At 43.5% G+C, this 143,345-nt stretch overlaps 3 protein-coding genes across 5 annotated transcripts; 2 read left to right on the forward strand and 1 right to left on the reverse strand.

Annotated features, from left to right (window-relative positions):
* Nucleotides 1–15,780: 15,780 nt before the first annotated feature.
* On the reverse strand, nt 15,781–54,540 carry SHQ1 (SHQ1, H/ACA ribonucleoprotein assembly factor). Of its 2 annotated transcripts, none has more exons than XM_036391248.1 (12): nt 54,514–54,540; nt 52,237–52,419; nt 51,730–51,794; nt 51,152–51,274; nt 50,224–50,372; nt 49,431–49,543; nt 47,280–47,407; nt 42,509–42,663; nt 41,190–41,243; nt 39,256–39,379; nt 36,483–36,603; nt 15,781–16,947 (listed from the first exon to the last, which is right to left on the reverse strand). In XM_036391248.1, the coding sequence occupies exons 2-12, from the start codon at nt 52,377–52,379 to the stop codon at nt 16,299–16,301; spliced, it is 1,824 nt and encodes a 607-aa protein (XP_036247141.1). In that variant the 5' UTR covers nt 52,380–52,419; nt 54,514–54,540; the 3' UTR covers nt 15,781–16,298. The 2 variants fall into 2 exon arrangements, with proteins under 2 accessions (XP_036247141.1, XP_036247142.1); XM_036391249.2 differs by lacking the exon at nt 15,781–16,947 and adding an exon at nt 21,882–22,588.
* Nucleotides 54,541–57,834: 3,294 nt separating this feature from the next.
* Nucleotides 57,835–78,644, forward strand: GXYLT2 (glucoside xylosyltransferase 2). 2 transcript variants are annotated; one of them, XM_036391253.2, is made up of 7 exons: nt 57,835–58,127; nt 64,113–64,302; nt 64,508–64,639; nt 70,267–70,518; nt 71,756–71,879; nt 74,742–74,914; nt 75,434–78,644. In XM_036391253.2, exons 1-7 carry the CDS (start codon nt 57,946–57,948, stop codon nt 75,614–75,616), a joined length of 1,236 nt encoding a protein of 411 aa, XP_036247146.1. In that variant the 5' UTR covers nt 57,835–57,945; the 3' UTR covers nt 75,617–78,644. The 2 variants fall into 2 exon arrangements, with proteins under 2 accessions (XP_036247146.1, XP_036247147.1); XM_036391254.2 differs by lacking the exon at nt 57,835–58,127 and adding an exon at nt 58,222–58,243.
* A 3,980-nt stretch (nt 78,645–82,624) lies between these two features.
* PPP4R2 (protein phosphatase 4 regulatory subunit 2) lies at nt 82,625–110,595 on the forward strand. The gene is made up of 9 exons (XM_036390957.2): nt 82,625–82,771; nt 83,471–83,552; nt 100,345–100,515; nt 104,953–105,046; nt 105,865–105,902; nt 106,224–106,298; nt 106,646–106,789; nt 107,044–107,312; nt 108,278–110,595. The coding sequence occupies exons 1-9, from the start codon at nt 82,738–82,740 to the stop codon at nt 108,589–108,591; spliced, it is 1,221 nt and encodes a 406-aa protein (XP_036246850.1). The 5' UTR covers nt 82,625–82,737; the 3' UTR covers nt 108,592–110,595.
* The last annotated feature ends 32,750 nt before the right edge of the window (nt 110,596–143,345 follow it).

Raw genomic sequence — 143,345 nt, forward strand, 5'->3', positions numbered from 1 at the left:
GTAAGAGGCAGAGATAAACACTCCTGGGGGCTGCAAGGCTGGGGGGAGTGCCCTTCCACCTGGTTAAGTTCCAGCCAGCTCCATCTGCTGTCACTGAGGGCTGCACAAGGGGACGTGGTGGCTTTCCAGGGGCTGGCTCCAGGAGACAGCAAAACTTCATCTGAGCACTCTCTAAGCCACAGCCTTGTGATGATAATAGAAAAAAAAATGAAAGGGAGAAGAGCAAAATGTGGGTCAGTAAAAGCTGTACAGGTGGTTCCCCTCAATTTGCTGCACCACAAAGGACAGTGGGAAGGAAGGAAGGAAACCCAGAGCAGCAGAGAAATCCCAAAACCTTACTGCCAGATCTGCAATGCTGCTGGCATAGGGAGCCAAGGAACAGAGAGCTGCAGGGCAGCAGAGAATTATTATGAAAAAACATCATTTTCTGGCTTAGATCAGTGAAAATTGGGAGTTACCCAGGTAAAGGCTAAAGCAACAACAAAGCAACAGAAATACCCATCCCAGAGAACCAGACTGTGCTGAACTGACCCCAGCCATGAGGGTGGTGGCCCAGGTTCCTCCCTGGGTGCAGAGGTGACACCTGAACATGTGCAGGGGTTTTGGGCAGGGCAGGCTGCACTTGGGGAGACCTTGCCCATGTACCCACAGCTTCATCCCCAGCCACGGTCCCAGTGCCCCCCAGCAGGCATCCAGTGCTCCTGTAGGACCCTGCAAGTGTCCAAGCTGTCCCCAAGGATGACCATGGGCAGTGAATTGGGTCAGGCTTGGACTCAGCTCACCCCACAGACCCCACAGAGCTGGGGCCATGGGGTCCCTGCACATCCATCATCTCCTTCCCAAGCTTCTGCCACTTTTCTGCCCAGTTTTCCTTCTCATTCAGCACACACAGGGATGGGTTAAAACCTAAAGCCATTTATAGTAATTATGCTGAAGGTTGTCTACAGATAATGCAGCAAATAACACTGGATTTGGAAAAAAAATCTCCACTCTCAGCTTTAATAAAAGCATTTCAAAGCCCTGGAAGGTTATTTATAGGGTGTGTAAATGTAACTGGAGGGGAGGCAGAGTAAAGGGAGTTCAAAGGGTGTCTGTGAAAAGAAAAAAAACCCACTGTGTTATTGACACTGCTTCCTGCTTTCTCACACTCAACAACCTTCTTAAAACAAACTAGAGGAAACAACAACAAAAAAAAGCTACTGAGAGCTATTTGAGATTAAATAATACTTTTTGACAGCTGGTAGGAAAGGGACTGATTCTGCATTCATGCTTACAATAGCATGCTGCTCCCAACCATGGCTGGCATTGTGGAAGCATCTGAAAGCCCAGAGGGAGCTGAGGGTCGGGGCTGGCAGGGACACAGGGATGGCAGGGACATGGGGACAGGGATGGCAGGGACAGAGGGATGGCAGGGACATGGGGACAGGGATGGCAGGGACACAGGGATGACATGGGGACAGGGATGGCAGGGTCATGGGGATGGCAGGGACAGAGGGATGGCAGGGACATGGGGACAGGGATGGCAGGGACACAGGAACAGGGATGGCAGGGACACAGGGATGACATGGGGACAGGGATGGCAAGGACACAGGGATGGCAGGGACACAGGGATGGCAGGGACACAGGGATGACATGGGGACAGGGATGGCAGGAGGATGGTGGCTGTGGGAAGAGCTGAGCTCTCTCCTGCAGCAGCAGTGGGCTGAGTTGCTGCCACGAGGTTCTCCCTTGGGCCATCATCCCCCAGCATCACCCACAGCTCCAGGGGTACCTTTTGGGATCAGTGGTTTTCATTCCTCCAGGCTGAGCTCGCTGCTCTCCATCTCGAGAGGACCCCAATTATTTTGGGATGCAGCTCTGGCACTCGCTGCCACTGGGCTTTGGTGGGAGACAGCAGCAGCTGCTGGGGGCTGCCCACACAGGCTCAGTTCAGGATCCGTGGGAGAAGTTTTCCTGGCAGAAACTTGGCTTTAGGCAGAAATAAAATGTAGTGCCATCATTTCCTCAGGGCTTTGGAGCATCTGTAATCTGAACAGGGTTAAGAGCAAGGCTGAGGTCTGCCCTGCAGCTCCCACCTTCTCCAAGGAGCACTTCCCACTCCTGATCCCTGGTCATGCCTGGCCCTCTGGAAAACCACCCCATGCACCTACAGAAAGCCCTTGGATTTCTCCTCCAGCAGGCTCAGCAGCAAATCCATCCACAGCATTTTCTCTGCAGGATGTTTCCAAATCCAGTGGCTCACCCCTTTTCTTCTGCTCTGGCTGGGGGATACCCTGAAGATCTTTGGCTGACAAGAAGCCTTGGTGGGGATGTAACTGCAAATGTTCTCCATTGCAGCAGAAAGGAAAAGGAAAAAAACAAGTGATGGAGCAGGAAGAGAGTTAAATTCATTGCAAGAACCAGGGTGGGGAGGGAGGCACACCTGGATAACAAGAAGGATTTTATCCCTTTGGTTCATCCAGCCCTAAGGGGGAAACTGAGGCAGGTGCCCTGCTGTGTCCTGAAGTCCCACCAGGAAACCTGCCCCATTCTCCAGAGCTGACCTTGCTGCTTCCAGAAGGTTTCACACTGAGTGCAAATGAAGCCAGGAGCATTGGAATCACGGGACATGAAAGCTGCACAAACACAGATCCTGTGAAGTGTCTTCATCTTCTGCTGTTCCCTTAAAATACAAACCAATCAAACCACAGGCTCGTATTCCAAGGAGGAAATCACTGAGGCTGGCCAGGAGCAGCCTGTCAGCCCTGGGCTCTGCTGATGAGCTCTTCCCACACAGCTGGGGTACAGCAGCAGCTCAGTTTGGGGGTTCATCCAGCCCTCCTCCTGCCTGCTTTGGGGCAGAGGCATCTTTGAGCAGAGGGAGGAGGGTCTGGATGTGCTTGGCTGAGCAGAGCAGCTCAGGGAGGAGAGATGCTGGGTGAAAACATCAGCATCTGAGGCACTTTGCTCTTTGCAAAAGCCAGCATGGTGCAGGAGAGCCGGGCTGGCTGCTCCCCTCCTGCTCCAGAGAGCAGCCAGCCTGTGGGATATTCATTCATTTTGGGTTAACTATCTCCTCCATTTCTGAACACCTTCCATTTTCCTGATGTCTCGGGGAATGGTTTATGAGGAAATTGAGCCTTGAGGGTGGACAGATGGAGAAAAATCTCCCTTCTCACCAAATTGATCACTATAATCTTTCATCTGCTCAGCGCAGGTCTGGGCTGCTGGCATGTGGAGGTGCCACAGCTTTACCTGTGGATCAGCCTGTCCAGAGGAGAGGAACCCTGGAGCAAGACTGGGAGGAGGATGCACAGCACAGACCCAGACCACTTCACCTGCCAGGAGGAAGAGGAAAGGAGATGGGGGGAGGTTCAGATCCAGAGTCCTGAGCAGCCTCAGGGTTGCCCACAGGGAGCACTGACACAGATTTAATTGCTGCCATTGCCCCCTCCCTCTGCTGCTGCTGTTCTGGGGTATGAAGGAGCTTCACATCACTGCTGCTAATAAGGAGAGAAGAGAAACCTGCTGTCCTTGTTATGAAGCACTTGTGTAAGAACACATCCACGCCACAGGCTGTAACCAAAACTCTGACAGGGCTGGCAGGGACACACTGTGGGACCTCCAGTACTGGCAAAGTTCAGGAAGGGGTTAAATAAACAAGCAGCTTCAGGGATTGATTTTGACACAGATCAACCTGCCTGAGAACAGGAAAAGAGACCTTGCAAGGTCTGTTCCCTTCTGGTGTTCCCTGATGCCATGACATCACAGATGTATTTTCCCTGCCCAGTTCTAGGGTTGCTGAGAATGTGACCAGCTCCAGCTGGTGCCAGTGGAAGAAACATCTTCCCTAAATGGGAAACACTGGTTAGCTGGCACTGAGCAAAATAAATAAAAATGGAACATGCAAGGAACCATCCTGACACCCCAGATTCAACCAGGTCTGTCGGGGAGAAGCTGAGCCCACAGCAGCCTACACATGATGCAACTCAAGTGCCTGCACCCAGACCAGGTGACTCATTTGACCATCACCCTTCTGGTCCCCAGACAGTTCCTCAATCCTCCTCCTCCTCCCTCAGGACTCACTTTTCACTTCCAGGCTGTCCCAGTTGCTCAGGAGAGCAGCCCCAGCCTGCCCCAACCTGCGCAGTGGTGGCAGGACAACGGCCCTGCCGTGGGAAGGTCTCTTGCCAGGATCTCCAGCAGCAGCAGAAGTGAATCCACACCTGGGGTAAGCACATCCATGGGATTTTGGTCAAGCCATGGGGTGAGGCAGCCTCTGAGCCAGCACCCAGGGAGATCCCCCACATCCTTCTCTCCTTTGGCTCCAGCCACTCCCACAACTCTCAATTAACATTTAAGATTTCACTGAATAGCTGGCTGATTTATTTCATTTCTAGGGCCAGTAATTTATGGAAATATATTCTTAAAAATCAAACAGAATGCACTTTACTAATAGCTGGGCCATTCTCTGACATTTTGCAGAGTAAATGAGCATTTGTGCCCAGTGACGTGTTGTCCCATGACTGAACCCCTATAAAGGGCTTAAAAAATATCTATTAGCCAAGCTCATTAGCTTAAATATCATTAAAATAAATTATATTTCTCTACATACAGGCCCCAAAGTGAACACTACTCTCAGTGGTTACAGGTCAAATGCTCACTTACTCTAAGGACTCTGTGCTGAAAATAGAAAGGGTGTTAAAATTAGTTTACACATCTGCAGTGGTACAGAAATGATGTGCCCGTGCCTCACTGATCAGTTTGAAAGCGTTAACATTGCATATGCTGAATTTTCTTTTCCAGAAACATCAACTTAACGATTTCCTGCTGGTTCTGTGAACATTAAAAAGATCTTTACCTTTATTGTTCAGCTTTTTAGATTTATTCACGTATCCATTTCTCCTGTTTAGACATCCAGCTGAAGGGAATAATTCAAAGCGGGTTTATTTTGGTGTAGCTCCGTTTCTCCCATTTCTGGTTTCAGTTGGGGGTGGGGGTGGTTGTTTATTTTCCCATTAATGAGGCGTAAAATAAACAAAAGTAGCACCAGCTCCAGTGCAACCCCAGCAGCTCAATTAGGCTGATTTAAAGCCCTCCCCATCAGCAGGGCTGATTTACAGCCCCTGCCCGGTGCCGCTCGGCCCCGCTGAGCTCCGCGCTCCTCTGCCTCCAGAGCTGCCACCAAGGCACTGCTGCCATCCCAGCCCTGTCCCCACTGTCAGAGCCCAGGACATTCCTCTGGCTGCCCTGCAGGACTTGGTACCCTGGCAGGGGGCTCAGAGACCTTGCACAGAGTCAGTAACACCTGGAAACACCTGGAAAACAATGGAAAGAATTACCAACTTTTTGTGAGGAGTTACAAGCCACAAGAGTTTGAGTAAAATGGTAGTGGATTTGTCACAGGGTGAAAAAGGAGAAATTTTGGGGATTTAGAATGGGGGTTCAGGAGGCAAGATGGAGGAATCTGGGCATGTCCTGTCTTTCTCCTTCTTCTTCTTGTCCTCCATCTTCTGCTGGGATGGTGTCACTTTTGGACTGGTTTAGAGTAGAGACAGACTGTCTAACATAGGTGATGGGTATTGGAAAATTATTGTAAATAAAGTACACGTAGTTCTTAGTATAAAAGATAACAGCACCCCAAGGGCAGGGACTGTGCCACAACCCAACCTGCTGGACAGATCTCAGCAGGTCAGAGAAAGAATGGAACAGATAAGGGAAAATAAACAACCTTGAAAACCAGAGCTGAGGAATCTTGACTTCTTTCTCGATCACGGGGCTGGGGAAAAAGACTTTTGAATACCTTGGGGGCATTCCAGCAACAACAAACCCAACACCCAGCCAGGATGTGCCACTGGGCTCCCTGGTGGCCCACAAAGCACCATCCTCACCCAACAAACAAGGCAGGGTGTACAGAGCACCTGGAGATGATGCTGCAGCAGGCAATGGACCTTCAGCCCATAGGACAGGTATTTTTGGAGAGCAGAGATGATGGTTTAGGTTGTGGTGGCTCTGTTGAACCCAGGCTGCCAAAAGGGAGCTTGTCCTTCTCTTTTTTGTTATGCCTCAACATCGAGCTGTTCCCAAAACTCAAAACAGTTGCATTTGTGTGATTGTAGGGCCTCAAAAGGCTGGAGAGGGACTTTTCACAAGGATTGTAGTGACAACCTGAAGGAGGGCAGGTTTAGATTTTACACGAAGAAGGAATTTTTCCCTGTGAGGGTGGGGAACATCAGGGTGCCCAGAGAAGCTGTGGCTGCCCCTGAAACCCTTGGAAGTGTCCAGGGTCAGGTTGGATGGGGTTTGGAGCAGCCTGGGACAGTGGAAAGTGTCCGGGCCCATGGCAGCAGAGATAGAACAGGATGGTCTTCAGGATCCCTTCCATCCCATTCCATGATTTTTGTTGGAATATGGAAGTTAATGGGACGCAGTGCCATCACCAAGGACATAACTGGGGGGTGATTGCAGAGAGGTCACACAGCCCTTGCTGTGCTCTACTCAACCCCACGTCATGGGCAAGGGGATCCGGGGTGGCTCCAACGGCCCTGGGCTGAGTTTGCAGAAGTTCAAGTTACTGATGAATAATCTCGTCACAGCACAGCGAACACCACAACCCACAGAGTGATTTTCACAGCCAGCTCCTGACAGGCTGAAGCAACAAGACCTTTTGACCTGGAAAGAACACCCTCCCAAAATGCTGCTGGGGCAGGTACCTGCACCCCAGCCCCACAGCTGCAAACCAGGGCTGCATCTCAGCCACCTCAGGAGAGAAAAGCACATCACAACCAAAGCAACCCGTGTCTTGCTATTCTCAAAGCGTCCCATGAGTTGTATTTTCCTTGTTAGCAGCACCTCAAGAACATTGCTGGCAGTGTAAGAGAAACCCAGCGCTGAGGTCCCCCCGTCCAGGCTGTGACAGATTGCTCGGAGAAACAACGCGGTGATTGAGGAGCTGGACTAATCACAGCAATTGATATAAATTACCGTGTCAGCTACACCGATGCCGCAGTCTGCAGGTTCACACCTCATTAAGCTTCCAAGTGCCAAATGAATCAACAGGGTTCAGCAGAACCATTCTTAATTAATTGTTGTAGCAATAGGGAAAAAGTAACGGAAAAAGAGAATCAGAAGTCCCGGCGCAGGCGGGCGGGCTTGCACAGACTGAAACTGTGCTCCGATTTAGCATTTCAGATTAAAGACGCCCACGGATTAATCTCAGCCGGCAAAGAATTGCCTGGGGCTGGTTTTGGACTAGGGTGGAGTGAAAATTCAGGCTGGCGACTTGCAGACGTTTTTCCTCGAGTTGTGCAGTGAGTTTTGCATGGAGCTCTTCTGTCGCCTGTGAAATCTCCAGGCTTTGATTTCCCACCCCACCCGCAGCGGGCAGAGGCCACTGCTGGGCATCTCTTGGAGCTGATGGAAATTGCAATTCAGCAGCTTATTTTTTAAGCCAGATGTGTCCATTTTTTCCTGTCTATATTCCCCAAAGCAAGATGCAAACTTAGCAGGGAGGGAAGAGGCCAGGAAAGCCGCGGTCTCACCTCTGGCCGCGCTCCCAGCCTCTTTCTCCATGGACTCTGCTGTGCCAGGCTGCTGGAAGGACACAAAGTCAGGCTTGGGGCAGAGCAGCAGCAGCCACAACTGAGTTTGAAAAGCAAAGGATGTCCTTGTCCTTGCAGGGGGCTTTCCTGAGGTCTCATCAAAGCCTGGAACTCGTGCAGCTCGGGGAATGCTGAGGAAAGGCCAGCACAGCCTGTGGGCCCATGTGGGCCCTCTGTGGCTGAGCACAGAGCACAGAGCCAGCCTCCACAGGCACTTCTTGTGGCATCTTCAGCATGGATTCAACTCAGCAGAGCAGCAGCAGCAGCAGCTCCCCAGAGTGGAGTCAGCCCAGCAGGCCCGTGGAGCGGATCCAGCCGGGCCCGCGGCTCCCGCTCTCCAGGGGAGGTTTGGATATCTCCTCCTGCCTTCCCTCACACGCGTTCCGCCAGCTTAAAGCCTCCCTGGAGCTCCCATCTGCTCACCACACAGCTTGTAATTGTGTGTGTAATGCGAGGGGCAGTTCAGCACTCAAACCACATTCCCAGCCCAGGATGTCTCCGGGTGTTTGCGCTTTCCCCACCGCTGCCGCTCATCCGGCCCGTTCTGATCTATTCAACATCCACCCCGTGCTGATATCCCACCTTGGAGCTGGCACTGCCCTGATCTATCCAACATCCACCCCGGGCTGATACCCCAGCTTGGAGCCTACACTGCCCTGATCTATAAAATACCCATCCCCTGCTGATATCCCAGTTTGGAGCTGGCCCTGCCCTGATCTATCCAACATCCACCCCAGGCTAATATCCCAGCTTGGAGCCTACACTGCCCTGATCTATCCAACATCCATCCCGTGCTGATATCCCAGCTTGGAGCTGGCACTGCCCTGATCTATAAAATACCCATCCCGGGCTGATATCCCAGCTTGGAGCCTACACTGCCCTGATCTATCCAACATCCACCCCGGGCTGATATCCCGGTTTGGAGCTGGCACTGCCCTGATCTATCCAACACCCATCCCGTGCTGATACCCCAGCTTGGAGCTGGCACTGCCCTGATCTATAAAACATCCACCCCGGGCTGATATCCCAGTTTGGAGCTGGCACTGCCCTGATCTATCCAACATCCATCCCGTGCTGATATCCCAGCTTGGAGCTGGCACTGCCCTGATCTATCCAACATCCATCCTGTGCTGATATCCTGGTTTGGAGCTGGCACTGCCCTGATCTATCCAACATCCATCCTGTGCTGATATCCCAGTTTGGAGCTGGCCCTGCCCTGATCTATCCAACACCCATCCCGGGCTGATATCCCAGCTTGGAGCTGGCCCTGCCCTGATCTATCCAACATCCATCCTGTGCTGATACCCCAGCTTGGAGCTGGCACTGCTCTGCTCCAGCCTTCAGGCCCAGGCACACCAGATCACCCAGTTTCTCTGCAGTACTGGTTAACCTGTAATCTCTGTAACCTGCCAGCAAAATGTAAATGAGAGGGTAAAAGGGAATATGAGCACAGATTTCAGCTCTTTCCTGCTTGTGGCTGGGCAGCACCACTGCCTGGCAAGGGAGATTTACTGCTGGAATCTTAAGGGATGTGGGGTGCCAGGAGTGTAAGGGAGGTACCCATGGTCACTCAAGAAACAGAGTAATGAGTCAAAATTACCCATCCTCAGCCCTCACTGTGCCTGGGGTGGGATCCAGTGGAAATACCCAGCCAGTTTCAAGGAACTCAGGACTGTTTGAAAGCAACATTAGCAGCCAGGAAAAGCTGATACTGCAGCTCCAGCCCTTTCTGCAGGGCCTGGTTGGGTCAGAGCCCATGGGGAAGGAGGATGTGGATCCCTGAGCAGACACGTGCTCAGGGCTGGGCATTCCCAGCACACAGCCTCCTGCATTCCCACAGACACGTGCACCAAGATCTACTTCACATTATCAATGAAAATATCTTCCCATGACTCACCAAAATCCAACAGATTCTCTTAATGGACTGGTCTGTGACTTTCCTCACATTGAATCACTTCTCCTACTGAGCTAATAATCATTATTTTCTTTAGTTTCTCTTTTCCCCATATAAAGCTCTACTTAATTAATAAAGCCAGCAATTCTTTAAGAGAAAATATCTAAACCATATTTCTAAGCCTCAGAAATACTGTTCTAGCAACTAGCAGTATTTAAAAAAATATATTAATAGCAGTTTGAGAACGAGGTTTTGATAAATTTTGGTCCAGAAACACTTGTATTATAAATATTTATATTATAAATATTTTGTTCTTTTACACTTATTACTACAAATCAGCGCGATAACATTTCTGCCCTTGTTTTATTTTAAGGGAGTTAAGGTGCAAATTGGAGGATTAGCAATCCAAACAGAATAGCAGGAATACAAACAGGCTTCCAAGCCAATTGCCAAAGAGTCTCTGTTCTCAAGGAGGAGCTCAGCACAGGAAGGCAGGTTCTTGTGTGGAAAGTCTCTTCACACCTTAATTACAGCTCCTGCCAACCACTTCAGCTCTGGAGTGGGATGTTTTCTCTGGTGAGAGGATACCATTAGCACAAGGAGCAGCATCCAGGGAAAGCACCTCGCAGGGGGAACTCCTCAGGCTTCTGTTTTTAGCCACTTTGAAAAGCAAATTGATTAACACACACACACACACACACACACACACGCCCTTCCCTGCCCGTGCTGGCTTTGCACTGACACCCAACAGCTCTGCAGGTTATAATCTCAAAGTGTGATTTAGGACTTTCCATTAAGGTCATTAAGAGCAGGGTATTAAGGCTCCATGAGCTGTTTCAGCTATCAGAACCCTGGAATGTGCTGAGTTGGAAGGGACCCATACAGATTATCCAAATTCAGCTCCTGTCCCTGCACTGGACACCTCAAGAGTCCCACCCTGCGCCTGAGAGCATTGTCCAAACCTGCTGTGTAATAAATATATTCAGGAAAGGTGTATCACTGCAATTATTCATAGCTCAAACCTTCAGGATTTCAGAGCATAATCACATTAGCACCAGGATCTACTTGGAATAGAGATTTAGCCCAATTTTTAGGCAGGGCTCTTCCCCCTACTCTCTGAGAGCCTCCCCTCCCTCCACACCAAGACCAGCGGGGTTTGCTGTCGGACATCTGAAGGTAAAAGGCAGCTTTCCATGGTGCCCCATGCCAAATCCTTGTCTAATCCTTCACACCGTGGATAAAGGGCTGGAGCACTGCCAGGCACCTCGGCTCAGTTTCACAGCTCCCGACCGTGACACCCTTTGATGCAGCCTGAGCGGATGCAGCTGGGACCCTCCCACACTGGTGGTGCTGCAGGATCACCTGGACACAGCCAAGCCTGCACAGGCTGTGTGCAGCTCCTCACAGCCCTGCCCCGCTGTGCAGAATCCACAAAAAAAGTGCTGAGGCAATTTAAACCCCCGCAGGATACACAGCACGACTTTAACTTTGACAGCGTTCCCCCTCCAGGTGTGTTATTCCCAGGATGTCACAGCCCCCGTGTGCTGCTCGTTACATGGCACACGACAGGTTCTGGGCAGTTTTTACCCCTCAGATATTTTCCAGTCGGACTAACAGGCCGATTTGCTGAGTTACCTGCTGGCAGCAGCAGCAGGAGAACGAGCAGCAGATTCCCCTGCTGCCACCCCTGATCCATCAGCCATCCAGGAGCGTGGCAGGGAGAATCAGCTGCGGAGGAAAAAAGCTCCTTGCTCAGGACAGCAAATACTGACAGCTCATCCCGTGCTCCCCTGGTTCTCCCTGCACTGGCTCCCACAGTCCTGAGCAACTTCTTCCCAAAGCCACGGCACAGAGAAGCACACGTGCTGGTTTGTAATGTCACCGCTGGAGCCCAGATCCACAGCTCGGATGCTTTGACCTTGTCTGCTGCACTCCTGCATTCAGATTTTTAAATTAATCATCTCACTCCAGGTAAGTGCTTTTAAATTCGGCCGAATGGGGCATGAATCCTGCTGGATGGGAAACGCAGGTCTCTGCAGTGAGACGGATGAAGCCCTGCTGCACTCCCCGTTTTGTTCCAAGGCTTCAGCAGCAATTGCCTGCTCTAATTCGAGATGGGAAGACTCGCTGTAGGGTAATTAAGCACGTGGGGAGCTCAGGAGAGCCCCTGCCAGCACCTGGCAGTGGGATTCCCCTTCCAGAGGCACCTGCACTAAATGGTAATTCCTTCCCTCCATTTCCCGCTCCAGTCCCGAGCCTCTCCCGGCAGCTCAGCTCGCAGAACAGATGGAGCAATCACCCTCCTCCTCCTCCTCCTCCTCCTCCTCCTCCTCCTCCTCCTCTCCCCAGCACGGACCCCTGCTGCTACCCAGCGCCTCGTGCCGCTGTAATACACATAATTAGGCAAATCAATGGACAATGCAGCATATTAGGGGAGGTGGAGTTACATCAAGGCAAAACACGCATCCCTATTTATTTACCGCAGGAAATGGGACATTTCTGCCTAATTGCCAAAAATTGCGGGCAGGAGATGGAATGTAATCACAGCCCTGGCAGGTAGGGTGCAGCCAGCAGGTCACTTACCTGCCTTGTCTGGGGCACAGCTGAGGGGAACCCGCTCTCATCTTGATATTCTGTTGATTTATGCTTTAAACATCTCATTACCATTTGATGAGTTACGCTCCCAAATCTCTCACACATCCGTAATTAGAGAGAGGGATGTTTGCAGCCATCCACCCCACCGCTGACTCCAGACCAAAAGCAAAACTGGAGATTGCAAAATGCAAAATGCAAACAAGCAGCAGCGGTGCCTGCCCTCCCTGGGAAGATAAGCACACACAGCTGGCTCCTGACTGAAGAAGGGGCTGCTGAAATTCTCCTCCTGTGGCTCCCCAGCTTTGTTTAAGCTCAGTGCTGGCTCCCTGCTCAGCAGCTTCTCTCTCTGCTTCTTGCAGCTCCCACCCCGTGGGAAGCAGGACATGGTGAGCTCCCACCACACCCCAGGGGCAGAATGAGAAAATAAATAATATTAAATAAAATACGTGGAGTCAAAGAGTGGGTGTGCTGCAGATGAGCACCCAGATGAGCCTCTCAGCAGAGCAGGGTGACACTCAGGAAGGGGCTCTACATGGAGAAGAGGAGTACAAGGCCAAATCAGTGATGACTGAGAGAGGCTTTTACATTTCTGGGCTCTTCTAGGAAGGTGACCCTCCTGCCAGGAGGAAATCTGTTTCCAGGTCTTCCCCACACCCAGGTTTTATCCTGGGTTATGGATAAAGTCAGCTGTGCCCCTGCCTGAGAAAAGGACCTGTCCCAGAGAGCCACCAAAGCCTTGTTCAGGTGGAGCTGAGGCCTCACAGATGCCCTGGACAGAGGGCTCAGAGGTGTTTTATGGAGCTGCTGACACACAGTGGAACACAGCCCAAGCCTTCAGACACATTACATTTTTAGGAGGTTTCTAGGATCTGATTTTGGTCTGCTTTGTCAAATTTCCAGGGATTTGGAGGAGCAGTGACTACAGCTGGTGTGGGTGAGCACCACAGCTCCCATGGCACCAACGACCTCGAGTCACTTGGATGCTGATACACAGAAAGGTTTTTAAGAATACATCAGAAATTGCAGATTTTAGCTTCTCACCCTTGCTCTGCACAAGTCAATAGCAGACCGAGAAATCTCCACTGTCAGATTTGAGTTTTATTGCTTTTTACTCTATTTCTGTGCTCCCCTTGCAGAGTTTGGACCTTCCTGAGTTAGGCCTGGTACCTCTGTGACTGGGGAAAATAATTTCATTTAAGTCACTCAGAACATCAGCATTAAAGAGAGGGACTGAGCACAGAGCATCCTCACAGTGCCACCAACTGCGCTCAGTTGCTGCTGTGTGGTGCCTTATGATATGAGAAAACATTTAAAGAAATGCAAACCAACATTACCAAGTGCATTTTGGATCTGATCTCAGTCAGGTCACCAAATTCAGCATTTATCAAAACAGGACTGTTACTTCTCCACAACCTGAGGATATAAAAATAGCCTGATTTATGGGCACCACAATACTACAAACCCAGAGCTGTTGTGCCAATGCAAAATCATGCCTCACATGTGCCCACGTACCAGGAAAAGGGGGAGGAACAGATCCACGAGAGGCTCAGGGAACACTTGGGTGACTCACACAACTGCCACAGACACATTTGTTTGTTTGCTGTGAAGGTAAAAATGTCATCCACTGCTAAATGCTTAGGAAGGGTCTGCAGGTTCCCACGGGACACTTCCCTGGTGCTCACCCAGCTCCCTGCAGAGCTTGGGGACCCTCTGTGCCCCCTGTGCCACCGCCCAGGTGCCACCACAGCGCGGCTCCACATCCATTTTCTTCTCCCAGCTTATCTCCCCCCAGCTTTGGAGTGCATTCTTCCTTATCTTGGAGACAAATGGCGTCCACGGAGAGCTCTAAGCAGCAGAGCCATTTATCTGCCTGACATGTGTTTCCCTGTTTGTTTTCTGCAGCCTTGAGCCATGGGCTGGGCTGTGACAACGCTCAGCTGTGGCACTGCTGGAGAGTCACCCGGCCCCTTCACTCAGGGCTCTGAATCAATGCCTTGGCCATATTTATCATTTATTGCACTAAATCAAGTCTAATCGATGCTTTCTTGCTTTGACGTGCAGCAAAGCCCTTACAAGCTTTTCACAAATCTGTTTGGAATCAAGGAAAGCCAGGGGAAAAAAAAACGATATTTAATCAATTCAGCTCTAATTTTTGATTTGGAAGAGAGGAAAATGTGGCACTGTTCCAATGAGAAAAAGGAATAAAAATCAGAACCCGCTCGTGTTTAGCTCCTTCTGATGGTTTCCAGCATTTCACTTGTTGCTTTTAACACCTTACAGTACTGTCCCTAAGACATCTCCATCCTCTTCCAGCCAACTCCTGGATGCAAAGGCCTCCTTTCTACATAAATGTGACTTCTTAGGAGTTCCTTTTTGTGTGTATGTGGATTTGTTTGGTTTTTTTTTTTTTTTTTTTTTTTGTTTGGTTTGGTTTTCCCAAGTGTTGATACCTCACAGACTCAGTAAGCCTCAATTTTGGCTAAACAGTATTAAAGCTCCACTTTTCTCTTGGAAGTGTCTCTGTGCATTCTTTCTGGAGAAGCAAAGCTTTCCTTTCACAGGCACTGCTCATCCTGACCCTCCACGTGTGCTGGGCAGTTCAGCCTCAGGTGAAATTCTGATCACCCCGCAGGCAAAAGCTTCACACCCCACCCCTAGAGAGGTCACATCAAAACGCCATCAGTCAATCCACAACAATCAACACCCCTTTATCAACTCCACAATCAGAAAACAGAGTTTTACACAGGTTTCTCCAGCCCCTGGGCAGCTGCAGAAGCTCCTGAGTTCATCCCTGGAGTTGGGGGAGAGCAGGACCATTGCTCTTTTCTCCTGAAGTGCATTTCCCCCTTCTCTCGGACTTCGGCAGCTCTGGTGTGGATTTTATCGCTGGCATTTAGAAGAGTAAGTGCTCCCTGCCACACAGGATGGGAAAGGTTTCTCCCCCAGGGAACAGAACACAGAGACTGATTAAGAGAGCAGCAGGTATTTAAGAACATAAAAAATATTGGCAGGTGAGGGCTGCAGCTCTCACTGAGCAGGAGCTGGTGCAGGAACAGAGCTCACCTGCTGATTTCCAGCAGGGAACAGCACTGGTGAAGAATAAGTCCTTTAGCTTAGGATTTTTGTACACTTTAATAGAAAAAAGGTTGAAAAGTAATCAAAACTTGCTTCTGCAGAGGAGTGAATCAGATGCTCCTGTTGGGTCTGTGCTCCTGCTGAGCCACACCTGGTGGTCCATGCTCCATCTTCCCAAATCTCCTGCAGAAATTGGCTGACAAAAAAGGAGATGATTGGGAGCAGGCACCTGATTCCACTAACATAAATTAGCTAACAAACTGTATTAGCCTGACTGGATTATTTGAACATTTTAAAAGCAAAAAAAGAATAAATGAGCTGGCCAAAGGCTAAACGTGGGCCAGGCTAACAAAGGCAGGACTACCCAGGCCAGGTTTGCGCTCAGTCCTGCTCCAGGATCCACAAAGGGTGTTGTTCCTTCACTCTGGTTAACCCTGCTGTGGTGGAACTGAGAGCATCTGCAGAAAACCATTAAATAACTGGGATTTCTTTAAACAGCAACAGAAGTGTCCACATGTAGAAAATGTTCAAAAACAGCACAAAAAATGAACACATTACAAAACTGCTGAAAGAACTTAGGAAGAACTGCAGAAATATAAACTTTATCTTGTACACATAAAAGACACAACCATTGGGTCTTGTACTGATGGCATAGAAATTTCCTTTATTTTGTACAAAAAATACAGAATTTATATATTTCAAAATAATTTGCGATCACTATTTAAACTTTTAAACTTATAACCATTATTTGTATGAAGCATTTCAAAACAACAGTACAATGTCATAAACAAGTTTATCCAAACATAATGAGGATATTTTTCAAGTAAATCCCAACAGCTAGAGAAAATTAAAATTAGTCATTTCAGTTGTATTTGATTAGGACATCATTCTATCACTGAATAAGCTTAATGAAAACAGTTTCTAGAAGTTTATTGAAATTATACATTCTCCCATCAAGTATACACTGTTGAATTGGACAAAAATAAAAATTACTGCGAGAGTATCACACAGTCCTATCAAGTCTTTTCAAAGCAGTCTTGTCCTCCAAAAAAAAAAAAGAAAAACATTTTTGTGCAGCACAGCACAGCCTTGGGACAGCTCATTCTAGAACAAGCTGTGAGCTCGTGGGTCACACTGTGCTCCTGCAGTGTCCTTTAGTCTTCATCTTCATTTGTGCTGCAGAGAAAAAGCAATGGGTTGGGCTTGGGAGACACCTCCAAGAAATTTCCCTTCCCAGCAGCATCTTCTGAAAATCTGTCAGGCTCGGGTACAGGGTTTTCTTCTTGTTCCTGTGAAATGCAGCCTGCAGTAGCCAATCCTTCAGGCTGCTCTGAAAGTCTCATTGCAGACTGGATTTGCATTTCTAATTCTTCTACCAGTTTTCCAGAAGGAGTGGTAGATTGCAGGGAAACCTTTGATTTCCCATCGCCGACCTCCATCGCCCAAGTGTCTGTGCCCTGCCTCAATCCATTACAGTCAATAAGTGGAGCTGTCCTCTCCTCCTGCAGCGTGCCTTGCAAAGAATTTATTTCCCCATCTTCACTGGTCGAGGACTCCTGCTCATCTGAATCAGAGCCTTCTGTCTCAGATGATGAAGTGCTGCTGGATTCTTCAGAGTCACTTGTCTCCGACTCGGAGCAAAGCAGCTGTTGCTTGGAAACTGTGCCAGCAGCTTTTAACGCCTTCTCTTCCTCCTGTACCAGCACTGCTGCTGCTTCCAGCTCTTCCAGCTCCAGCCCCATGTGGGACTTGCTGAGCGTGGTTTTCTGCAAGGACTCACAGAGTGCAGCCAACTTTTTTGACCTTTAACAAAGAACAAGATATGTTATTGAACCTGACAAGCAGAACTTTCCCATTTGATAACGAGAACACCAATCTCAAACATTTCTTCCATTTGCTTGGTATGCAAACAACTTTCTTCTGCAACCCTGACTGTAAGAGTGGATGTTACAGGAGGAAAAACAATCAGAAGGATTCCTAATTACAATTATTTAGGGTAACTTTTCCCACAAGGTTAGACAATATCCCACTGAAAGGCTTTGAGGATACCTTCCTGAAAGATCCTGCTGTGGGATGCTTCAGCTGTGCACAGCGAGGGAGGAGAGATTCCAGAACAAACCTCTTCAGGTTTGCTGTCTTTAGCAGCACACTCTGCAGCACAGGGCTGGCTGGATGAAGTTTATGTGCAGCAAAATCATTTTGGTTTCCTACCCTCCCAGACATATCTGTGAAATGCATATGAACCAGGAGAACATTCTGATTAGTGATCCAGGCTCCTCCTCTCCCACCCAGCCTGCTCACCCACGATCACAGGAGATGTTCCATAACTCTGGCTGCAGATGTACTTCACCCTTCCCTTGGAATTCAGCTGAAATATCATTCAGCAGGAGTACCAGGACCATTTAGATAGATGCCCCTAATAAAGCAGACACACCACACTGGCTTCAAATCTCTGGTGCAGCCCCATCCATTTCCTCCAGTGCTGGAAGCCAGCACATGCTTTACCAGGAAAGGGCACCATGGATTTATAAACAGAGACTCGAAATGGAGGGGGGTGAGGGCAGAGGGGAAAACGGGCATAAAAACCCAAACATACATCCTGTTTCTTGTTGTGGAGTTTTGCCTCAGACTATCAATCAGCTTTTCACCACTTCCTGCAGCAGCAGGTCTGCTATAAATCCTGCAGTAACTGACTGGGTTTCATTTCCTCTGCCAGGGCTGTGAACCTGCAAGGCACGACACACTGACACTGGAGCAAGGAGCTGGGGATGTAATACACAGCTCCTGCAAGGCAAAAGTTAAAGTGCTTGTTCTCTCACTTGAATGATTTTAAAGATCTTTATATTCTATTTCCCAGGGGGCATAATTACTCAGTATAACATAGATGCTTCCACTTTTTTTTTTTTTTTTTTTTGCTCCTAAAGGAATTGCATTTTTAAGTGCGGGAAGGGAAATTCAGTGCAGCTTCTTACATGTTTTACAGATAGGGCAACATTTAAATGCTTTAAAAACTTGGAATAAATCACACTAGACTTCCTTAGTTCAACCCACTGACCAGGAAACTGTGAAATAATTTTCCCAGAAGTAAAGCAACAGAAAACACTTTATATTTCTAGAATTTTCAAGTCTAAAGCTAAGAATTAAATGCAACATAATCGTACCAGCCTCTAATAAAAAAAAGGGGCACCAAATTTTAAAAACTTGTTCGAATAATGTTTTCTTTCTAGCAACTTATTTCCATTTTTTGTCAAGGACTTGCATTTTTCTTGAAAAGTTATGGGGGATTTGAGAAATTGCCAACTTAATTGGGAACAAAGCAAGCACTCTCCCTGCTCCATCAGAAAAGAGAAAGGAAAAGAAGCCAAGTGATGCATTGAGAGGTTCATGGAGCCTTGCAGGTAGGTGGGAACAGAACAAGTGGCTGCAGGGCAATCTGCCTGCTGAGCACACTGGGGAGAAGCTGATTTACACCCCAGGTCACAAGAGTTTATATCCCTTTCAGAAAGCATTTTGCTTTGCTTTTCCAACAGCCTCTTTCCTTCCTTCTAACTGTGTGTGCACGTGCCCTTCCCCTGCGAGAGCGCTCAGACCATGAAGGTTCAATTCCTTCTCCTCCCCTCTTGCTGCCTGTCCTCAGGCACAGGAGCTCCAAAGGCTGGGTGTGCCCTGCCACAGAACCCTTGTGGCTTGTGCCACTTCATCCCACTGACCCCATGAGCAACTCACTCCCCACGCCCCCTCTGCCACAGCAATTTCCCCCCAGTTCCCACTGCCTGTCTCGGCCATTTCACTGCTGCCATTATGACAGAACAGCAATTTTCAAAGTCCTGGTTCTCCCAACACTTCCATTGTATCTGTCAATTTCTATATGTGTATTCTATAATTCTATTCTGTAATTCTATATGGTTTATTTTTTTTTGCTTTTTCCTATTTTTGCCTGTTTTTTCTAACTTTTCATGCCTATCTCCCCTGCTCCAGACTCTCAGTCCCTAAAACCCTCTCCCCTTACTTCACTACTTTCTTATAATGCAGTTTATATATTAAGATACAGAAATATATCACAGAACTGCACCAAGTATTAAGGAGCTGTATGACAAAATGTGCTTTTTTGGCATTAACAAATACTTTGCTGTGTCCAGGTTACCTAATGCCAAGTGTTAAGGAAGAAAACACACAGTGATGGACTTGTTTCACTCTACACATGTTGTGCTACTAAATTCAAAGTGGTCCTGCTGACAGAGAAAAGAATGATCTCCCTAAAGCAATTAAGTTGGTTTTTTAACTCTTGGCCACATCAGGTATTTGCTGTCCCTGCTCACTGCAGGGGGTTGGACTAGATGGCCTTTAAATGTCCCTTCCAAGCCCAAATATTCTGACTACAAAAAGTCTCATTTCAGTTTGCTCAGTAGTTCAAATGTTTCTTCCCAACTTTCACTCTTCTCATTCAGTCTCCATCAGAATCTACAGAGCTCAACTTTTAAATATGAGACAAACTCAAAACTGTCACCCCTCAACAATTTTATACATAAACCCAAAAAAAACTCTGTTCCCCAACTCTGCAATCTTGTATTAAAAAAAAACAAAACCCAACAAAGAACACTTGAAGAATGAGGTTGTTTCTTTTCTGTCCCTGTGCAAGGGACTAAGAGAATTACAATGAGCCCTCAGTTCATCTCCTTTAAGGCAATTATCTAATTTGAAGGAGAACCAAGTTTCAGGAATACATTTTACATCAGCCTTAAGAAAAGGTGGCAGCACTCCCTGGACAAAAAACGAGGCAAACAGACTAAAAATCAGCATGGAGATGCTTTCAAAGGGAGACCGTGAGTCTGTGGGCTGATGGCTTCCCAAGGTGAAAGATAAGCAACAATTCAGGAAAACAAAAATGAGACACCAGAAATGAGATCTTGTGTATGAGAGACCTGCAGTAAACAGGCCCTGCTGTTTCCAAAACCTTTTGAGTAGTGTTTGAGAGATTAGACAGCAAATACTTTAATTTTTCAAGTATGATTAATGGAATCCATGATTACTTTAAGACATGCTCATTCAGTATGCACATTTGTGGTAATGATATCTTATTATTATGGTAATAGTGTTCTTACATAAACATGCATAATAGGTTTTAAAGGTGCTACACATGATAATTATTAGTTATCACAATGTCAGTTGCTTAAGGAAAATGTTTAATTACAGGTTAAACTGATCAGATGCATGTTTTGTTTAATGCATAGCTTTGAGGAAGAGATAAGAGAAGCATCTCGGGGCTTGTCCATGCAGTCTGGAATTAAAATTCCAAGGCAGAACTACAGTAATCCTTGTCTAGGCACAAGAGAGTTTCTTCAGGTGCTAGAAGAAGAAAAAAAATCTACAGATCTTAGATTATAAAGGAGTGAAACTGGGCTGAAAAGAACAAAGAATCAAAAGAGATTTAGCAAATAAAGGGAGATGGATGGAACTCTGAGAAAAATAAAAAGAGGATTATGGCAACAGGCAAGGGAGATCATTAGAGGTTTACAGCAAAGGCCACCTGTGGCAGCATGAAGAGAAGAGCTGGTGATGGCACTGACTGCAGGACAGGGACACGAGGGACAAGCAGGGTGCAGGACACAGCTCCAGGTAAAGCCAAACTCCTACAAGCTCCAGTTCTGCTTTCTGTTCCAGGGAGCACAGGATCTGAAGAGTCAAGATAGCTGTTATCTGCAGAACATAGAGCTGTGAGGAAGAAGTCTCACTGCAGACAGACACCAGGGATTTGATTGTTTTCAAGGAAGATTTCACATAAGCTAGAAGACAAAAATCAACCCAGTCACTGACAGTAAAAAACAAATGCAGGAATTGGAGGGTGGGGCACGTCCAGCCACAAAATCCTCTCATTTTTTCCCCCAGTGATGAAGAAAAAAAAATTATGCTTCTGTACACTATGTCCATCAGCCAGCACAATGTAAGGAAAAAGGTTTAAAGACAGAGTGTTAATAGCTCAGACCTTCCCATCTGCCTGGTACTTCCCCCCTTACATGCAGAACTCTTGTTTTAGCAGTTATGTTAAAAAAGACCAAACAACTCAAAGAGAAATTGAAAATATAAAAGTCAGCAATCTGCTCCTCTGCTTCTGAATGATGGTGGTACTGCACACTCAATCATGGCAGGGGAATTACAGATCTAAAACACTCTGCAGATTATTGGCAAACATGGGAGTGAATGTCACTGCCCAGAGCAGCTGTGGCTGCCCCTGGACCCCTGGAAATGTCCAAGGTCAGGCTGGAAAGGGCTTGGAGCACCCTGGGACAGTGGAAGGTGTCCCTGGTTGAAACTGGCTGATCTTTAGGGTCCCTTCCAACCCAAACCATTCCATGGTTCTGTGAAAGATTCACACACTGGCAGCACAGCCTCCCAAAGCTGCAGTCAGTAAAATCTGTGGAATGGAAAGTGACTTTTCCTGCACAGGCACAAGCTCCAGCTTGCTTTTGTTTTTGTAAACAATAGAAGGATTATTTCTACTGGCTCATCAATTTGGCTTTGCATTCACAGATGCACACAAACATCCCCTGTTCTGAAGTACTCACTGTAAACAAGGTGTAAGACACGGCAAAGCCTCCCTGGTATCTCCCCTGGCTCATCCTGGCCAAGTAGCAGCCTGGCTCTAGAGCTGCCAGGGCACAGGAGGAAAGGGACCAAGCAGGGGAGCCTCAGTGTCACAAACACTGACAGCAGCTCTGCTGGCCAGCCTGCTGCTTGAATGGGACCCAACTGATCTTGGAATGAACTGAAGGTGATGTTGCTCACATGTGGATAGGGCCCACTCGGTGTTCAGTGGGAATCAGTGCCCCACGCTGGCAGGGCTGCCAAGCCCCGTTTTAGAGTGTGAAGCCCTTCCATTAATTATCTTTAAGCCTTGCAGGCAAGATAAACAAGTCTCAGAGGCAGCAGAGCCGTGTCAAGCACGGACGTGCCCGCGGAGCGAGCGGGGCTGAGCGCGGCCCGGCAGCTCCTGGGGATGCATCCAAACATCCAAGCAGCAGCAGCAGCAGCCTGCTGTGCCACTCTGCAGGGCTGACACATACTCCAAGGGCTGCTATTTAACTTCTCTCCACTCAGCACGAGCTCTGGACACACAGGATCCATCTCATGGTAAAGCTGCTGCATTAAGCAAAAGGCTTCCTGTCTGCTGCATCACAAGAGCCTTAATTTTATATCTGCAACACACAAGGAGTCACCAAGTTTAAAGAGAAAGCATCAGGCTATATTTACACCACCTTTCTCCACGAGGCCTGGCAAAACTCAGACTTAGCAGAGCAAGTTTCACAGACAGCCTCTTTCTTTGATAAAACAGATAAGATATCAAGCAATACAACCAGACCAGTATCCCCACTTTAAATGTGTTCCAAATTACATACCTGGCAGCACTGCTCACAATTTCCCACAATTATTCATTTAGCCAGAGGCACTGCAAGTATGAAGACAATTCTAGAGTTAATATTATCTCAGACATCACCAGATATTATCCCAGAGCCTCAGCAGTTCAGATACAGAGAGTGTGTAAATTTACTATCTGCAAGACATTGAAATGTCAGTTAAACTATAAGGAAAAATGAAATTTTCTGCCTTGCCACCAAGACTGGTTGAGGACAGGCTGCAATAGGACATGCCTGGTGTTTCTGCAGGGTCTGTCCCTAGTGAACAAAAGGGCACCTGCAAAGGGACAGGCTCTCCACACCCTTCAGATGGTCTCGTTTTCCCCCTGCTCACAGTGGCTCTTGCTGGATTCCATCCATCACTGTCTTCCAGCCCAAGCCTGATCTGCTCACACATCAGGGGTATGGAGAGACATTGTTCCAGTCTCCAGATAATGCCAGAGGAGCTCCCCATGGAATTCTGTCAGCATCCTGGTGTACATTCCTATCCCTATGTCAGTAAGTCTACAGCTCCAGTTCTCTCAAAGCAGAAGGCTCAACAACTTACAGCCAAACACAGCAGCAGAAGGTAAGAAAGTGAACTCATACAAGAATGACACAGCTGGCAAAGCACCCAACTAGTCCATCAGGAAGAAAATAAATTGTTCTTTGCTCTAAAATTCAGATACAGCTTCTATCTAGTCTCAAACAGCTACTGGAGCAACCCAACTGGTGATTTTTGGGGAAAGCTTGAAGCTGGTAACTGAGATCACCCTGGTCACTGATCAGCATATTCTGAGAGCCAGGGATGGAGGATAAAGCAGAGGGAAGGCACATTCAAAAATGGCTGTAACAGAACTCAAACTTCAGGGGTTTAGCCCAAAAGTAGCACAACTCCTTCAGCAAGGCAAATAACAATGAGAAACAATCCTCCACACCTGATGTGCACTTTCAGGCAGCTTGAAAGAAAAAAAAAGATTGAATTCTTATGATACAGAATTGACAGACAATTTGATTTTAATAAAATATTCAAGACATGAAAGAGTCTAGGTTTGATCAGGCCTGACTGGTAAGACACAGGAGCAATAATGATGATGGCACTGAATACTAAAGCAGAATTCATTAATGCAGAAACAGCTCCAGTCAACAGGCACAAAATTGCATAATGGTCCAACGATGGGGTTAGATCACAAAACCCCTCCAGTTCAGGAAAAGAACCCTTACAAATGGACATTTAGGTGCAATAATAAGAAACTCATCACACTAAAGGCACCATCCATTTGCCCAAACCACTCTTTAAAAAGTCATGGGTTACAAAAGAACTTGAGCCGCAGAATCTGCCCAGAGACAAAGGCTCAATTACACTTCTAGAGTGTGTTTTATAGTATCTCACATATTTCACCATTTATTATTTCACTTTCAAGGTTATTTATAATGAGTGCTTCAATTATACACTAGTCAGTGACCTCCAATCATAGTGAATTAGCTTTGAAAAAGCAAGTTCAGGATCAGGGAACAAAAATACTCCAAAGGAAGTTCTGAAGGAAATTCAGAGCAGAAAATAATGTGGGTAAGTATTAATAGTGCCACCCACTTTGCCTGTCATGCACACTGCTGAATTACAGACCATGACAACAACTAACTTTACACAGTTTTTACTGCTGAAGTATCCTACTACAGAGTTTTACCCCAATTCCCCACAAGGCTGGGCAATCTGTGCACAGATTTTACTTCATCTGGATCTGGGAACACAACTATTCCTTTCAAGCTAAAACTTAAAGCACAATACTACCATGAAGTTTAAGGCAGGAACTGAAAAATACACACAGCACTTGAACCTGAACATGGCAACAAAAGGCCCTGACCCAGAAGAACACAGAATTATAATCATCAGGAAGATGAGTAAGTAACATCTAAATTTCTTTCCAGCCTTTATTAGCTGGTTAGCTCATCATAGCCTACCTGCCTTAGGAGATCTGAAAGAATCCCAGAAGAGGTCATAGAATTAACAGAGATAAAAACAAACAGAACCATCCAACAGTTTCATGTGCTCAGCTTATTATACACTTTTATAGTAAGAGGGAGAAGCCATAAATAACTCCATTAAAATCTCATTAGCTCTGATCAATCAGTACAGAAGATAATGGAAGAATGTTAGTAAAGGAAAAACAGGATCATTTTCTTCAGAACTTAGGTAAAAATTGACCTAAACTTTAACTAATCTTCTACCTTATCTGCAACAAAAGACAGATGAGTGTAAACATAACAGCAAAACCACAACATTTGTTCACAGGAATTAGTCCTGGATTAATCACTGTTTTCACAGAAAAGAAACAAACCACCTCCCCAGCACATCAAAGACTACTTAATTTCTAAACTTCAAGACAGTACTCAAAAAAAATAAGTGTTCGATCTGTGCAAGATCTTTTATGCAACTGCAGGCAGGAATTCTTGCTTTCTGTCTCTCAAGATGATGGACTCTGATTTTCAGCCTAAATAACCTAGCTCTGCACAGTTACACTGTCCATGTCCATACTGACTGTTAATAATTTCCTTTCTAACAGCTCCTGGAAACAGCAGGCAACTTTATCAAATCTAAGAGCAACTAGAATATAAAGATCTTTGAATTCCTACATATTTCATGAAAATAAGGAGAGGGATGAATAATGAGCCTCCTGGGACAAGGCTGGCAGGACACAGCTACTGCAGGAGGCCAAGGCAGGCACCCACCAGCCACTGATCCATGCTAATTCCAGCTGTGGATGTGTCAAAGGATGTGGGAAAGGGACTAGAGCAGAAGAATTGAGTTGGGAAGTTTATAAAGTCTTTTCTCTTCCTTTCCTCACAGATACCTGATAAAGCAGAGACAGGAAAAGTTCCCCGCACAGCAAATCTTCACTGCAAACAGGAAAACCTCTCTGAAAAATCAGTGCTGGGTTCAAAAGTGTGGAAAAATGCATCTCCTTGTGAGCAGCATGCCCCCACTTCAACTGGAGAGGAGCAGAAAAGCTGAAATGCAGCACCAGGAGCAGAAAAGCTGAAGTGCAGCACCAGGAGCAGAAAAGCTGAAGTGCAGCACCAGGAGCAGAAAAGCTGAAGTGCAGCACCAGGAGATGACTCTGGGCATGAGAAACCACCCTTCTGTGCAGGTGACAAAACACAGCCCTGCCCCATAAACAACGGCTGATGGGGAGAATCCAGCAGGCTTAAGGGGAACATAAAATGCTTTAATCTTGGAATTCTGGCTTTCAAAGGCCATTACATGGATTCTGAAACCAAGAGAGTGATGTACTTACACTGCAATCCAACTGGCAGTCTTGTAAACATGAACTGCTATCTACATAGCTTAAAGTATTACAGTTTGTTAACCATAAATCAAATAGAAAACAGCACCAGCGTTTCAATTTAAGTGACTTCTTTTATGTTAATAAGTCTGAATGTTTCAAGTGACTTTCCCCCCTTATTTATTCTGAAATTCCACAGTGCTTCTTTCATAATGAATCTAAATACTGCATGAGCTGAACTTCACATTTATAAATATTTTAAAAAAAGATGAAGCTTTCCAATATAACATCTTACTTTCATTACTTGGTCTTTTTGATAAGTTGAAACCAAACAGATCATGGATTATAAAAGAAATCAAGTACAGCTTACTTATGTAGATGATATTATGAAAATATTCATAAGAGAAAACAGACTTGGAATTAATATTGCACTATAAAAAGAAACTGAAGAGTATTTATATGTTTTAAGAATAGTTTAACAGAGCTCTGTTGCCAAAACAGCTCCAGTAAGTTGCAGCCAGTCCAAATATCTAATAATGGCACAGCTTCCATAGTCATATATGATAAACACAAATAATGAAAGATGAATAGATAACTCACCACAAAACAGATGCAGAGAGAGATTTTATAAAATGATAGCAATATTGACTGTGTTACAGAAATGGAACACTGAACTGTTCTGTATTAGCCCCATTTCCCTCAAGTTTCTTTGCTGCCATTACCTAGAATTTGGTCTTCACCATCACTGCTGGTGATCTAGGAAAAAGCTCTTCTCATGCTGCAGATCAGACAATTTGTGTTCCAGTATGGGAATGAAAGGTACTCACACAGCAGGGCAGAAAATGTGAATTTTAGTTTCAGGATAACGCTAGCAAAGTCCTGTATTACAAAAATAACAACAATGGCAGGGAACAGGTTTAAAGGCACAATTACAAACATTACTCCAGCATGATCCTACCCCTCCACAATAGAATTTATCCACCAAACAACACAGTGGGGCTGATCAGAGTTTAACTCCTCCACTGCTCCATCGCTGTGACTGACACTCAGAACACCTGAAGGGAAAACTCCACCTGCAGCCCCCTCACCCTCAGTCCATCCTCAATGCAGCCTGAACAGGAAAAGACACCAAACCAGAGCATCTTGCAAGCTGCTGGCAGGAAGCCAGATTTCTGCAAGGGGCTGGAGTGCCTGCTCCCAGCTCCTCCACATCCCCTGAGTGCTCAGGCACCTGCTCCCAGCTGCTCTGGGGCACCACTGAACAAGGGGGATGGTCTGAAACTGCAGCAGGGTCCACTCAGGTTAGATATAAGAACAGTTTTTAACACTGAGGGTGATAAAACACTGGAAAAGGCTGCTCAGAGAAGCTGTGGCTGCCCCATCCCTGGAATATTCAGGGTCAGGTTGGGCAGGGCTTGGAGCAACCAGACTGAGTTGAAGATGTCCCAGCTCACTGCAGGAGGGCTGGGCTGGATGCCTCTAAAGGTCCCTCCCAACCCAAACTGCTCCATGATCATGCCTCATAGAAATAATGACTATTATTAGGCTAGCTGCTGAGCAGGTTGGAAACAAAGCAGAAAGATGTTCCCAGCCTAGAGCTCAGCTTCCCCCTTGGAGCAGAGCTGCACATTCCACCTGCTCAGGAAGGGAACGACTGCACCAGCTCATCCTTCCCCTCATCAACCCAGAAATGCACTCAGCTGAGCTGTGCTGCCTGAACAGACACAGATCACTGACCCTTCTGCAGGCACACAGCAACTGCCTCCCCACAACTTTGGAAAATCAAAGCAGTAGCCTGAGGGGGGAAAAAAATGGCTTTCTTCTTTGCCTTCTCTGCCCACAGCAAGGTGCATTCAGACACAGCCTGAAGGAAGCTGAGCTATAGAAAAGTGATGGAATAAATAGGAAAAAACAACAGAGGGCAGGAGAGCAAAAACATCAAAGGAAACTGTAGCTAGCAGCTGGAAGGAGAGATTAAATCCCTTGTTAAAAATCCATGTTTTACAGGGCTTGCTAAAACATACATGAGAGGGAATTTCTGGTATAATACACATCTGTCTATCACCTTTCTGAGCCCTCAGGGCAGTGTTTTGCCTTAAGGCTCTTAGGTCAGTGCACTGGGTTAGTTGGGTATTGTTATTTACAAGTGCTCTGTGTGCACCTCCTGCTTTACAGACACCTGAAGTGACAGCTCAGGCCTTAAACAAGATGCAGGACCTAAGGAGAGGCACTGGCAGCAAAACAGAAATTGTATTAAAAACATGCATCAAAGCACTGAAAGAGGAGACACACAGAATGTGCCTGCAAATTATTAGTTACTCTTCTTAAATCCAAGAATTGTGATCTAAGGTGTAAGAACAGATGACTTGGGATGAAAATAAATAAATTTGGGGGTTCTACCAACTCTCTGATGAATTGGTCAAGTCCTACCTAACTTTTAAGGAAAATGATAGCATTTCCTGTTTTAGTAGCATAATAAGCTGCTCAGAATCTCCAATACTTCCTGAATCAGACCCAGAACTCAGGTTTGAAGCAAAAGGTGTTTATCTGAGCTGTGCAATTTTGATAGAAACAAGTAAGACTGTACAGAATTACCCAACAACACAGGAAGAATGAATCAACTCAATTACTTTTCACTAGGAAAATGTGAAAATTTATTGCTGTCTGAATTTTTCCTGTTCAAATAGACTGTGCAATTTCTTTTTTAAATACAACTCAATGGCTAAAACCTGAAATCTCTCTCCCAGCATACTTGTAGACAAGTCCTAATCAACCTTTAATTTTCTTACCAATGCACTCATGAGTTTATTTGATGTCTTGGTGTAACCCAGGTCACTCAGACATTTACATTCATGAAGTATTTTCCCCCCTAATCCTCTCCATTTTTCAACATCTTCTTGAACAAGCACTAGAATCAGTGTTTTAACACAGTCTTACAAATGATGCATTTTAAGGTCATGCCACTTCCTTCTTCTAAGTGATACTACTCTGCTTCTTCAGCTGAAGTGCACTCACCCTCTCCCACCTGCTCAGGTTCAAACTGTTCTCAAGCATGACCCAACCTATTTTTCTGAAGCTGCTGCCCTCAGCTGTCTTTTATTCTCCAATCCAAAACTGTGCTCTGCAAGCTTTTACTGAGTGTGTCATTTTAGACTCCCTTCTATTAAAATGCACATTGTTCAAATAAGCACTTATGGCCTGTTTGGGGCAGCCTGTGCAATTCATTTTACACCTTTAAATAAATAAATAACATTTAATGCTACAAAAAAAAATTCTAACAGGATGCATTATGTGCTTTCTTACAGATTTTTAAATATGCATTAAATTAATCTCAAAGACCATCTGAAGCAGCCACTCATTATTGGTAAGAGCAGCTGGGACAGCTCAGAGTTAATTCAGCACTCCAGGCCACCAAGGAAGTGAATGGGAAGCAAACCCAGCACAGCACGAGTGCTCCAAGCAGTGCTGCACACTGAGCTGCCTGCCAGCAGCAGCAATGCCAGCTTGTAAAACCTGCTAAGAAGGAATTACAATAATTGGGGATTGGTGTCCTGAGCTCCAGTAATTGGGGATTGTAGTCCTGAGCTCCTGCAGCAAGTGCTCTCAGGGCAGGCAGGGTGCAGCCCCAGCTGCCTCACCGTGTTCCAGGTGGGACCACAAACAGCACCAAGCTTTTGGGCTTGTCCTTGTACCTGCATGGCTCTCACCAAAGCAGAACAGCAAAGGAAAGAACAGCCTTCAAGGTGAAAATCTTCAAAATAGGAGAGGGCATTTGTTTTGCAGGGAGTAGGGGAAGAGAATGATGTGGCTTCAGTGCATCCCACAATGACATTATCATTAAAAAGCTACAGTCAAAACTCACTACAAAAGAGATCAAACCAGATGAAGCTAAGGGGTTTTGTGATGGGGTTGTTACACTACCTGATAAGTGAACACAACAGGCCACAGCAGAACATAAGCTAAAAACACATGCTAATGGCAAAGCTGCTTTCAAAGCAGCTCCATGAAAGCCATTTGGCTTTTCTCTGCACCACACACTCTGCAAACTGGAGTTTTTAACAAACCTGAAACTCCTGCAGCCTCCACTTACCCAAGGCTGCCATGCAATGAAGGTGAGGGCAAAGGCAAAGGCAGGCAGAGCAGGAACAGCTGCCCATGACCTGCAACTCAACACCACCAGGGGCATTTTCCCTCACGCCTCAACTGGATGAAGTGCTTTAAATGTGCTGTACAAATCACATTAATCCCACAGAGCCAAGAGGCAGGATTTTCATCCAGAATATATTACTGCTTATGCCTTTGTTCTTTGGAATCAGGGCTGCTGGATCCAGGAGGTTAACAGCTGAAAATTAGCATATTCCTCTAACATTTGAGAATGCTTTAAATCACCAATTCATTCTTATTATGTGTTAACACATTCCCTCTTTCCCCCAGCACAAATCAAATATTTAATAAACTAACATTAGCAGTGCACCATTTGAAAACCTTTTAGGACAGTTTTGTTCCTGAATTCTCCTATCTGAACTCAGTATTTTCACAGTAGAAGTGCTGAGTGAAAAACTATTTCACTCCTCCAGAAAAACTCCATTCACTCCTCATTTAGTAGTCCTGAGTTTCAAAGGTTAAATCCTTCCTAGGAATGTGAAAGTGCCATAAAGGTGAAATAGGATTTCATGAGTACAGGCAGGTTTAGGTGGGATATTAGGAAGAAATTCTTCCCTGGGAGGGTGGGCAGGCCCTGGCACAGGTGCCCAGAGCAGCTGGGGCTGCCCCTGGATCCCTGGCAGTGCCCAAGGCCAGGCTGGACATTGGGGCTGGGAGCACCTGGGATAATGGAAGGTGTCCCTGCCATGGCAGGGGTGGAATGGGATGACCTTTAAGGTCCCCTCCAGCCCAAACCATTCTATTAATCCATGAATATCAACTGTACAAGCAGAAAAAAGCAGATAAGAAAAGACTTTTAAAAGCCTGGCTAGTGTCTTTTCAAGTGTTTTGAGCTCTTCAAAACCCCAAAACACTAAAGAACACAAAAATGCCAAGAAGAAACAGCTGCAAAAGTGGCACAATCAAGATATTTTCTACACACTTTGAAACGTTTTTCAAAGTTTTCCAGCTTTTAGCAAATAATTAACCAAATCCAATTTCTTCAGTTTGCAGATAAATGATCCATTTCACAAATTATTTTAACACACCATTGGAATGCATGTTAAAATTCTATTTACATTCACTGAAAGATCGTATTTGACTGCAGAAGCTTCAACATGTTTATATGTTACAAAATATTTTCCCAAATCTAGCAAAAGCCTGAGGTAAAGCCAATGCAATGGACTGAAACTACAACACTTAAAGTTGAGTTCTTTACTCCCCTGTGCACTTTAGGATCTGATGTGAGACAGGCAGTAAAAATCCTGCATCTCACAAATCTTTTTTTCCCTCTCTCAAAGTCCTGGACTCCTTCATGCCTTTGCAGCATCAGGGCAGCATTACACTGTATTGATTAAACAAGGGATTCAGAAAACCTGGGGAAAAGAAAAGCAAAGGGGGCCTGAACAATCACAGTCGATCTCATCACCTCGGTGACATGCTGTGAATGTAATTAATCCTACATTTATTTAGGAGAAATTCACATCCTACACATCAAGCAGCAACTCCCTGCTGGCTTCAGACTGGGTAATTACAGTGTAACAAGGACAAGGCTTCCATTGTAAGGAGGAGATGAAAAGGAAAACAGACCTATGAGGCCAGCCCACCTTTCAGGGGCTGTCTCACCTGCAAACCAGGAGAAGCAAATATGACACACTCAGGAATATCTGATTTTAAATTAGCTGGTACCAATGAAGACAGCAGCTTCTACAGAGACTGTAGAAATGCCACAAGGAATCCTGGTTTTCACTTTAAATCAAAGAGTCCATGCTCAAACTGGCATGTTACACCTACAGTCACCAAAATTAGCACCATCACATTTGTCTGAGGGTGCAGAGCACGTATTTGTGAAGGATAACAAAGCAAGTTGCAGATACAGCGCCACAGAACACAGCAAGGCAATTTAACAGCTCAGCTGCCTCAGCTCACAGCTCTCCCTCACTGCACGTGTTGAAGCTACTACGAAATACAACACAAACAATGATCTTCATCATCTTATCCCAAGTTAAAAAGTAGAAAAACGTACATGGGATCAAACATTCTCCTGTACATGTCATACCTATAAAACTATGAGAAAAAAACCCACTGTACAACAGGCAGGCTGGATGAGTAAGCTGGTCTTGTGGGAGTCTCCCTGCCCATGGCCAAGGGTTGAACTGGATGATCTTCACAGCCCCTTCCAATCCAAACCATTCTGTGATTCTATACTGAGAGCACCAAACCCTGGGAAACTGTCAGGAACACTCACAGCTTCACCTCCAATTCAGGAATACAGATAATACACGTTTACAAATGTTAAGCTGGTACAATTTAAAGCTAAATATGCATGCAAATATTAGGCAAAAATCCTTTAAATTGCCATGGGCTGGAGCTGTTCCCTTGAGCAGGGGTGCAGAACTGCCTGTACTGCCAAAGACTGGAGGAAGCTGTTCAGCCTCCCACCCGTGTCATGGCCAGCAGGCACATATGTACAACAGCAGCCAAAAAACCCCATGTGAATAGAGCCTGGCACAAAGGGGAACACAAAACACTGGAGAAAGACATCAGGCCACACAAAGGAACCTCAGCACAGCAAGAGACAGTGGGTAAACTATTCTGGCTTCTCTAAAGGACACAGCTCCTGGGGTCACAGACTCCTGACAGGAGGGAGGAAAAGCTCTCCTGCACTAAATGCACACCTGGATTGCCCTGGTCCCAGCTGCCCAGATTGCAGCCATCAGCCAACCAGTGGTTTCCCCAAAAACCCTTTTCCCTCTCCTTCATCCCCTTCTGCTTCAAGGAAGGTGTGAAAGATGGAGAAAACCCCAGACTTAGAACAAAAATTCAGTTCTAATTTCACCTTGGAGAGGCTGCCATATGTATCAGAGTGGCTTGTAAAAGCTCGGACCTGAAGAACAAAAGCATGCAAACCAGGCAAATTAAATTTAATTTTATTATGGAAATGAAAGCAATAACAGAAGTGACAGCAGGGTGGATGATAAGCTCACTTAGCAGGGGGATCAAATGAAGTGATGACATGTCATTATGACCTCAGGGGTTAAAGATGCAATTTTCCATCTGGCTGCATCTGGCTTTTCAACAGAAATGTTGACACCACCTGCTGAGATTTACCACAAGCTGCCTTCATAGGTCTTTGTCAAGCTTTTGTTACCCAAGTTAACATTTACTTTTCCCTCTTTTCTGATAAGTTTGGCTGAGCAACATGCTCCCTTTCTTCAAAACCTAACAACACTTAAAAGGATTTACATGCCACCTTACACAATGGATGGAATTATTAATAGTCACTCCACAAGCAGCTTGGAGGGAAATACTGAGAACCTAGAAAGCAGGTGAAACTGTCTTTAAAACTGCAAGCAGAAAGAGGACATTTTAGCAACACTTGCTAGTATCTTCCATTGTCTAAGACATTTTGGAATCTACTTTTCTCTTAGTAACAGGCACCTGAATAAAGTAATTTTTTTGAAAAAAAAAAAAACCTAAAAAAAAAAATCCTTAGAATTCCAGACCTAGCTTGTACTCCCCATCCCAAATTGACTATTAGCCACCTGTGTGTGTTTTATTCAGCATCTTCATAATTTCCAATTCCAGACAGACTGTGCTTAAAATAAATCAGCTTTTGCCAGCCCAGTGACACATTCACTTATTCATCGAATTTACCCACAGCCAAACTATGATCTCAAACCAAATTTGTAATCAGCTATTGACACTCTGCTGGCTATAAGGATTTTGTTTCCCCATGGCATATTTAAAAGCTAGTACCTACCAGGGGTGTTTCTCTTCATCTGGAATGGGACTGAGTGCTGTCTTTCACTGGATATATCCATTATGGCTTTGCCTGTGCCAAACTTTCTTCCTAAACCCAGAGATCTGTTGCCAGCACAGGTGAGCTGAAGGGCTTGTTTCCAGCTGCTTTTAAAGTGCCCAGATTCTGCACTAAAAAGAACCTGCAGTCTGTTTTAACTGTGTAAACAGAGACCCCCCCACCTCCACCAGGAGTTTGTTGCTTACAGGGAAAGAGGAGAAGAAAAGCAAAACCCTCCATGGATTTTGAGATTATCCTCAGCCACAAAAGGAAAGGAGGAAATGGAGACAAAGGAAGTTAATGAAGCCTGATGGAGCAAATAATAGTTAAGAAGCAAAACAGGGGAAGTATCCAGACTGACTGGAGGTGGAAATAACTTTAACACTGAAAGACCACAGTAACATCTATAAACACCTTCTCCCCCCCAAAACTCTTCCACCACAACAGCAACTACAGAACCACAGAATGGTTGGGGTGGGAAAGAAACTCAAAGCTCTCCTCAATCCACCTCCCTGCCATGGCAGGGACACCTTCCACTGTCCCAGGCTGCTCCAAGCTCCATCCAACCTGACCTTGGGCACTTCCAGGGATGCAGGGGCAAACAAAGCTGCTCTGGGCACCCTGTGCCAGTGCTTCAGAGGGAATTCCCAGAGGGATGTCACAACCCTCATCCCTGAAAGGGAAGATGCACCACACCCTGCTCTGCAGGTGCCTCACCTTGGGGAGCTGGGACCCCTTGCCTTGAACAGACAAATCACCACCCTGTCAAGGTATGTCCTGAGTGACAAGTGAGCTTAGCTGCTCCCTTCAACGTAAAGGAACAAAACCAAGTGTTCCCATTCCCTGTGCACTTGCTGAACTTCAAACACTGCTGAACTGCACAGCAATAACTGCAGCATATGCTTAAATGCTGTCCTGATTCAGGCCTAAAAATAGGACTGGGTTCTGCAGCTCCTCTCTCTCTCTCTTGCTCTCCTAATGACAGACAGCCATTGTGCCATGTCACTCTGACAATAAGATAGCTTAATTGCCCTCTTTCCAGCAGCTGTCACTTCTGCTTAACTGGGACATAATGTGAGAGTCTGGGAGGAAATGTGTTAATCTATCAGTCACTTATAGCTACTGTGCATTTTCCTGGGCTGGATTTAAAGAAAACTGGGTTTATGACTGACTTGCTAGTCATTATATTCATTGATATGGGCAGCAGAGGTATTACTGCCTAATGACTCATTTCTCTGTGAAAGATCCATGAAATAACTTTCTCCTTTATTTACTGCACTTTTTCTACTCAACTTCAACCTGAATTTCCCCATACCTGGTGTATTTCCCACACATTTCAGGTGTGGTTGAAAAAGGCCTCTTCAAATTTGACAGTGTAAAATGAAGTGGCTGTTTCAGGAATTCAGCAGAATCAAAATATTTGGAAACTCCTGTAATTGTTTTAAAGCATTTTATATTTTATATATATTGTTACCTATAGGAACAGAGTCACTGAATGCACACAGAGAATAAGAACCAACATCTACAAACCATCATGAACAGCTGTGAACTGATGGTCTTTAATTCTCCAAGAAGTACTGCTAAGGTCACACCTCAACATACCAGCCTGTGCAGGCTGCCTCAATTCTGCCTCATTCCCCCTTCTGATCACAATTATTACCAAATTCCCTCTATATCCCCTTCACTGTCTTGTGCACTTCAGATATTTTATCCCCCAGAGTCTCCTGGTAAATACAAAGACTATTTTAGCCACTGGTTCAGGAGTCTGCATTGCTGTATTAACAAACAGACAATGACTTTTTTTTTGTGTGTATATTAGTCATGCCTACTCTAACTCACACCTTTTGTGGCTTTCAGAGAAGGCTGTGAAGATATAAGGAGGAAGGAAAAATAATACAAAAACCAGAGTAAATCTGACAAGAACAATATAAAGCTTAGTAAGATTTGAACCTGCAGGTTGCTTTAATCATTTAATCCACTTCCCACTGTTTTCCTACTGGTACTTTTGGTTTTAAGCCATTAAAACATGCTGGTATTCCAACCAGTCTGGCTGCAAACTAGCCAAAACTCTGGGAATAAGCCATGCTGAGTCCATTAAAAGAACACAGGTGAGACAGAAGTGCAGGGGTTTTGTCTGGAGGTGGCAAAGTCCCTCTTTCCTCTCAAGCAGTGGAAGCCAAAGCTTCCCACAGTGCCAGGGAGAGCTGCAGGAGCACAGAGCACATGGGGATTTGTGACACTTCTTCTGGTGTTAATAATCAATTGGTGCAACTGCTACAGCCCATAAATCAATGCTCCATGCAGCTGGGAATGCTTTGCATGTGCTGTCAGTTGTGAACTGGAGCTCCTTCCAGCCTTTATCCTGAAGTTACAGAAGTGCTACATAAACATTTATCTTCATAGGAAAGATCACAATAGAATGAGAAATCCCCACAAGCTGTTTTTTCCCCCAAAACCCCTATTAATATATTAATGAAATTCACATTTTTACTTAAAATCCAATTCCTCCCTCCCTTTTCCAATGGCATCCCTGTATTAAAAAAAATGCACTGAATGCCTTTGCTTCTGTATCAAGAATTGCTGGACAGACACAGCTACTAAATGAAGAAACTGATCATATTCCCACATATAGGAGACAGAATTTATTTTACTGATATTTGTTCACAGATGAAGTATGCTAAAAACATTTCCCACATCAGCAACTACTGAAGAACTTACTTGACTTTCTGGATCCAGATGCAGTAGTCTGTAATGAAGAGATCATTAAGGATGTAAGCAGGGTCACTCTCCATAAAAATCTTGTGAATGTCCAGCAGACACTTCAGCACTGCAGCTTTCCCTGGAAACAGATTTTTGGTTTTGTGATTCACAAGATATTCACAATAACAGATCATCTTTATCCTCTCCCACCTGAGGGTTTAATAACCACAGTATCCATGACCTCCTTGGAAACTGGGCTTGATTCCCAGGCTGGGAACAGCAGCCCTGTAACTGTGTCCTCCAGCATCCACATCCCTGGGGATGGGGAGCCCTGGATTCAGCAGGAATCTCTGCAGGACCAGAGCCTGCAGGCCCAGCCATGCGTGTAATTCTCCACAGCTGAAGCAGCCCCTTCCCCCAGCTCCTCCCCTGCTCCAAACTGCAGCACACACAGGCAGGGCACTGTACTTAAAAAGAAACAAACTAAGCTGAAAAGGAGCTCACAAATAACAAGAAGTTATGGCCCAGCATCTCTCTCAAGAGGAGCATTTTTCCCTTTGTGCCTGCACAAACACCAGTGCTGGGAACACACAGCTCACAGCAGGGCCAGGCACGTGGAACTGGGAGAGGCAATGGAAGGATTACCTAAGAGGGCCTGCAATTAGGGAGAACTTCTCCTACTTCTGCTAGTCACAGAATAGTTTGGCAAAATGAAAGAAAAAGCTCACTTCATGTTCAGGAAGGAGCTATTTGACACACAGTCAATAAAGACATTTTTAATCTTTTACTGTATTCTCAGTCCACAACTAGAAAACCTCCCGTTGTCAGTTTGAGTTTTCCTTCCTATGTAACATTCCAATTAGCTGGAATCTCCCCCCTTAGTTTTCTGATGACAGTTGCTAAAGGGTTAAGTGCTGGAACACTTAAAAAAATTATTTTCACCGTTTAATGGTGGGGAAAAAAAAACCACATTCAAATGAAAACAGCCACCACTGCAAATGGAATCTAATAACCCTCTCCCAAGAGGCTGGCTCCTCCCAGGCTATGAAACCTGAACAGGGATGAAATTTCATTTTACAGATTTAGAGGAGAGGGAAAAAAAAAAAAAAAGAAACAAAAAAGATCAGAACTCCCCCTGCTGTTCAAGCACAAAATTTGTTTGCTTATTTGTAAGTAATTCCATGCTGAAAAAAGATACAGCCAGAAAATGAAAGTTTAAGGGGAGGAAGATGGCAATAAGGAGGAGGAATGGAGAGAGCAAAAAGCCATGGCAAACAGAACAGAAAAAGCCCACTGGTTTTGGAAACCAAGTCAGCAAAGAAAACCTACAACCCCAAATATAACTAATAACTTTTAAATTGTATCCCCATCAATGCTTGTCAAGCATCACTATTTTGACTAAAAAGAAGTGTGCTCTTTCACAAAGAAATGATGTGTGGAATTAAAATTTTGCTGATTTTTTCAGGTTCCAGCTGTCAAGCTGTCAGCCCAAACCATTTCCAACATCCACTCCTGTTACTCATCTGCCAAGTAACAATGTACATCAGTGAATGTTACAGTCATTCCCAACTAAAAATGTCTTTCTTCATAAATTCAAAGTTTTGGATTACAGTATCTTGATGGGTCTCTAATGAGAGGCTGCAAATCTTGCCAGACTTGAAACAGGGAATCCTGCATCAGGCAAACTATCAAATGTCTGCTTTCAGAAGGTGGGCCCATGATATTTAGCAGTTTTTGCATAGTTACAGCTCTGCATTATAGCGATCAATAAATAAACTGCTCTTTATGTGCAGATGCTACTTCCTTATTATCCAGAAAACCCCACTAGTTGTGTTTAGAATAAAAAAGCTTCCAATGTGTGTAAAAGCAAAGTCAGAGAAGGTGTCTGCAAACCACTGGATCCCTCTGGAGCTCCTTGCTGAGAGAGCTCTCTGAACAGCCTGAAACCTGAATTTTACACACTCAGAATCCAGGCCTCTTCCCACTGACTATTTCAAAATGAGGATAAAATTTGACCCCAGCTCTGTATGTACCATTTGATATGATAATCTGATTTTATACCATCATGAAATTCTACCAGCTTTCATCCTGTGTATTTGGAAGGAAAGTTTAAGTCATATATCTCTATTTTACATTCTTTTTCCCCACAGACTTCTATGTATTTTTCCACATTTTCAAGGAGGAGCATTCATCTAAAGATAAACTGAACTTTGCTGTTCTTCTCTCTTTTTAATGGAACAGTATTCTGAGACACAAGGAAAGAAATCTACAAACTTTTTAATTGAAAATATCCTGGTAGTAACTTACCCAGTCAGGCAGTATTTCACTGGATCACTGAATGTTCACTGCAACACCATTTTCCACTGTGACATTAAAATAAAAGCAAATTTCTTACCTCACACGAACTACATCCTCCTCAGGAAAAGGCTGCCAGCACTGCATCACAGAATTTTCTTTTTCACACTTATGAACAGCAACATAAGGCAGTGCAGATAAGTGAGGAGGGACAGCATCCATCTTCCCCTTAAAACTTCACTCCCTGACTGTTATAATGTCAATGGGATTTTCAATCAGCAACAGTTTTTGGCAATATTAAGATTAATATTGCCATTTGTGTGGGTTTTAAATCCTGCAACTCACAAGCATTTAAAATAATCCAGTGATCCTTCTGTCCAAAAAATAAATCAAATGCTTTTCTCAAAGAAGTAACTCACGCTAAATAGAGAAGCTGCAGGTAACTTGAACAAGGTATAAAGATGGTTTGTACAACTTCCAGTCCCTAAAGACTCACCCAGCTGCAGAATCATGACTGTGTCACTGAAGGCACGTGTCACCAGCTCAAAATGCCTGTACAGGGGATAGCACAGCACTCTCCTTCCAAAAGATACCAGGACATCATGGATGCTGGAGAAACTCTGTGTGCATCAGGGAAAAATCTCCATTAGTCTGTGTGCTTGTTTGTTTTTCTTTAAGGAAAAAAGCCATAGCAGAATAGGAAAAAAAACCCAAAAAGCACATTTTGATTTATTATGCCTCTACTCTAAAAATCTGTATTTGAATAGATATGGAAATGTACATGTTAAATAGAAACAAGACACTGCACACTGAGTTTGCATGGCAAGATAACAGAAGTCCTGTACATTTTAGTGGTTTGGGGGTTAAAAAAAACAGAGAGAACATGGGAATAAAACATCTCAGTCAAGACTTTGCCATCCTTTAGATTAAAGCAATAAATTACATCTGTCCCACATTATTACATATATTAAGGAGGAGCTATAAAAAGCCTTTTAAGAATAAAGGAAAATTAAATCCATATGATATTAACCAAATACATGTGTACATGTAAGATCTTGAAAAATGATACACAACTCTGCTTTTCATGAAAATTCTAGATATTCAGGACAGGGATAAATATACCTGCCTGGGGAGAACAGTTCATTGTCCTCCTTCATGAGTGAGGAACACCTAATTTACTCAGGCCAGAGGCATTAAGGAGTTATTAAAGACTTTCTTAAAAGTGATTTCCCTTCCAGCTTTCACTTTTCAAGACAAAATGCTCCATTTATTAATGAATTAAAAAAAAATACCTATTTCATCTTGAACTCTCAATCTATTAAAATTAATAAAAGCACTTTGCTGACAGCCAGCATTTCTTTGCATTCTGTGACTTACCTCAACCCATTGTTCATTTTAATGGATCACCAGCAAGCATTTAAATCATTTATGGTTTGTGATTGAATATTTAGAGGCTAAGGTGTGTTCATGTCATGGCCAGGAAAATGGCAGTCAGCTCAAACAAACCAGAGCTGGGGCTTTTTTTTGGTACAGAATGATGAAAACTCCCAGCCCTAATGGTTGGTCTAACAGAGATAGTTATTAAGAGTTTGGTGCCAGGACTGTGAGTTTTCTAGGTGTGAAATACACTGTTGGCTGCACAAGAACTGCTCTATCATAGGGCAAGCACATGCAGAAAACTCCTTCACTGTGTTAAAAAAAATATTGTGAATTAAGACAGGGCTTTTTTACCGCACTCCTTTGTAACCTGCTACTGCAGAACTCAAAAGAAAACCTGCTGTCACCAGACAAGTTATAACTGAATGCAACATTCAACACTAGTGGAAGAGATTGAAGGACTGGACCCAGAAATCCTGTGCAGTTTCAGTTTTGATCCTGCAAAGCGAGACTGGGCTCAGCAGACTCAGCTCAGAGCTGGGACAGGCCTTTCCACCTTCCTGCATTTTAAGAATTCATGGGTTTCAGGCCAGGTCCAGTCCTTTCCACCCCCAGCTCTGTAACAATTTCTTTGCACAGGCCTGGGTGCTTTCAGTGAACAACCTGAATGTGGAGAGATGGAATTCAGGCTTTCCTCTCATCTCTGCTGGTTCCAAAGGATGTGCAACAGCTCAAACAGGGAAGAGGCACTTGGACATGGTTTAATGGTGAATGTGGTGATTGTGCTGGAAATGGCTGGACCTGAGGATTTATAAGGTCTTTTCCAACCTTTATTATTCCAAGAGTAAGGCTGAAAAGAAGGGGACAGGTAAAGCAATACATGCCCAATAACTTCTGGAGCCCAGAACCCAATTTCTGGCACCATTAAAAACAGGATATACAATTAATCTTCAATCCTAAAGGAGCAAACCTGGGACAGAAACAACACAAAACACCAAAAAAAAAACCCAAGTAACCCAGCAAAAACACAACACAAACTTACTTTTACCTTACCTCCAGCCAGCACAATGCTGCACTCAGTTTCCTGATGTTCCAAGATGATTCAACCTGATTTTAAGAGAAGACTGTAAAACAAGTATTATCTAATCCAACACTGCTGGCAAACTATTTAAGATAACGTTCTGGCAGCAATTTAAGAACATTTGTGAATAAGAAGCAGTAATTACATTATGTGCATTGAAATGGCCACAGGACAGCATTAAAAATTATATTGCAATGCAGATGTTAAATAACTGAGTTGCTTCCCATAGTAGCATGATCCAGCCTATGCACAAAATCTTTAAAATATAACAGCAATACACAGAGAAATGGTATTTTAGTGGAATTCTGTCCCTTTGCACAAAGCAACAGAGACTTGAATCAACAAAAGCCAAGCTCAAATGCCTTGTTTCATGAAAACAGCTCAAGACTTTTGGCTTGCAGAGAGGGTCCTGAAGCCAGCAGTACATGTAAAATGTCATTATTCTTAATATGTGACAGATTCATAGCATTTGAGTGGAAGTGTGGTCCAGTGGGATGACTGGGGCAAAAAGCCAGAAAGCCTTGATCTATAATCCTGGCTCTAGTAAAGATTTGTGTGGCCTGAATGTCTTGGTTTTCCTATTAAATAGGAATGAAAAAAAAGGGCAGGGGGGAAAGGAGAAAAAACCCCAGTGTGTTTTCCACACACATCATACAGTTACTGCAAAACCAATAAAGAATTGCACAACTGTGGTCCTGGCAGATCTGCAATTCTGTGCAGCTCTAACATGCAACACAACCACAATCCCAGATTATTCTGGTGAATCAGCAGGTCTGGACACTTTGCTTGTCATGCTACAGTCCATGCCCTGTGTGTGAGTCTGATTAAGCCAGAATGGCTTTGATTACATGTGCCAATATTTTGGTTAAAAGCATTGAAAACACATCTCCTTGGTTCATATCAGCACAGGAGATGTGAGGCACAGAGTTGTATCTGGGAAGCAATTCCAAGAGGGCAAGCTATCCACACAGAACAAAAAAGAACAATTACTTGTTAAATTTGCCTAAACCAAGATACAGAAATCAGAACTGCACAGAATTGTCTGGAATCCCTTGCTAATCCACATCTCTCCCATTCCAATGCTACTGCAGAAGAACACAGGTATTTAGAAATCCTACTAATGCCCATGTGCACCAAATCTAGAGATATAAAATCTCACATTTTAACTTCATCACCTAAGTTTAACGCCTGGGAATAAGTTCATGGTAAAAGGTAAGTTTCCTAAATGGCAGTAGAGGGTCCAGCACTAAGTTCCTAAAACATGTTATATTTTTTACTTTTATTAACTCACATTCTTGTCCCCTTCATTGACACGGATCTCGTAGCAATATGCCAGAAGAATATCAATTAATCCAAGATAGACGTGGCGACGGCTCCTTTTATCCAGAAGAAAAGATTTATTTGTGAACTTCCTCATCTGTTCTCTCTCTGCCTCAGAGAAGACAACTATAAAAAGTAAAAGGATAATTGATTATGAATTTAAAGCTGGCACATTCACTTTAAGAGATGGGAATACTACCTCAACAGTGTCTTTAAAAAGGAGCGTGTAACTAATCACAAGGCACCAATCACTCAAGAAAAAGCCTAAATCACTCTTACTTTCCTTCTGCATTTTTATTAAGCTCTGATATATTCATTTCCATGTCAAGCTCCAGCACAGCACTGCATGTACACACTGATGATTTTGACCCTCCCCAGGTGCCAAGGGTTTCTGTGGATGCCTGGATATCTTACACAGGGACAAATGCACAATCAGGATCCAAGTAAAATGAGGATCTTAAGCCCACAATTGTATGGGACAAAAATCCAGAGGCAAGTGGCAATTAAGAAAGAGTATGGCAGTTCTAACTCTGTTTTTTCTGTTCATGCTAAGCAGGTCAGTATCACCCCTTGAATCACAACTATACATGATGTATCTCTATTCTATCAGTAAATTTCTTTATCAGTTGATTCTTCAGTGTAAACATGAACCACACTTCACTTTTAAATACCAAAGAAACCCCCAATGAAATATAGCAGTAAAGTTTTGTTCCTTTAAAATTCAAACTCTGAAGCATCATAACATCTACAGCTGGACCATAAACACAGAAATTCCAGGTCTATTACAAGATGTAGACTAGACAATTCCCAAAGGTAAATGTTACAAGATGCTCCTTAAGTTGCTGCAAAGTGCCAGGTGTTCTAAATAAAATATCTTTCTCTGAGAAAATACTTCAATGCTGGAAAAAAAATTCTATCAATTGCCTCAAGTTTTTGAAAATTAATTATCCAAGCCTGAAACTCATTATTAACATGTCCAAACCACCACCTACTTTGTTTTCCCTGTACTTCCAAGTACATGGTGTGAAATTATCAGAACAATTAAAATTGTAATTACATTTCTGCTGTACTAAGCCTGTACACTTTTGTACACTTACACTGCCAAGTTTTAGCTAACAATCTGTACCACAATCAGTATTAATCTGATGCAAAGCAGCACTTGCTGCTACTTATCAAGTAAGCTAAATTGGCAAGTTTTTTTGTAACTTTGATTTAAAATTGTTTTGTGTATTTGCCAGTGGCAAAACCATGCCAGAATATAAATGTGTGTTAATATACCCACATCTAAAGGAGTCAGACATTCATCTCACAAAGTTTCTGACAGATGAGACTGCAGACATTACCTTTACATTTTAATCACCTCTTTTACTTGTTTTAAGCTGGCCATTGCTCATGTTAAAAAAGAAGATACTTCAAATTGTCCTCCAGTAGCAGTGTCAGTGAAGCAGAGTTTAATCTCTGAGGGGAGGATGAGGTCTGACAGCCAGAGGGTGTTTTGTTACAGCCCTACTGCTATTTTACACTGTGATAACACCACTTAAATCACTGGGAGATCTGTATCTCCAGACTCCTATGACACTTCAGCTCTAAATGTGTTAGGGGCACTTAGATAAAATGTGCTGGACCCACACAGAGAGCTGACTCAGTGGGCAGTCAGGAAAGTACAGCTCAGCAAGCACCTCTGATAATCTGCTGCTGAGAGCACAGCCTCACTTTCTGATCCTGTCAAGCCAAGTCTTGAATCCCACAGCTCTCCCAAAGGGAAAGAACCGAGCAGAACTGAACCTTCCTTAACTTTTTTTTTTTCTTTAAACTGAAATATTATGTCCCAATTTTAAGGTTTTTAAATGTGTGCCTCTACCCCTGTAGGAATCAGCAACATCAGATGGAGGAGAAGGCAGCAGAGAGCAGGTTAGTCAGAATGAAGTTAATTATTGATATTTATCTTGCCTTTTAAAACCTGAGATACTTTACAGTGGAACCTAATCATTAGGAGTCTTGTGTGAATAAAAAGCAGAATTTCCTCACAAATAACAAAAACTGCTCTGCAGCAGAGCCAGGAAGGAACACAAGATGCAAATGCCTGAAAACTGAGCAAAGCAGGTAGACAGAAATTTGATAAAAAAAGAAAAGTAATCCATCTTAAACTTATGAATCCACCAGTAATGGCATATATTTGAGCCAAGCCTTACTGAAAGGTGGAACTTTGAGAGGAAATTGCTTCTCTTTCTATAAAGAAATAAAAAAGAGAACAGTCACTGTAAGCATGAGAGGTTACCCTGAACAAAATAAGATATCCTTGGAGCATATAAATGTTAGATTAAATACATATGTCAGCCTGAGCCTTTGAAGATTATTGTGTTGCCTAAAGAGGAGTTTTTTACAGTAGTGCAATTGGAAGTAGAATAAAAATGAACTCTTAACCAAGCTGAATGTGACTGTTAGAAAATACAAACCCTTTCATCTGGAATCTGTAGAAGCAAGACACTAATGTAAACTTCAGCAGCAGCAAGGAAGCTTTCCAAAAATGTTATCCCCTCATGGGAAAGGCTGTGTAATTAATAAGGCTTTATGGAGTATTACTTGACTTGAATGAGACATTTTAAGTATGAACAAGAGAATGCACAGTAAGATGAACAAAAAGGACAAAAAGAAAAGACACTTGGGATAAGGAAAAATTTTAAAAAGGCAAAATACACAAACCATGCACACAAGCTGGAGAAAAAGTAAAAAGGTCAAATAAAAATAGATTCAAAGTAAGGACAGAAGAGAGATGAAAACTTTAAATGTTAATGAGAAGAGATGAACCAAAAAGAGAAAAAAACTTGGTAATGAGACATTAGAAGAACTTGATGATGTAAAAACAAAGAGAAAATAACTAGGGATAAATATAAGAGCAGTAATCAACCAAAGAAAATCTTCAGTTAATTGCAATGTCATGCAAAAAATAAAAAAGGCCATCTGTACTTCTAATTACTTCTTGCAGCCAAAGACATTATAAAGACAAAAGTAATCAAGATTTTGGTTCCAAGAAACCAATAAAGATAACAACTGAAAAGACATCAATGTAAATCAGGAAAAGGAAGAAAAAAAATAATTCTCTTTATTCAGTGTTTCTGAAAAAGAAAATAAATTTTTAAAGAATCTGCTAATTTTTATGTCTCTTTCCCACCATAAACTCACTTTTACATTTAACCTGAGGAGCCACATGTCTTCATTCAAAACCAAATCCTTCCTTCCCACAGGACAGAGAGGAATTGCTGATTAAGTGCACCATTCCTTTGGCTGGGTGGAGCAATGTAAACCCCCAGGGGACACGTCCTGCTGATGCCCAGATCCCAGCTGGAACAGCCTGGAGCACCCCCTGCCCTTCTGCATTCCCACTCACAGGAGACCTTCAAGTAGAACCTGCACTCCCTCTCATGGTGGTTTCCTTCACCACAGCTCACTCAGGGATAGGAACCTCCACTGATTTCAGTCACTTATCCAAACAGCACAAATGTTACCAAAACTGAGCTTTCTCCAAGGAAAAGGGTGGCTTTGTCGGCATTGACATCACCCAAACTCCAGACTGCCCCTCTTGGTACTTAAATTTCCTCAAGATTCACAAAACAGCATGAGCCTCTCCACTCAGCCCCATGAAGGTGAGATTTTTTGATCAATCTTAGGAAATAGGTGTCTGTTATAACAAATGGTTTGGAGCAAAGATGATCCTTTATGAAGTCCCTTTTTCTGGATCCTTTATGAAGTCCCTTTTCTGGATCCTTTATCCAGTCCCTTTTTCTGGATCCTTTATCCAGTCCCCTTTTCTGGATCCTTTATCCAGTCCCCTTTTCTGGATCCTTTATCCAGTCCCCTTTTCTGGATCCTTTATACAGTCCCTTTTTCTGTGTAATTTCCATTAGCAGGCTCGCCAGACTTTTGAGGAGTTTTCCTTGTTTTTGACCCTAAAACCCAACAATAGACATGTTTTTCCTCAGTACCTCAATTTGGAGGAGAAACATTCCTTATCAATAAAATCATCCAGTAGTTCTTCATTTTAATTATATTCCTTAAGCCAAGCAAACAGGAGTAGTGTTTCATTTACTAAGGAGTGAATGGATAAAAACAAACAAAGGAAGCCCTCATTATTGTATTCTCAAGCCTCTTGTACCTTTGTCCACTGCTTTTTAAATCAAGTGTTTATGATGGACATAATTAACAATTTCAGAGGCTGAAAAGACACCAGGAATGAAGATCAGATTACATTCACAGTAAAATACACAACATCTATCCAAAGTCTATTTTTCTCCCAGAGAAAATGGGGAAGTGCAGGTATTAACAGTGCACTGAGAACCCCTGGTGAAGGGATTATCATCATCTGCTTTAGGAATATCAGATTTTCATACAACATAGGAAATGAACAAAGAACAATAGGAGAAAATGCACAATAGTAACTTGCAGTGCTCTCTGTAATCACTGTGTGCAGGGAGGCAGCCTCAGTTATCTGCTAGCAGTGCTCCCACAAGGTCACCTACTCACCCTGGAACATCCCTTTAGGTTTCCAAATGGACACAGTGAGTTTTCTTTCTAAAGAAGTTTCTGAGACACATAAAGTAATGTAATAAAGTAATAAATATTAAATGTAATAGAGAAATAAATTAACTTGAAGAACAATAAGCTATAACATGGCATCACAGCAATTATCATTCAAGCAACAGATGTGTGTATATATATATTTTTATATATATGTATATTCTCACCAAATGCAGGACTGTCATGTTCCTGATGACTTCCTCCCTGCAAGGCTGTCATCTTTTTATGAGCATCAATCCACCAGGGCTTGTACTTTAAAAGACGCTTAATAGCTTCATCTTCAAAAAAATCAGCTCTAGGGAAAATAGAAAGAACTTTCATATGCTATTTATTTCAATTCATATTATATGTGGGTAGATATTAACACATCCATAGAATACATCTCACTTGGCCCCAGGTTATTTTCCATGTTAGAAATATGTTCTTTGACTTTAACGCAGAAAATAATAATTACCTAAGAAAACACAATATTCTCCTGTGTTTCAGTATTCCTTCCTTACCTCCTCCACCTTTCCTGAGCCACCCAGAAGCCCAGGAATTAATGAGCTTGCAGCATCACATGAAGCTGAACCAACCTGATTTGTTCTGAATGCAGCTGAAGGAAAACACTCCAAAGGCTTCTCAGACAATCATTTTGTTGAGTAGCTCTCCCACTTAAGAGCCAGGGAATTTTTTGGGAGGAAGTCATGCAGCTGAAGGGTAAAGGTGAAGCAGGGATGGGGATGGACTTGAACAAGGACATGCAGCAGCAAGGTGGAAAAAGAAGAGTTGTACATGAATTCTGGAAGAGAGATCACCTCCATCTCAGCACAAAGCCACTGTGCTAAAAATCTCAACCTAGTAATTCTGGGAGGATTTATCCTAAAGGATTCAAGTTCTAAGCCTCCTATTACCAGCTGAGCTTTTTCTTCAAATCAAGCCATGGTATAAATACTGAGAATTAAAAAAAAAAAACACTCACAGGAAATTTCTCAATACCTTCTTCATCACCACACAAAACCTAAACACAGAATGCAATCTGCTTCCCTCTCACACTGACAGATTTTTTTTGTTGCCTCCCTTCAATGTCAAAGCAACTTATCAGCCAGGGTACACTTTCCTCAAGGCCAACAGAACAGTTGTTTTGCCCCCGTTTCTACCAGAGCTTCTGTTCTCCTCAGGAAAACAACTTTTGTTGAAGAAAGGCTGGTATCATCTGTTCTGAAACAACCAAGACACAGCCATTAAACTAAATGGTGTAGCTCTACCAGGCCAGAACACAGAGTCTAAAATTGAAACTTGAAATTACTGCAATTTGCATCCCATTAGAGGTTAGGAACTACTTCAGTTCTAGTGAAATGTAGTTCAACAAAGCTCTTCTGCTTTTTGTGAGTTACAGGAAGACATGAGGATGCCTCTGAAATATCCAACCGAGGAAAAATTCCAGGTTTGCAAAGTTACCTTCTGAAGCAATCCAAAATGGGTTAAGCCTTCCTGTCCCCACAAAACACACCACAGTACTAATTCTCACTGGGGACTACCCTCTTCTCCCACCAGATCCATCTTGCAGGAATCAATTATATTAATAAATCTCATGGCTTTCATTTATTTTATGTACCTGAACCTAAGTTGCCTGAAATATTTCAACAAGAAAGGCACAAAAATCATTTTCACCTCACTCCATGGAATGAAGCATAAAAGAAACAAAGTTTTGGTTTGGACATTTTCTTCATTCTGCTGTAAAACAAGTTTCACATAATAAAGGCAAAAAAACAAAAGTAGCAAAGACAAAATTTTATAGCTTCAAAACTCAAATTCCCCCTCTTAGACAAGTGTGGCTTATTAATCCTTTCACAAGGTGAAAAAAAGTTCTGATTTTGTCAACCCAAGATGCCAGCAGGGAGTGGCTGCTCAGCTGCTGAAGAGATGAAGTTTATGAAACAAGGTTCTGCAACAGCTGACAGCAGCTCCCCTTAGACACAGAGTAATTAAACAATTAAGTAACCCCAAAACAAACGAGCAATGTTTTGTGTCAGTGTCAAAATACCCACTAAGGCCTGCTCTGATGAGACAAAAGGAAAGCTGTTCTTTCCAGAAGTGATCTTAGGCCCAATCATTTGTGAGAAGGGAACGTGTTTCAGAGGTACTTGGCCAGGGGAAGTTATTCAGGACTAATCAGTAACGTGTTTCAGAGGTACCTGGCCAGGGGAAGTTAATCAGGACTAATCAGTAACGTGTTTCAGAGGTACCTGGCCAGGGGAAGTTAATCAGGACTAATCAGTAACGTGTTTCAGAGGTACCTGGCCAGGGGAAGTTAATCAGGACTAATCAGTACTCACAGGTAATGGTCAGGCTCAAACTTGGCAGCCTCAGCTGCCAAACGTCTCCTCCTCCGCTCCTCTGCAGGAGTCTGGTCTGGATCCTTAATGTCAATAACGTCACTGAGCTCATCCTGCACATGGCAACAAAATTCTAGAATCAAGCCTCTGGTATGGCACACAAGATTGATTCAGGAAGAATTTGAGTAGGATGCTTATCAGAATTGCACTGAAATCCGTAGAAAAGCTTCAATCTCCAAATTCAGGCTCCACTATGCAAATAAAACATCAAAATTCCAAGGAAATGTAATTATTTGAAGCTCCTTAGAACTCGTGATATTATCAAGTCTATTCAGGCCAATTTATCATAAGACAGGGAGGTTATTTTGCATTATGACAAATTTGCAATGTTAAACAAAAGCACACAACCCCAACAAAGACAAGATAAGAATCACACACCATTTGTGACTTTTGAGAACACTCTCACTCTCTGAAGTGGCTGTACATTAATAGGCAATTGCAGTGCCCTTTTAAACATCATTAGGTAGTTATTTCCCATCCCATTTTCTGATGGGAAATGTATTTCTTCACAAATTTCATGGTAATAAAGCAGCATTCATGTCCAACCAGAATGTAAATACTTTATTTATAAACAGCAATCCTGCTCCAAGCCCTGTGAACACTATAATTCATACAATAATAAGTTAGAGTTACAAAACTGAGTTGCACTTTTCAGAAGCTGTTGTCTTGTGAGCAAGGAAGCCCACACAGTTACCCAGAGCTTCTAGGACAGGAGAAGATGAAATGCACCCACCTGCAGCCTCTGGAACACCCCTGAGCGCAAATTCCCAAATCCATAGGGGTGCTGCAGGGGTGGGGGGCTCTCCTCATAAGGAATCTGTTCCATTTCCCAGTCAAATTCTTCTTCATTCTCTTCACACAGCTCAGCAGAGGCAGCTGTATCTACAGCATGGTCAGAAAAAGAAAATTATTTCATAGAAAATACTATTTCCTTGAAAGGTTTATTGTGCTGCTGGTGTTTGCCTTTCTTAATTTACTGCATCTTTTAAGAAATCCCACTCAACACTGGGTCATACAAATCTGCTTCAAACTCCACAAAGCCTGCTTCAAACTCCCCAACTTTCAAAAATGACCATCAGGAACACTAAATTTTAAGTGCACTCCCTTAGACTGAAATACATCTTCCACTGAATTCAACCAGATCAGCATGTGCTGCTAAGAGAACCCTGACAGAACCTAAGTGATGTTATCGATAATTTAAGGCAGGAATTGAAAAATCAGAGACAGCCAAACATTTTTGTCTGTTAAATATTGCTGTTAAGCAAGACATGCAACAGAACCTGTGGTTTTAATTAGCTTCTCACTTGACCTAATAGTCCAGTTGTAGTTTGTAGAAAGCAGAAGACTCAACTGTGTGTGTGTTCTACAGCCACTAGAGGGGTACAAAGCCCTACAGAGCATCAGCATTTTTTAAAGAACATTTTGAGCATATTTCGGAAAGATTTAAACATAACCAAACCCCTAAAGTTGACATGTGTATCATCTGCAACATTTTTATTTCTGCTCCTATCCATACTTTTATTTATTCACACCTTTCTCATACCTTGGACTAGTCAATAATGAAAATATTGTACTTTTCTACATGTATCCCTCTATAGATCAATAACTGTTTCATTACACACATGTATCATCTTGTATAAACTAGATTGATTTTGTCATACCCATCTCTTCTACCAAAGGTTTTGCTGATCTTGATTTCTTTGGTGCTAAAAGCGATGTCAGCATGTCCAGCCCCTCAAAATATTGGCCAGGAACCTCCTTGGGCAACTGAATTGTAAAAGTACCTTAAAAAAAAAGTGGGAATACAATTATTGCATTAAAATATCTGAGACAGGCAAACATGCATTATTGCTCTGTGAGAAAGGCTCAGAGGAAGTAGGACACATGCAGGTAACATTTTATTTTCCAATGATCCCCGTGCATGTTTTTAACCTTATTTTTCATAACAATTCAGGATTTTAATGATAAAACATGAAAGAGAATATTTAACTACTTGAAGTCTCCTGACTTACATTGTATAAACACAAACCAACAGAAGAAAGCAAGCTTTATTTAATTTTTAATCCTTACACCAAACAATCCACAGAAGCTACATTCACCAATCTGATTATTGTCTTAAGCCATGTAATAAAGGTTCTGCAAGCAACAAATTTATTGCTTTACCTCTTTTTTTTTGTTTGTTTGTTTTACAGCATAAATTACTGGAAATAGCAACATTTTTTGACACAGATACCAATACCTTCATCTGTATTGTAAGATGCTTTTTCTCTGCCATCCTCTACAATTCTTCCAGGAAGTGTCAATCTGCAGGCAAAAAATGAGATGCCTCACTGAAAGCCTGACTAATTCTGCAAGTTAATGTCTCAGCCTATAAAAATGTAAGGCACATTCCAAAAGCAGCACAAAGGACTTAGCTACACTCCTCTTCACAGTAATGCAATCCATGCAGCTCAATCCCCCTGGATTCCTCTCTACAAAATTTACACCCAGAGAGCTGTCTGGCCATCTACAGTTAAAAAGCCATTGTACAGTAAATTCAGAAAAGTATTTCTTTCAACTCCCTTTAACATGATTTAATGCCTAGGAACAAAGAGGCCAGATCCAAAAAAACCAAATCTTTGCATGAACCGAGCTGTCTGTAGTCAACAGAACAAAAGCTGCAGATGAAGAACATTCTGAAGGGACCAAAATTAAGTTCATTTCCTACTATGAAGATCAATTTTTGAAAACTTTTTCCACTACTTGCCTGAGAAAATATGGCTTAGCATAAAATTTGAAATCTTCCCCTTCAAAGTAAATGTCAAACTCAGAAGCTCTGGCATAAGGCACTCTGATTTTTACTGTAAGGAAATCCGGGTCCTGGGTCAGTTCAAAAGCTGGAGTTATCATGATGAATCCAGCAGGAAAAGCAAACACTGCCTGTGTGGCCCTGCAGAAACAGGAAAAGAAGAAAAGGATTATTGTAGCTTTCAGTTGGTGAGAGCAAGTGATGTCTCTCCAAAATTCTGTAAGAATATTTCAGATTGCCACATTAATTATCCTCCCCGTGCTCAAGAAGAAAACACTGATGGCAACAGCATAAAAGTGTTATCAAAAACATGAAGGAACCACCTCTCTGCACCTTAATGAAACAAATGAATGTAGAGCTGCAGTACAGGAAAACACCTGTTACATGCCACGGGAAAACCACATTAAAATTCAGTCCTAAAACTTTCCAGCTTTCCCTAACTGTTTTTTATAATTTCACACATAGCAGATCTTAGACCTTTACAGTTCTCTAGTGAACTGAACACAAACCACTATTAAAAAAAATCCTAAAAACAAGTAATACTTCCAAAAAATAGAGCTGTGTTTTGTAATTCACACACATATTAGCCAGAATATGAGCAACAGATTCAAGGGCAGTTTAGGTAACATGCCTCAGAACCATATGTATGCATACACCTGGCATGTGTACATATTTAGCACAAGAAAAGGAATTTATATAGTGCTATTTACCTAATATACAATTGTCTGACCTTTCAATAGCTTTTCATCTCATGCTTAATTTAGAACCCAGTTATGGATTGTTTGGGGATCTTTTGTTTGTTTGTTTTGGAAGGTGTGTTTACAAAAGGTCACACAGTTTTGGAAATTAGCTTTTTAAACCAAAACTATTTTAAATATTTAAACAAATATAACCAGAACAGACTATTATTTGGGAAATAACTACTTTTCACTCACTTTCAGTTACCTTTACTTAACATATCCCATTCTGATAATTCTATGAACAGCCAGAAATCATTAACCATTAACAAGGCTAAATTAACAGAGCACCCTTTTTCTCATATGGGTAATTAGCCTTATTTAGCATGTATAAAAAATATTAAAAGCTCCCATTTTACCATATCACCTGATTCCAGGGTTAACATTCCCACCCATTCCAGGCTGAGAGGCTGCCAGGTGTTTTAAGGAATTCTATCTAAACAGGAAACACCTGGCTCGTAGAACACCTACACCTGAACACCAGATGCACCTTCCTGTGGATTTTCTTCTTCTCTCAACACCACAAGCACAGCTAAGAGGCACCAAAACCCCAATAGCTCATTTGGACTCTCAGGATGACTTGCCAGTGTGCGTTTTTATTTTCCCCAGTCAGAGGTGCATAATTAAACAGCAGCCCCAAAACCAGGCCCAGCTCTCCCTGCCCTGCGCTCCTGCAGCACTTGGAGCATCCCTGGCTCAAATTAATCACCCCAAACCCCTCCTGGGGGGGTCCTACACAAACCTCTGATATCTCACAGCTGAGGGACCACTGGGACACAACACTCAGACGCCAGATATCCCAAATAATCACATCTCCCAGCCTCTCCTGTGCACCAGGGCAAGGCAGAGGGAGCAGGGCAGGGTCAGGGATGGAGCATGCGAGGCTCGGCATTGAAACACAGAATTGCTCGGTTTGGGGGGGCCTGGGGACCCCTCTAAGGCAGGGTCACCTGGAGCGGGTAACACAGGAACCTCGGTGGGCTTGGAATGCCCTCGGAGAGGGAGACTCAACACTCCCGGGCAGCCCGCTCAGTGCTCTGCCACTCGCCATGCCAAAGTCCTTCCTCACGTTGAGGAGAAACTTTCTGTGTTTCATTTTACGGGCGCTGCTCCCCGTCCTACCGCTGGGCACCCCTGAACAGAGTCTGGTCCCGTGCTCTGACACCTCTTGGCGGTATTTATGTACGTTAATCTCATTTTTCCCTTCTCCAGCCTAACCAGGCCCAGCTCCTACAGTCTCTCCCCATCAGAGATACTCCAGACCCTCCATCATCTTTGCTCCCTCTCCTTCCTGCACTCAGGAGTCCAGAACTGCACACAGACTCCCGCCGGTGCCATCACACCAGGCCACGCGCCGACCTGCGGCCGTACCCTCCCTCAGCCACCCAGCAGCGGGCCCTGCAAGGGGACAGAGCCCTCGGGGAAGGCGACTAGCAGCGGGAAAATCCCGGGAATAGCGGCGGGAAGAGCCCCGGCCGTGCCCGCCCGCGTCACTCACTGAGCCCCGCGCCGCTCCGGCCGCCGCTTCCCGCGCCCGCCCGCACCGGGGCAGAGCCGCGCATGCGCACACGGGCGAGCCCGCCCCGTTACGGGCGCTCCCTTCATGACCACCCCTCAGCGCTCCCGCCCCGCCCGGCGGGCTCTGCCCCTCGGTGTTTATAGCTCTGGTCTTTTGAGGGAAACGTGTAGAAAGTCAAAGGTCTGCTGCAAGTTCTTGCTGCCCGTAAATTTGGTGGAGTTTCCTGATGTTTGCAGGAGTTGTTGGAAAGGGAGTGTTTAGCAGGCAGTACGGATGTGGGCAGTGTAAAGCTAGGTCGTTTAGGGTGAAAATCATAATCCGTCGTCTGGACAAATGAAAAGAATGAATTCTTTCCTGCGATTGCATAAAACATCGTATACAGACTGAGCATATTTTATTTCAGCAGCTGCTTTTCATAAAGAAGTGTGGAAATTGAACTCGAGTGTGGAAATGGAACTCGGGTGTGTTGGGGAGATGGTTGTTTCTTTTCTGTGACACCACTGGTTAATCCAGCACTATTCCTGTGCTATTTCTGTTATGCTTACACTCCCCTGTCTTCTCCTTTGCTGCAGATAAAGTGCAAGATGAGTAAACAGAAGAGTGACCCCACAAGCACTGTCAGAGGAGGAATTCCCAATCACATAAAGCTCCTCTAAGCTACTGGATTAACGCAAACACTGACAGGGTGAACAGGGGACAGATCCTGATGGATCAAAACAAATACAGCAGGAAGGAGAACAGGAAGATCCAATAGCTGTAATTTATTAAAAGTAATAATAATTAATTTTTAAATAATTAAATGTAACATTTATTAAATTATTGTTTATTTTAAAAGGTGTAATTTATTAAATGTAGCACCTAACGTAGAATTCATCTAATTTTTCTGCCTTTGGACCATGAGAGGTATTCTGGCTCCAGATAATTCTCTATATTTTAAAATGCTACTGACTGCCTTACTGCCCCCTCTGAAATGCATTCAAATATTTTTTCCTGGAGGGCAAAAGCATAATTATGTAACCTCGCCTAATAAATTTTTCTTTCAAAAAAAAAAAAAAAGTAGACAAACAATTCTGCACACTGGAAATCCACTGAATATGTACTGAACTGAACCAGCAGTTCAAATACTGCACAAAAATTAAATAATTTGCTTCAAATAGATAGTTCTCCCTACTGGTTTAAAATGGATGGATGATTTTAATATTCAGCCTAAACTTCCTTGTATCCCAGTTTTTCTCGTGCAGAAATTGAAGATGTATGGCATATAAAAAGCTTTTTTTCATGTTAAGAAGTTAATGATATCTAATTTCAGATGCTGATTTGTTTTGGACCAAGGCCTCAGTCATGTCCTCAGAAACTTTTGATGCATTTCCAGAGAACTTCAGCACTAATTGACTTTTAGACCTTACAAAGTAATCTGCAATAAGTATATTGGACAGGAAGCTGGATTATGAACCAGTAGGCACCATCTTCTCTAGATAAGTTCAAATTTGCAGGACAAGCCTGTGAAAGATAAAGAAGTTTCATCTGACAATTAATTCTTGTCTCACTGACACTTTCCAAGACCGCCTCAGAATTATATTTTTAGAGCCTAAGAACTCCTAGCCTGTTCTTTTTTTTTTTTTTGTGCTAATACTTTCCTTGTAACAGAACTATTTATATATTGATTTTAGTGAAGAAAGTGGTGCATCAGCCATTCTGCTCTTCCATCCAAATAAACGATGAAGTAGCATCTCTAAGCAATGAGAATTGCTTTCTTCTGTAAAATACACACTGAATTTTTTAGAGCTGCAATGAAAAAGTTTTATTTGGAAATGTACAAAGATGCATCTATTAGTGCATCTCTGATGAAGGCAATTTGGCTGGCATGTATTTAATGGAGCACAGAAGAATTAAAATGCATTTTCTACAATGTTTTGGGCAAGTAATTAGGACAACTTGCTGTTTGCTTGAGAAATAGAAACATGAAGCTTTGCAATTGATAAGCACAATTGGCTCTACATTGCTAATAATAATGAGTAAATCTGGCAACCTTGGAAATGGTAATCCAAAACAAAATTACTAAAAGGGCCTAATTGATACATCTGGAGAAGAAAGTGATTGTATTGATGATACAAAAATCAGACATTTGAACAGCTCAAGGATTTCAACCACTGGTACTCTTTTTCATTAAGTATAAAGTTTGGTAGGGTTTTATTATAGTCTGTATATTCTTGGGAAAGAGCATATGTTCATGCATTGTGGTTTTTCTGTAGTTTCTCATTTAGTATTGCTATTTTCTCTTAGCATTAAGTAATTTACGTTTTCATATCTGGCCACAATCTGAGTTGGATGAAACTCTTGAAAGAGTAGTTGTTCATTGCCTTTGGACTGATGCTGAGGCAAAGTACATTTTGGGACACCACTGGCGAAGGCATGTGGTGTGAGCAGTGTAAAATGGACTGTAATTTACATTGTAATGCGACAGCGTAAAAGGCTGCCCAGTTCCACTGCCAAGTGAATGCCAGAGTCCCTTCAGTGGCTCCATGAGGGATGCAAAGCTCCTCCAGCAATAAACTTGCAGGGCTCCACTTTCCCTCCTCTCCCCTTTAGTGTCTCCATTCTTTGCACAGTTTGTACTCCAGCTCCATGGGGCAGCAAGAGTCCTTGTATTTCTGTCATTCTGTACATTTCAATGTATGTTTCTGTCACTCTGTACATTTCAAGGTCTATTTCTGTTATTCTGTACATTTCAAGGTCGTAAATCAGATTATGACCCCAAGCAGGATATACCTCTGTGAAATTCAGTGTTGTGATTTCTGCTGATGTCCCACGGCAGACTGGCTCGGATGGGTCACACGGGGACAAAGCCACCCACAAGTGAGTGAGCGCCTTGTTCCTCCTGCAAGCATTCATTGCACTTTCTCGTTTGCCTGTCCTCGGTGCGGATGGAATGAGGAGTGCGCGCTGCCTGCAAGCGATAAACCGGGGCAGCAAGGCGGAGGGAGGCTCGGTTTCCCCGTTAGCACCGGCGGAGGAAAGGCGCTGTCGAGAGGAGCTTCCCCTCTTTCTCCTGATCCCATTCACGCTCTCGCAGCACTGCCCGCCCGTGAAAGCAAAGCTCCCCCTGAGTACCCGCGGTCCGTGCCGCGTTAGTTGCACCCACCCAGGGGTGGCACGGCCCGGCGTTCGGCCGTGCCCGGGCGCTCCGGGGCCGGGCTGCTACTCCAGGCAGTACGGTAGGCGCGGCCCGCTCCGCCCCGCTCCGCCCCGCTCCGCCCCGTCCCGCCCCGCGCCGCTCGGGCCGGGCCGTGCGGCCACGTCCCCGCTCGGGCCGGGCTGTGGCGATGCGGCCGGCGGGACGCGGCCGTGCGGTGCTGCTGGCCCGGCCGTGCCGCGGTGCGCACCCGGCCATGCGGCCGTGCTGACCCGGCCATGCGGCGGCCCTGCAAGGTGGCGGCGGCCCTGCTGTGCCTGGCCGTGCTGCTGCTGCTCTATCTGCTGGCGGGCAGCGCGGCCCCGCCGCCCGCGCCCTCCGCGCCCGCCCGCCGCCCGCCGCGCCTCGGCCGGAGCCCCCCGAGGAGGAGCCCCGCGGGCGGCGGCAGCGCCAGCGCCAGGTAATGGGGGCGGCTCCGTGCCCCGGCCCCTGCCCTCGGGAATCCCCGGCCGCTGTGCCCGGGCACGGCCCCACGCGGGACCCGCGGGTCTCCTCGGCGGTGTCGCTTCGGTGCCGGTGCGTCGGGCACTTCTGTCTCCCAGGTGTTCTTCCCCCGCTAGCGATCGGCGTTGAAAGACCCTTTGCGAACTGCTGAGGTTCGCAAGTACAAACTTTCCCTGCGCGTTTCCCCTGGCAGCGTAGTTGCCAGAGGTGCCACGGAAGGTTTTCCCCGTGCCCGAGCGGGGGAGTTCCCTCCTCTCCGGGAGCAGGTTCTGAAATAGCGGCTTTTCCCTCGCTCCTGGCCTTGCCTGGGAGGCTGACGTGGGCACTGTGCTGCTGCTGTGGGCACCGAGGGGCTGCTGTCACCTCCGGAGAGCGCTCCCCGGGTTTGCCAGGGAAAAGGGAATGCGGCTCCTCATCGCCGTGTGCTGCCGCTGGGTTCCGAACTGGCAGGTTTTAAACTATCGAGCTTTTTGTTTTGAATGTTTTTTAGATGTAAATTAATTCAGCAGAACTTTAAAGGTGCTTTAAATCGTGGTGTGGTGTGTTTCCTGTCCCAGCACCTTACAGACAGGGTATTTTTTAAAAAACTAATTAGTTGAGAAAGGGCAGCTTTCAGTGGGTGGAGGACTTGTTTTCCCCTTTGCATTCCAATTATATTATGGTCAGTGTGACCTCATATATCTAATTAACTTGGTATGTCTTTGTGTCTCTGATTCATGATTTCACAGAGATGTTCTGAATGAAAGACTATTCCCGTTTCTTGAGCTCTTACTCCTTAACTTATTAAAGCAGTTGGTTTCTCCCAGCATTGTTACCCCACTGAATGCAGGAGATGTTTTCTGGGGCTGAGAGTGGGCCACGGACAGAATTTAAATGCCGGTATTAAAGCAGGATTATTTCCACTAGCAACTGTACCTCCTGAAGTCATTTTTCTTTAAGGCATATCTCTGTGATTATCATGGAAATCAAGAAGAACACTGAAGGAGGGAGCCGGGGAAGTGTGGAACTGCCAGAGAGTGTAAACAACCATTCCACTTCAAAGCGCTTTTCAGTGGCATCTTCATGTTTCACAATTTGACATTATCTAATTTTTTGATTATTTGTTGACTTTGCAAGTCCTTTTTAGAAGGTCTGCAACACAACAGCAAAAAAAAAAAAAAAAAAAAGAGGAATTTAGTATTCAAAGTGTGCATTTTCTTCAGAATTTTGTTTTTGGGGCTTGGTGGTTGTTTTTCCCTGTGTCATCCTGCACCATTGGCCCCAGCAGGAGTTTGTATAACTGAGAAGCCCAATTCTGTAGCTCCCCTTCAGCCATTTCCTGAAAGATTCTGTGTTATATTAGTTACTACTAAAATTTATTCAGGTGAAGGTATATTCATAAAAAAAGAATTTTTGTGGGGAGGGTGTGACATAAGTGGTTTGAAGTGGAGGTGATGCTTACCTTGTTGGAAAGGCATCAGGTGGTGGGATCTGCTGGGTTTAAAAAGCCTGATCCAAGCTAAACTGAAAGCACTGTGGGGGGTTTGAATTTGGATTGTAAGAAACAGGCCATGATTATAATTTTAATTCCTCCTTTTGAGCAAAGGAATGTTATTTTTTTATTTGATGCAAGAGATCCCGCTTTATCTAACTGATTCATTCAGGGTAATAACAAATCTGATTAGGACTGTAAGATCTTGTGAGGTGATCACAGTGTACATGCTTGTATGAGACTGCAGAGTTGATTGACAGAGCTTGAATGTTAAACATTTAAATTCAGTTTTGTCAAAGTGGTTTGTCAGAGGATGCAGGATTTGGGCTCAGCTCAGAGACAAGGATGTAACTTAGGATTTGTGTTTGCTTCATGAGAATCAGCACCGTGCAGGGAAGATGAATTGTATTTTGACTGGGATTTGTAATACTGCTTTCTGTAGTCCCATAATATCAGAAGACATCAGGATTTAAGTTTTAAGCAGTGCAGAATTCTTTTAACAAAAGAAGCTATACATAAAGCTTAATGTGGGCACATGTCATTAGTTGGCTGGTGCCTCACAAATGTTAGCAGTGACATTCCTGCTTTGGTCATTAGATAATTTTGACAAATCTAGGTAAGTTTCTGGTTAGCTTTGAAAACTTGATTTTTTTGTGGTGGTTTTACTGCTCGTTCCTGTTGGAAGTAGCAAGTTCTGTGCTTTCAGTAAGACTTTTTTATATAAAGAATTTAAAATACATGCCAAACCCATGTGTGCAAAGTATTAAAAAGAAGGAGGATCGTTTTACATTTGAAGTGCAGATGTGACCATGCTCTCTCTTAAACCAGCGTGGCAAGGCAGGGGAAGTGAACCTTCACCAGCACATTTAGTTCCCTGAAAGTAACTTTTCCAATGCAAAACATCCCTTGCATGGCAACCTGTCAAGATACTTTTCTTTCTGTGCAGCCTGTGTGCACACAAATGCAAGTTTGGCTCGAGTTTGATAATAACATGCTGAAACCCCAAGTATTTCATACTTGTTTCATAAAGAGCCCACTTCATAAAAGGAGAGAGAAGCATCCATTCTGGTTTTGAGTGGCTTTTTCCCTTTCTCTGAGTGGTAGGAGAAGGTTGAAACTTTAACCACTTTTGGATTGACAGCAGCTCCAGTTGGTTTTGTGCAACTGCTGCGAAGTGAGAAAGGTTGATTTAAAAACGTTTGCATTTCAAAGTGTGCAAGAAAATGTGTTTCACATCATGGAGCTGTTGTTGGGATGTTGACTCAGAGGTGGCTGTCAGGGAAGGAGCCTGTTCAGTGAATCACCAGTTTTGATACAATGCCTAAATCTACCCTTGTTTGTGCTGCAAAAGTAAATGAGATCATAATGGGAAGAAGGTTTCAAACATCAACAGCTATATTGCATTTTGGAAGTGTCTGCATGCATTATCTTTCAGGAATAAATTTGAAGGCTTGAATAGATTAGCAGGCTCTGAAATGAGGTGGGAATGCATTATTTTGAATGGATTTGGATTGATTTAGACAGGTTTTGGGCTAATTATGTTTGAGGCACTTTGGCTGTGACTAATAAGAAAATTAGATGTAATCTAAACTTTAAGACCTAGGAATGCACACTGTTGTGCTTGAGCACTCAGGCTGCTCCTGCTGTGTCAGTGCCTTTCTGCAGAAATTGTATTCAGTAAATAAGAGTGAGCAACTGGATGGGAGTTGTTCTGTATTGTTGGAAGATTTTTGCTGTAAACATTTTATTGTGCTCCATCTTATCGAGTTCAGTCTTCAGCCACTCCATGGGGATGTGTTCTGCGAGTATTTTGTGGTGTTTTCTGGAGTGCTTAATCTTAGTTTGTGTATTTGTTCTTGTTAAACGCGTTAAACTTTAGGGGCCAGGTCTCTGCATTGCTTTCAGTGTGCTTAGACATTTAATTTAGGTTATAAAATCCAGCTAGAGACTGTTCCTAACAGACAAGTTGATCTATAAAGGAATGAATGTAAATGTTAGGAAGAATTGGCTAATGATAATTGCATTACTCTGTGGATCTTTGGGCTTTTTGATGTCTTGGGAGTCTCTTGAGGTGGGAAATTCTTAGAGCTGTAACAGTGGTTCCCGTTTTACAGGTGGGACAACTTGGCTGTGTCCTGCACATTTTTAAGGGATGTCCTTCCCTCCAGCTGTTCCTCCTGCCCTTTCCATTCTCCTTGCCCTGTATGGGGTTCCTGCATGAACAGGGAAGGGGAGCTGGGAGCTTCCTTGCCATGATCTGCTTGTTTGCCCTCCAGGCAGTTTGACTTTGCCTCTTCTACACCCACCCCTTCTCAGGCTTCTGGATAATTGTTATTTTTTAAAGCCTAAGTTAAAATTGCAGTCAAATGCATCCTGCTGTGGAGCTGTCTCCTATTGCAGCTCACCTTTGTTTTCTCTGTTCTCTAAGTTTCTTTATGCACTTAAAAGGAGATGCAAAATATTGTGTCCCAAAGTTCTTCTGTACCTCATTGATACTTTTCTCACTGATTGTTGCCCTCAGCGTCCCAGACTATGACTGATGTAGTTCAAATAGCTCCTTTTTCTGGGATGTTTATTCCAGTTCAGGCCGCTCCAGGCTCCTGAACCCCTGCAATGTTGGAAATTCCTCACCTCCAAGGCTCAGCTCTCTCCTCCAGGATGTCTATGTGTTGTTATCCCTACTCCCATGGGCTTTCCCGGCATTTTGCTTTCACCAGGCATTGCTTCTGCTGAGTCTGTCCTTTGGAAGTGTTGTCTGCACATGCTGGATTTTTCACTGCAAAACAGCTGCAGAGCTCACTGTGGCTAAAACTGCCCAGGAAAGCTGAGTGCTTTGGTGTGGGGTTTTGAAATGTTCCAATAAAAGTGCAGGGTTTAGTCCCTCTCCCAGTGAATTCCATTGCCAGAAACTACATCAAAGCAGCTCCCAGCCTGTGCATGGCTTGATTTAGAGACTCAATTAAGGGGAAACATTTCACAGATGGAGAGAAGGGGGAAAAGGTGATCTGTATGAGCAGCTAATTATTCACTTCAATAATTCAGCAATTTTTACACTAATAGGTTGGAAAGTAAATTCCACTTCACATAGAGGTAATATTCCATTATTTATACACTGATGAAATTGGGGGTTAATTAGGACTAAAGCAGAAGATTTTAAACCCTTAATGAAACGTGTTGCTTTGTACAGTCAGTGAAGTGTCAGTGCCTGGTGTTCCTTTACACAGAGGTGGGTTACTCTGAAGGGTAGAATGCTGCTGTTACACAGAGCAGCACTTCAGTGTCTGGAAAAAATAATTACAGCTTTAAATTGTCATTTTTCTCCTTATTTAGAACTTCTGTTTGTAGCATTAACTCCAGTGATTAATTGTGTGTGTGTAATTGTGTGTTCTGAGCAGGGCTGGGATTGATGTGCTCTGTTCAGAGGTATGTCCAGAGCAGGCAGTGATCTATGATTTGCCTTTTGAACTCTCCAGGAATGATTACTGTGCCTGGGATTTGGTTGCTTGGTCAGCTCCATCCTGTGTGATGGAGGCTAAGTGTCATTTGTGTTGGAATGTGGAGACACCATGGTGCAGGCATTCCTGGAGGATGCAATTCTTACCTCCACACTAATCACAGAACCAAAAGACTGCTTTCAAAAGGTCTTCAGCTCCCCAGGAGAACCTGATTTTTCTGGCTAGCAGAAAGCTTCATTGTGCCTCTTACTGTGTTCCCTATATCTGGATGAAATGTATTTAAAGCCCACACAGGTGGGTGCTAAGTGAAAATCCTACAGTTTGGCCCTTGGAATATAGTCTGATTCATCTGGGATATGTAACTATATTTGTTTTCAAAAATGTCTATTTTAGCAAAATCTCATGGATTCCATGGGGTGAAATGGAGAGCAGTCCTTTGAAACTCTGCCAGTGCCTTCAGGCCAGGATTAAGGCATGCATCTTTAATAGAAAATTAATTAACTGTTAGAACAATTTACATATGGATGCAGTGGTTTTTTTTTTTCTAAAGTATGGATGTCTTCTTCCAATGTAGCCATTGTGGGCTTGGAAATGAAGTTGCTGGATGCAGTTGTGTGATCTGCATTGTGTTAGAAAGTTGGCTGGGTAGCTGTAACTCTGTTCTGGCTTTGTGGCCTCTGGGCTGGGGAAAGAGCTGTCATTTGCACAGAGCAAGGTGAAGGTGCTATGAAATTGGCTTCATCTCTGTCTGTAGTGCAGTGATTTTTGCAAACCCAGAAATGTAGGAATAACAGAAAATAGCCTTTTTCTTTACATTATAATTGTAACACTGTTGATCTGTACCATGGACAGAAATTACCATGCTATTTGCTTGTTCTGTAAATATCTAACCAAAAAAACCCCCCTGATCCCTTGCAAAATGATGAAGAAAAAAACCAACCCTGATGTCTGTTAATGAGGGATTCTCTTCATGTCTACCTCAGTAATTTTTGTGTGCCTATCCCTGAATTTTCAGGAAGCCTGGAGAGCAGAAACATCCAAAGGAGCCCCCATCCTTGCAGTGCATGCATCTGGCAGTGGTGGCATGTGGGGACCGGCTGGAGGAGACCCTGATCATGCTGAAATCAGCAGTTCTCTTCAGCAGCAGGAGGCTCTGCTTCCACATCTTTGCTGAGGATTCCCTTAAGCCTGAATTTGAGACAAAGGTGAGCTTCTTTGTCATTTGGTAAATAAATAAATAAATAATTAGCTATAAGTTTTAAATCTCTGAGAAAATTACATGAACATCAGCAAGTAGCAGCTGATCACGTTGCTTACTGTCCACACTTATAAATTCCTTATGCATGTGTTTTTTTACAAAAGCTCTATAATAAGGTGTAGTGTCTGATTTCCTCCCACCATGTCTTTCAGTTAAAGGAGTGGCCTTCCTCATATACAAAGAAGTTTGAGTCCAACATTTACCCAATAACCTTCTCAGTAGGAAATGCTCAGGAATGGAAAAAGTTATTCAAACCATGTGCTGCCCAGCGCCTGTTTCTTCCGGTAAGGCACCTGGATTTCTGAGTAGGTTGCTTCAGGAAAAGGTTAATTCCACAGAAAGGAAGCTTTGCTGGTATAATATTAAAACCATTTTCAGGCTGAAACATCTGCTGAAAGATAATTTTAGGCTGAACTTTAAGACACAGTAAAAAAAAAATAAAATCAACAGAGAAATCCAGCCTGGCTTTTTCCTGGCTAACAAAGGATGTGTGTTTCTGATTTGTCTCTGGTTCCATGAGCCTCTTGGGCTCTGCAGACTCTCCAGACTCCAGAGAAAATGTGAGAACTCTGTCAGGGCAGATATTTTGGGGTAGATGCTGTGTGCCTTTTGTAAATAACATTCTTTACAACGTGCCCTCTTTACCCACCATCTTCCTTTCCATATGTTAGCCCTTATACTGATGCTCCCAGCATTCCCTTTTCCTTGAGTTTTACTTCTTTTTTCCAAGACTGTCACAATTGCCCTTCAGGTAGTAATTCCAGTGTGTTTGAAGTTGGATTTCATGCGAGAGCTTGGTCTATCCTGGACTCTTCAAGTTCACTGAAAAGTTATATTATACTCAGTGTTGTAAACTTGGAGAGAAGGGAAGTGTTGATACCAGTTTTGCATATCAGAAGTTGAAAGAACGTTTGCATAAAGCAATTTCTGTGGAACTGAGAACATCTATCAAAAATACCTCGTGGGTTGCTGTTGATTGGGGTGACTCCAGTGAAGTGACAAGCTGTTCACATGATCCAGATTTCTTCATGGCTGTCTCAGGAGAAGTGGAGGGGGGACAAAGAAATCTTTTCCCTCTCAGATGGAAGCAATCAGAGACAGCTGCATGTCCAGATATGTAGCCTGTGAATACATATGTGAGAAAATATGTGCTGTCAGCAGTTCTGCTGATCTGCCATTTAGGGGTGGACTATCAACAGCACAAAGGCCAGATGGGGTGGAAGTAACTCCAACTGCAGCAGGGATCCTCTCTCCCCTGAGTAAATATTTGTATCACCTGGAAGATGGTCCCTGAGTGTTAGCTTGTTCCATACAGTGTCAGCATGTCCTGGATCAACAGAAATCTCTGTTCTTCTGTCATTTTGGGGGACTAATCATAGGAATGACTTAATTTTCATTTCTCTCCACTGTTCTGATGACAGAAAGGGGTTGTGCATTCGTGCTGATTCCTTCATGCTGGGCAGTGCTTTTGCTGATCCCTTTTTGTCACTCACACGTTGCTGAAGTTCTCCAGTAACTTCTTTTAGACTGTTGCTTGTTGTGTTAGCAGAATGAGGGGGCAGCTGTAGATGTTTGTTTCTCTAGGGGCAGTTGCAAAATGCTGTGTGTGGTCAGGCTGAGGTTTATGGCTTTGTGTAGGAGGGGCTGTGCAAGAGGGGTTGCAGCTGACACGGAGTTGATGTGGGTACAATAAACAAGCTGTCATCAGAGTTGAGGTGGCAAATGTCCTGGGGGACCCTCAAGGTTTGGTGCTCGAGTTCACGGGCAGGCACAACCTTAGGCTGTTTCTGGGTAATTCCAGCCATTATTTTGGTTTTCTATGTTGGATAACTGGGTTCTGATATCCCACTTGAACTGTCAGCACACAGTGGGAGCAGAGCATTCCAACTGTTCACTAGTTCGCTGTTTAGAGAACTAGTTTGACTTTTATTTTTAATAAATGCCAGCAGAATATCAGTTTGGGTTTTTTTCATCCTTCTCTGTACTGAGCACTTTTCCCTGCAGCAGCATGAAATGTGCCTGGATTTCGGGAGGAGCCCAGGAGAGCAGTAGTTATCAGCTGCTTAGCTCTCAGTTGTGCAAATTGTCTTGCTCCTGATAATGCTAAACCCGAGTGGAATGCGAGTCTTTGATTCACAAGTGCCTTTCCTGCCAAAGAAATCTCCTCTGCAGCACCAGCAGGCGTGTGAAAGTGGACAGGAGGGTCTGAGGAATGTGTTCAGGGAAAATGGGGTAAGAACCTTTCAGTGCTTTTACCCCGCGGTGGAAGCAGAGCTGTGGGATGTGAGCCTGCACTTTGCAGTACTGAGCTGTTCTGTCCTGAGCACAGGTTGGAGTGCACATTCCCAGCTTGTTGACTCTAGCCAGGATGCTAAAATATTCAGGAAGACTGTACAGCATCCTGCATTTTTCAGAGGCATTCTGAGACATCTGATCACATTTGCCACTTTGATGCAGGGGACGTTGATGGAGCCTCTGTGTAATCTCACAAGAGAATCTCTTGCTGCACTCTGCTGCAGCAAAACCACCCAGGGCATTTGTAGAGACACAGGGAGGAAGATGTGTAAATCTTTTTGTAAGCACAGAGTGAAACTTCAGCATTAAACTAGGAGTCACTGGGAACTGGTTTGTACTCCTGCCACGGGTGTTAAGACAGCAGGTGAGGAACATCCTCTGCTCCCAGGGATGTTGGTCCCTCAGGGCTGGCTGCAGCTGTCTCTGTGCTGCTCTTCTGGAGCTACCAAAACAATCAGCTAAAGTATCCTGAAATGCCTAGGGGATTTTTGGATGACTTTTGGATGAACATTTAGAGCCCTTCTCAAAACACTTAATCTACTTAAGAGCTTTTAAGATAGCTTAGCAATATCCCTGTGTTACAGCTTTCCTCTTGAGGGATGCTCAAGTATCCAGCCCAGGGGGAATAGATGCCAGGGCCTTACCTAAACAAAAGTCTCTGCTGTAACTTGAGTTAATCTCTTACTACAATGAGGTTTAGTAACTCAACTTTGTGGCACTGTTACTCTAGCATTAAGCTTAGTGATTTGTCCCTACTTTTGGATAAAGCTGTGCTAAGCTGCCACATGAGCCCTCACAAACCCTTAGGTAGCCCAGCTTCACAGTGCACCAGTGTGTGTTTACTCAGGAGTGTGTTATTCTTTGCCAACCTTGCTAACACAGGGAGAATCTATGGAGACAGAAGTTGTGAAATCAAATTACAGATAATTGAGTATTTAAGTGAAGTGCCAGGCTAAATATAGCCAGTTCTATGCAGAACTTTTTGACAGATTTACTAAGAATACTCTATATAGCTGAAAAAAAAAAAATCACACTTTTAAGATGTTAAGTGCCTGCAGAGCAAGGGGAAGACAAGCAGAGCAAGCCGTGTTTCTGGCCATCCCTTTCCAAAATTCCAGGCTGCCAGGTGTGTCTGCATGGTTTGTGTGACCTCCATGAGCTCCTCCAGACACAGCCTGGCAAAGCTCCTGTTCCAGGTCTCTGTGTGTCACTTCTAACCTGCACTGAAGTTCCTGCTCAGTGGGGAACTCCTACAGCTGCAGTGGGTGAAATTAAATCCCCCCTGCCCAAGGCACAGCCAGGAGAGATGTGAGCAATTCAAACTGACATCTGCAGCTTTTAGAGGAGTCTGCATGCTCAACATGTGAAAGTGGGAAGGGCTTAAAGGAGGTAGCACAGCTCTTTTTTTAGCCACTTGGGTGTCATTGCAGGGCAACACCTTGGACACAGGAGAGGAAGAATCTTTGAACCAGCAGGAAGGAGAGCAGGTGAATCCTGAGAGGAGGAATGCAAGGTGGGGTCAGGTGCTGGTAGGCACTGCACAAAGAACTCCAATACCTGCTTGAATCTGTGGGAAAATTATAACAGTCCATGGACTTCCACAGATTTAGATTTATTTGTGTCTTGAAAGCTGCTGAAAGAATGTTTTTCTGCTGGAAGAAGCAATGGCCAGGCTGTCACTTATACTTGGGAAGGATGAGGAGGGTCTGTAGGTACCAAGTTCTCCCTGAACTGTTGTCAGTTTTTCCTGCTGGAAAATGGCTCAATTTGCCTTTTGACCAAGGCCCCCTTAGACAGAAATCTTAAATGGTCTGCAGTGTGCTGTGGATTCACAGGCTAAGTCTGCTCTGCTTGTCTTCCAGTGTTACCTCCTGTCTCAGACTAAATTTGGGGATGGTTTTTCTTTTTTTAATGCATTTTCATTTGATGTGACTTGATATAGCAGGTCCCTATGAATCAGGGCTCCTAGGTGCTGCAGAATAATTAATAGACAATACCCAGGATATCCCTAAACTGAAAACCTTTCTTCCTTGCAGACTGTCTTCTATTGATTTATTCTTACAGTACCTGTCTTTTTTATTGGTTTGGTTTTTTAATACTGGACTTGAGGATACTTAACATCTGCAAATATTTGCTCTGAGCTCTTAGTGTATTACTGTACAATTTTTGTCACTTACTTACAGATACCTCTGTGTGATGGTTTGTGAGGGTTTTGTGGGAACATGCTGTATTTCTATAATCTTCCATCCAGCAGAGATCTGGACTGTGTTGAATGTGTTTACTTAGAGTTTGTTGTAAGCCTAACTTTTGTTTAAAATGCAGAGACAGTTCCTTCTCCTGCCTGCCCTGTTCTGTAGGAAGAACATGTAGTTATCCTGTCAGAAATACAGGTCAGGGATTTGTTAAACTTGACTAAATGTCAGTCTGAATCCCAATGTGTTGAGTCAGGTGAAAAATCTCATTTAAGTCTTTACTCAGGCATTTGGCATCTTAGTGGATTCCTGTTGAGCATGCTTAGAGGTGATATTTTTCACCCACTTTTTTACCCATCAATCCTAATGTTGTTCACTCTTATTTCACAGGTAATCCTCAGTCAAAATACATTAGAATTTATGTAAAACCCAATTTCCTTGATAGAATTTCTTTTCACCTGCATAAATAAGAGAGTTTGTCATTAATGTCATTGCAGTTGGATGAGAGAGTGATTGTTGTTTTCCACATGGTGAAAATCCAAAGCCTTTTGGTTTGCTTTTCACAGAAAGAGAGAGAAGTAAATAGGCGTTTTGGCTGGACCAAAGTAAGAAAATTTCAGTACTTAAGGAAATTTTGGACAGTTTTAGCAAATAACAAAGAAGAGCAATGAAAATGCATTTGGGACTGGTGGTCAACTGTAGGTAATGATCTTTATTACTTTAGAAAGACTTGAAGCACCAGGTCATTGTCCCACCATGGATATTAATGAAGGAGCGTGTAAGGATTTGGGCAGCCACAAGGGGGAACATGGTCAGCAGGAACTGCTGAAACATCCTGGCTCTAATCTGCAGTTACACCCTTCTGCCCTGACCAACTTTACTGTGGTGATTCCTCATACAGAATCTGGTGACAGAGCTCAGAATACGACCTGGTGTATTTTAATGTGACATTTCTGTTTAACAACCAAATTTTGGGATGCACATATGTTGGTGATCAATGGGGTTGTCTTAATTAATGTGAAACAGTTATATATATTAATTATATATGAAGGTAAATTTAAATATTCTGGTCTCCTGGGTTACCTGGCTTAGCCTTTCTGCCACTGGAGTTCTTGAAAATAGCTCTGTAAATACATTTTATTTACATGTAATTTCTGAACAGGTACTAAGTAGTCCTTGCAGGTATTTTTGGGAGCTCAGTGAATTGCTGCTTCAGAACCTCAGTGCTCTGGTAGCTCCTTTATTGTGCAGTTAAAAAAAAACCCACAGCAAACAATAAGCCAATAATCTGATAACTGTTGTTCCTCTGTGTAGTTACATTTAGCTGATAAATCAATAACCTCTTCCAAACGATCAGTTTAAAGGAAAAGTCCCTTTTGCCAATAACCTTTGTGTTTGCCGCCTCTCTGGTTTGTTTCCCAAAGGTGATTTTAAAGGATGTGGATTCGCTGCTTTACGTGGACACTGACGTGCTGTTCCTGAGGCCCATCGATGACATCTGGCACCTGCTGAGGGAGTTCAACTCCACCCAGCTGGCTGCCATGGCCCCCGAGCACGAGATGCCCAAGATTGGCTGGTACAGCCGCTTCGCCCGGCACCCCTACTACGGCAGCACCGGCCTCAACTCGGGCGTGATGCTGATGAACCTGACGCGCATCCGCAGCGCGCGCTTCAAGGTGAGAGACATGCAGCTCTTGCACAAACTCGGGGTTGCTGTGCTTTTGCTGCAGCTGTGTCGTGCCAAAGTAGAATGCAGTGTGGAGATTGGTTACCCAAAGCAATGGTGTTTTGTTTCCTGGGCCTATCCTGTGTGTGTGTGTTGGGACTGTCGGGTGACAGTCACAAGTTGCTGGGCAGTGGTGTGCAGAGTCGAGTGCTTGGCAGATTCAGTTTAGATGTAATGTAATATAATATAGAATAATATCGTATAATAAAGTCATTAATTAGCCTTCTGATATCAATGGAGTCCTCACCATTCCTCTCCTTGGTCAGGGCATTCCCTGCAAATACTGCATGTTTTCACATCTTGGAAAGCTCAGTGTAAAATTGCATGATGTTCGTAATACAAAGAATCAGAGAAATACGGAATATGTATAATTGGATACTAAAAGCTGTTGTGAACATGATTATTAAAATAAATGAAACTTCCTCAAGGCTGCAGCTGAAGCGGTCTGGTAGCAGCATTAAAAATGGCTTCCCCAACTTCTTACATTTCCCTGAAAAGATACATGAAAGAATAAACTCACAGATCTTCAGTAGCTGTATTGTTTTTAAAATTGAAAAGCTTGATGTGAATATCCAGAGAAATTGGTGATTTCTGCATCTGTTGTGAATAGACTTTTGCATCCTGCTGCAGGTAAGTGACTCTGTGAACTGGTGTAAGTGAGAAGGGAGCGTTTTCATGACAGATTTGTGTTGTTGAGCACATATTCTGTAATCACTAAAACTTTGCTTACCCCAAGGGGTTTCTCAGACAATGCCAGGGGTTTCCCACATTGTTACTGGAACAGCTGGAGGAAAAAACCCCCAAGCTTTGCTCTTACTACCATAATTCCCAGGGAGGATGATCTTTAGTGTGTCATTTTCCTTGCTTTTATACCTTGGTTTTCACCTCGTCCCTGCATTTTCCACTTTTTCACTTTTTTCCCCACCTGTTACTTGGAATAGGAAGATTGTGAATAGCAGGAGCTGACATCAGAGCTGGGCCCAGGAGACTTTGTTTTCCTGTTGAGATAAACAGTGAGTTCTGCTCTTACAGCCCTGTCCAGGTCCAACATTTCCTGGCTGTTTTTCAGTTTTGGATGTCCAACATCACTTAGCAAAGCTTAGAGATTTGTGTGTGCCCACTCTGGGTCAGATACCACAGCACTGATCATGATTTTAACCCCTTGCTTCTGTTCTCCTGCCCTGCAGAACAGCTTGATACCCGGTGGCTTGACTTGGGAGGAAATGTTATATCCATTGTACCAAAAGTACAAAAATTACATCACGTGGGGAGACCAGGATCTGCTAAATATAATTTTTTACTTTAACCCAGGTAAGGAATGATTCTTGGAGTCTTCATTATCTGTGTCAGGGAAATATCTTGAGCTTGATTTTTTTAACTGCTATTCGTTATTTAGAATATGCATAAATCCTCTGGTATGGAGTTACTGTGTAACTGCATCCTCAGAGGATTTATAACCTATGAAAATATTTCTGACATTGCTGCAGGTAATGGGGCTTGGACTTGGTTCTATTGAATATATAAATCTGTTTTCTGGAGATGTGAGAAAATCATGAGGTGTAAAATTAGTGATGAAGTGAAGGGGTGAAGTTCATGTTGTGTGTGTCCTCCAGGGTGTAGCTTCAAAAATGTTTTTGTTTCAGATATTTATCTGAATGTGAAAGTGCCAAACTTTCTGCAAAGCTAAACCCACTTTTTCTGAAATTCAGCTGACTTGTGATAATTATGCAAATAAGTAACAAAGCTATATAGACAGAAGGTGGACACAGCCATTGGAATATCTCACCTAAAGCAGCTTCCAGCCTCTGAGCTGAGTGACCTGGCCTCAGCAGGCACCAGATGATGTCATGGATGTCCTGCTGGTGAGAAATGCAGGGATTTAAACACTGGAGCATAGCACACACTTCCCAGAGAAGCTGAGAACCTCATTCTGTGCTTCTGAATGGATGCTGAGTATCCATCCCAACTGCTTCTCCTGGTTTCCTATGTGACCTTGTCACCTTAACTTATCTTAAGAATAAACCAAGTTTGGAATTATCTTTATTTATTCTGCTCCCATTTCTTTTTCTCTGAGGAGCCACAGGGTAGGTAATTGGATATACCCAAATCCAGGCAAACTGCTGGAGTGAGGAGAAGCAAAGCAAAAGGCAAACATCTGTTTACTGCAGACAGATGTCAAACATCAATGTCCCATAGATTACCCCAGTCCTAGGGAAAAGTAGAGTGGGAATTAGTTTCCAAAAAGAAACAAATGTTATGGGAGCATAGTCTCCTGGAGAACGAAAAGTATGGAGCCTGATTAGTTGTGAAGTCAGACACTGAAGTGTGCAGGAAAAAACAAAGACTGCAAAAAAACTTCAATATTGTGTTGAGAGTTCTCTATCAAAGCTACCTGTGGAGACTCTTCTGCACCACAGTCTGTCCTTTCCTCAGAACTGGTAAAGAATCTTTTATGAATTGTGTCACACCAGACTGCTCAAGAAAAGAAAATGAAAGAACTGTGTACCATTAGCACAGAAAACTGGACTTTCTGGGGTTTTCAGCTCTGGGTTGTTGAGACTGGCTGGGGAGGGGAATTGGCCAAGACTGCTGCAGTTGCCTTTTTATGGATGTGAGTTAAAACCACAGAGAGCTCTGTTCCCTGGGCCTGAGGAGCTGCTTCCTTTGCCCATCTCCAAAGACTGCTCTCCCTTTCTGGAGAACTCTGCTGGAGAGGCCTTAAGGGAGGAAAAGGTCAGAAAGTTTTTCTTCTGCTTTTCAAGAACCACACGAGACCAGCTGCAGGCGTCCAGGGAAGCTGGGAAAGGCCAAGGGAAGAATTCAATCTTCAGTGCTTCTGCCATGCCCTGCTGGCACCAGCCATCATTCATTGTTCCCCAGGGCCAAGGCAGAAAGGTTGCAGGGACTGGAGTGATTTATGACAAGCAGATTGCAAGCACTGTGTGCGTGGAGTTTAAAAAAAATCACCAGGAGAAAGGGAGTTATGAGCTCTTTTGAGAAATTAGGCTCATCTCTAAATAACCTAGACCTGTGAAATTAATGGATGATGATTCTTTGGAGGGCTGTGGATAAAATACACCAGCCCTTATACTCTGCTGTGTAACAAATTGTCAGGGCCTCTGTGACAGCTTCAGCAGCAAACCCTGGATATACTTTGTAAGTTGTCCCTTGCTGGCTTCAGGAGGAGTCTGGATTTTTCATGGCCCCACTGCTGTGTGTGCTTCCCCAGTCGCTCCTGTCACTCCAGAGACTCCTTGCTATGGAGGGGGTGCTGGACACTGCCACCTGCTGTGTGCTCTCCGGTTTGGGTCTTCACTTCAGCTTTCTGAAGGGCTCCCTTGGGTTGTGTTCAGTCCCAGATTTCGTGTTGCCCTGTTTGTTCAGTGTCACTGTCATATTTTCTGAAAAATCCCCTTTGCCCAGGATTTTTCTCCTGGGAAGCTGAGAAGCCTCAGAGAAGAATGAAAACAGTATTATCTCATTTTCCTCTCCTGTTTGGCTGCTTTGGTCTGGAGATTGTTTATCCAACAGGTGGTTGTTTCATTGGTTTCATGTGAATTGTTTTGACTTAATGACCATTCACCATCCACCTGTGTCAGGACTCTGGAAGCAGTCATGAGTTTTCATTATCATTCTTTGTAACCTTCTGGATGTATCCTTTCTCTATTCTTTAGGATAGTTTTTGTATAATATAATGTAATTATATATTAATATAAATATAAGTATAATATAAGAGAAATATAAGTATAAATATAATATAATAGAAATATAATATAATATATATTATATAATATATAATGTATTTTATATACAATACATATTATATTACATTACATTATATAGTATATTATATATAGTACAATATAAATATGATATAGTATAAATATAATATAATATTAATTTAATATAATATAATAATAAATTAGCTTTCTAAGACCATGGAGTCAGATTCTCAATTCCTCCTTCGTCCTGGGGACCCAGCAAATAGCACAGTTCAGGACCAGCAGCTGGGGAGTGGAGTCCCCCGTGAGGGAAGGAGGTGTCTCTGGTGGGGCTACTTGCAAAAGATGTGACTGAGCATTCCCCGATGATGGGTGCCAGGCTGGTTTAATTTGCTGTAACTCTTGTCTGCCGTGTCTCCTCTCTTTCCCTGTGCCCTGCTGGCGTGGGCAGAGTGTCTGTACGTGTTCCCCTGCCAGTGGAACTACCGGCCTGACCACTGCATGTACGGCAGCAACTGCAGGGGGGCGGAGGAGGAGGGCGTCTCCATCCTGCACGGCAACAGAGGCGTCTACCACGACGACAAGCAGCCCACCTTCAAGGCCCTCTACGAGGTGATCCGGGATGTAAGTGCTGCATCCTCAGAGCCACTCCCTGTGCCCCAGGGTGGGTTCACTCACGTTGCTCTGCCAGCCATCAGGATGGGTAGTTGTGTTTGGGTAAAACCCACCAGACACAAATGAATATGGTTGTTCTGGCTTCTCACGCAGTTGAGGTGGTTTCAACATTTCTTTGTTGTATTATAGTAATCAAAAAGGCTGATCAGTTGCTTTTCTGTAGTACTGAAGATAGAAAAAGCTGGAGTGGAGTTTCTCATGCTGGGGGGCTGCAGCTCTGGTCCATAAATTCCTGGGAAAGCTTGTCCTCCCTGAGCACCTCAGGCCTCCAGAAGCTTGTCCATAGGCACGGCTGGGATGTTGTGTGTGTACAGCTCTGCTTGCCAAAACTCCTGTTTCCTTACAGAATCCTTACATGAATAAAATTCCTGTCAGTGCACACTCTCAGGCAGGCAGGATGTGAAGTGATGGGGTTGGTGACACTCAGCAGATGAAAACTAAAAATTCTTTTTTGCTTCTTTTCCTTAGTTTCCATTTGAAGACAATCTCTTCCAGTCCTTGTACTACCCTCTGCAGTCGAGGTTTCTGGATACAGTGCACACTTTATGTGGGAGAATTCCACAAGTATTTTTGAAGCAAATTGAGAAAACAATGAAGAAGGTGTATGAAAATCGTGTCATTGTGTACTTGGGGGCTAACCACAAATACTAACTGTAGCTCTCTTACACAGAAGTTATAAGTCTTGTACTCCATTTCATGAAGGATATAAATGAAGAATATGATCTCTTTTACTGAAACTCAGAATTAAAATATTTCTTTTTCCAATTTTCTAATTAGTCCTTGAAATTACAAAAAGCAGAAAATCCTAGAAGCCTACTGAGACTGTTGCTGGGAACAGCAGGAGAATCCTTTCTTGTGGAATACAGTTGTGGCCTGCCACCCTGGTCCCTTACAGTTTAAGAATGTATTCTCTGGCTTGGCAATGTGAATTGCACTGCAGGCACAGTCCAAGACTATTGTCAGTGAAGAGTACAAACCCAGGTACTGTTGATCCATCCTCTTTAAGTGCTATTCCCTGCACAGTGAAGGCAGTATTCCACTGCCACACAGTTTTCCATCCCTGCCTTGGGGGATGGCCAGTGCTGCCCCTGACTCCCCTCTCCTGCATGGAAATGTATTTCTGCCTGAAAGTTCAATTTCTGGGGTCACAGCACCACAGAATTCTAGAGTGGTTTGGGCTGGAAGGGACCATCAGGGATATCTTGTTCCACACCCTGCCATGGTGACAGGGACACCTTCCACTAGACCAGGTTACTGCAGCCCTGTCCAACCTGGCCTTGGACACTTCCAGGGATGGGGAAGTTGAGAGCTTTATGCTGGGATCAAAATGAATAGCCTCAAAGTGGAAGAGGATACAAAATGGCTTTGATGTTTATTTAAAATACTTCATTTAGCTTAAATTTCCAAGATATGATCATCATCTTGTGATAAGCACAAAGAGCTTATTTAAATTGCAGTAGCTGAAAGATGCTTGGGACCATTCCCTGGGGAACTGGAAGTGAGGACACTCCTGCAGAGCAGCTATCCAAGAGCAGACTCACTCCTAAAGAGCAGTGATCCAAGAGCAGACTCCCAGAGGGTATTTTCTAGGTGTAAGCCCCATGGGTGTGTGTAGGAGTGCTTCAAGGAAGCAGCAGAGAAAATGATGTTACTTTTCAAGTCTGTTGAGCAGAAAACATCAGCCATTACTTGGAACTGCTCATTTTTGTATCTAACAGGCAAAGTAGGAGCTGGGTGAGATAATGGAGCCTTCCCCTAAGGAAAAGAAAACTGGCACAGATGGGATATCCCTGTACATGTATCATACGTTGTTATAGAGAAATTCTTGGGGACTGTGGATGATGGAAAGGATATGTTCCCAAAGTTAAAATAGGATTTCTGAGGAATTGCAATTTTGGGCATTCTCCCCAATCCAGTCAGGGTTTCATATGAAAACACCAGGAGTCTCCTTTTGTCTCAACATTTCTCTCCTTGTGTGGCAGTTGCTGAGAGGAGGGACAACACGACCTTGGTGCCATCCCCAGGCTGCCAGATAAGAGCCTGTGCACGGGATGGAATCCCAAGCTTTTCCCAAGCCCTGCAGTGTGAGAGTGTGTGTGACACAGCCTGGCAGAGAGCAGGGCTGCAGGCAGCTGAGCAGGAGAGCACTGGGACAGGGGCTTGGAGTAAGGGACAGCAGAACTGCAGCACCTCACAGGAGTGACAGGAACAGAAACCTTGCATGTACCTCTGCTGAAAATCGTAATCACAGTTTGGTTAAACAATGTGCCATGACTCCAGCCCTTATCTCGCAGTGTTTGCCACCAGAGTGTAAATTGACATGTGAAGGACAGAGGCAGCTAACTCGACTGTGTGATTGAGAGCCTGGGACCCAGAAAGTCATTTAAACTTGAGCAGAGATGCCTTTCCAACTTGCCTTAGGATTTTCTATTTCAGTTGCCAATTTTTAAGCAAGAGTACACTTCTACCTACTGAGAGAAGTTTGAAATGTAACTCAAATGAGCATTCAAGATTTCAGAACCAGAAGGCAGAGAAAAGAAGGTAAAGCTGCTGATTTAGAAAGTCTAAAATAATGTATGGCAGGTAAACCTTTAGGCCAGCAATTCTGAGAGCTTGTATAAAGTATTAGCTTGCTTTTGGTCTTTATTTTCAAGTGTCAGGATAAAGCTGACACAGGTCTAAGGAGCTGGTGGAGCTGCATGCTGGGCAGGCTGAGTTCCTGATTTCCATGGTGTCTGCAAGGCACAGAGAGCTGCAGAGCACAGTGTTGCTGCCCAGACAGTTGCAGCCCCAGTGCTGAGGCTCTGGAGTTTGGGAGGCTGAGGTTGTGTAAGCTGTGATTCAGCACAGAGAACCCTGCAACTACAGGCATATTCAAATGAAGGAGTGGAATTCATTACAAAACAAAGGCATTATTGCATATGAACTGATAAGAGATTAAAGCAGTGCTTTTTATGTTCACAGGAGGTGCTACATTTTGTTTAGGAAGAACTAAGTTGTGTTCTCAACAGCTATTAAATATATGAAGTACTTGCTTTAACATGAAGACTCTTGTTAATGTAATATCAGCTGGCAGGAAGAATGGGGGAGGTTCCCCCCTGCTGGGCTTTTTCTGAGGAAAAAAGCAATAATTGGAGCTCTCCAAAGTGTTTTAAAACAATTATGTAACTTTGGTTTTTGTTGTTGTTAGAATTATTAATTTATATTTCACTACAGCTTCCAAAACCATGTTATATTTTATTTTTAACAGTAGTTGATTGTAATATTCATCTTACTTAGAAACCAGTTTTAATTCATTTTGTATTTCATACTTGTGGCTAATTCCATGTTAATTAGCCTTCATTTATCTTAATAATGGGATGTGTAAATACTTACTAAGACTTTATGTCCTCATTTCCCCTTCCTCTCCTGTGTTTTAGTTATTTCCAGTGGTATAATGGATAGAGCTCACCAGCATTTTGCTTACAAGGGAAACTGGAAACTGCTCAGTGTGTGTGTGTGTGTGCACGGCACGAGCCTGCGTGTAAAAAATGTCCCTTTTCTCTGTCACTGAATTGCTTGTGGATTTTTCTTTGACAAGTGCACTGATTGTTACAACTCCCAAGGAGGCTGAGCAGTGCATTTCTGAGTTGAGGATGATCCCTTGGCTTACAATACAAATAAATGAAATTTTAAGCAAGCTCTATAATTTGCTAGTTTTCTTTTAAATACAAGATTCTGTGCTGGTCTGGTTGGGATAGAGTTTTGTAGGTGTGATGTTTTAGTGTGTGTATACTGGGTTTGACAGCAAGGAACACAGATAAATGTTCCTCTTTTACAGTTTTACTGTAGTGAAAGAGTCTGATATTGGATATAAAGAGATAAATATATTTAACTTCCCCCAAAGTGCTCGTGTGTCATGCTGCAGCTCCAGCTGTGTTACGGTGAGCATAGATCAGAACCTTCTCTCAAAGGAAACTGGAGTTTTATCTGTTACTCTTTACTGGTTCTCCATAATGTTTCACTCTCTGGAGGTCATTTAGCATCATTTCCCCTCCCTCCTCCTTGTATGCATTTTTGGACGTTATTTTGTGGTCACTGCTGTGCTGTCCTTGCTTGTGACATCTCTGTGTGACAGAAGCTGCTGGGCTGTCTGTCCAGCCACATCCTGGTGCTGACACTGTTCCCAGCTGGGTGACATGTTGGGCTCAGCCTCAGCTCTCTGAAATCAAGGATAACACTGTCATTGACATGGATGGGCAGGGGTGGGCCAGCTGTGAAAGCCCAGCCCTGTGTGGGTTCTGGGAAGGCTCTGGGTGTGTGGGGTGTGTCACACACTCACAGTCACACTGCTCAGTGAGCCAGGGTTTTCACTTGCAGACCTGGCTCCAGCCAGTGTTGCTGTGGGGAGAAGAGAGATTTCCCAAGCTGGGAATAAAGTACAACTAAAGAAAGAAATAAATCTTGACACTTGATCAACTCTCAGAGAATCCTTTTCCCCTCTCCATCAGGTACAATAAAATGTGATGGTAGTAAATAGAGAGAGCACCCCTCCAGAGGTGGGATGGGGTGAGATGGGATGGGGATGGGATGGGATGGGATGGGATGGGATGGGATGGGATGGGATGGGATGGGATGGGATGGGATGGGATGGGATGGGATGGGATGGGGCAGTTACCAGGATTACATTTCCCACTGCTCATGGGCCAAGTGCTCGTGTGTGCTGGGATCAGCCTGCACCTCCTGCTGGCACGAGATAAGGAATTGTTATCTCAGCTTCAGAAGAAAGAGTGATGTTTGGAAATTTTGCTTTCATTCTGGATCAGAATAAAAACCAAACTGTCAGCGCTTCCTTTGAAATGAAAATGGAGACAAAACACCAAATTGAGAATCAGCATGGAAGATGAACAAAGCACTTTGTTAATGTTTTCTTTTGAGGTAAAATATTTTGGTTTGACTTTCACATTTCTGTAAACATCCCTTAATTGCTGCTGTTACTCCACTATAGGCCAAAAGTGTGGATGTATAGCTTTGGGACACATAAATGACATGGCTCTTTTTTATAAAGACCTGTTCTTGTAGAAGCATCTTTTCCTGAATCCTCCTGAAAATGTTAGTTCCCTCCTGTGAGGGTTAGAACTGTGCACAGCAGGTGCCCTCTCAGGGTTCACACCCTCAGGGAAAGATCTCCTTCCCATTCTGCCCAGTGCTTGCCAAGGGCACCGTGGTTCTCACACCTGAGGCTCCAGATGAGAAAACAGGGCTGGTTTTAGTCTGGCTGGTCCCAGAGTTTGTGGAGTGATGTCAGGAAGCTCCTGTCCCAGGGATGCACTGGGAGGAAGACGTGAAATACAGCTTGGAAAGAAAACTGCTGGCCAGTTTGCCACAAGCTCTTGGATTAATAGGAGACAATCCCTGGGGACTTGCTGGGGCCAGCAGCTGAGCCAGGTAAAGCCTGGAATGTTTGTCACATTCCTTGGTTTTTTTTTTTGTTTTTTTTTTTTGTATCTCCTGTGGGTAATCTTTCAAAAGAAACAGCTCCCACAAATACAATTTTTCTCTTTTCAGCCTCTTTTTTTTAGGCACTGTGTGTGAGCTGTTCTCATCTTTCGATACTCCCAAGTCTTCCAGATTTTTTAAAAGCACAATAAAGATTTTTAGTCATTTTCTCAGAGGAGAATCATAATTTGTCTCAAGGTGGCTGTGATATACTTTGAAGGAAAAAAAAAAACAATTTTCCTTCCAGAGATCCATGATTTTTAGTGTCAAGTTATTGTACCATACTCAGGTTCTGCAGCTATAAATTTAAACAAACCAAACAAAATCTCTATGCTCCTTTTTTAAATCCTTTGATGTGTATCGATGTACAGTATTTTCTGAAGACCTAAGTGGGTCTTGAAATATAAGATTGTTGTCATTTTTGTATTGTTCTCCCTGGATTCTGCTGCATCTCCCTTGCTTGAATGCTGTATTGAATTGCTACAGATTGTTTCAAAGCACAACAATCAATTTTGGTTGAAACTGGGTGGAAATACCTTACAAATTGCTGTCACGCTTCAGTGAAGGGAAACTGCTTTAAGTCAAGTTGGGTCAGGGCTCTCTAGATACCTAATCTAAGCTTCATTACTGAGAGCAGAAGTAGCTGCTGGTCTTACACCACAAATAATTTTAATTATTGATCCACGCCCAGGGGTTGAACAGCCTATAACTCTCAAAAAGTATGTTTTTAAATCTGAAACGTAAATCTTAACAAGGCTTTGTGTAAGTTTAGTGGAAGAAAAAAAACCTGGTTTGTTAAACAGTTTCTCATTGTTCTTCACTTAGATGTTTAAATGACCACATTTCCCCCAACTAGGTGATTTTTCTTACTGTTGGGTCTCAGTGAATACAAGCAGGCTGGGAACTGACACAAAATGAAATCATCTTCTGTGTGTACATTTTTATTACAAGGTGTGTCAAATACCTTACAAGGAGTAATTATAATTTATGTTTCATTAATGAAGAAGCTCAGGTGTGATTGCCTCACCCCTTTGCCTGAGATCACACAACAAACTGATGATGAAACTACCTACAAGCTTTTTGTGTCCTAGGATTACGTTTAAATGTTTCAGCTTTGAAAATGGAAGGAAAAGGTGGTTTGAACTGGTGAAAAAGGTGTACTGAACTCTTTCCCAGTTAGTGGAGGGGCCTGGGCTAGAGCCTCTTGTCTGCTCCTTGCCTCACCTCGGGAGCTTGGCCAGGAAGGAGTGACAGCTCTGCCAGGCCTTCGCATCCTCAGAGCCCTGAGCTGGCACAGGGTGGGCGAGGGGATCGTCCCTCCAGGAGCACGGGCAATGTGCCAGGCTGGGAGGGGCAGGAGAGCACCGGGAGGAGTCTGAGGGGGGAGAGACCTCACTGGGATCTTCAGCATCCTCATGAGGGGAAGCGGAGGCGACAGGTACTGATCTCTGTCTTCACTCCCGTCACCAGTGACAGCACTCGAGGGAATGGCCTGAAGTGTCAGGGAGGTTTGGGCAGGATATTAAGGAAAGATTGGTCCCCCCAGAGAGCGGTGGGGCACTGCCCAGGCTCCCCAGGGAATGGTGCCGGCCCCAAGGCCGCCAGAGCTCCAGGAGCATTTGGACACCGCTCCAGGGATGCACTGGGGGGATTGTTGGGGTGTGTGTGTGTGCACGGACTGGATGGTGGACCCCTTCCAACTGGGGATCTTCTGTGATGATCTTGAGAATAAAAAGACAAGCACGTCCTTGCACAAACAGGGGGTAGCGCGGTCACCCTCAGCCTGGGAGCGGAGAGGAAAGAACAAGAACTCTGAGGGGCCGGCGTGTGAAGGGGAAACGGCTCCGCGTTCTCTCCCCCGAGGATCCGCACGGCGGGGCCGGCATGAGGAAGACGATAACCCGCGGCCGGAAAAGAAGCCCTGAAAGAGCCGCGCTCGGACCGTGCCCGCAGCTCGGAGCCGTGCCCGCCGCTCGCTCGGCCGGGCGGGCGCTGCGGCCGAGCCTTTCCCGCCGCTTTTCCCGCCGCCTTCCCTGCCCCTCCCTCACGGCCGCTGGCCCCGCCCCCTGCCGCGGGACCCCCGTTAACCCCGCCCCCGCAGCGGGACCGCCCATTGGCTCCGCCCCGTGGCTCCTCCCCCGGCGGGCGGGGCCGCGGGGCCGCGCACGGGCACGGCGCGGGCGCCATGTTGGAGCGTCGCTGAGCGCGGGGTCTTGCAGTGAGCGCGGCCCGGTCTGCGCGGGACTGGGGCGGGGGAGCCGCGCGGAGCCGCGGGGGAATCGCCCGGGCGGATCATGGACGTCGAGAGGCTGCAGGAGGCGCTGAAAGGTGACGGCGAGGCTGGCGGCGGGGGCTGGGGGAGCGGTGTCGCCGCGCGGAGGGGAAGACTGAGGTCCCTCAGACGCTGTGGGGGGAGCGCCCCTCGCTGAGGGCGACGGGGCCCCGCTCTGTGGGGAGGGGGCTGCTCGCTGGAGGGGTCCCGCAGAGTGGGGAGAGCCCGGGGGTCGTTGTGGGGAAGCGGAGGGCAGAGTCCCCGATCTCCCTACCCAACGACCCTCGGGGCTGCGTGAGGGGGATCGGTGACTCTCGGGGCTCCCCGGCTGCCGCCCTGGACTCCCCGCTCTGGCCGCCCCTTCTCCCTCATTCCTCCCCTTTCCCCCGCATCCCGGCCCCTTCCCCCGCATCCCGGCCCAGCCCGGACCTGTCCCCTTCTCCCTCCCCAGCCCTCTCTGTTCTGGGCTCAGCTTGAGGAAATCGGTCTCTTTCTGTGCCGTAGCTGCTCAGAAGAAGTTGCAAATCAACTTTTGCCACTCTGGTGCGTGCGGTTTCTCCGCAGGAAAAATAATAAGTGTTTCCCAGGGCTGGGAAGCTGGTGGAGTTCATGGGAACAGCCGGAGCATTGTGAGAACACAACAGTGTTTATGTGGGAGCTGTACTGATAGTTCAAGCAAATCGCTATTTATTGTGAATTTTTGTTCTGTCCCGTCTTCTTTTACCATTCTTTTTGTGTCGTTCTCATGCCAACAGATTTTGAGAAGAGAGGAAAGAAGGAAGTGTGTCCAATACTGGATCAATTTCTTTGTCATGTTGCTAAGACTGGAGAGACGATGTAAGTGTGACTGTTTTGGTGGTCCTCAGTTGCGACTTAAAACAATTCTTGCATTTTACGTCAATGAGATTTTACCAGGATTCTTTCTTTGCCTGTAGGTTGCTTCAGTGAGCTGGATAAGCTTTCCTTAGTTTCCATTTAATTTTGTGTGGATTAATTTAGTCTGCTGATAGTTTGATCTAATGAGGCTTCTCGTATAGGCTTTGCTCTGGGGTGTCTGTCAGGTCTTACTGATCCTGCTCAGCACAATAAAAAACCTGTTGCTTTCCCTGGATTTTTAACAGAGATTCAGGTTTTGTAAGTAGCAAGTTCAGCTGCTGTCGCAACGCCTGCTATTACACTGTTGTATAACTGTGTTCGCAGTATCTAATCGTGTTATTTACATAAAGATATCAGTCGCTCACATTGTTTCTTTCTGAGCTCTGTAACCATCCTGTGATTGTGCCTGGGCGCTGCTGCTGCTGCCGGGGGCCGCTCCGGAGGTGCTTTTGCAGCCGGGCTGCGCTCGGAGCTGCCGTGGTTGTTGGGCTCGGCGCAGTTTCCCTCGTGCCGCCCCTCCCGTGCCGCTCTCCCGCTCGGGAGCGGAGGGAGCCGCGCTCCTTCCAGGGATCGCTCTGGTGACTTCCTTGGGCTCACTATTTGGCAGGAAGGGGAAAGGCTTTCCCGGCTGCGCTGCCGTAGCGTGGCTCACTTTCTGGCGCCCAGGCTGTCTCCTTGTTTTTGAGGCCTAGTGCCAGACTACGGCTCCAGCAGGGGAGATTTGCTTTTGCGAGTGTTTTGTGATCAGCCAGTGACCGCAGGGGCTTTGTTTGAGTTTCTAGAGTCCCGCGAACTTGTAAGAGGTTTTGTAGCTTTTGGTGGTTTTCTTTTTTCTTTTTTCTTTTTTTTTTTTTTTTTGGTAGCTTGCTAGTGCTGCTTGGATTAATGGTTTAGAAAGAAAAACAAGTTCTGAAATGTACTTTGCTCTTTGAATAGAAGGCTCATGCTCAGCAGACATACACAGCTGTAATGCTTCTTGTTTTGTTGTAGTGCTTATTATACAGAAAAACCACACCACAGTAAGCCCATACTAAAATATGTTTAAATTTTTTTTCCCATTCTGAGATATTTCTTCAGGTTGTTTTTATTGTTTCTGCCACTATCACACATATTCCAAACTAATTTTTAAAAAGTGATTCTATAGGGGCAAATTCTTGGGAAAATTATTTCCTCTCTGATTTTATTTTCATTTAGGAAATCTAGGTTTATTTTTATTATTTTTCTTTTATTTGTACAAACTTAAACCTGAACTGGGGTTCAGGTTTAAGTCTTCTGATATACTGATCCTGCCTTCTATGTTTCCAGGGTTTTCTTTTGGTTTTCTTGTTTTTTTTGTTTTTTTTTTTTTTTTTAAGTCTGTAGCTCTTTTCAGCCTTCTTAAACCTTTCAGATGCATTAAATAGTTTTTTAAAAGGTGTTGGATGTGAACATCAGAAGTGCTTAATAGAATCTGGAGGTAGGCATGGAAATATTGTTTTATAATACTAAATTTGCTTCAGATTATCTAGCAAAGTCTGTATTTGTTCATCAGACATCTTTGTTTGTTCACTGATGTGTTATGTATGAAAATATCAGAGAAAAAATGAGTAAAAAAATTAAAATCTCCTGGGAATCACTCATATGAAGATTGCTAACATGCCTTATAAGAACTTAATGTACTTTTAAGCTGGTACAGCTTGACAAGTACAAGTCTTCTGGAACAGGCAGACCTACCAAATACATGCAAATTTAAAATGCACTAGATAGTCCTTATTTTCACTTCTATAAAAATAACTTTGTGTAATAGAATGAATCTAAACCAGCAGATACTTTGGAGTGAGAAGATAAAATACTAGTTTACCATGACATTTCTTAGGATTTTTACAAAGTTCAGAGGATAGCTTAAAAAAAAACAAGCAGTGAGGATGGTTTAGTCAGGGGTAATTACACCCGTGGTTTGCAGACTTGATTATTGAACAACAATGGATCTCACTCAGTCACAGCCTGTTCCTAATGTAACAAACAAAAAGTACTGAGGCAAATCAGGACAAGTGAAATGTGAAATATTTTTGTGTTCAGTTTTAGTTCTAGGAGAGTTACATGGTCTTCATGGGGGTTCTGTCAGTTCTTTAACTTCATCATGAATCCTGATTTTTAGAGGATAAACTGCAGTCTGTATCCTGGGGGAAATGCTCTCATCCTCCACATGTTTCCAGACAGGGTTGCAGCAGATCTTGGTGACTCAGTAAAATTACTTTGAAAAGGTAGTAATGAAGTAAATTAAAGTGATGTTTTAGGTTCTCCTCAGAGCTTGATCACAGGCAGCTCACCCAGCAGATGGAAAGCACAGGCTCAGGTCAGGTCTCTGGGTGCCTCCCTGCCCCCACTTGTTCCAAAGTGCTTATTCATCTGAGGGAGCTGGGAACAGGTAGGTGCAGGTTTAGGTGAGGCTCAGCCCTCCCTGGGATTGCCATGGCAGCAGCCTTGCCTGGTGCAGCCCGTGGGTCACTGCTCCACTTGGGCTGTTGAGCTGCTGCTGCAGCTCCCTAGAGCCTGGGGCAGGAACTTCCCCAGCCCTGACTCTTCAGGACAAGGCTCCGTTCATTGCCCACGTGGTCTGTCCTGGGAGCTGCTGCTGGAGAGGCAGTGAAGGGGAGGAGCAAGGGCTGAGAGGTGGTGAAGCCACCACTGCACCTGTGATAAGGCTCTTGGTAGCTGTGTTGTAATTAGAGGTCTTTTACACTTACAAGGGAGGTGTGGAACAAAAACATTGCTAATTTTGGTTCTGTTATCACTGTAAGCTTAGGTGTGTTATCAGTGCTGTGCAGTAAAGTCCTGATCATCCAATGATGGGCATTCACTTCATCTTTTTGAAGTTTTCCTCTTGTGCAAAGTTAACCATTCACGTAATTGCTGGTGAGATTATGGCCTACATTTACAGAAGCCAGTCTAAACTTCCTTTATTAGAGGTGACAGAAGCAAAAGTCTGATTGCTTGGCTACTATGAAATATTTTTGTTTCTTAACGGTTGCCATGGTAAGACTTAGCCTTAGGTGAAATATAATATAAAGTTTGTTGTTCAACCTTTTTAAAGTTGTCTTGAATCTTAGGAATTTTTTTCTTCTTTTCAGAGGAGTAACATACTCCTCAATTAACTTGACTTTTTACTGAGATACTAATGTGGAATTTCCTTTGTGAGACCAAGTACAGTCAGGGAAGTTTGTTATAAGCTCCTTGTCTCCAGTTTGTAACAGATCACTGTGACTTGCAACACTGAGGAAAGTGAAGAGGGAGGAAATTTGTTCCTCCTGGTACTTAGCTGTACCTGAAAGACCTCTAGAAACAGGATGAGTTTTTGTGTTCTTTTTTTTTTGTAAGAAATCCACTTATCTATTTTTTATGAAGTAGAAAGAGCTTTAAAGGATGGGATAGAAATCAGAGCATTGCAGTACTAGAAGTAAAATGCAACAGTGACATTTTTTTCTTGTTTTTGAAGAATTCTTGAAGATAGTTATGAAGATCACTGATGAATTGTGATCTTGTGTCCTGTATTTAAAATGTTTTCTCTTACCTCTTAGGAAATTCTTTTGGGTTTAGAGTCACTTTGCCCCTTCAATAGCAAAAATGTTTTAAAACCATTTATTTAGGGGCTTCACCAAGAAAATCTAATGTGTTGGACTGGAAAGGAAAACTAGATTTTTCTAAAGTGGAAAATAAAACTTTGAAAACTAAAGCAATCAAAAATTTTATGTTGGTTTTTTATGCATTTCCCCACTCTTGCCCTGGGGCAGGGAACCTATAAAGTGCAGTTTTAATGGCTTACTGTAGTGGAAAGTATAATGCAGAAGCTTACTGCCAGTAAAGGAATCCAGAAAGTAGTGAAGTACCAAAATCTGGAGCAGTGCAGTTTGTAGGCAGGAGTGATTAATTGTAAAATCCTTCTAGGCCTAAGTAGAGAGCACTGCCCAGGACGTGATGCAGTTACACTGGTTCTTCCCCTCAGTGCAGCTTAAACAGCCATTAAAATACATGCTGGTTTTATTTCTTCCTGTAGTGAAATTCTTTTGGAAGCTCTGAAATGTTTGTTTGAACCTCATCTGGGCCTGAAAACAGAAATTGTTTCTTCTCATGTTTCCTGGAGGGCCAACATAAGTGGGTTTTGCAGAGTTTCTTGAGTCAGGTTTCATTCATGTGATAGGCAAATCTGGACGTCAGTACTGTCACCATAGACTAGTTGGAAGTGACTTGTGCACGTGATCCAGGCAGATCCTGTGCTCAAGGGGAGCTAATTCCAAAGTTAAATAAAATTGATTAGGCTTTGTGCAGCATTTCTAAAAATCTCCAGTGATGGCAATTCCATGCCCTCAGTTTGGCTCCATGTTTTACTGCTTAACCACGTGCACTGGGAAGAGTGTTTCCCTTGGAGCATCCTGGGCCCAGTGCTCTCAGGAAGGAACCTGCTTCCATCTCCCTGGTGGCAGGGAGCCCTTCCCTGGTGGCTCTCAGCAGCTGGATCCCTGCAGCAGGGCCGGTGGCAGGGAGCCCTTCCCTGGTGGCTCTCAGCAGCTGGATCCCAGCAGCAGGGCCGGTGGCAGGGAGCCCTTCCCTGGTGGCTCTCAGCAGCTGGATCCCAGCAGCAGGGCCGGTGGCAGGGTGGCAGGGAGCCCTTCCCTGGTGGCTCTCAGCAGCTGGATCCCAGCAGCAGGGCCCGTGGCAGGGAGCCCTTCCCTGTGGCTCTCAGCAGCTGGATCCCAGCAGCAGGGCCAGTGGCAGGGTGGCAGGGAGCCCTTCCCTGTGGCTCTCAGCAGCTGGATCCCAGCAGCAGGGCCGGTGGCAGGGAGCCCTTCCCTGGTGGCTCTCAGCAGCTGGATCCCAGCAGCAGGGAGCCCTTCCCTGTGGCTCTCAGCAGCTGGATCCCTGCAGCAGGGCCCGTGTTCCCCACTGGGGCTGGCGGAGCTCGGCTCTCCGGGCCAGCACGGGGGGTGGGGTGGGTGCCCTGCTGTGAGCCTGTGGAACTGGGTGTGGCTGGACTTTGGCACCGCGGGCTGCGGCTCTGCTCAGGTTGAACTGCAGCGTTCTCTGGTCCTCCCTCCTCGGCAGCCGTCAGGTGGATCAGGGATGATTTGCCTTTGGTAAATTACATAACTGTAAATGTAAGTTACATAACTGCAGCTCCACCAAAGATAATGGCAAAAATACTTTTGACCTTTTGATGCTGTTTCGTGTACTTCATGTAGCAGTGAACTTTTTTCCTATTACACTTCTAAGCTTTTTCAATCAGTTTAACTTTCCTGTTAGTTTATTAGAGCAGTGAAATAGTTTGTTTGCTGTAGGAGAGCTAAATGAAGATACAGTAGCCATGAATTCCTAGAAGAGTAAGTTTGCATCTCAGCTTAAGTGTTTTACCTATGTACTGTGAAGGCTTGTATAATAGCCTTTCTCTTGTTACAAATGTATAGGTTTTTTTAGCCATATGTTCTCTGGCTTATTTCACATGCTTAAATTTAAATCTATTTTTTTCCTTTAACTATGTTCTCTGCTTTTATTCAGCAAGCATTTGTCTTGCTCAATATGTGTGTTCTAGCATTTTTTCTGATTTGGAGACAACTTACTTTCTGGAAATCTTAATGCCTATTTGGGGAATGTAATTCCTTATGATTTTTTAAAACATGAAATAAAACAATTCTCAGGTTTCTGTTGTAATAAGCATATTTTTCTGAAAGCAGTTTCTGTGTGCCTTTGATAGTGTAAGCCTGTTCCATATCCATGCTCTCAGTAAAGCAAGAGATGTAAGTAAACTTCCTTGCATTGTTGTCCACTATTATTCCTCACTAACTCCATTCCATTCAGCATCTGGAATTACCCCCTACTATTCCCATTCCACTGGTGTCTCGAAAGGAGAGGAATCTTTGGTCAAAAAGCCTGCTGATGGACCTTTGTCAACACTAATTCAGCTTCCTTACTCTTTTACCTCTATTATAAACAACAATTTCTGTATGTGTGAGTTGTGTAGCTGCAGTACTTGAGAGCAGTCAGTGGTGATATCAATGAAATCACTTGCTGCTTTGGGAAACACACACTGTTGTAGTGTTTTATTTTAAGTGCTGCCACTTCATATCTATTGGGAGTGGAGTTTACAGTGTAAAGGTCAGACTTCAACTGCCATTATAAAATGTGTGTGATGAACTGAGCCTAATAAACATTAGTCTCTCTATGGAACACACGTGTAAGGAAAGGCAAAAAGCAAACTGATTGCAGCACTGAGGTTTTTGGAGTGATTGGACTGTTTTAATCACAAATGGAGCTGTTTGCACTTTCAGATTTGCAGTGTTAGGGTGGCTTCCTTCCCTGTTGCTATACACAGTTCTTGTAAGCACATTTCCTGATAATCTTTTTGGCAGCCAGTCCTTGTCACTTTGCACAGAAAACCTCCCCACCATGCATTCTCTGGTAGTTCATGCAGTTGCATGTGTTTCTGATGATCACTTTTACTTGGATTCTGTGCTCATCCTTCTCCTCAAGCTCACTTCTCTGCCTTGCTTGATAGGATTTGTTGTCACCCTCAGGGTGTCTCTTGGTCTGTACCTTCACCTTTCAGTGACATTGCTGTAGTGGCTGCCTCAGTGTGACCTCTGATATTTTCCAGTGGGCCTCAAATCTCTGTTCTGTAGGGGCTGTGCTTGTTAGTATTTCATCTGAAGGACTTTCCCAGGCATTTGGATATTGTTCACACTATATATCACTTCTCAGTGGCAGGGATGTTTCTCCATTTTGACTTTGTAATTGGTGAGCCCTGATCCCTCTTCCTGTCTGAAGCTTTTGGCAAGGTTTTTGCCTGATGGCACCTGGGGGGAAGGAACAAGGCAATAGTGCACACAGAAGGAGGGGTACAAAGCAGTTGGGGAAGATGGATTATCAATTTATAGATAAACCAGGCTGATGCTGCCTTTCCACAAAGCTGATACACGTCTGGCAGGTCTCAGCTTTAGAAATAAAGCTACTTGAAGACAATGACAAAATTTCCATGATGCCAGTACCTGGTGATGCTTGGCTTGGAAGTGGCAGGGGAGTGTGATGATGCACAAACACCTAATGCCTGTGGATTAGGTCAGTGAGGTAGGGCACACCTTCTGATCCCAAGCTTAGCATGTGTCAGCTGAACTGCCTTGTGGAGAAGCCACTTGGGTGCCTTTTGTTTCTGGTTTTGGAAGGAATCAGCAACAAGTGCAATTTCCTTGATCCCAGCAGAACTGCTGTGAGACCTGAGTGAGGCCTGTGGGTTCCTGGGACACTGCATGAGGTGGCAAGCACAGGGACTCAGTGCAGCAGAGATCAGGAGGAGCTGCCCAGGGTGCATTTTCCTGATCTGCTCTCCCAGTTTTATTGCTTGATACCATAAACATCTGATCATATTATGGCAGTGTGGCCTGCAGCTCCTCTGAGGTGACCACTCCTCTAACAGGGACAGCCACGCTGACCAGAGGAGCTGCAGCAGTTCTTGTGGGATTTGGTTATTTGGGCAAACTGGTGATAGCTGAAGCAGCATTGGTGTCCTGTATTGCTTTCTATTCTGCTACAAGGAAGTTCATTTTTGAATGAAGAATGTTGTAATCTTGTACTTTTTTGTTCTGTGGTCAGTTTTTGACTTTAAAATAAAATGAAAGGTACTTGAGTTTGGTTTTAGATAACTGTATTCACAAATGTACTTCTTAGAAAATTTTGGCCTGAAATTTTGTTTCTGTTCTGTGGGACAGCTATATTCTGTTAGAGTCAGCTGAATATTTATCAGCAGAGATTAGAATTAGTCCCTTGATGATTATAGATAGTGCTTTAATGTCTTCTTCAGCTGCTTGTTTCCATAACTAAGTCTTAATCTTTGTTGTTCCTGGCAAGAGCAGTAGTCATTTGCAAGCAGCAGAGGTGAACACTCTCACTACTGAATTAGTTGTAGTTCTAATGTCTGACAGTTTCCCTGGTTCTGGAATGAGCTCACTCTGCTCCCAAGGAGAGCAAAGACTGCATTTAGGCTGACAACAATCAGCCAGTGAAAATGGAAAAACACCTCCTGTGCTTGTGGGAAATACCAGTTTTTCCTCCTTTGAACTCTTCAATATATTTTTAATTAAAGTGAAAGGTAACATGAGGTAAAAGCCTGCTGAAGATAAAATGTGAGTGTTTAATTTTACATGAGTTATCAGGTGAAAGGGAGCAGGACGCTCCCCCAGGACGAGCCTTTGCCAGTGCTTTCCCAGCAGGAGCACTCTGCAGCACACACAGTGCTCCAGGAAATCCCCCTACCTGGAGCACCTCAACTTGAAATGGATGGCTCAGTTAGAAACACTCACAGAGGATCTAGCACTTGTTTAGGGCTTTGATTTGATGTTGGGTTGAGGTGTTTGTCTGCTGCCAGAAGCCAGTCTCCATTGGTGTACAGGGGGTTTTACAGTGTGAATCTGTTGTTCATTGTTTGGAATTTCCCCTGTTAGTCTGCACTGTGTGAATGGTGAAAATAGCAGCAGTGTGCAAAACCATTACACTAAAATGAATTGCATCAAAATACTGTTAAAGCACAACAAATGGAAAAATAGGTTTAAAATACAAAGAATATTTGACACAAGAGTGGAATTAGGTGAAGTATGTTCTTTTACCTTATAAATGAGTGCTGCTGCTTAAAGAAATGGCTTAGCTCCCTACTAGTCCCATCACACACCTTACTCAGCCTTATCTGCAGCATTAATTTTGTGGTTAGATCAGGGATCTGCCTCACCTCCCTGTGTGTGGGATCACAGGAACGTGTGGGAGCAGCAGAGCAGGCTTGCCCCTTTTGGTGTAGACAGAGGACAGGGTTGAGTGTCTGGTGGGCCAGCACCCTCCTGCTCTGCTCTGGAATGGGATCCTTGTGGGAACCTCAGCATGGCTCAGGGTTTTTATCTCCCTGTCACTGGGAGTTCAGTGCTGCAGCTTTTTATCCCAGAAATGTTCAGTGGTATTTTCTGAAAAAAACTGAAAGCACACCCGTTTAAAAAGCAATCTGTTTATATCTTAAATAATGAAATAGTAATTCCTGTATGAAAGCTAACATGTGAAATGGCAATAGGTTTGGGTTTTTTCATTTGCTGGTCTGAAAATGCTGGGAATTGTGTTTTACAGGCAGTTCTTAAAATTTTTAACTTGTGCACCCTTTCTGTATGTCCAGGTATCCTTGTTTCCAGCCACTGAATAGATCTCAAATTTGGGTGTGCTGGATAAGGTCAGGATTGATACAAAACCACGAAAAGGTGGAGGGAGTAGAACAGAGACACCCGAGGGAGGAGCTGAGTGTGGAACCCATGCAGTCCCTGGGTTCCCTGGCAGCAGCTCCTGGCTGTGGAGAGGATCCCTGGGTTGTGGAGAGGATCCCTGGGTTGTGGAGAGGATCCCTGGGTTGTGGAGAGGATCCCTGCGTGCTGCTCTGAGGGCTGGGGACAGGACAGGCCGGACAGGGGGACAGGACGGGACGACAGGACAGGACGGACAGGGCGGACAGGGGGACAGACAGGGCGGACAGGGGGACAGGACAGGGCGGACAGGGGGACAGGACAGGCCGGACAGGGGGACAGGACGGGACGACAGGGGGACAGGACAGGACCGACAGGGGGACAGGACGGGACGACAGGGGGACAGGACAGGCCGGACAGGGGGACAGGACGGACAGGACAGGGGGACAGGACAGGATGGACAGGAGGACAGGACGGGCAGGGGGACAGGACGGGACGGACAGGGGGACAGGACAGGACAGGCCGGGCTGCCCCGGGCAGGCTCCCGGCGCTGCCTCCCCGGCGCTGCTCTTTGCTCTCTGCACAGCCCGGGGGAAGGGAGCCGCGCTGGGGCTCCCCGTGCTGCCATGGGCTCTGTGCTCCCTGCTGGCACCAACGGGATCCAGGCTCTGGGAGAGTGTGCGTGCTGCAAAGTTTGCTGCCTTGCCAGGGGTTTGAATTGGGTGTGTGATTGCTGAGTGCACTTCATTTTCTCTGCCTTTTCACTTTGCAAATAGTTCTAGAGATCCCATTGATTGACCGGAATAGCAAAGGAATTAACTTGTTTTGGATGAAACTTTAATTTTGCCTTTGACAGCCTGGGGAAATTACTGTCTTAGGGTATGTATTCATCTCCTATGAGCTCTAGAACAAGGCACAAAAGAAAAGAAACAGTTACTAAAGTTGGCAAGTTACTTCACTTCCAAACACCTGTATCCTACTCTCAGGTCTCTTTGGGAGTGTCATGTAAGTCAGCAAAAACTGGGGGGGCAAAGGTAATACCAGTGACTGACATCTCTTGTTCCATGTTATGTGACTCCCTCAGAGATTGTCCTCTGCTTCTGTCCTTGTGTGTTCTGAGGACATTGCCTTAAAATCAGTTTAGCTGGACATAAAATGTTTGCATCCTAAATATACTAATTTGGTGGGGGTATTTTTGTTTTGTGGTGTTTTTTTGTTTGTTTGTTTGTTTTTAAGTTTCTGCTTGTCAGAGAGCCAATAGTGGGAGAAGTGTGGAGAGGGAACTATTTCCTTTTACTGAGTTCTGATATTTCTTTTATGGCCTGTTCAATGAATAGAATCAATAGTAGATCCACTTTGGTTTCATTTTATGTTCTGTGTGGTATTCAGCATCTCTCCAAAACAGATGGCATCCTCTTAAAATTTAAATCAAGTAATTTTGTAATGAACTTAAACACTGTGAAATCTGAAGACAGACATCCCACCAGGACTCCTGGGACTCTTCATGTTTTAAGTACATAGCTGGGTCTCTGGAAGCTTAACATCTCTTCAATATAATGTTTTTCTTAATTAAACCTCTAATCTGTAAGGCAATTCCAGAAAGATTTATGGAACAATTGCAATACTTTCATTTCTGGAGTTAGCCTTGTTTCAGGCGTTCTGAATTCTTCCTCCAGCTCTTCAGTCAATTGTAGGTTTTGTCCTGCTTTGCTTCAGTAAGTCTTACTGGAGTTTGAACCTTAAAATCTGCAGAGTTTCTCTAAAGTGGATGAGCCATATGCATCCCCCAGGGCTATGTCTGATGTTTTATGTCAGTTTTTAAAGGGAGATGAGTAAATCAGTGGAGTTGCCTTCTGCACTCCTGGAGACTTGGCAGCCCAGCCTCCACCTCGTGTCCAAGTCGTGTTCTGCTGTAGGGATGCAATTTTACAGCAAAACCTTGCAGTGCTAAATATGTGAGAGGGAACCATGTCATTTGTTCAACAGGGATTGTTTTCCCTTAAAAATAGTAGGTATTTTTATCTTTGTCAGGTCTTGCCCAGACAACTTTGTTAAATATTTCAGGCCTTTTGCTCTTCTCATTGACACCTTATCTCCCAAAGTGACTGTAACAAGTGGCCAAAGAATCAAGTATAAAAACTTGTGCAGTGGTCAGAAGGAAAGGCCAGTTAATTCTCTGACACACAACAGTGCAGGTACTGAGCTGGCTCTCCTCCTCCCCAGTAACCATTGTGGTAAGAGAGAAAGCTGCTTTCACAGCTTCTCCAGGACAAGCATTTTGCATAAGCAGGAGATAAGGGAATGGGGGGATGTCTTTTACACTCTGGGAATGATATGATTAGATTATTTCCATGTAAAATGCAATTTTGTTTGGATATGCATGTTTGAAAGGATGAATCCTATGCAAATCATGTTAGCAGAGACACAGTCATTCCTTGCAAGCAACTTTCTGCTCCTAATTCTTTGAATTCAAAGCATTGCATCAGATTTTGCCCTGCTTTCTGTCTGAGGTGGCCTGTTCCCTGCTGAGGATGCTGTTCATCAAGTAGAATTGGTGCATTTCTAAACTTGGTTGATGTTGCTTGGCAAATTCTGTTGATCTGTAGTAATGGATTAGTTCCAAGAGCAAATCATGTAATTCAAGTACAGGTGTGAAATAGATTGATTGCTTTTATTAGAGAACAGACCTATTTAGGGTTGTGTTCTTCCATGAGTCTGCTCTGACAATGTTAGATTGTGTCTAAATTAATCTCTCTTCTTTTTCTTGTTGTATTTTATTATTCTTCCCCGTGCAGTGGAGATATTTTTGCTGCTTCATCAACTCTCAGTGACTCAGGGTGTTACTGTTTCATGTTCTGACTGTGGAGTTCCCCATCCCTCCTTGGTGGCTTTCCTCTCAGAGAGTTTGTTTCTTGTCTTCATCTACTAATTTTGATTGCATTCTGGGGTTTTGTTAGTTATGTGTGGGATTTTTTTGAAAAAAATAATTTTATTAGCAATTTTTTTTGGTTAGCCTGTCATTTAGTTTAATCCCTACTGGCTCGTTTCATGTCTCATGTCTTCCCCTCACCCTTTCCTAGCCTTTTGTCACCTTGTCTCTCTGATTATATGTAAATCTCCTCAAAACTTGCTGATGTTCTTTGTAGGATTGGCTGTTTGGTCAGGTGCTGTCTGCTTTCCTCATTGACTTGGAAAACACAGCTGAGTGTCTTCAAACACTGAAATCTTTCATCCATTTTTCCCTTGTGTTTCTAATGTTCAATGAAATTGCAAGGCCAGGGACTGCACTGGGGTGCAATATAAGGGTGTTAAACATCTTCTCATACCTTGAGGCACATTATTAGCATGTATAAAATGTTTAGAAAGACTGGATTTGTTGGACTCTGTGTGAGCTCCCATGCTCTCATTTGTTGCTTGACTTTTAAAGGTGCTTTTTAAAAAACAATTCAATTTTTGATTTAAACTACCAACATTTGTGTCTGCCCTAGGAAAATTAGAAATGGGTGCTGTCTGTATGGATACAAGCTGTAGTTCTGCAGGGCTGTGATTGATTGTTCCTCTTCAGCCATTCCTTTGCCTTTGCCTTACTTTTCTTGTTAGGGGCTTTTTACTTGAAATCAGCTTCTTCCTCTTGGTTTTTTGTATGCCAGGCAAATCATTTAGGTTGATAAAGGGGAGGATGGTGCAGGATCTGCTGGAGGGAAGCAGAGGACTCTCATGATAAGCTGACATTTTTTCCTAAATTATTTGGTGCATGTGTGGAACTCCAGGCTCATTAGCCCAGGAGAGCTCTTTGTACAGGTACATCTACACAGGGTGACCCAGATATTGTAGTGAAAGGTGCCTTCAAGTAGAGAAATTGTATATATCTACAAAGCCATCATTCTCTAGAAGGAAAGTACACTGAACCAAAACATTTTGGGATCAGCTAATTTTTAAAGTATTATTTTTGAAGGTGTTGTTTCAGATCATGCAGCATTCTCAGTAACTTTTTTCTTTGAGTGCCTCTGAAAGCCCTCAAAGTTGCTGTTACAAATGCCCAAGCTAGTGTAGTGGACAGGAAGAGCATGGTTTGGAAGAAAAGGCTGATTATGTGCAATGCTGAGTGGGAAGAGCAAGTATTTATAAACAAGCCTGCTCTGAAAAAAAGTATGAACAGCATTTTTTCCATGGAATTTCTTCAATTTGTTTTTCTTACAGAATTTATCTTGTTTATCAGTTATTTTCCAGTGTATAAAACTTAAAGACCTTGTACATAAAGCAGAGAGTAGAAAAAATTTCTTTTGCTTCTATTTGGCTCTTGATCTAACTATAGAAATATTGACCGACCTTTTCTCTTGGTTTTGGGTTCTCACATTGTGTAACAAAGCAGAGAAAATAGGGATCTTTCTCAGGAAGCTTATGATACATGTGGAATATTTTTCTTTTCCTAGAAAACAGATATTTGGCACTTGTTTGTCTCTTGTGTTGTCCGTATTTCTAAGCAACCAGTCTTTCCATGAATGGGAAAAAAAAAACAACAAAACTCTAGAGTTGTAGATAAAGATTGCTTTGATAGCTGGCAGGATATGTGACTTCTTATCTTAATTTGGTACTGCCAAGCTGGAGCCATTGTTAGGAAGGAACTGGTTTCTCTATGGATGAGACACGTGAGTTTGTAAAGTTCAGCTGATGCCAATTGTGTCATTTTCATAGACTGGTAAAACAGGAAAGGTGACCTGGCTCTTGGACACTCACTTTTGAGCACTTCCACTAAGTTAATGGGAACTGAGAAAATCTTACTGTCCCTGCAGAAATAATTTTGGTTCTTTTGGTCAGAAATGAGTTCATTATTTTAACAACACTGCTGTCAGGAGATGCCCAGGAGACAGCTGTGTTTATTGTTTGAATGGCTGCTCTGTCTGGGATTGCACTGAGTGTAACAGTGGCCTTTGAGCAGCTCAGCTCTCCTGCTGCTGCTGCAGCCTGAGCAGCAGGGAGCCCAACAGTGCTGGGAAAAACTGCTGGGGAAACATGAATGAGCAGCAAGGCTGTGCTGAGCCCCTTGTGCTGGGCTGCCTCAGCTCCCAGCAGCAGCTTGTTGGGTTCATTTGGGCTGGTGCTGCTCTCTCTGGGCTACTGTGGTCACCTGTGATTGCAGGGGGAGTTGATCCTCAAACCCTGCTGCCTCTGTGTGACCTGTCCTGTGTTACCTGGCCAACAGCCCTTTAGCAAGGGCTTTGGAATGCAGCTTGAGAGATGCTGTCTGTGTCACTAGCTCAGTGTGTTGCAGATGTGAGTTCTTAGCCTTTCTATAATGGGAGAAATGCTAATTACAATTTGTAGTTTAAAATCCCAGTGATAGTTTTCTCAACATCTCGATATGGGCACAGTGTTACAATCTTTGTTTTCTGTAGTTTCCCCACTGTTAAGGTGGGTGCTGCTTTCAGGCAGGAGATTGCAATTTTAAACTTCATGTTGTTGATTTATTTCAAACACTGATGGGTTAATAGTCTGTGACAAGATAAGGATTACTATTTAGCAAGAAATAAGTAACAATGAAAACAAAGAACAAATCAAGTTTTACAGTGTGGAAATATATCCAAATGGAGTTGTCAAAGAATGTTTAGAATAATAGTGGAATCCCCTTTCATGAGGCAAGTAAAGCTCTTGGGATGCTCTGTGGGGAGTAATCCCACACTGTCATGGGGTTATTTACTGTGGTTGTGGTTTGTTTGTGTGTTAAATCTGTGATTTGTTACTAACACTTTGGTTTCATGGTGGTAACACTGCAGAATTGTACAGTTTTTAATTTAACATTTGCAGTAGTAATGCCCAATAGTGTACATTGGAACATTACAGTATTCTGCTTTGGATGTAGGATGCTGACTGGAGACAATCCAGCTAGACTCAGTAGTGCTCTTTAATCCACACCATTCCCTTTTGGGACCTTGCTGTTTGTTTATTTATTAAATTTTATTATTGTTCACTAAGTCCTGTGATCCCTCCTGCTGTGAGGTGCCTAAAGGTCTCTTGTGAAGGAAAACAGGGGTTTGCTTTCCTCTTTGGAATTCCCCTATTCTTGCAAAATTTATCATTCCTGGTGAAAGACAGGGGCTTTGTGTTTGGATCTCTGAAGATAAACCTGAGCTGTATTTCCTCCCTTTTCATCTCATAATTATTTCTTTGAGACAAAGGAGAAAATAAAGGCAAAGATGACGTGGCCCTGCTTTTCTGGTGCAAGCAGGCTGATAGAGCTTCCTTGGCCCATGGGTTGGGATTTGGTGGTTCTGGTGCTGGAGATGCAAACATCACCACCGTGGTTCACAGCACAGGTAGCTGGGTCAGCCCACAGGAGGGCAGCTGCTCTGTGGGGTCACAAATAGGCAGGGCTGTAGAGATAGAGCCTTTGGCTAAGTACTTTTCTATATAGTTAATATTGCTTTGAGCAGGAGCTGAAGGGCTGCCCAGGGGCTCACATTTTACACTTGTTTGGTGTGAGCCTGCTCCTAGCAGAGTGTGTGTGTTACAGATAAATGTCAAAGGTAATTTTCTCCCTTTCTTTATTGTTGGTTTGTTATTCCCTGGTCCTTCTTTTTCTCGGTGCTGAAGCTGTGCAAGCTCCTGCATCAGGAATAGAAACAAATCGATCCTGAACTGAATCAGTTGCTGCTCTCACGTGGCTCCCTGTGCTGCTCAGGCATGCACATCCCAGGGAGGCCCTGAATGGCTCCTGGGGCTGCCACGGGTGGGCAGGGGCTGCCTCAGCACTTGTCTGTTGTACCCAGTGAGAGGGACCTGTTTGCTTGGAAATGTCAAAATCTAGAATTTTATCAGTGATGGAACTTGAAGCTGTAAGGCAGGAGGTCATGTGGAACCATCTTGATAGCTTACTGCTGTGGCAATGTTTATTGGCAGTCCAAGTTGTTCTGCTCAGTTATTTGTCAGCAAGTGCCAGCTGTGATACAGGAATATTTGCCTTTTTGACAAAAAGAGGTACCATGAAATGTTTTTAAGGTGTGGGGAGTTACAAAAGGCCTTGGTAAGGTTTTGTGAGGGGAGCAGATAATGAATGCTGTGTATAGTTGCTCTATGGATTCCAAACTTGCTAAACTTCATGGTTTGGTGTGGTGGGTTTTTTTGGTGTGGGTTTTTGTGGTTTTTTGTTGATTGGGTTTGTTTGTTTGTTTCCCCTTCCACCTCTTATGAGCTCAGTGAAAACTCTAGGCTCCCTTACATTGTATACACACGTGCATATTTCAGGTTTAGGTTTGCCTTGTCGGGGGATATTGGTTCTTTAAGGAAATGGCTTCCCCTGCTGTTGGTGGCAGTTGATTTGTGCTCCATTGTTGCAGTGTAATTGTTGAAATAGTTCCCGTGCTTTCATTGGGGAAGGAGAACAGCGCTGCATTCCTTGCCTCGTTTATCTCAGGACTGGCATGCCAGGGTGAAGGTTGTTATGCAAACATAAACTTACACTGCTGCTCTTTGGCTTTAGGACTAACCTGTCTGTGTCTCAATGCTTGTGTTTTATGCAGGGTTCAGTGGTCTCAGTTTAAAGGCTATTTTATTTTCAAACTGGAGAAAGTCATGGATGATTTCAGAACCTCAGCTCCTGAACCAAGAGGGCCCCCCAATCCAAACGTGGAATATATTCCCTTTGAAGAGATGAAAGAAAGAATCCTGAAAATTGTTACTGGATTTAATGGGTATGTATTCTTCATTTTCTCTAATCAGGATAGCAAACATATTTCCCCTGTTTTTAACATAGTAGTTTGTACTGTCTCTGTGACTGTTCACTGTGCTTCCTTGAATAGATGTACAGAAGCAAATATACACCTTGGAAATACATTACAGTAGTTTCTGAACTTGATTATTGTGTCACTGAGTGAAAAGTGTGACGTGTGACATGCTGTGCTGACATTCACTTTGTTTTTTCAGTATGTGTTTAGTTTTAAACAGTGCAGTTCAAAGAAGTATCATATTACTGTGTGCATTTAAGAGATTAAATAGACAGTTAAGTCAGACTTCTTTTAGTGCATTTTGAAATACCAAATGGAAAGAGGTCTTCTGCTGTTCAGTTCCTGACTGTTGTGGCAGTTCACTGGCTTTTGAAGAAACCATGCTGTGAGGAACAGGGTGTGACCAGGAGGCAAAGGTGTACCTGGGTTGGAATTACTAAATTATGCCAGATTCAAATTTCTAGCTGAAGTGATACTGATGAAGGACATGGGGTGTTTGATCTGTTGATGACAGTGTCCTAGATTGAAATGTATCTGTGCCCATTGCTGGTTTCCTAATTTTGGAAGTTTTTGTTTCCTTTCAAATAAAGCTCCTGATGTTTTTGTCTTATTTGGTGTGTCCTTTTTACTAGCTTACCTAGTATTTCTGTTGTTAAACTGGATTACATACTTCCCATAAGCTGAGTCATCCTGCTTGTGGTGCTCAGTGCTTGTTAAGAGTCTTTCAGCATTTTTCTCAGATTCTTGATAAATGGGCATGTTCTAAATCTTGCCTTCCTGATACTCTGAAATTTCAGGTTCAGAGGTACCACTGACATGTCCTTAGTATTGTATTTGATGCTGTATTTATCATTTACACTGTCATTGTTCCATGCTACTTCATTTATTTGCAGTTTAGGAGTCTTAAGTCAGATCTCCTCTTCCCCCACAATTGCTCTCATGTAGGAGACTCCTAAGCATGTGAAATTCAGCTCGTTCTCAGCTCCCCAATATTTATACCGGGCTGCTTCACTGCAGGAATTTAAAAACAAACCTATCCTTTATGCTCAAGTCTGCCTCTCTCCCGCCTCCCCCAGCTTTTTGTTCATGCTTCATTGCCCACAAAATGGGTAATGTTCTCCCAGGGACAGCTAATGAATGGGCTGCTGTTATCTGCTGTTGTTCCCAAGTGCACTGAACAAACCTCTGGATGAGAGTCTGGAGCTTAGGCTGTGCTGTGCTATTTTCATCCTTTGCTGTAACACTTCAGGGTGCTCAGCTTCCTCATACTTTGCACTGAAACTCCCAGGCTTTGAGAAAGCAAATGCATCCATTGGTTACCCTAAAGGGAATAATGCCTGGGGATGTTTCAGGATCTGGGATTGCAGAGTAAATCCTGTAACCCCCACAGGGAGGATGTGATTGTAAAAGCTGAACCATGTGGAGATCTGTCCAAAAAGCAGCAGCAGCAGGTTTTGGGTTGTGTGATTTGTATATCCAGGCTGCTTTAGAGCTGTGGGTGTCATTTCAGGGTACCAGGGCAGACAAGGAACCTACTTGATAGGACTTTATTATTGGGACATTTTTATTAGTGTTTGTTTAAGAGAGAGGGAAAGAGTTCATCAAAGTAGCAAATTTGTAAAAACTTTTAACACATTAAGAATGACCCCTGTTTTGGGGTCTTTCTAGCTGAAGTGCCTTTTAAAGAAAGCACAAACTGGCTCTTTTCACCTGTCTGTATTTCATTTGACATGGTGTCTGCACAGGTCTGCCCAGCCAGATTCTCTTTTTAATTCTCTTACAATTGCTGTGGAGTAGGAACTTCTGCCGTTTTTTTATCCTTTGTTAGTGAAACAAGGAAGTTCCAAGTTCTCAGTTATTGGGGATCTCTGATGACAGAGAAGCTTTCACAGCATGAATAAAATAATCATAATCCAAATTTCATTTTTGGGGTTTTTTTGCTACAATTTAATATAGCTGTTTTAAGTCATGTTCCCAGATCCCTCTTCAGTCCTGTCCAGATGAATTTTTGGTTTGTTATTCACTCTGGACTGTAGTGCTGGAAGTGCAGTTTTGAGTGTGTTGGTATAGAATTTTAAGTGGTTACCTTAAGGGGGCAGATCAGGACTATTCATGCAGCTCATGTGCTGAGCTAATTAAATTTCTGAGTATTTACAGTCAGTTCTTGTACTGCTCACAAACTTTACATTGGTGTTCTTTATAGATTTACACCAATTTAAATTGCCTCAGTTTTAAAATCACCTTGTTGAACTATTTTAAAACAGTAGTTTTTCACCAGAAAGAGTTTCTGAGGTGAAGTTAACTTTGGCTTTTGTGAACTAAAGCATTTGTAGATGTTGAAGGAGTTCTGTGCAGAGGGGTGATTGTGTGACACCGGGTGCCATCTGCTGCTCAATGCACGAAGTTCACTTTGCTGGGAAGAATTTGGAGGGAAATGAGGTGGCTTTTCCTTTTTCTTTTTAACTTATTATATCTGAAACAAAACAAAACCACAGCTCTACAGCTTTTCCTTCTGGAGTTAGTTGCAGGCTGTACATTTCTTGAATTTTCTGTTGTACTTGGGGAATTAGCACTGCATTGATGTTCCAAAACATTTCATGTCACAGCATTCCAGGGGACCAGTTAAAAGTACAGCTAAGCCCAAATTAGCCAGGTACCGATTCCCCAGGATGTCTTACAGATCTGGCTGGTGGAGAATAATTTAAAAATCTGTATGTTTTTGTTTCTGTTGAATAAATGCATTTTTAAATGGACTGTCTATTCTATTAAAAAAATAGCAAAATCTCTTCAATTACGAGTTTCCAACCCAAAACCAAAATGACCATCACAAGAAATAGTAAGATCAATTTAATATTTTATCTATATGGAAAGATGAACAGATTGAGTAAATTCTTTGTGACTTAAAAGAAGGCACTGTGCAGAATCTGAATATTGTGAGTATGGACTTGATCTTTAAGGTCTCTTCTAAGCTTGATGATTTTATGAAGAATTTGGATGTCAAACATTGCTGGTTGACCAATGAAGAGCAAGGGAAGGGAAATTAATAATGCCAGAACTATTGCCAAGCTTAAGAGTCCTCATGTAATAAACTGAATTAGAAGGAACACTTGTTCCTGTGGTTTTTCTGGTTTGTGGAGGATTAGGACTTCCTCAGTAACATAATGTACAGGCAGTTCTGGAAAACATAATTAAATTGTTGATACTTAGTCACTCCCTGAGTACTACAGGCTTTTAGTTAAAGTGAAATGTCATGTGGGATGATGAATTGGAGCTGTGCTGACCTCTGCACTGAGCTGGTGGAGATCTGGGCATCTCTAATGTGGCTTTTTGGCTAATGAGCAAGCTGGAGACCCATGCTGTGTTAGCTTATGACACAGGCTGGAAATACCATGTACTGACTTCCTCAGAAAATTATAAATGTGCAATTTGGACAAAAATTTGCAATATAGGGATGTACACATACATACATGTCAGATTGATGCTGCTCTGGATTTGGTGTCAATTGTATTCCCAACCATGACATGGTTCATAAATATTGTATTGTACCAAATACTCTTCTTAGATAACTTTTTAAATGCTCATGGCTTTGACTTCCAATAGTTAACTATAAAAATGCATGGTACTTCATCATTTTACTGAAATATTTTTGATTGGAATTTGTTAAAATGTGACACTGAACTTGGATTGGAAGTGTGTGACACCTCAGATAACTGGGAATTGTTTGTAAAGTGTTGCTTATCTGAAAGGTCAGTTTATCATTTCTCCAGGGATGAAACTGAGTGCAGAATTGTCAAAACCAAAAATGTCTTTATGTGGTTCCTATTGGCTTACACATCACTTATTATTATTATTACTACTTATTTTTCCTGATCTGTTCCTTGATAGATGAGTACATTGTCCAGTTGTAGCAAAATAGATTATTTGTAACAACTGAAGTATAATGGTTCTACTAATTCCAACATTTACTGCTTTTTTCTGTAACTGTGTTTTGTTAAACCTGCAATAAACTACAAGTTGAGACTTTTTTAGCTCTAGTGTGTATGACTCAAATTTGTTTTGAATCCCTTACAATTTCTGTTCTGTGTATTGGAATAGTACAGTCAGAAAGTTTACTGTTGATGATCTGATTTCCTTTTCATTGTTTAAACAAATCCTGTGAGTTGTGGGATGATGTTTTTAGGATTCTGCTTGGGTTTTGTGGTGGTGAGCACAGGAAACAGCTCTGTATGAGATAGTGGAAAATAAAGCCTTGAGGTGCCACCCAGTATTGCTCATGGTAACAAATTTCAGTCCTGGTTTTGTTCCACCTTCTCAGTAAGGGGGAGAAAGTGATAATGTTGTTGCTTCCTAACAGTTGTACTTGCTAAAATTAAATTAAATTGTTACAAATCTATTTCATTGCAGCATCCCCTTCACTATCCAGCGACTCTGTGAGTTGCTGACAGATCCTAGGAGGAATTACACAGGAACAGACAAATTTCTAAGAGGTGTGGAAAAGGTATGTATTTCTCTGAGAGAGAGCACAGCTCCACAGCCACAGCCACCACTTAATAACTTCCCAATTGCTCCCAAAGGTCTGCTGCTTTCCTTGGGGCTCAGAGCCAGAGTGCACCTAATGGCTGCTCTTAAATGTCTGAGTTTGTTTCATAGCTTTCAGCAGCAAAAAGCAGTTTTAAAAGAACTGCAGACAAAAATTAATCTCAGGGCTGCAACTGCTGTGTTTCCCAGTCACTATACACTACTCCACCTGTAGTTTGTGGAGAGTGGCAGTTTTTGTTTGGATCCCTAGTTAGAAATAATCAATGAAAAACCCTGAATCTTTTGATCAGGAATTCCCTCCCACGTTTGCTTTCAGAGTAGATCCAGAGGTAAAGAATGGAGGCCCCTTCCCTCCAGTGTCTTTTGTTTCAGTGTTTAAATCCTGTGCTGTGGCAGAGTGTGCCTTCAGAAGAGCACACAGGTGTCTCAGCTGGCATTTATAGCTTGTATCAGAACGTGGGATCCTTCAGAAGCCAGGAAGAGACTTTGAGAATGTGGTTCCACAATAGGATGCTTCAGTATTTCTGAATACTTTGTTCTCCAGAGATCCCTCAGTTAGAAATTACAGACACTCAGGCCTGAGGGTTAGTGTGCTGGACAGTAACAAACTGAATAAAATCCTGAATTTTAGTGTAATTATGGCCTGACCTTGTAAGAGGGAGCAGAGGTATTTTAACAGATAGGACCAAAATCCTGTAACTCTTAAAAGTTCTGGGATGTTGTCAAGAGCTGAAACTTCTATTTCTGAACTCCTGATGTGTTGTTTGTATATTGCAGAATGTCATGGTTGTCAGCTGTGTATATCCATCTTCAGAGTGAGTATAATCCTCTTTTCCATGAAACTTCAAGCTTGTGTTGGTAACAGGCAGGATGCATGTGTGTGCCTGATGTGTCTCTGTTGCTGTCAGTAGTTGTATCTAAAAGCCAGACATGCAGAGTTCAGCTTTTGTTATCAACAGTTCAGTCAGCAGCAGGGATGATGTCTGCAAATGTAATAATTTGGGAATAAATAAAAAGCCCTTGGGGGCTGACAGTGGGGACTTTGTAAGATTGGGATTGGGACATTCTGTGCAAACAAGCTTGAAGTGATTCAAGTTCCTTTATTCATAATATTTTGTTGTTGTTTTGTTGGTTAGGAAAAATAATTCCAGTAGTTTAAATCGGATGAACGGTGTTATGTTCCCCGGGAATTCACCAGGCTACACTGACAGGTGAGTTTGGCTCCAGGGCTTCATTCTACTGCATCAAAGCAGTGGAGTTCTGGGAATAAGCACCCTTAAAAATGAGCTGTGACATGGGATACTGGGGAATGGGGGTAGAGGAAGCATGAGCACATGTGCCATGTAGTCTGTACTTTGATCTTTGTTATTTAAATTTTTTTATCAAATCTGCACATTGCAGGCGAGGAACATTTTATTCAATATAAACCAGCAAGGCCCTTCATCTATTTGTTTAGTTCTGTTGATCTTTTAAAGGAAGGATATAACTACTTTCTGCCAAGTAGGAACCAATGACTTGGCTGAAAGGCTGGATTAACTTTCCATTATTGTTTTTAAAGATCGAATGTAAATGGCCCTGGGACCCCCAGACCCGTGAGTCGGACGAAGGTTTCCTTGTCAGCTCCCATGACAACCAACGGTTTGCCAGACAGCACAGAGCATAAAGAGCCCAGCTTGCAGCAAACAGAGGAGAAGAAACACAGGTTTGTCACGAGGTGTTTGAAGCTCAGGCTTTTTATTTATGTTGTAAAAATAGTTTTAAAAGACTGACCCTCTAAGGAATTCATAATAGAGTCTTAAATCAGGAGTGATGACTTTGAGGTTTTGTTATGTAGTAAGTGGAGCAAATTCTATTGTTACCACTTAATTCAAAGGAGTTGCTGCTTTTTTCTTAAAGTGTGACAAGATACAGACGTTTGTCTTCAATAAAAGCTACATTTGGTTTTGTTGCTTGTAGTGAATCACCAGCGTCTGAATCAGAAGGTGCTCAGAGCAGCCCGGTGAAAAATAAGCACTCTGAGGATGATCCTGCAGAAGCAGAAGGACATGAGGTAAAAAGACTTAAATTTGACAAGGAAGGGGAAGCCAGAGATGCACCAAACCAAACTGCCTCCAGTGAAGTCTCTTCAGGCATGGGGGAAGAGACAGAAGCATCCTCTACATCTCAGGATAAAGAAAAAGATGCTTCCTGTGCCAGACAGCACTGTACAGAGGAAGAGGAGGAAGGTATTTCAGATTTCACTGTCTTCTTTTTCTTCCAAGAAGTTGGGATTTTCTTTGCTGGAGACCAGTGTTGTGGGATTGCTGAAGGTCTCCACTTGTGCTTAAAGAAGAGCTGCTTGTTTGTACTTCAATTTTACATAATCCAGCAATTCTGTTATTTCTGTTTCCTTGGTCCTACGCTCAATTTGAAACTTACACAGGGGTACTTAAAATCTTCTGAGGCCATGAATTAGAACAGGGTGCACCATGAATTCAGGAATCCCTGTGTGAGGCTATTATCAGGTGTTCTCATCCTTTCTCCAGAACAGGCATGGGTCGCAGCTCTGTTTGACTCTCTTTATTAATGATGGAATTTATTTAAATACAGATACAAATTTATGTTCTTTGACTCCTCCTTTCAGAGGAGACTGAGCAACAATATCTCCACATCCTATTAGAACAGTAAAAATTATCTCATTGTAGTGCAGGCTCTGTACATAAGTTAAAAAAAAGTAAATAATTGCAGTTAAGAGACTAATCTATTTTTTTACATATTCTTCAAAATTTCCTTTGAATTATTTTTTGTGGCTCATATATTTGTACAATGTTCCTGTAGATCATGATGGCTTTACACCTGAAATAGCCATGGCTTCATAATTTCCAAAAAACTGCTTCTGAAAGCAAGTGGAGGGTGTGGGGAAGCCAGAAAAAGTTACTTCTTAAACTTTGTCTTTATCCAGTGAAACTTAATTTAGTGAAGCTACCTGTTAAGTAAGATAACTTTTTTTTAATTGTATGTTGGGATAGTTTGGATATCCTGACAAAAGTGGCTCTGACTCTTTATCTCTTCTAATAAAATTGGGGTTTGTCTGTTTTTCCTGTCCTTGGCTGTGCTGCAGAAGTTCTGCTCAGCATAGCTTGGAGTGGAAAGTAGCATGATCAGGGTATGTTGGAAAATCCCTTGGTAACACTGTGCTTTTTGTTCCTAGAGTCCTTCATGTCTCCCAGGAACGTTGGTGCGGACAGGAAAGATCAAGACAAAGACAGTGACTCCTCGAGTGTGGCTGAAGAGAGCTCTGAGGAGAGCAATGCCATGGAGGAGTCTGAGCAGCCACGGGCAGAGAAGGGTTTACACTCAGCTGCCAGTGACAGCAGTGCATCTGCCACCAGTGGAGCTGACTGCAGTGACACAGAAGAGCTGGGGTCCTATGCCAGTGAAACTCCAGAAAACTCCTCAGAGACCCCGATGGAGAACAGTGATGAAGCCACAGAAGCTGCAGATGAACCTATGGAGCAAGACTAATTTAAATAAACTTAGAGGCAGTATTTTCCATAAGGCTCCGGTTTTACACTGTATAAATAATTTTATGTAATAAAGTGGACCTTTAGTTTTACAAAAAGAAGCAGGTTGTAAAATAAACTTCTCCATGGATTGAACCTTGAAAGAGTTGTACATGATAAGAACTGTGAATACCAGCTCCTTCAGGTCCTGCTTACCGCTGAACTTTCGTTTGGTCAAATCAGTGGTTTGTGTATAGTTTTTTTTATTTAGAATAAAAGTTTTTAAACTGGAAGGTAATTATAATTTTGACAACTTTTTTGGAGATCACCACACCTAGTTGTATGTAAGCAAGAAAGCTTTTTGTCTTGTCTTTTTCTGACAGCTCTAGCAGTTACTTCATATTTTGGTTACAGTTTCAACATTTGACATGTGAAATTCGGGGTTTCAGGCTGGTTTCCGGATTTTTATTTAAATACACACCAAGGAACCTTCTGTTGTGTGTTTCAAATGTGTTCCATTTCACACACACATCTCCACACAGCATGCACACCTCCGTGTACCCTCGTGTTCTAAGGGGGAAAGGGTATATTTTTCTGTTTCTATAAAAGATAAATACAGCAAATACTTTTTCTATAGGAAAAGACTGAGTTCACCTCTCAAGGCACTTTGCTTTGCCTCTGGAAAAACAAAACACACGAAATCTGGCCCATATGAAACCCTGAAAATACTAACATTGTTGAAAACACCAGAGTAAACACATTCCAAGAGAACTGTTCCAATGACAACATTTTTGTATACTTCTGAGGTGCCTGAGTGAAAGGAGTTCATTTATTTATGAGAAAATGTGCTTTATGTTGAGAACGTTGTAATCAAAACATTAGCTTAAACTTTTGTAGAAGAAATGTTTGAAAATAAAATACCTTGGAAGAAATGAGCAGGTATTTGCCTTTTTGAGTGCTTCTTGGAGCTTGTGAATATTGTAGAGAAGTCTCAGAGTTCCTCCAAGGTTTGCAGGTGGCATCGGGCTGATCACACCACGGGATGGGAAGGATGGAGATGTGACCCTGGTCATGTTCCTGAGCTGCAAGGGTTAGGGGTGCAGAGGAATCACCACGATTTGTATAACATTTTGGAAGTGAACTAAATATTTTTGAACATGCTACTTTGACAGCCAGTGTTACATTTTTTTCAAACCAGCTCAAAGCACAAACTACTGCTTTAAACTCAATATTTTCCAGTTCCCATATTTAAAGACATGCAAGCTGCAACCTCCCAGTCACAATTACTGGCTGCCAAATTTATACCTGTTTCTTCAACTGTACCTTTTTGATATTTAGAATTTTTAAATTTCTGTAAAGTAGATTTTTTGTAGATTGTAATGAGTGCTCACTGCCATTGTGAAACGGTATATAATTGTATAATTTCTGTGTGTAAACTGAATGCTTGGGCTTTCAATACAGTATTCATATAAAGCAATAAATATTAATGTTATGAAATATCTGAGTACATTTTTATCACACTTGTCCCTCTTTGGTTTTAAGTTCATGTACCTGAAGTACAAAAATGACCTCTAAAATGCATGCTGATAGTTTCTTGTACTACATGGTCTGCTTTGTATTGTTTGGGGGAAATTTAGCTTTTGGTTAATACCAGAATTAATTTGGCTCAGTTGGACTATTTATAAAGTAATTTCTTGCTGATGTTACCTATCAAGTTGTGAGCAGACAGGATTCAGGGAGATGCTTGCAAAAAAAAAAAAAATTGATCGAGATCCCCTTGCAGAAGGAAAATTGTACTTTGACTCATTTTCATTGTGCTGAAGGGTTGGATGTGTGTTATCAAAGGACTGAACCAATATATTGAAATTAGGAAAGTTTAAGAATATAGTGACATCTTACACTTCTTTTTTTTTTAATATTTTGCCAATGAGAAAATTTTTAAATTTTTAAGTTTAGAGATTTCTGAAATTTTCTTTAGATTGTTTATTTGTGACGATATTGTCAATAAACTTGTTCTTTAAGCACCTGTGACCTTTCCAGATGTTTGTTTGAGCAGCTTTAGTGCCACTCCTGCAGAGACCTGCAGAGGGATTTGGAGGTATGGATCCATTTCTGTATCTGCAACTTATTTTAAAGACTAATAAAAATTGAAATAATGCTTCAACCTCACAGCAAAGATCTTAATCTTAAATGTGCACCCTACATTTAATGAAATCTGATTTAAATTCCCTAATTACACACCCCAGAGCACATGGCTTCAAACTGGGAGTGGGGGGAAGAAAGTCCTGAGTGATGGTTCTGAGGCTGCCCTGGATCCCTGGAAATGACCAGGGCCAGGTTGGACACTGGGGCCTGGAGCAGCCTGGGACAGTGGGAGGTGTCCCTGCCCTGGCAGGGGTGGGATGGGCTTTAGGATCCTCCCCAACCCAAATTATTCTGTGACTCTCTGATCCTGTGTTTGTGTACAGCCAAATGGAGTGTTCCGCTTGAAGGAAACGTGAGGTTAAACCACCATGTGCTTGAGAGTGTTTGTGGGTGGCTTTCCTATAAAAAATTATGTGGGACCAGAATAGAAAGTGAAGAATTTATTCTTCAGAGTACAAGCTCAAAGTCAGCACTTAGTTCTGCTCTTGATACTTAAAAGAAAAAAGTTAAAAAATTATTTCCTTATGGTATCCAGGGTTCTCTGTCGGCCTTGATTTTTAAACCTCAGGGAATACTTGAAAGCTTGCCCTAGGGAGAGCTTTCTAATACAGCATGGATTTGGGGTTGTAGAGACTGGATTTAGATTTAAAATGTTCAAAAAATCTTTGAGTGAATGGAGCAGAAGTTTTTGGATTTCAGGGTTGATTTATGGGCAGCAACTTTCGCTGAGAGACCATGCAAGGGCATTGCTCCCAGTGGGAGAGGTTTGCTGTAGGACAAATCAATCCTGGAATCCTTTTGCCTGGAATCCTGGTGTGTCCCAAATGGAGCTGGGGACAGCACAGCCCATGGACCTCTGGGGCTGTCCTTGCCTGCAGCTCCTTGCCAGCACAAAGCTTTGGGAAGGGATTATTGCTGCTCTTTGCATTGCTGACCAGCTCCAGGACTGATGGGGTTTCTTTTGAAAATCCTTTGGGATCTACTGTGGACTCCCACAAAGTCAACTTTTTTTTTTTTTAATACAAAAATTGTGTTCTGGAGGTTTCCAAGGCTGGGGCACCTCTGCAGCACCAAGTATTGTTTTTAAACATTTCAGCAGGAAATACTCATATCTGGAACAGTAAATTGGAATTGTGTTTCAGTTGATGCCTGGTCTGGGGGATGCAGGAAACGGGCTAAAATAATCTGCTTCAGGCTGTGAGTTGTTTTGTGTGTGTGCTGTCCTTTGGTCAAGCAGTTCACAGAAGCTGCATCGTGACTATCCTGGGTCTGGTACAAAAAAATCAAGCTTTTATTTTTAGCCTCTTTGTTAATTGTATGTGAGGGGGAAATAACCAGCCCCGGGCAAAAGCCTGATAGAGTCTTGGTTCTGTGAGTTTTCCGTTGCAATAGTTAAGTGGCAACACAGTGATTTATTATAAATAAATAGATTTTTTTGCTAGAATGGATGCCTTTTATTGACTGCAACTCTACAGAACACCCTTCTGCATTCCTTTGACATTTTTCATGCATACAGTGCACTTCTAGGAAGAGTTTAAAGGTTATTTGTATCTCTATCTGTCTCAGTGAGACCAGAGTTACAGATTACTGGCATCCCTCCATTAGCAATGGGAGGCCCATGTTGTGTAACTTGTAAACTCTTGTTAATCAACTTTTCATCCTCATTCACCTCAAGGACTTCTTGAAGTAGTTCTGTAATCCTGTGGGAAGCAAAATACAGGGTGTAAAAAGGGTTGAAGAGAAAGCAGAGCTGTGTGGGCCAGCAGCACGATGGATGTGCTGGGACAGCACAGAGAGGACAGCGAGCCCAGCAAAGCCTGGCCTGTCCTGGCAGGGAGGTCACACAGCTCAGCACGTCCATGAGAGAGCGGGAGGACGAGGGTTCCTTGGATAGGTGAGAAAACTCCTGTGCAAGCTCGTTCCCATGCCAGGAAACCCGGGCTGGGGAGCTGCTCTGGCTCGGGACAGAGCACGAGGGGAAACTCGAGACACTGCGGGAGCGAGGTGATGGAGAGCGGCATTGCCTGGGGATGGAGAGCGGCATTGCCTGGGGATGGAGAGCGGCATTGCCTGGGGATGGAGAGCGGCATTCCCTGGGGATGGAGAGTGGCATTGCCTGGGGATAGAGAGTGGCATTCCCTGGGGATGGAGAGCGGCATTCCATGGGGATAGAGAGCGGCATTCCCTGGGGATGGAGAGCGGCATTGCCTGGGGATGGAGAGCGGCATTCCCTGGGGATGGAGAGTGGCATTCCATGGGGATAGAGAGCAGCATTGCCTGGGGATGGAGAGCAGCATTTCCCGGTGATGGAGCGGGGCATTTCCCGGTGATGGAGAGCGGCATTCTCTGGGGATGGAGAGCGGCATTCCCTGGGGATGGAGCGGGGCATTCCCCGGTGATGGAGCGGGGCATTCCCCAGTGATGGAGAGCGGCATTTCCCGGTGATGGAGCGGGGCATTCCCCAGTGACGGAGAGTGGCATTCCCCGGTGATGGACGAGTCCCGCTGCTGCCGGAGCTCAGGGCTCTGTTGGGTTCAACATTTCGTGTGCCAAGGGCAGGAAGGGCCGGGACAGGGACGGGGACTGAGAAAGGACAGGGACAGGGACAGGGACAGGGACAGGGACAGGGACAGGGACAGGACGGGATGCGCGGCCGGCAGAGGCCGCCTCGGGAACGTGGGATGTGTTGGGACATCCCAGGAGCTGCCACAGCAGGGCTGCCACAGATCCCTGTCCCAAAAACAAACCCAGGAAGGTCAGGCAACCTTCCACATTACAGAAACCAGGGCCTCCTTTATAATTTTAAATCTAGCCCCTTTAAAGTTCCCAGCTTTACAAACTTTCCTCTCAAACTTCCCCCCTGGTTTCGGTGGGAGCTGAGCCGCTCCTGTGTTACTGCCGTGGCTCCAGGAGATGGAGCTTTAGAACAGACAAACATCACACCGAGGGAAAACGGGCACGGAGATGCTCCAGGAGCAGCAGCCTCAGACATGGGAGGTGCAAGAAATATTTTTTTTTGCTTTTCTCCTGCCCTGATTTGGAAGGATGTTAAGGAGATGCTTTGTTCTCCGTCCCTGAATGACTCTCATGTGGGAGACAGACGCTCCCGCGGCACTTGGCGTCACTTATCTCCCTGGGAATCTCAGCTAGGAGGGACAGTCCCTGCCACAGGGGCCTCTCTCAGGCAGTTTCCACAGCCAGGATCTTGCCTTTGGATGTTCTGCTGCTGGGGAGTCCCCATAAATCAGCCCCTGGTCGGTGACTGCTGCACTCCTTAATTTATTCCAGGGGTGATTCATGTAAATTCCCCAATAATTTGGGGAGCAGGAGGTTGGCACGTGTTTCCCTTGACAAGGTGACTGGGCTAGAGGGTGATGCCCAAACTTGCTCTGTTCTTTGTTTTCCTGGGCCAAAGAGATAACTTTTGATGCTGTTGAGTTAGGGACAGAAAGAAGACTCCAGTCTTCAGGTGGATCAGAAGGTAAAAGTGTTTAATAAAGTAGCAGGTCTTTTTATAATGTGACTTGCTAAGGTGATACTTGATAAAAGTAGAAACATCTCACACTATTAGTAAACTATGAATAACACCCTCTAGAGAGCTATATCTATAAACAACAGGTACAGAAAAAGAAATAATTGTTTAAATTCTTCAGTCTAAGTTTCTTACAGCTTCTACACAGCTTCCCAGGATTTTCCTGGGAGAGCTATGTCTCTCTCTGTTTAGAAGATATGTAATTACTACAAACTTTGGCTCTTCTCTTGTACAAGGAATAAAGTTATGTGGAAAAACATAATTCTATTATTATTAGGCCCTTCTCTCTCTGTAATTGTGTAATTTAGAACAAAATTGACTTTACACAGAAAAAGAAGTGGCTCGTACTCCTGGTGCTGTTGGACTCTCAGAACAGATCTGTGTGTCTCAGAGTCTCACTAGCTTCTTTCTACTCCTGGTCTTTTGATTATTTATTCCTTTCTGCATTCTCTTTGACTTGTGGAGGAGCTGTGTGCCCTGCACCAAAGGCCTCCTCCTCAGATCTCGCTGTGTTTGCTAAAACACCCCACAGGAAATACAGGTCTTGACTGTGTGATCCTGAAGGGTGTTGTTCTCCAAGCACAGGGGCTTGGCTTTATCAGGGCATTACTGCAGAGCTCTCTGGGGTCTCTTGCAGAACCCTCACCAGGTTTTCCTCAGTCAGGGAGCATGCCTGAGGCACAGAGAGGTGCCTGTGTGTCTGTGTGACTATGGAGAGGTGGGACCTTTTGGAGATGACTTACTCTAAATAACCAGCTTCTAAACACAAACATTTTCCTCCCAATCATTTGAAGTGCTTACAGTGGGAATTTCACCTTTATGTAGTTTTAAATTCTTACAGCATTTTAAAATAATAACAGGAACTTCCAATTTAGGAACTTTATGGATCTGGCAGTGCAGGGCCCTGCCTGTGGCCATGGTGGAGGGGGAATTTTCACTTGTGTGTGTCTGATGTTTCCCTGGAGAGCTGCAGCTCAACTCCAAACACAGCTCAGCTGCACTTCTGCTGCAGGGATCTCTGCCTGGAGAGAATCTTGCACTGGGGCAGAGGTGCCAGCGAATTCCCCTCCCTCCAGCAGGCTGCTGTGCTCTGGGTGCCTCTGGAGGGGCTCTCCCCTTCCCTAAATAACTCCCCCGGGGTTTTCGGGCCAGGCTGAGCTGGGCAGGGCAGGGCAGATGTTCAGAGCAGCTGTGCTGGGGGAACTCTGGGGGTGATCCATGGGGGTCAGCCCTGGGATCTTTGATCAGGCAAAGCCACTTGCAGACAGGCTTGGCAGGAATGCAGAATTCAGCCTGACAATGCAGAATTAAGCCTGACTATAAAAGCGGCTTTTGAAACTTTCTCTTCCTCGCAAGTTTCTTTAACTGGAGTTCCAAATCTTGGCACATTTCAAGGCTTGTGATTTCTTCCATAAGTCATGGAGAGGGAATGTTTTATACAACTGCATTTGAAAGAGAGGCATAATTTTATGTTGGAGTCTGATGCTTTGAAAGTATTTATGTGATGGGGAACTTGTCAGCTGTGGCTGCACAGCCTCCCTTTGACTGGCTGCTTGTTAAAAGCACCACCCCAGAGCCAGTGGTTGCACTCTGGACAGGCTTGTGCACATCTGGTGTGTTTTAAGCTTGTGGGAAGACTGGACAGCTTTTTTTTTTTTTTTTTTTTTAATCATCATTGTTTAAGTTAAGTAGACAATCTTTGTAGAAGTGTAACAAAAAATTATAATGCAGGAGAAAGGTAAAACAGAGAAAAGGAGAAACTGGAGGTGGGTGAGAGTGGGTGAGAAAAGGTAGAGGGAGAGGGAACGTTCTGTGGCAGAGTGGGAATCCAGATCTTTTACTTGTGAGCACAGAAGGCTTTTCTTCCCAGAGCTCAAAGCATGAAACAGTGTTTAACATTACCCTGTCCTTAGCCATCAGGTGGCTGTTCAAAGGATCTGAGTGTGTCTGTGTGGGCTTTGCTAATCTAAATCTACTGCAAAAGGATGGAGGAGCTGGTTAACTTCTTGTGTGAAAGGTTATTCTGCAGCTGAAATTGCTTTAGGTGGCTCAGCTGTATTTTGTCAATAAAATGTGCCATCAATGGAGGAATTGGCAGTAAAGCTGCTCCTGTGAGCTTGTAAATGGGAAGCACGTTTGAAGGGCAGCAACAGAATGTTTGGGAGATGTAGCTGGCAATTGTATCATCACCAAGGCTGCCTTTTTTTTTGGATTCAGAATTTCAGTGTGTTTAATTGCACTGGGCTGATATGATTTACAGCCTGGACGTGACTCCTTCCTCTCCTCTGTAAAGGAGGCTGTAAAGTGAACTGTGTGCTGTGCACGAGTTCAGTGAAGGGCAGGGGAGAGGGCACTGCCAAAGAATTCATGGATGTGCTGGGAATAGACCCTGTCCCATCCCTGTGGGCACAGTGGGTGTGTGGGGTGCTCAGGGCACTTGCCATTGAGTCCTTTTGCATTTGGGGCACATGAGATGGGAGGGAAGGTCCTGCCAGGCAGTGAACTCCTCACACACTTCAGCAAGTTTAAGTGTTGATTTCTATTTCCAACGTGACCACATGGGCCAGGCTGTTCCTTAGTGCAGCTCCTCCTCCTGAAAACACAATTAATTAGTCTTGATAATAATGCTGGAGGCTGATGCCTTGTGCTTTTCTTCCTAATTTTAAGAGCAAGAAATGATGGTCTTGACAATAAGAGTGTCCTTCTTGATTCTGAGGCAGATTTATGTGACCTAATGTGAACTAATTTTTATTGAACTTTTTTATATGAACTTAAATATTTTCAATTTTTATAATTAAATTAATTAATTATTTAATTCAATTAATTAACCATTAAATTAATTTTAAAATTAAATTAATTATTTCATAATTAAATTTTTATACTTTTATTTTTATGCTTTTATTTTTTATACTTTTATTTTTTATATTTTTATTTTATTAAGTTTTATATTTTTATACGAACTTTTTATTTGCCCACTTGCTGCTTGTTGTGTTTCTTTGGGCTGTATTGAGTGGCACCTACAGGCTTTTGCTGCACACTTGGTTAATGCAATGAGGTCTGAGCTTCTTTAGGGTTTTCAGGTACTGTGGCAGAACAGGTGAGCCTGAACAGCATTTCAGCAGAACTTATTTGTAAAGGACTTTGCCCAGGAGTTATTAAAGAGCATCAAGCTCTGGTGTGCGTGGAGGGAAATAGCAAAATGTGGTGCCTGGAAGCTTCCAGCTGCTGTGGCCAGCTCCACCAGGGTGTCTGCTGCAATCCATGGGGGCAGCAAGGGTACCCTGCCTGCACTTGGAATCTGGCCCTGAGATCACGCTCCATAACTGATTCTTTAGCAGTGTTTAGGAAATGATGCCATTGGCTGACAGCAGTATGAAATCTGCTGTATCTGGGCTCTGTGAAACCCTCTCATGAGTCAGAGCAGCACTGTGTGTGTGAGTCTGGCACAAAGAAATCCAGGGTCACCCTTGGACACCTCTGCAGAGGGTTCTGAGGCCCCCATCCCACAGGGTGGGTCTGCACTAACAAAAGGGGTTGTTTTGGAGCTTGTTACCATTCAAGGCAAGCTGACAAATGAGCTGAGCTGCCACTCAGGGCACAGGGCCGAGATCCTGTTTTCCCTGGGAATACAGATGTGCCCAGGCTTTGCTGTGGCTGTGGCTCTGTGAATCCTCCCTGCTGGAATACAGTGGTGGGAGAGGGCTGGCTTTGATGGAAATGGAAATATTTGTCTGGGGGTGGAGAGGCTGCTCCACCTCTGGCTTTCTCTGCTCTCCCTGTGCTGAGCAGCAGCAGTTGGGTACTCTGGGACAGAAGATTTGTTGACTTAGCCTTTTTTCAGCCTTAGCTCGTTATTGAAGAGTCCTGAGCAATGGACATGCTCTGGGATCTGTCATCCCAGCAAGGTGGTTGTGCTCAGTTTGGCATTTTGGAGAGTGCTGTCCTGCCTGATGAGAAAAAGACAGGATCAGGGAGCAGCTGTGTTCCCTCAGTGCAGGGAGGGGAGCAGGGCGTGGGCTTGTGAAAACTGCTGGGGGATCAAGGGTCTGCTTAATACCAGGCAACCTAAAACAAAAATGATGTGTATCCAGACTAGGGAACTGACTCAAGAAATATGGAACTACTAAAACAAATCCTAATTATATCTTTCCACAAACCTCAGGAAATAAACAGGTTTGTTCTTTGCAGCTTATATATATTTTTTTATCACACAAGCATTTCATGATTTTTCTTATTACAGCTGAGTGTAGGCTTAAGGAGCAATACAATTCACATATTCAGTTTATATTCATGAAGCACCTAGCAGCCTCAGCCAGAGACCAGGGCTCTTTCAAATGAGATATTGTGCAGGTTTCTAAAGGAACAGTGAAAATCCCTCCTACCACACTCTGCAGTTTATCAGCTTCCTACAGCTTCAGACCCAGGTGGCTTCTGAGGCTTCACTGGAGGCTTAAATCAAATGTGAGGGATGTTATGTGGGAATATCAGTTGAGGAATTAGTTTGATGTCAGCAGTTTTGCCCACCATGGGATGGTTTTCAGCTCTTGCACAAAAGCAGCAGCTGGTTTGGTTCTCTGCTGGCTGCTGGGGAAGGAGGAGGAGCCCTGTGGAGGTGCAAGGAGAGCTTTGGTGGGGAATTTACTCACCTGACAGGGTAGGGTGCTTCTGAAGCACTGAGAGGGGTGGGCAGGCTCTCCAAAAATCCACAGGATACCACAGGAGTGCTGATGAAATGGGTGTAGGAGAATTGATATGTTAGCTGTGGGTGAAGCACTAATTATCTGCTGGGGGAGCGTGTCTAGGTGTGTCTGGAGAGCCAAACATTGAATTAGGCTGGATCTGATGGGCCCCTGGACTTTAACTTCTGGATTTATGGTGTTTTGCCTCATTAGATAAAATAAAATTGGAATTTAAAAAAAAGATCCAGAGTCCAGGGTTTTGAGCCTCCTGGGTGAAGGCCCTTGTAGCTCACAGTCAGTAAAAAACAACTCTTACAGCATCCACAAAAGTAGAATTGGGGCAATATCTTGGTTTTGATTGGTGAGTCAGCAGATATTCCAGGCTGGGCTTGCCCAGCTCTGCTGGGTTGTGAGTCTGGGTTAATATTCCTGTGCCAGGCCAGGCAGAGCTGGGTGGGGACAGGGAGGGAGCACAGAGCCTTGGCTGGAGCCCCACTGCCCCTGGCTGAGGGACAAAGCACAGAAATGAATCCATGCCATGTAACAGCGCCATGCTGACCAGTACATTGGATGGTCTCTGTGTTTTCCTCTCCCAGAAAATCAGGTCCATGGCAGGACAAGAGTCTTTGTGATCCAGAAAGGGCTTTTTCAGCCAGCTATGCAGGCAGGGCTTGGTGGTTTTCTTTTGGCCTGGGGAAAGATTTAGAAACATGAAATTTGATACTGTGGTGCTCAGGAAATAGATTTCTTTTTTTCTTTTGTTGCTCTCCTAATTATAAAGCCTGGATAAATGTACATTTTGGTATAAATATTACTAACGTTGGCAGTAATAGAAGGTGAGCCTGGCAAATGTATCTATCAAGCCATTTCACAAGGTAATCATTTATGAACATAGCTCTATTAATTTGTTTAGTCAGATGCAGAGAAGCAATAAAAGTGATTGACTAAAAACAATTAAAACAGTAAAAGTAAATTGTTGTGTGCATTAAAACCTGCTGAGCCTGTCAGATGAAAATTGTAGGTTTAAATGTGAAAATTAAAGCTATTGATTTTAACTAGTGTGTATGTAGCTACAGAGTCCTAATTTGTTCTAGTTTCCTTAGCTAAAAGTTGCTGAGACAAGAATAAAGAGAATCCTGAAACTCATTCCCAAAAAGGCATAAGCTCTCAAAAAGACATGTATGATAAATATTTGTCTTGTCTTAGGAAGATGGGAACGTTTTTTGGAAGAGTTATCTTAACTGTCAGTATCTTGACACTGCAGAACTGAATATAAATATTTACCAATAATGTAACTTATTGTACTTCAAAGAAAGTGAGGAATGAGACAGAAGCACGAGAGAAAATATAGCAGTGGTAGAGACCAGATTAGAGGGCTTCTTGCTTAATTTATGTGTGTGACTTTATTGTCGTTTTATTTTTATGCCTAACAGTAAATCTTGCATTCGGTGAACTATTATTTTTTAGTATTCAATTAAAACGGTGGCACAAAGAGAGGCTGCATCCAGACAGGTATTAAGGGATAGGGGTTGGGAATGAGGCTCCAGCCTGTGCCCAGGGCTTCAGGCACTCCTGGCTGGGCCAGGATTCCACTGAGGCAGGGCTTAAACAACAACTGAAGGTGCTGGCTTGCCAGTCTTTAGCAACAGCTTTGGGTTTGCTGGGTCCCCAGGACGAGGTGAGAGATGAGACTCTGACTCCATGTTCTCAGAAGGCTGATTTATTATTTTATGATATTATATTAAAGAATGCTATACTAAATCTATACTAATTATCTGCTGGGGGAGTGTGTCTAGGTGTGTTTGGAGAGCCAAACATTGAGTTAGGCTGGATCTGGTGGGCCCTTGGACTTCAACTTCTGGATTTATGGTGTTAGTAATATTTATATACTTAGTAATATTTATGTTAGTTATAAATATAGTTAGCAATATTTATGTTAGTTAGTAATATATATATATATTCCTATATATAATCTATATAATATTAGTAATATATACTATATAATATAATATTACTATATATATATTTATATACATATATATAGTTAGTAATATTTATGTTATTTAATAATATTTATACCATAAAGAAAGAGAAGGATACAGACAGAAAGCTTAACAAGAATGATAATGAAAAACTCGTGACTGACTCCTCAGAGTCCAACACAGCTGATGGTGGTTGGCCATTAAGTAAAACCAATTCACATGGACCCAAACATGGACTTGTTGGTAAACACTCTCCAGGCCAATTCCAAAGCAGCCAAACACAGGAGAAGCAATGAGATAATTTTTATTTACATTTTTCTCTGAGGCTTCTCAACTTCCCAGGAGAAGATCCTGGGCAAGGGGATTTTTCCAGGAAATATCATGGTGCCAATAGATCACTGTCTTATTTCCTCTTTATATCTCTCTATATATCACCCCTCTAGACTGTACAACGTGTTATTTGATAGTTAGCTACTTTGCTCAATAGACAGAGGTTTAAGTCTTGCTTTGAGTAGTGTAAAGCAGGCTTTCCAACAGCCCTGTTGTTTTCTTCCTCTTTTGGAAGCAGACTGAGAGTTTCTGTGACCTACAAACACTGAATCTATCTAGAATAACGTGAGACGTGCGGAAAGTTTGGATTTTTCTGCGTGCTTGAGCAGCCCAGAGTTCCCAGGCAGTGTTTGTCTCAGTAGGGGATTTTTGAAATGAAGAATTCAGATCCTGGGGCTGATTCATCTGAGCTGTGTGGCACACCACGAGTTCCTGTGAGCTGCTGCCCCAGATGAACTCCTCTGAGCCTGTCCTTGCAGCAGATAACACAGAGGAGCTTACAGGGAACTTGCAGCCACTGCACAGCCCTCAAGTGGCTCTTCAAGCCTGTCAGAGCACCCAGCTCTGTCACCACACAGCGGGCAGCACGTCAGGGATGGTGACACTGAAATGCCAGCGAGGAAGGAGTGAAATCTGCCTGGCTTTAGGCAGATGTTTGGTGCTTTCTGAGCAGCAGCTCCATCACCTGGTTCAGCAGGAGCACTGGGTGTGTTCAGAGCGTGGTGTCTGAACCCAGGGTTGGTGCCAAGCACAGCTGCTGCCCTGGGCCCTGTGCAGGGACAGAGCCCCACAGGGGCACCCCCAGGCAGATGTAGTAATATTAGTACAGTCTAGAGGGGTGATATATAAAGAGACATAAAGAGGAAATAAGACAGTGATCTATTGGCACCATGATATTTCCTGGAAAAATCCCCTTGCCCCGGATCTTCTCCTGGGAAGTTGAGAAGCCTCAGAGAAAAATGTAAATAAAAATTATCTGATTGCTTCTCCTGTGTTTGGCTGCTTTGGAATGTGGCCTGGAGAGTGTTTACCAAGAGGTGCATGTTTGGTTCCATGTGAATTGGTTTTACCTAATGACCAACCACCATCAGCTGTGTTGGACTCTGAGGAGTCAGTCACGAGTTTTTCATTATCATTCTTGTTAAACCTTCTGTCTGTATCCTTCTCTTTCTTTATGGTATAAATATTAGTAAATAACATAAATATTACTAGCTATATATAGATATATATAAAAATATAAATATATAAAATATAGTAATATTATATTATATAGTATGTATTACTAATATTATACACATAGTGTATATATATATATATATATATATATATATTACTAACTAATATAAATATTACTAACCCTCCCCAGGCTGGCAGGGTCCCCACAGAGGGTGGCCACTGTGGTCACAGGGGTGGCTCTGGGCAGTCACAGGGAAGCTGTCACTGGGGTGTCACTTCTGGGCTCTGCCTCAGCAAAGCTCAGGAGCATCTGCTGAGAGGCTTTGCTGAATCAAGTTCCAGCAAAGAAACTTGTCAGAAGCGTTTTGCCTCTTCCCATGCAACTGTCAGGGTGATCCTAATCCTTCCAGAAACTTCTGTGGGAAGTGTAGTCCTAGTGGTGGCTCTCAATTCAAAGAAAGGTTTTTATATTCCAGTTGTGACTCTGAGTTAAGCCACACTCGTTTTTTCTACTTCTGGATTTTAGATTGATACTGTTTTCCTAGAAAACAATAAATAGTTTTCCTAGAAAACAAGAAACCTTTATTTAAAACAGCATTAAGCCTTTGTGTCACGTTGATGCAACAGCCTCTGTCATTTCATGTTTATAAAGGCATTGCCTTCTGCATCTTTATCATCCCTGTCATGACCTCCACCTCTGAAGAATTTTCATCTGAAGCAGAGACTGTGAGGAAGAAGAGGAGCAATGACAGAAAATTAAGCTAAAGCAATTTTCTGGTGGAGCGTGTTCCCTTTGTTTTAAATTCTTGGTAATAGTACAAGTGATGACTGGGAAATGCAGTGTTCAAATAGAACGGGAAAAAAAACCAGCATCCCCAGGAGCTGAGTGGGTCTCAGTGCTCATCCAACAACTCACAGCTTACTCCTAAAGTAGTTTTACCTCATTTTCCATTAAATAATGGAATGCAGTGCTCAGGCAGTGAGCCTGCTAGACAATGAGGATAAATGTGTGGCCACAGATGGACAATAGCTTTCCCCAGTATGCTAAAACAACAAAGTGAGATACTTAAATTTTATGGCCTTACATATGTAGTCGTTGTCCTGACTGTGCATTTTCATATAAATAATAATTTATTCACGCCAATTTTATTTTCACCAGCCCTAAAATTCAATGTGTTTTATGTTTAGCATTATCACAGGAGGAAACTATTCCCTTGAGGGCAGGAACTTGGTGAATTTTCACATAAGCACCACAGCAGCATTTCCTTCCTTGTGGAGACTGCAGCATTCAGCAATTCCAGCCCTCCTGGGAGCTGTAGTGTGGCACCTTTATAGCAAATAATTGGAGTGGTTATGCTCCTGTGTACTGCTACTGGCAATGCCACCCTGAGCATCTGAGGCAAAGCAGGTGGGATTCTGAACTCTGCTTTAAGAATAAGAGTGCTCCTTTTCCTATTTATAAGGATGTGACTTGGCCAGGATGAATACACTGAGGTGAAGGTCAGTTTGAAAAGCAAACAGAGCTCACCTGCCTGCTGGCAAAGGGAGCAGGGATGTGATGGGGGGAGCTCCTGTGTCAGTTTGTGAGAAACAGGTCAGTGCCCCAGCCCAGGGTGGAAAAAAGATGAATGTGAACTTCTGAACATGAGTGTGAACTTCTGAGGCTCTTCCAAAGGGGAATGTCCCCACTGAGGAACGCAGCAGGTGGGAATAACACTGATTTTTCCCTGGATGGCTTGCTGGAGGCTGGAGAAGATGCATCTCCTGTGGGATATTAGGATTATTTTGACTCTTCTCCACATGAACCATGGGCTGTTCTGTAGGAATTCAGAGTGAATACTCATTGCTGCACTGGCTGTATCTCCACATCTTTGGTAACACAGATTCTGGCATGAATTCAGTTTGGTACTGAAAGCCTGGCTCATCTGAGGAGATGATGAGGTTTTGAGGCACCAAATTTTGTGATTTTAAGCATTGCAGAAATTCCTGTCTGGAATTGTGACTCCTGCTAGTATTGAAGCTGAGATGCAGTTGGAGGTGCTCATAGTCCTGAGTCACCTTCCTATCCAGAAAATTTCCGAATTGGAAACTTAGTTCCAGTTAAGAAATTGGAACCCCCTCTCCAGATTTAGCCTCTATGTTGTGGTGGGATGAACAGGAACTTTTTGTAGAAGTGACTTTATTCCTAAGACTCTTAATGCACCACAATGGTTTAAAATGTCAAGTTGAAATACCACTTACTAATTGTATTTTCAATTAGGATTCAATAACCTGTTACTTTAGGTATTAGAGAAACTCAGTTTTAGTTCTTTTTTCCCCATGTATTGATAGTACAACATTCAACTTTGTTACAGAACATCACTACATAACTTTCCCTGCAGTATTAAATGCAAACTGTATTTAATATATATGCAAATGACCTTTTTCATGGAAGTAAAATTTCACATAAATTGATAATTAGCAATTCAGCTTCTGCTGTGTAACGTGCATTATGACATTAAAGTGCTAAACAGAGCTGATTTTTAATAAATTCAATGTGAACTATGACTTTTGGCAGCACATTTTAAAGCAGTGCAATGAAGAACTAGAAAGTCCTAAATGTATAGGCCTAGTCATCCTAAAAAAGTTTTTTTTAATGATCATTACAGTGGGTCCTAAAAGCTAAGTTTGTATATGATCACCCCTGAAGTTTTCTGGTTAGTCTTTAAGCCTGTTGGGATATATGGAAGCTTTTTACATAGGATTACCTATGTAATTTGCATGCTAAAAATCTAACATGGAAGCAGACTCTAACATGAAATGGCAGAATGCCATTATTTTTATTCGTGTCAGGGTGCCCTGTGGCCCTGCATTCCTTAGGCTGCAGGTGGGGACAACAAAAGGCATTAAAAAGCAGCCAAGGTAAAATCAGGAGCTGTTGGCTCCTCCACCACCTCTCAGCCTGGAGGCTCCCAGACTTTGCCCTGCTCAGGTGGAACCTGGGAGGTTTTTTTAAGGTCCAAGCCCATCCCTGGTAGGGCAGAGCCCTGCCCAGCAGCCCCTGCTGGCTCAGTCACTGCTCCCTCCACTGCTGCATTGACTTTTTCCAAAAAAAGCATCTGGCTTTCTAAGCATTGCCCCCTCAATATCAAAGGGGAAAATAAACCAGGAATTTATTTGTGGAACTGCCTTTCCCAGCACCTCTTTGTGCCTCTGTGCTCCGCTCAAATCCAGTGTGAGCTGCTGCTCAGCTGGGATATAAATCATGAGAAATGCAAAGCTGAGCTCTGTGTTATGCATCATTGTCGTTGGAAGCTCTTTTTTTGGTCATCTTGGCACTCTGAGCAGAAGTTTTCTGCACATCTGCCTCCTTTTGGAGAGAGAACTCCTATCTCCCAGGAAAAATGAGACCACTCCATCGAGCTGAATTGAGGGGCTTGGTGGAAACCTTACTTAATCATAGTTTTGGGCATCATTTCAAACAAAATATAAATCAGGCCAGATCTGTTTGAGCTAAAGCTCAAATCTGCCAAGAAGATTTGCAGACTTGAGAAAATGCAGTCCAATTTTTACATCTTACACTGAAACCCAAACTTGCTGTGATTTGATCACCTTTACAGAAACTGCACAGCTCCAACGAGACACCTTTCTTCAAACACTTCATTTAAACTTTATGCCATGAGAAGATGTGAACTCCCACTTCCTTCAGCTTTGCAAGGAAAAAAATGACTGTGGCTGTTGTGTTTGGAAGTGTAAGTGTGTGTGCACTTACAGGAGGGGTTTGCAGAGGAACAGAATTTGTTTCACTGCATGGCTGGGGGAAGAAAATACTTGTGAAGTGTTCCAGTCCTAATTTAACATGTGCTGCAGTGGATGGCTGCAGCACTGCCAAGAGAGGAAATAGAACAAGATGTGATGTGGAGCAAGATAGCATTTCCAGAAATGAAGAGCTGTTTCTTCTGGAGGTTGCTGGTGGGCTGTGGTTCTCCACTGGAGTCAGAAATACTGAGGTGAAATTCATGTTTTGTGTGCAGTGCTGAGGTGGTGAGCAGTGCTGCTATGGAGGATGGAGGTGCAGAATAAATCCAGAGTTTAATGTGAGTGTTCTTGTGGACTTCACCAGCTCTGGGATTTCACCTGGCCTCTGTGGACCTTGTGATGAGTCCTGGTTGTCCTCTGAAGGGCTGGAAGACGTCTTGTGGCAGAGATGTGTGTCCTGCTTCTGGGGGTTTGAGGTCCTGGCTTGGCAGTTCAGACACAGCTATTTACAATATAAATAAATATATACATAAAAAATAAATAATTAACATGCTGGCTTTTAGTTGGTCTCCCAGGCTGTGGTGGATTTAACGAAGTTTGTTCATGCAGGCACTTAATTCCCATCCTGCTTTTCTGCCTTACTCTAACTTGCTAAGGAGTTTGCTTAAAGATTTGACAAGAAAAGATCAAATAAGGAAAGACAGTCACTGTCAACACCACTTCTCTGGTTTTGGCTAGCTAATTATTTTACTTGTTTCTTTACTCTCTAGCAAATGCTGGAAAAATAATTTTTACAGATCTCTTTTCATTTTTTTTCCCAGTTCTAAGAATTCTTGTGATTAGCCAATAGTGGTTTGTTCTTCAAACGATGCTATGTGTTACAAATGAGCTTTTATTTTAAAATATTTTTGCAGCAATAAGTTGGGGGTGGGAAAAGTGCCTTTGTTTGCCTAATGACGTTGGCTTTATGGATCCATAGAACATCAGTGCCTTAATTACTACAAATGGATAATAAACACTTTCCTGGATATGAGAATGGGAGAGGCACAGTGTGACTGTCATTAGGAACAATTGGATTTTCTCGTGATAAGTTGGTAAAAAATGTAAATACTACAAATAACTGCCTGAGGGCTTGTTTAGATAACGGTGCCAGGAACCAGGCAGCAAAACTGGGTTGTGCAGAAATTGCTTCCTCTGTTGGAGCTGAATACACAACAAGCTGAATGCACGTTCTCACATAAGCTGCAATATTTTTCAGTTTCTTTGTGACCACTTTGCATTAAGATATCTGCTACATGGTTTCCTTGAATTGCTGAAAAGACCTGAATATTGGCAAAGGAGTGGTTAGGATTAAAACTTTTGGGGAAACCATCACAGGGCTGTTAAAATCACTGCAGTGCCCTTGGATTCCCTATCAATCCATGGGAAATTTCCTCCTTGCTGGAGCCCCTGGGAGCTGCCAGATCACGCAGGGGAGAGGCCAAAAGCCTGGCTGAGGTTTGGGGGTGCTGGCTCTGACACCCCAAGGTGGGAGCACTGGCCAAGCTGGTCCTGCTGCCCAAGGGACATTTGGTAGGGAGCTGCCCCAGCACGCACTGAGGAGGAGGAAGCACAAGATAAATGAGCTGTGCCATCCTCTACAGGGGAGGTTTTATGATGTATTCTCCCCTGCCATGGACTCCCATCATACCTACCCCTTAAAATGAAGGCTGGTGAATAATGGCTTGGGCAGGCAATAAATACATAATGCAGTGCCACCTCTGAACCTTGTAGCTTGTGTGTAGGTCAAAGATTATATGGGTTGTAATCATGATTTATGCCTTCAGTCTCTTGATATTTTTTAGGCCATCTTTGCTTGTCTGCTGGTATGACTTTAATTATTTAATTATTCTATTTTAGGAGGCCACTGTGATCCTTCTGATACTGCTACTTTTTATTTTTCTGAATATGAAATAACTCAAGTTTTGTGTTCAGTGTACAAAACCTCGTGTTTGTTAAGACAAGTACATTCAGAAAAATGTCAATAAGTACATCATGCAAGTGTCTGTATTCAAGTTTAACAATTTGTTAAAAAGAGAACTTGATTTATTACTAGTACCAGGCTTAGCAATTGCCTGTCTCTGAGCAAATAATGTAAACTTCCTAATTGTTGCAGAACAGTAATTACACAAAGACATCTAGACAACTTCTGTATTAATTAACCTCTCAGTGGTTGATTGGAAATTTTTTAACTGATGAATGATGGCTTGATCTCAAAGCTTCCAAGATTAATGTTGTTTGATGGTAAAAGTGCATCAATCAGCCCTTAAGCAGAACCTGACACAATAATGGGATCGAGATGTTTTCACCCCTCTCCTGCTCCTGTTCTGTGCTGTACCTGAGCTCTGGGCTCACCTGGCTGTATTTGCTCTCTGCTGACATGACAGCCAATATTGACAGGTAGTTCCACTCTGTGCTCTTCTGGCTGTTCAGCTGGCAGGTTCTGTGCTGCAGGTGAATGGAGCTTGCTCCCAGCCCTGCAGGAAAGGTGGGAGCTGTCCCTCATTCCCAGCTCTCTCTGTGGTGTGTGAGCACCTCGTGTCTGCTGCTGCAGGGCATCCCCCAGCCTCCATCCACACACCTGGCTGGACTGCTCCTTCTCTCTCATTCCCTGTGCTCTGATGGTTGAAGTCACCTGTTCAGTGGAGCAGGGGCTGCTCCTGACTCACCTCATTCCCAGTAGGGTCCCTCAGAGTACAGCTCGCACTCTGTGCCTTGTGCTGTGCTTGGCTGACTCCTTTTGTGCTCCCTGAGGATGCTGGAGGCATTTTCCTCCTGGAAGAGGTTGGATTTATGGTATCTATGCTCAAACAGGGATGCAGCAGCCAAAGAATCCTGCATTCCTTCTCCAGTGGCGTGCTCTGGGTGCTTTGTCACCTGGGGGCAATGACTGATGTGATCCTTTCCCTCCCTCCCTGGCTGTGGAGTGTCCCTGGGAAGCTCAGGCTGTGCCTCAGGAGCTGTTCTGGGCTTCTTGGCAGGCTGTGGGATGGAGTGGGATGCTGCTGTGGGAGGGATGCTGCAGGGTGTGCAGCCTGGGTGCTTCAGCCACTGCCACAGCCGTGCTGGGAGGATGCTGGCACACCACATCCTCAGTGCCAACTCCAATTCTAAACCTGCTGCCTTTAAAACACACCACCAAAAAATTCCAAAGCCATGCTGCTCTCTGCTACCACTGATATTTTAGTCCACTATTAGCTGTGCTAATGTGTTTTCACTTTTTTGTTTCAGCCCTAATGGTCTGGATAATGCCATTAACTGTCCAGGAGCTGGAGGGTGGCCCATCAGAAGGAAAGCTCAGGACTGCAGCACTCCAGTGTAAGTGGTCCTGAACATAGACAGTTAACAATCAAGTGTAATTGCAAGGAATAGTGCTTGGAATAGATGACTGCACTCCAGCCCCAGGGCATTGTGGCAGATGCAACATAAGGTTTAATAAACTAGGTCCCTGTTGCCACCATTACTATATAAGAGTAATAATAGCAGGGAGAGTGAAAACATCCATCACAAGCTGACAAATCTGACACAGATTATACACATGCACATGCACAGACTAAAGATGCCATTTAAATCTGATGGAGCTGCTAATAAAAAATCGTTGATGGTCTTAATGAAACATCATTTTGTGCTTATCACTCCTTTCACGTGAGGTTATTTTTGTGGAAACAATTGTTTGAGTGTTGGAAAAAGGTGTTTGTAATTACCAAAGTAAAGAGCAATATGTTGCCTGATAAATCATAGACACAATAACTCTACTTGGGGAGCACCTTGTAGCTAAAGCCTAAAGTCAAAACTAGCAGCATGGTGGATATTTACACTTATTTTTAGCACAGAGCCTGTGTCTTTCTTGTTGTGTATTCCACCAGGAAACCCTGCTAGACAAATTACTCTTATTTCAGTTTGTGGGTGGCCTCGTTGCAGATGGGCTTTTTTAACAACCAGAAAAAGAACATGTGTGTGATTATAATGAATCTGTGTGTGGGTAGGTTTCTTTTTTAAACAATGTCCCAGCAGAAGTAGCAAGGAGGACATTCCTCTGAGCTGATCCAGCCACTGCTGCTGGTGGTGCCACCAGTATCCCACTCAGGGGGGCTGATGTCTTTGTTGGAGATGGCAGTGGTACCTGCAGGACACAGTTCTGACATGATTTTGGCAGTACCTGATTATTGTAATTGTAGGGTGCCCCTGAGGAAGGGAATGATTGGTATCTGACTCTAACACTCACTTTATTAAAACCATATTATATTACATTATACTATATTAAAGAGACATACTATACTATAAAGAATACTAAAAGATACTTAAGAAAACTCATGACTGTCTCCTGACAGTCAGGACACAGTTTTGACTGATCGGTCAAGGAAAAAACCCCAAATTTTCAGCAGAACATAATTACCAAATTCCTTCAGGTAAACAACTTCCTTAACACATTCCACATGTGCACAAACACAGGAGCAGTTACTGAGATAAGAATAGTTTTGATTATTCTTTTCTCTGCTTCTCTCACAGCTTCTCTCTGCTCAGAGGCCATGTGAACACCACACCTGTTGGGCCAGGTCATCCTTCCTCCCTGTCTGCAATGAAGTGTTCTGAGACCCATTGCTGAAAACCAGTGTGGGTGTGAGGAAACTGTTCATAGAACCCAATTTTTATGGCAAGATAGTGCCAGTGTCCTGTTTAAATAGGAGCAAGCTGCATGGTCACAAAGGACCCTAAAATGGCAGGGTAAATAAAAGCAAGGTCTGTGGTTCAGCTGTGTGCATGCAGCCATTCTCCATCTGTGCTGGCTCCTCACTCACACAGCACACACATCTTTGGAGCTCAGCTTCCAGATCGATGTTTCTGCCTGCAATTTTGAAGTGTGAGGTGAATGCAAAGCCTGGGAGCTGCTCAGGAGCTGTGTGCCCTCCCCAGGGCTGGGGGCAGCTGCAGGTCCCAGCCTGGCAGGGAAATTCTGGGCTGTGCAGCCTTTTCTCCCTGTGTGCCAGATAAATCCCAGCTGCTGGGATGCTCTGGGGCTGTGCAGGCGGAGAGGACTCCCTCCCACCAGGCAGGGTCTCAGATGCACTAGAAATCCTATTGATCCCCGTTCTGTGGTTTGGTGAAGTCATTTCTCCCGTGCTCTCAAACACTCAGGCAGTCACAGCCTGTTTGCTTAGGAATTTCCTCTTGTGTGATCCATCGGGTCAGAGCAATTCTGGACATCTCCTGCTGGTGGTACTGGGACACCCAAGGAGGTGCTTGTGCCTCACCAAAGTCAGTGGAAGCTGAGATCCTGATTTGGGTTTGTTTCTTTTTCTTTTTTTTTTTTTTTTTTTTTTTTTGGAGCCTGTTGCTGAATAAATGCTCTTGTTTTCAAGCAAACATCCAATTTGCATTCAAATGCAAGTGCTAACAATTGTGTGAACCTGTTGCAGGTGCTGAAATGTGGCACCTGCTCCGGGGGGGTTAATAACACCAGCAAAAGAAAACACGGCCATGAGGCTTCCTTAATATGACCTCAGAGATTGGGTTTGCTGCTCTGGAAATGTATGTTAATGAGAGAGCTGGTCAATAATCCTGCACTTTTCTACTGCACAAAATGTGTGACTATTGGAGCATTCAGTTTCTGGCTTTCCAAATGAATACCTTGCAGAATGTCAGTGCTGTACATGCCTTTGGGGAGAGTCAGGCAGAGACACTTTCCACTCTGATTTTTGGATAAAACTGTCCAGACTTACAAGGATCCCATTCTGGGAGAATTTGGAAGCCTGGGTTTCTATTTGAGTCTTCTTTTGTGCTCACCAAGCCCAAGGAACTATGTGGACATATTTATTAATTGTTATTATTGTTGAAAAAAAATTATGGCAGGACCTGAGTTATTCAAAGGTGCTTTCCAATTCTGGAAGGTGATGTATAGGCCACAGCAGAGATCCTGTTTGTTGAAGTTAATATTACTTAAGTGTGTTCTTTGTGTATCTTATTAGACTTATTTGTGGCCAATGACCAATAAAAACACCACTGGATTTTGCTGGTTTTTTTCCCAAAAGTGTGATATATTCACATTTTCCAAAGAGGAGGGGTTTGTTTGCATGGTTGTGCAGCAAGAGCTAATATATTAAACATTTTCCCAAAGGATATCAGTGGTCTTTAATTAACTTTTTTCCCATAGGCCTATAATACAGAATTATACAATATTTGGTCAGTACCCTGCTCTCCTCCTCCTGGGTAGGACTTATTGGCTCTCATTTCCTGGGGGAGCATTATGAGTGCAGACAGGAAGAATGCATCAAATGAAAAGTTAATTGTGTTTAAGCTGTGGGTGAGAGGGAAACAGGGTTGAGACTTCTGTTCTATTGTGCCTCTACAATAAGAAAAGCTAAATGCACAGTTTCCTAGGCCACTAACCCAGGAAAGCAGGGCAAAATTAGCTCAGTCACAGAAAGGACAAAACACAAAACATGCAGGCAGCCACAGGAAACTTCCTACTTCAGTCTGAAAGCTGGTGCCGGCATGGTAGAGGTAAGAATCCATTCATGGGGATCACTTCCTGAGGAAGGATAAAATCAAAATCCTGCCTGCTTTCCCAAAGCTGCTCTGACTGCTGCTGTCATCCCGATCCCACAAAGCAACAGCCAGGGCTGCGACAGAGGAGCCCATCCCTCTACAGGCTCCTGATAAATCATGACAAATCAGAGTGTTTGATGCCAGGCTGTGGCAGGGCCATGCCCAAGCCCTGCTGGCAGGGATTTTTTAGGGGGAAGCCAAATGGGGCAGATCTGAGACGGGATTTTGGCACTTGGAGCAGCCCCGGCCCCAGCCCGCAGCTTCCTCCTGCAAAATCTGTTGTGTGCAAGGACATCAGCTCCCAGGGGGGTGATAACAGGAGGAATAGCAGCTGCTTCAGAGCAGCATTCCCAATATCCTCCTCACTGGAGATGTCCCTATTGCTTATAAGACATTTCCATTGGAAAAGCTCCAACTGTCAGCAGCAATTTACCCGGTGAGGGTCTGGTATTTTCTGCTCTAATCTGGTTGTTAATGGGGCTTTGTGGAAGCAGCTCCTCAGATGTTTGCTTGATCACTGCTCTTGGTGATACAGTTCTCGATTTTCAATTTTTTGGGGGTTTAAGGTTTTTGTATGAACTAAAATTTGGTGAAGGTTGCTGCATCAAAAGTGTGGCTTCTGCCTTAGTTCTGTGCCAAAGCACTGGATCTTACCTTGCACTGGATTTTCAGTTTTAATCCAGATTTCTTTGATACTTGACTGTACTTTACTCAAATTCATAAACCAGAGGATTGTCCTGCCTGTGACTTTAGCAAAAGTTGGTTTAGAATTTATCACAACCCGTGCCTGGTCCTATTTCAGGTTTGAACAATAGAGGCCAAATCCAGAGACAGAATTTTGTGAATTCTTCTGGGGAATGGGACAAAGTGGGAGGGTGGGTGGGGGAAGACAGACAAAAATGCATCTGTGATGATTCTCCTGGAATTTGATTTGGTTATTTTCAGTCTTTAGAGTGCACAGACCAACATTCATTGAGTGAGAGCAGCTCAGGACCCTTCCCAACAGTGAGCATGTGTGTTCTTGTAAATCAAAATTAACTGGTGTGCTGGGATCTAATGTGCCAACTGCACATGGCAAGTGACAACACCACTGTGGCTTTATTGCTTGGATGCTTGTAACCTCTAGAGATCTTAATTAAGGTTTCATTGCACTGTTCATGCACTTAATTAAAAAAATCATTTCAGTCTAGTGTCCTGATTCTGCAAATACCTGCATGTTCTTACCTTTATAAGGGGTGATTTTGCTGGAAATATTCATAAAATTCATAACATTTCAATATAGTAATGAACCAAGCAGGCTGAGTGCTTGTCCATGCCCCAAGGTTGTTGCTATTAGGCTGATACTGATGATAATGTTTTAAGAAAGGTGGATTATCAGTAAATATGTGCTCAGTTGTCACAGCACAATCGGAGGAGCTGCACCCTGGGTTCCACATTCATGTCCAGGTGCACCAATCACTTTGCATTTTCCTCTCAATGTGACGTGACAGACTGTGACTGACACTGGGTAACAGTGACAGTGATCATTGCCCAGGAACCTTGATTGGCAACCCAGGGAAATAAAAGTAATTTTCTGAAAGAAGCCTGGTATAAGAATCTTAAAATAATAAAAACGGTGGGGGAGGAGTATTTAGCTTTTAATAGAAAGGAATTCCTACAAGAATCAGACTTTTTTATGAATATGTAGATTAAGCACTAAAATGCATTAAATCCTCTCTCTCCTCTAGCACCCTGGTTTTATTCAGATTGCAGGCACACAGATGCTGCTGTGCCTGACTTTAGCTGTTATGTCCATAATACTAAAACAAGATGATTGGATTGAGGCTGTTTGTACAGAACACATTTAAATTAATTTAGAAATGGTGGTTTTCACTGAGATGGACAAAGTTAATAGTTTTCTTGGATACTTATTGTGTGATGGGCTTTTCTCTGCTGTTGGGCATTATGCAAACTCCCATTTTAAACAATTTCTTTGCATGCTGTTTTTCCCTGTAGCCTAAACAAGAACATAAAAATTGCTGCTATGCTTCTAATCCTGGTGACAACACGTTATAAAAAATATCTCCTGATCTCAGACATCATTAACTGTGATTAAAACAACTGGCAGTGGTTTGATGAGCAGCTCTAAAGGGGTGTGTTTAACAGCCTTCCCAACCTTTCCTTCTCCTTACAGGACACTTAGATCAAATTCAGTATCAGTGGAACTTAAATATGCAGTTTCAGGTAGGATGAAATAAAGATGATCACAGCTTGCATTCTTTTGTGGAGAGAGCTTGGAAGACATCACAGGAATCTTTCTTTGAAGTTTGAACAGTTTTTTTTGTTTTTCTTGTGTAGACAAAGGAGTTGCCTTTGAGCTCAGTTCTATGTGGATGATGGGGGGAATAATTCTCCACATTGATTTGTGACAAACTCAGGCTGCTGATGATTCAAGTCTGGCCTCAGTACTTACAGGGAAATGCAGGATGCATTCTGGTCAGTAGTAACCTGTATTTTCCTTCCAGCTGGAGGCTGTGAGTGCTGCAGAAGCTCCTCCTGAAGGAGCCTTAGTTAGAGCTCACCTCATTGCCCCAGGCTGGGTGGGGAACACTCAGCAACAGCAGAGCCAGGTCACCCTTTGGTTTAGGTACCTATCAGAGATGCAGTTGGGAAGTAAAAATTACGCATAAAGTTTGTGTGTGTGCTTTAAGATAATAATAAAATAATAAAGTTTGTGTGTGTGCTTTAAGATAATAATAAAATAATAAAGTCTGTATGTGTGCTTTAAAAAGTGCCACCTGTTTCTTTGCTCTGGTGGCGGTGGCAGTGGCAGGGTGAGGGCACAGGGCAGGATTTGGGCTGTTGGCTGAGCCTGGAGCAGATTCTTTGCTCTGGAATCTTTGCCAAATTCCACAGGCACCTTTGCTGCAGCTCTTCACTGGGGCAAACCCAGCTGCCAGCAAGGCAGGCTGGCTGATCAGCCCTCAATGCCTTGCAGAGATGGCAGCCTGAAAACCCCAATTAATTCTTTAGGATGTTACTCTCTTTCCTGGGAGCTGTGTGAGAGAAGAACACCCAGCCTCTGCAGAAGGGTTTGGTGCCCAGAGCCAGCTCTGCTCAGATCCATCACAAAATGAAGGCTCATCCTGTGGAACAAAGGGGGCCTGGAGTCTCCTGCTGCTCCTGGGCCTGGCTGGGGCTGAATTTGCCTCTGGAGAATGGCAGGGCCAGGGCTGCAGCCTGTCCCATCTGTCACTGCTGCTCCAGCAGTGACACATCCCAAACAACAAAGCCCTGCACCTATTTAGACCAGTTTAGAACTCCTCAGGACTCAGTTCTAAAGTTAGCACCTACCTGAGGATAACAGTAGCTGGAGAGAGGAAAATCTGTGCTCTACTCCGTGTTTGAGTACTGAACTCGCTTAAATGGTGCTCTGAAGGCAGCAGGATTGTTATCAGAGCATAAAGGAGTTTGTTTGTGAGTCTATATATGGATTTCCCCAAGATCTTGGATCTGGAGGAGAATTTAAAGCACCTGAATCTTTCATTATCTCAGCTCTGGTAAAATATGAAGGCTTTTTATGCTGTGGCACAGCAATATTTTATTATAATTTATTTTCCAGTAGGCCCCAAGAAGCAGAGGAATTACTTTCAAGCAGTCTAATTTATAGTCTAATATTTATATGGGACTGATTCACAAGTAATTAGGTATCTGTGCTTGTATTGAATTTCCTTTTAAAGAGCAATAACTTAAGTCTATAGAAAATGCTGTGGGATTTCACCCATTCCAAAGCCTGAGGGTGTTTGTTTTTTCAAAGTGAACAATGGATGACACTTATTTTCTTGCTTGTAAAACAATGAAAAAAACCATTTTTGGATGCAGGACCCAGGTTCACTATTTTAATGTCCAGCAGCCATACCCCACTGCACTGTTAATGGGATTACCAACACCAGCTGGATGATTTGGGGCCTCTTTGAGAAGCCAAACTCTCTAGGAAAAGTGAATTTGGAGATTTTGAAATCTTATCCTGGGAATATTTTCCCCCATCCAAGCTATAAAATCCACACATCTCTTTTGTGACTGCCTTGTACTTGACAGAGTTTCCTTGAAAATGGCAAAATGGGAGTAAGAAAAGGCAGGAGAGGTAAAAATCAAGGAAAATATAGAGGTACCCCTTAAGCACTCTTCAATTGCTACAGGAAATTGCAGGTGAACTGAGCAGGTTTGGCAGGGGCATTTTTCCCATTTCCCAGACATTTCCTTCCCCATTTCCTTGTCACAGGAGCCAGTTCTGCCCCAAGGCCACATCTTTGGTGACACATGGGCAGGTGGCACCAGGGCACTGCCAAAAGTGCTGCTGGCAGGGGGAAATAAAGAATTGGGTGAACCAGGATGGGCTGGCTGAGCTCTCCAGAGACAGAGGACAGCAGGGTCATGATCTCATTCACCTCCCAAAGGGTTTCTTTTCTTTTTTTAATAGAAAACAAAATTATTTTCTTCTAAAAGCTATTAAGAAAACAAAAGTTATTAAGAAAACAGTTATTTTCTTTTATTCAGCTTTACCTGGTGTTAATTAAATTGCTGACTAAATGCTGTGTTTTGGAAGGGGGAAATGGGAACCTCCAGAGGAAGGGCAGGGATTTAAAACCAAAATTTCATTGGTTCTTTTCTAATAAAGTTCAAACTATTTTCTCAAATGTTCCTTAATAGGGTGATTTGGGTTCTTCTGTATAGAGGGAGATGGTGCTGGATCTTCTTGGTTTTGAAAAGCATTAAATAAATGGATTTACTGGGCTTTTGGACAGGGTTTGCACACTGTATCTGTTCCTCTCAACTGCAGTAAGATAAAATGGGGATGAAAACTTTATTCTGACTTGGAGAAATTTAGCAAAATTTGGACAATGTTGAGAATGAGACTCCAGAATCTTAAATATATGTTAGGACAACTTGGATAACAAGCAAATCAAGGTCTGCCTAATGTTCAGGTACTTCCCCAAACATCAGTGAGTTTAAGCTTGTACACAAGTGTGAATTTGCAGAAAATTGCCAGAATTTCAGAACTGAGCACAGTTGGTTCTGCTAAGAGCCCCCTGCCCACAGGGATCCCTTTGGGGATATTGGGTAATTGCTGGTGTTCTTTGGGTGCTGTTAATATTTGTGTTTATGGACATCTGGGTACTTTCACACTGTTCACTTTTTATAGGGATCCTTAAGGGTGTGTCTGTGTATGATTATGTAGCCCTGTGGTCTTTATGGAATTCTGTTATCCAGACTGGATGCAGTTGCTATTCTGAATATTTCAGCTTTGCCTTGAGCACTGAAACTTTGGCTATAGTTACATAAATCAGGCAATAAACCCTTTGCTTTTAAAAATTGATTGGAGAAGCTGTAGATGTGTGGAAATATATACTGAAATGCCCCCAAAGCAACAAAACCCCTGCTTGCTGGAAGCTGGAGTGAACTGGTGTGTGAAAAGCTGATTTTTACCTCACACTTACTTTAAAATTACAAAACTGTTACACTTGGGTTGTGAGTTACCAGAGCAAGTAATATTCTGCATCGAGTTGGAGTTATGGTGATATAAAACGTCTCACTGAACACCTGTTTGAATTATTGTAATGGTTTAGAAGCCTCTGGAGAATTTCCCAGGCCATTCTGGGCAATCACTGCCTGGCAGACCTGGCTGGGGCAGTGCCTGAGGCTCTGATGCTGTGGGTGATGTGTGAGGAAGCTGGATGGGAAATTCCCAGCTCTCTCTGGAGCTGTCTGTGGGGCAGAAAAGAGAACTTGGTGCCTTCACTTCTCCTGGAAGGATGGCAGTGGATAGGGAAACCCTGCTTTGCCCCTGTGAACTGTGGGATTTTGAAACCCCACTGTGGGATTTCGAAACCCCACTTTGTTGTGGTGTGATTTTGGGCCTGTGGTGTTGGATGAGTGAGATCTGAAGAGTGATCTTGACTGGCATTTTCCCAGCAATTATGGCATCTGGTTATTAAGTGAAAGACCCCAATCAAGTCCCAATTCATATTTAACACGAGGTTTTAGCAAACAGAGAAACCCTGAAGGGTTTGAGTGGGACCCAGAAATCCCCCTGGTGCTGAGGAGACTTTCAGCTCCTCAGTGGAGCCACGTTGTGCCTGTCTGCAGGAATCTCACTGACAAGGGAAGGTAGAAAATTATCTGGGTTTCAGTGATGGAGGGGTGAGCCTGTGCCCTGACAGGGGCTTTGTAGCCTTCAGCTGGTTCAGTCTGGCAGAGGCTGCTGTAGGAATGAAGCCAATGGCATGAAACATCCCAGTGTTGTGTTTCTTACATAATCATCTGACTCTACAGTGACTTCAGAGCTCTTGTTATGTTACCCACAAGCTTTATTTCATCCCTGAGGATTCTTTCTGAGGTGAAAAACACTGCTGTGCTCTCTGCAAAAATGAATCTGCTCTGAAGGCTTGGGAAGGGCCTGGGTGCATCAGCCCTGCTCTCCTGGCTGTGGTCACTGCAGGGGATGGCTGTGGGTGGCTGCCCTGGGGACAGTCCTGTGGCACATCACACAAAGGATGTGACATCAGCCTGGACTGGGGTCACAGAGAACCCTCCTGGCTCTGGGCATCAGTCTGAAGGTGTTTAAATGCTTTAATATCCTTTTATGCTACTGCATCTCAAATGAGAAGCAGAGCCAGGACTATTTCACTGTTGTTTTTATTATCTGTACCTTTATGTCCCTAGAAACTGGTGGAAACGAATTCTGTACAGGGCAAAGTTTAATTCAACAAAAACTTCTGTATCAGTCTCTGTGAAAGCTGCCTGAAAACATTTCTGTCAGGATGAGGAGTTTGTGACTTGTTTATTTTACAGTCCCTTATGCCAAGTTGCAATCATACTAACATCCTGTATTTTATGTATTTTCCATTCTCCTGACTCAAAAAAGAAACCCTTACCAAAAAATAAAAAGTTATTCTTGTTACTCAAATTATTCCTTGTTGCTAACCAGGCTTCTTACATAAAAGTTTCTTTCTTTAGAATGAAAATTTTAGAATGATGATTTTTTAAAGATCTGATTTTTGAGTAAATAATTTGATTTTGCAAAATTGCCATGATCCTAGAGATGCTTCTTGCTGAACATAGAGCAGCCAGTGACTGCTCAGCAAGATTCAGCAGGACTGTTTAATGAGGGGTGAAGACAATACAAATGCAAATCCAGGGAACAGTTGCTTTTTCACAGTTGGTAGGCTGTGTTGCAGGTGCATTTCCTTAATGAAGGTTAATTTGTCTCATATTTTAACCTGACAATACTTGGCATTGTTAGTATATGGGCTTACTTAAAGAGGTAAAGGGGAGTTTTTCTTAGGTAAGATTGGGTACTCAATTTCAAGTGTGCTGAATATTAGCTGGGGTTATTCAGAAAAGTCCTATTAGACTTTTATGAGAGAAGGGGCCTTTTGATTATTTTGACAGATTGGCACAAGGCCAAAATCAGCTCTTTTCCTTGGTATAAATCCTGAAAGGTTGAGATAAAATGGAATAGGTTGGTGCTGATGAAGATTTACTGAGGGAGAACCAGAGGCAGGCTTGAGTACCACAGCAAGTAATAAAAAGGCCTTGGGCACTTTCTGTCACATTAAACCCAGAGTAAGAGCCACTGGCCTGGCTCAAGTTGGTCAAAATCCCCTTGGAAACTTCACTGTGTAACTGTAAAAAAAAATAAGAGAAAAATTACCCTGGGCATAGGCAGAAGCAAAAGCTTTTCTGCAGTTGCTTATTAAGCATCATGTGTAAATTATCCATTGTTATCCTACTGTACCTCAAAGCCTTTTAAATCTCTCCTGCCTCTTGTATCGACTTGTTTTCTCCAATATGAGCTCTCGTGAATGCTGGATGCTGAAGGACTGCTCAGAAATCAATTCCAGCTGCTGAAATATTACCTCTATGCCAGTGACTTCTGCTTCAGGGAATCCAGCTCAATATCCTATCTTGCACCCATCCAGGTGACTCCTTCAGCTTTCTTATTTCTGCAACATGCAAAGGGATATTTCTACTATTGTAAAGTAAATAACAGCAGAAATCAATGTGTGAAAAGGGTCTGTGGTATCTCTGGCAGTGGTCAAAGGAATTTGGAGTTTTTCCCCTCTTGCTTGAGGTGTGATCCCAGTGGATAATAACTGAAAGCAGCATTTCCATGGTATTTATACAATAAACCAATGGCTTTAGTTTGGTCCTTTATAGATGATCATGGAAGCAAAAGCAACATCATCTGGCATCTGGGTTGAAAGTCTCAGTGAGCTGTTGCATCCACTGTCATTTTCATCTTGTGCTCTGACACAGACACGGAATTGGCAAAAGGATTTCTGTATTAAAAAGGTGCTTATCTCATTCAACTGTTGATTTCACTTTAGGAGTAGGTTTTAATGAGAAATTGCCTGTATAGTAGAATAAAGTCAGATTAGAATTAGAGGGGACACTCTTGAGGGGTAGTTTGCTACATGTTGCTCATAGTGAGGTGCAGTATTTTATCCTTTATAGCAGGTTAAAATGGTGGAATATTGAAAATTTTGGATCATTGCCAAGGGTTGTACCTAATTCGTGTGACAGATTTTTTAATTTTTTTTTTTTAACTTCTTAGAAGCACTCTTAAAAATGATCTCAGTTATATCAAGAGTTTGTTTTGAGCAGTACCTTTGGCATTTATGCCTGCATCTACATTGTGCGTGTGTGTTCCATCAGTGGGAATTACACTCAGCCTTACTCGAGGAATCCTTTGGAGAAGATGATGTTTAAATGTTTAAATGTTTAAATTAACAACCCAAGGCCTCAGTTTTGCAGAAAGAACCAAGACAGTTCCTTGGCAGAGTCAGAGCTTCTATGAAAATTGAGGATAAAGGGAGTTTTGATCAGTTGCAGGGATTCAGGCAAAGGAAACAGTTTAATAAGGTGAGATTTCAAAAATGTAGGTATTTCAGAGCCTCTGTTTTTAAAAGAAATTCTTGCTTCCAGAGTTAGAGCTTCTCTCTCACCTCACAGCCACACAAAACTGAAGATTTAAAATATTTTGAGGAGGAGCAAGATGAAGCTGACTTGCTTTGCAACAGCAATTATTGATTAACCCAAATTTAACTTTAAAAACCCCTCAAAATAAAGCAGAAGGGGAAGAGATGAGCGATGTTTGCAGTGAGCTCAGAGCAGTGCCTGGGGCTCAGCTCTGTGTGTGAGGTGCCAGGGCAGAGCTCTCAGGAGGGGACACAGGGACAGCCAGGGGTGCTCAGAGGGACCTGGCTGGACACCCAGAAATGCATTTACATGAACAAGCTGCAGCTTTGCAGAGCCTGCTCCTCCCCTCCTGAGCGCTGGGCTAGGCTTATTTATTTCTGTCTAGTCAGGGCAATGATAGACACAAATCTCACTTCTGACTAAAACCAAATAACACCATTAGTCCCCTGCAGCAGCTGGGGTGCTGACAATACTCTAAAGCAGCAAATCCATCAGGAGTGGGGCTCTGAAATCAGCTTAGCATCAGGTCCTGAGCAGAATGGTGCTGGACTTCCAAATCCAATACAAATACTCCTGATTTTAAATAATTGTGTAACAATGCTTTAGGTCCTGGCTTTGAGAAAAGAGGTTTGTTTCCATTTTCCTTCACTTTGCAGTGTAAAATTTCACTTTGATGTAGCATATCTGTGTTCTTGAAAGGTGTGCTCTTATTGCATCATATTTTATGGGCATAAATTATTGTTGGTGCTGCAGGTGCTGCTCACAATGATTTGTGTAACACATTAAGCTACAAACTTGCTTTTAATTCTGATTAAATTCCTAATAAACTTGCTGGTGAGTAGTGATTACTTTTTTTTAAGAATTAAATTCCAGAGCATATTTGAGGTGTGGTTAACAGCACACCTAGACTGCCCTGCTGCTCATAATCTGGCTTATTTAGGTTGAATGCAGGGCCAGGGTTTCTCATTCAGCAAAGTTTTGTTTTTCTGAACGATGCCCTGTGGGGCTGCTTCCTTCACCTGTCTGTGGGGGGCTCAGGTGTGCCTGGCCAGCAGTGAGGGTTTTATCTGTGATCAGACACCTGTCTGTCCCACCACAGCTGTCTGTCCCACCACAGCTGTCTGTCCCACCACAGCTGTCTCTCCTCTTGGCTCCATCCCTTACAGAAAGCTCCAGTGCTTTCATTAGCCCTTTCTGGGGAATGTTGGAATTCCAAATGTAAGGGATTATCAGAATTTTCAACCTGTAAATTGAAACTTAGAATTAAATGCAGGGTTAGAGCTGAGATTTTGAAAAAAGTTTCTAAATTTAAGTGATAGAGGTGAGAACATAAATTTATAGTTTAAAGTAGAAACACTTTTAAGTGTTAAGTGTTTTGTTTAGATTTCCTAAATAGACAATTAAAATCACTGAGCTGTTTGAATGGATACTTTACCCATACATCTGAGCCTTTGTGATGAAGCTTACTCTACACATTCTTCTGGAAGTCCTCTGATTTATACTTATTTAAATATTCTATTAATTTATCAATAAATTCTTTATTAATTAAATAACTTATTCTATTTCTATTTCTTTTTATTTATATTAAATTTATCTTAATATATTTGATTACATATTATTTATTATATTCCATATATCATTATTTATT

This window comes from Molothrus ater, chromosome 11 (assembly GCF_012460135.2).
Source record: "Molothrus ater isolate BHLD 08-10-18 breed brown headed cowbird chromosome 11, BPBGC_Mater_1.1, whole genome shotgun sequence".
Taxonomy (NCBI): Eukaryota; Metazoa; Chordata; class Aves; order Passeriformes; family Icteridae; genus Molothrus; species Molothrus ater.

What these genes read in the sequence shown, in the direction of transcription:
- SHQ1 (XM_036391248.1), bottom strand. Translation starts at nt 52,379, where the DNA reads ATGATAACTCCAGCTTTTGAACTGACCCAGGACCCGGATTTCCTTACA. An exon ending in ATCTTACAATACAGATGAAG is followed by an intron (nt 51,275 to 51,729) that starts GTATTGGTATCT and finishes TTTTTTTTTAAG; the next exon opens with GTACTTTTACAATTCAGTTG. An exon ending in ACATGACAGTCCTGCATTTG is followed by an intron (nt 42,664 to 47,279) that starts GTGAGAATATAC and finishes TACTTTTTATAG; the next exon opens with TTGTCTTCTCTGAGGCAGAG.
- GXYLT2 (XM_036391253.2), top strand. Translation starts at nt 57,946, where the DNA reads ATGCGGCGGCCCTGCAAGGTGGCGGCGGCCCTGCTGTGCCTGGCCGTG. An exon ending in AGCCTGAATTTGAGACAAAG is followed by an intron (nt 64,303 to 64,507) that starts GTGAGCTTCTTT and finishes CATGTCTTTCAG; the next exon opens with TTAAAGGAGTGGCCTTCCTC. An exon ending in TCTACGAGGTGATCCGGGAT is followed by an intron (nt 74,915 to 75,433) that starts GTAAGTGCTGCA and finishes TCTTTTCCTTAG; the next exon opens with TTTCCATTTGAAGACAATCT.
- PPP4R2 (XM_036390957.2), top strand. Translation starts at nt 82,738, where the DNA reads ATGGACGTCGAGAGGCTGCAGGAGGCGCTGAAAG. An exon ending in TGTGTATATCCATCTTCAGA is followed by an intron (nt 105,903 to 106,223) that starts GTGAGTATAATC and finishes TTTGTTGGTTAG; the next exon opens with GAAAAATAATTCCAGTAGTT. An exon ending in TACAGAGGAAGAGGAGGAAG is followed by an intron (nt 107,313 to 108,277) that starts GTATTTCAGATT and finishes TTTTGTTCCTAG; the next exon opens with AGTCCTTCATGTCTCCCAGG.